The sequence below is a fragment of the Dreissena polymorpha genome, chromosome 1, assembly GCF_020536995.1.
Source record: "Dreissena polymorpha isolate Duluth1 chromosome 1, UMN_Dpol_1.0, whole genome shotgun sequence".
NCBI classification, from domain to species: domain Eukaryota; kingdom Metazoa; phylum Mollusca; class Bivalvia; order Myida; family Dreissenidae; genus Dreissena; species Dreissena polymorpha.
In genome coordinates this window covers 13852698-13996876 of record NC_068355.1, presented here as the reverse complement: position 1 = coordinate 13996876, position 144179 = coordinate 13852698, and the positions used below count along the sequence as shown (strand labels likewise).

The following is a 144179-nucleotide window of genomic DNA, read 5'->3' as shown; positions in this document are numbered from 1 at the left end:
TAGAAATAGGCCAAATGTTTATGGACAAGAGGATTTTTATAGTTTGCACAAAATGGGCCCAATATAAGCATATGTTCAATTTTGTGACCCCTGGGGAACGGTCAAATTTGATCCCAGGGGCTTAATTTGAACAAACTTGGTAGAGGACTATAAGATGTCATTACATACCAAAGGACATGGTTCACTAACCACCAAAAAACGCCCAACCTCAGATTTTTCCAATATTTATGCTGTAATTATTGCAATGTGTCTATTTTTAAAAAATGACGTTCGTTTTGCAATATACTTAACTACGACGTCAAAATTGGCGAATGAACAACCCCTAGTAACACAACGAAATGGCGCTCATTTATGACGTCATTTAACATGCCGTTATTGCGCTGATTACGTTTGCGCTTATCTTACATTTTCCACTGTCAAAACATTGTTTAGATCGATCCATATCGGATTTTGTTTAAAGATGTTTTGGTAAATAAGGCTAATTATAGATTTCCATTTTATTATAGGGTACACTTCTCGTATATTTTGTCAATTTCTTTCGATAAGAAGAATTAAGCGAGTAGAGTAAACAGTCAACTTGTGTATTTGAGAAAAATCGGTATTTACATGCGTCCCAGTTTCCGGTCAAATATATTTGAAGGTGTAAGTCTCTTTCATTGATTATCATGAAGATAAAGCCTTTTTCATTTAAAATATGTATGAAGAGTTACTAGATAAATATAATAGTATTATACTTAGTTGTGGCGTGACACTCTAGTGCATTCAGTTACAGCGAACGTTCGCGAACGTTCTGCTATTGAACGCTCGGTTCGCCGCGAACAACGCTCGGTTCGCCGCAAACCGAAGCGAACCCTCTTGGGAGGTAGTTCGCTAGCGAAACCAAAGTCTAGTGCGTTTAGTTACGTTCGAGTGGTCATTGTCGGATCGGGTACTACTTACATGTACCCCGGGTACTCTTAAGTATACTTACATGTACCCCGGGTACGGTAAATATACTTAATCGTACCCGGTCGATATTAGACTTACCCGATTTGTATTCCAGTCCAAAATCCGATGTCGTAAACACGCTACCGATAATCTTAAACAAACTTCTGTTTATAAAAACTGCATCAACATGCTTTTTGGGTACGAGTTTCAATAACATAAAGGCCATTTTACAGAAAATTAACATAAATGTAAATATAATTAATTAAAAAAAATAGCCGACAACGACCGATTATCCGTTAAATTTCCCGGATACGTTTAAGTACATATATTAACCGTACCCGGGGTACATGTAAGTATAATTAAGAGTACCCGGGGTACATGCAAGTAGTACCCGAGCCGACAATGACCAATCCAGCTTCAGTTACAGCAAATGTTCGCTATATTTCGCGAACCGAAGCAAACCCTTTCGGGAGGTAGATCGATAGCGAAACCAATCGTTCAATAAGACCGAATCGGAAACGAACGATGATTGGCAAATGTTCGTTGTAACTGAACGCACTAGAGTTGTGACGGTAAACCTCGTAGATTTGTCAATTCTCCCAACCCCTGACCGATAACATTCATTTCATAATTCAGTAGCATACTATTATCTATATTTTATGTTACAACGGACTTCGTCTCCATTTACACGCTAGAGTGAAAAAGAAGACAGTTCATAGCTATTAGCGTAAACGAGAATGATCAGAAATATAAACAATTAATAAGGAAATAGACAAAAGCAACCCTTCATCTGTTTGATGAATTATATAGATCTTAACATATGTTAAGTAACTAATTTTTTAAATGTTATACCAGTAACATATTGTTTGCTCATAATTTTTTTGTTAACATGACTATCAGACATTTTGATTAAAAGCATGTATCCATGCACATCATTTCCATTTTAGCAGGACGTGCATGGAGACCCTGGTAGAATGAAATAAAATAAGTCTAAACAAGAAATATCTTTAAAAAAGATATACGGCGTTGATTGTGGTTGCAGTTAATGAAAGGTAAAGACTTCAATGAATGAGATCAAAGATAGCGAATGTCTTTTTCTGTGCAGTTCTTAGCTGCAGCAAACGCAGTACGGGATGATACGCGGAGTTTTCGCGGCTTATTTTACATTATTACATATTGCTGATCATAAACGTATAGATACAAAACAGAAAACCAAAAGAAGAATGGAAGTGAAATTTAAACATATGAGTCAACCGGCCACACGCGAAGTATCCGTATATATTTTAAATATTTATACGCGCGTTCTTCGAACAAACCTGTTTTAGTGGTTTTTCTGGCGTTGCTATTTGATTCGATTTTTAACAGTATCGAGAATCATTGCGCTCATGCTTAATTCATTACTGACATTAGTCAATATGATGGCATAATTCTTGTTAAATTAATTAAAAATAATATTTATCATGGTATTGCTGTAAAACACATTAAGAATCTAGTTTTGACATACCAAATGATATCGCTGGATATCTTCATTTAACATCTGTCTGGTCTAACGAAAATTCCAGTTCACCTAGTTCACGCTATAGCGTCTTTATTATGTAACGATTATTTTCCTGGCCGCGAACTCCGATCAGCACAAGTATATAGGGAAGAGACGCAGCGATGACCTGTATGTAAACTCTGACATTCACACACAGTGGCCGCAAATTGACCCGAAATACCTCGCGAGTCTAAATGCATTGCATTAGAGTGAGTCTTCGCTTCCACTGCTCTCTATACTTTAACATGTTAATATGTTGACAGGGATATGGAAGTTAGTACTAAATATGAGAAAATAGCCTTTAAGAGCAAACGTTCTCGCGCTGAAAATCTTCTGAAAATAAAAGGTGGACGCACAAACTGTATTGATGTCGAGATTGAGTGTAAAACTGTTCTATCTATTAAGCCTTTTCAATAGATATAAAAGTGTTTCATGCTGAACACGCAGTAAAACAGTGTTATCAAACACGCGGACATGTTTCCAATGTTTTGGTCGTATTCTCAAATCAGCCAATGCAGTCAATGAAGTGTATTCATCTGTACTTGGCCGCGGGAAGTTTTATTTGAATTCTATTGGACGTTAACAAAGGTCAGGCTAAGGTGAAAAGCTGGCTTAATGCAGCTTACGCCGAGAAACTTCGATATCACTCTCGCTAGAACTTGAATCATCAATACGAATTGCAGAAGCGTCAGACAGGTACTTTCCCTAGTCTCGAACCCCCACACTTTCCTTTTGCTGATATCTACCGGCAGACAAGAACCAGACTACGGCTGCAATGTGTGTACACATTCCAACCACTCGCGATCCAGTCTTGCATTGGCAGTACCATGATTCGACCATATCCTCACTGTGACGTATCCACAGCATGTACCTTCTGCTAGATGTATGGCGACTTTGCAATTTTGCAGAAATCAAACTTTGCTCGTGAACATGCACTTTAATGTCACAATTTCCAGTTGTATGCTCTTGCATGAAGCTGGAACTCAAACGCAATTGGTAAACACCAAGTGTTAGTTCACTTAGCTGTTCATCACTTTAACGCGGAAATCCCTGTACTTCTCAATCTTGAATAGGCCGCCAAATTGTCTTTTTCCTAGCAAGACCTTTCTCTTCTACTTACATTTTGAGCTCGTTTTCTTTTTCATTTTGTTGCAGCATCTTTTCGGCGATTAAATCATCTTGTTCGACTTGGTCTGGGGAACTTAGAGGGGGGAAGTATTTGTTTGAGATGGCGCAAACAATTCTAACAAAGTCACCAATAAATGGCAGCTGGCTATTTGGCATCACATGATCTAGATATTTGAATCTCTTGATTCTAGCGTTTGCCGATTCGACCACCCATCTGATATGTGAAATGATAATGAAAGATTATTATAAAAATGGCAATCTACTAGTATGCGTTTTGCAAGTTTGGATTCGTGACTTGTCGGGATTGTAAGGTTTATCAAAAGAAAATCATAAACAAAGAAAACGACTTATCATTATACACATTAAAACTTGAACTATCACAAAATGTGATTAATACTCATTTATGGTGTCTTGTAAGGCAATCCATTTAAAAATGCATCCAACAAACAAAATGTCAGGCGGATGCACGATATTGAATTGTATATAAGTATGACATTTTATTGGATTCTGTTGACTCCTCACTTAGATATACAACAACAAAAGTGTGTCTGCAGATGACGGATATGCAGACAGACAGACATACAAACGAACATATATAAATGCAAATAAGCCCCATGTCCTCCGCATTTGAGCATATTTAGTATAGAAATCTTTGCGACCAATTGCTAATTTTGTGCACAATATATCCTTTTGTAAATTGTTTTTAAACATCTCCTGCAGATGTGTTAAAACATGAAATGGGGATTGATATGGTAGCCCTGTGCCATACGGTTATGGACAAGAAGATTTTTAAAGTTTGCACAAAATAGGCCTTATATAAGCAAATTTTCGATTTTTTGACCCCCAGGGCAGGGTCAAATTTGACCCCATGGGCATAATTTGAACAAACTTGGTAGAGGACTATTAGATGTCACTACATACCAACTTTGGTAGCCCTAGGCCCAATGGTTATGAACGAGAAGATTTTTTAAGTTTTCACAAAATAAGCCTTATATAAGCAAATGTTCAATTTTTTGACCCCCCCCCGGAGCAGAGTCAAATTTGACCCCAGGGGCATAATTTGAACAAACTTGATAGAGGACTATAAGATGTCACTTCATACAAAATTTGGTAGCCCTAGGCCCAATGGTTATGGACAAGAAGATTTTTTTAAGTTTGCACAAAATAGGCCTTATATAAGCAAATTTTCAATTTTTTTACCCCCTGGGGCAGGGTCAAATTTGACCCCAGGGGCAAAATTTGAACAAACTTGGTAGAGGACTATAAGATGTCACTACATAGCAAATTTGGAAGCCCAATGCCCAATGGTTATGGACAAGAAGATTTTTAAAGTTTGCACAAAATAGGCCTTAAATAAGCAAATTTTCAATTTTTTAACCCCCCGGGGCAGGATCAAATTTGACCCCAGGGGCATAATTTGAACAAACTTGGTAAAGGACGATAAGATGTCACTACATGGCAAATTTGGTCGCCTTAGGCCCAATGGCTATGGACAAGAAGATTTTTAAAGTTTGCACAAAATAGCCCTTATATAAGCAAATTTTCAATTTTAAAACCCCCCGGGGCAGGGTCAAATTTGACCCCCGGGGCATAATTTGAACAAACTTGGTAGAGGACGATAAGATGTCACTACATACAAAATTTGTTAGCCCTATGCCGTACCGTTATGGACAAGAAGATTTTTAAAGTTTGCACAAAATAGGCCTTATATAAGCAAATTTTCAATGTTTTGACCCCCCGGGGCAGGGTAAAATTTAACCCCAGGGGCATAATTTGAACAAACTTGGTAGAGGACTATAAGATGTCACTACATAGCAAATTTGGTAGCCCTAGGCCCAATGGTTACGGACAAGAAGATTTTTTAAGTTTGCACAAAAAAGGCCTTATATTAGCAAATTTTTAATTTTTTGACCCCCTGGGGCAGGGTCAAATTTTACCCAAGGGGCATTATTTGAACAAACTTGGTAGAGGACTATAAGATGTCACTACATAGCAAATTTGGTAGCCCTAGGCCTAATGGTTATGGACAAGAAGATTTATATAGTTTGCACAAAATAGGCCTTATATAAGCAAATTTTCAATTTTTTGACCCCCCGGGGCAGGGTCAAATTTGACCACAGGGGCATAATTTGAACAAATTTGAAAGAGGTTCACCACAGGAACATTCTTGAGAAATTTCATCAAATTTGGACCAGTAGTTTAGGAGAAGATGTTTCTTTAAACATCTTCTCCTAAAGTTTACACACGCACGGACGCACACACGCACGGACACGGGACCATGACATAAGCCCCGCTGGCCTTTGGCCAGTGGAGCTAAAAACCATATTACTATTTCGGGTCACCGTGACCTTGACCTTTGACCTAGTGACCTCAAAATCAATAGGGGTCATCTGCGAGTCATGATCAATGTACCTATGAAGTTTCATGATCCTAGGCCCAAGCGTTCTTGAGTTATCATCCGGATACCACCTGGTGGACGGACCGATGGACCGACAGACCGACCGACCGACATGTGCAAAGCAATATACCCCCTCTTCTTCGAAGGGGGTCATAATGAATACACAAGTTTTGACGCTCCTATAGGTAAACGGACATATGCAATGGATACGGGTTACCTCTTTGAGCGGAACCAAATGACAAAAGAACAATACTCGGCAAGAAATTTGTATTATGGTAAAATTATAGCATAACAAGGGACAAAATTGTCACAAAACCAGGTTTTCATTGTGAAAAAAAATCTGATCAAGGGAGACAACTCAAACCGAACTTTTGAAACGAACAAACAAAATTAACCCCCTTTGTAAGTTTGTTTTAAAATAAATCTATTTTTAGTCGTGGCGACCTTGACATTGGAGATATTGACGTGATTCTTTCGTGCGACACACCGTCCCATGATGGTGAACAAATGTGCCAAATGATTTTAAAATCTCATAATGAATGACATAGTTATAGCCCAGACAAGCTCATTTATGGCTATTTTTTACCTTTGAACTCAAAGTGTGACCTTGACCTTGGAGATATTGACGTAATTTTTTCGCGCGACACACCGTCTAATGATGGTTAACAAATGTGCCAAATGATTTTAAAATCTCACAATAAACGACAAAGTTATGGCCCGGACAAGCTTGTTCCGCCCGCCCGCCAGCCAGCATTCGCCAATCTAATAACCAGTTTTTTCCTTCGGAAAACCTGGTTAAAAATTGCTGATCAAGATTAAAACTTTTATGAATCCTGGCTGGTGTAATTAGAATTGTTTGAACCACTTTAACCATATTTACAACATTAACCCATTTATGCCTAGTGGACTCTCCCATCCTTCTAAATTGGATCTATTTATTTCCAAAATTAGGGATGTCTGGTATTTTTTTCTATATTTAGAATATTTCTTACAGAAATTCTTTTAAGCAAACAGCTTAGACTCTAATGAGACACCACATGATGCGGAGCATCTGGGTCTACGCTGTTTGCCAAGGCCTTTTTTCTAGACACTAGGCATAAATGGCTTTAAACGGTCCCAAAACAACTCATCTTTGCCTTCGCACAGCTGCTTTTTTCTCTAATTTGTTAAGGACCAGAGTGTTAAAAGAAAAGTTCTAGTACGTTTTCAGGGAACGAAAATGTACTTGAGTTATCAATTTGTGCGATGTCTTGCTTTAGTTGGCCACTTGTATCTCGCTTACAGCATGGGGGCTTTAGTTAGATCTTAGAATGACAGAACAAGGCAAAAGATCAGGTTGGTATTCTACACAAAATTTATTCAAGATATAAGAAGCAAAACGTCTATAGAATGGGTAAGAGTGCACACGCTACGACAGGCAAGTTCGATGTTATCTCGTATTTAGAATACAACAACATTCGGAATTATGTACACGTACACGTCAACAAGATTTGTGTAATTAGTGGGATTTTTTAAAATGCCAACAGTTTAACTACAATATTGTCAAAACTAATTGAATAACAGAAAATCTATATTTCGCTGAAACATATTGCGAGCTTCATAGTTTACAACATAATCCATGTAAAATTAGCAGAATAGCAGGCGCACGTTCAAAGTTTGTTTACTAGTAATATGTCATTGGAAAACGTTGTTCGACATACTTGCATTTGTTATTCAATAAGGCCTAGTGTCAAGCATTTCATGCAAACAGTAGATTAATATGGACATTACTAAAGTATATAAACATGCAAAATGTAACAAGTATGAACACAATATTTCAGTAAAGTTTGCTTCAGAAATTCATTGAGCAAAGTTTATCGAATACATACGAACGTATAAATGCTTGCCTTTGGATAAAATAAAGTTTCAACAATAAGTATAAAAATGAACACATTACAAGGCACAGGTTCTCAACCCTGAAATTACAATTTATAAGATATATAAAAATATTAATATTCTTTAAAACATGTTTCGTTCAGTGTAAATACAACGAAGTGCAATGGAATGATTGACCAACTGTATGTGTGTATGAATAATGTATATGGATGTTAAATGGCAAATAGTGACATTCTTGTTCTAACGTACAGCCATATTGACACAAAATAAAACAAAACATCATATAACTCAAATGTATCTTACCTCCAACGAATAAACTGTGTAGCCCTTAATAAACTGTGTGGCCCTTAATTTTGATGATAGAAAGGTTCCAATTGTCAAAGTTTTTTCAATCAACAAATCAACATTTTTTTCGTAAAACACAGTTTAGCAAAAGTAGTAAAATATCATAAGTATTGTAAAGGTCATTATTTAAACCGCTATGTAGCTGTATTTCTAAATTTACACGTTGGTGTTATACACAGAGGATGTTTGTTGGATTCGATGAAATATCAATTTTATTTCATGAGAGATCATATAAAACAATATTTTCACGAGTGGCACAGCCACGAGTGAAAATATGTAATTTTTATGATCACAAGCGAGATAAAATCGATATTCCTTCGAATCCAACAATTTTTCTTTTTATTTAATGCTTTTTTCACCGTTTATTTACATGGTAAAAGAGATTAACTGGATAATTTCGCTGGATTTATGACGTCATTTCGTCGAAAAAATGACGTCATTTCACAGCAAAACAGTGAACAATATCGATATTTTTCATTGTTATTTTTCACTGTTTAAAACAGTGTCATATCACTTTTATTTCACTGATATTTCTCTATAAATCACTGGAAAGCATAAAATAAAAAATATTTTCATCTTATCATTTCAATGTACACATTTTATCTTTCAAACAACCAATTAGGATTCCCTACCAAACAAAGCATGAACATTTGAACAAGAACTTCTAATTCCAAACTCTCTCATACGTTCTATCACTACATAACAAATTACTGTGTGAGGGACAAATAAATAATTTCTAACTCTATTCTGAATGTACAGTGTGAGATCACAATAATTTAAAGGTACATGAAATAGTGAACAAATTTTCTCTGCACACGTAATTTTTATAGGCTACTTATCAGAAAGAATAACTCCAAATGGCTGAATTATGAATATGATTACAACTTTTTGTTGGTTTTTACAATAAACGTGTTCAGTTTAACTTCAACTATAATATTAGTAAACAGAAAACAATATTGTTTTGTTGGAAAATGTCTGAATCTTGTGTAGGTTGCTATTTTGGTTTGTTTCAACGAGGTGCATTTATTTCATATTATTTTAATAATTTTTAATAAATAAAATAGTTCTAAGTTTGTATAAACAAGAGCTGTCAGAGGACAGCGTGCTCGACTATTCTATTGCTTGACATTATAACGTAAGCCATCATGGGGAAATTGTTCATATTCAATAATTTATTAATTTTAAATTAGTAATTAATTTATTATTTGGGGTGTGGTCATTTATTAGACGATCTTTCAAAAAAAAAAATTGAAAAAAAAAATGGGGGGGTAGGGGGGTATAATGTGGGGTGTGGTAAGTTATAAGATGATGTTTAAAAAAAATGGGGGGGGGGGGGGAAGGGATTCTGGGTAGGGGCGTGGGGTATTGTTTGGGTGGAATGCATTGTGGTATTCAGGTAAGTGTTGTTTTGTCAAAGTAATAATAAAATGTGATCATAAATAAAGAAGTTATGGCAATTTAAGCAAAATGTTCAATTATCTAAGTCTAAAAGGGGCCATAATAATGCAAAATTGCTTGATACAGTGGTCTGCTCTTGTTTATAGGTTGAGGTGATGTTGGTAAACAAGTATGCAAAATTTAAAAGCAATATGTCAAAGGATATAGGAAAAATTTCGGGTAGTACGCAAACTTTAACATAGATTTATCAATAATATGCATATTATAAGCATAAAAGGGGCCATAATTATGGCAAAATGCTTGATAGAGTTGTTTGCTCTTGTTTATAGGTTGGGGGTGATGTTGTTTAACATGTATGCAAAATATGAAAGCAATATGTCAAGGGACAATGAAAATAAATGGGGTAGTACGAAAACTTTAACATTTGCTGCATATTCTAAGTGGAATAGGGGCCATAATTATGGCAAAATGCTTGATAGAGTTGTTTGCTCTTGTTTATAGGTCGGGGTCATGTTGGTTAACAAGTATGCAAAATATGAAAGCAAAATGTCAAGGGACAAAGAAAATATTTGGAGTAGTACGAAAACTTTAACATTTGCAGCTAACGCTAACGCCGGGGTGAGTAGGATAGCTCCACTATATATATTTCATATACAATAGTCGAGCTAAAAACGAATTTGTAACACAAGAATCTGTAGACTGTATGTCAAATTTACTCATTTTAACTTATACTGGTACGAATATTACTCTTGCATAAGTCAAACGGACTCTTGAACCTATTCAAAATCTCATGTATTTGCCATTTTTAGTACAAACAACTACCATTAACACATTGATTTACAACAATAACATCATTTCATATTATTATGTCAGTTAAATTACTACAAGCATATCATAATATAAAGTCAGTCAAACTCATTCTATTTATCTACAACTACAGCTGCTGATAGCACATACGTTTTATTTATACATGAAAGTATCATAATCAACGTTTTATTTAATACAATAATATTACAGGTATTCCATCTCAACCTGAAGTTATGTGTTCAATATTGTAAATGCACAATTTGACATACAAATACTGTAAGATGTGTATGTAACCCAAACATTTCCTTTCCTCAAATTTGTCATGTTAATATCTTTTTAAAGTGCATTTTCTAAAATAAACTGATGCAATACCACAATCCTCAAAAACCTTTCGAACTTTTTATTTAATTATAATTGTTGCAGAAATCAATATGAACCCCATTATTGTGGTATCATCCTCTGAAAGCTCCTAAAATTAGTAGCACTATCATTTCTAACAGTCAAAAATATGTTTGCATTTATCGTCCAAAACATGTGCACAACTTTTTTTTTAATTTTTGGCAAACCAACTGATTTTGTAGCCATTTGTCTTTATCAAAATTATTAGCCAATGAACGAAGTATTCTTAAAAAACATTTAAATTGGTCAATATGTTTGACTGAATACTAATTTAAGAATGTTAAAAGTAATGGGAATGAATACATAATCATAATATAATTTTCTTCACATGTCTTTCCTTTGTAATTTATATGCAGTTGTTACCCAAAACGCCTAAAGGCTGCATGATAAATGAAGGGCACATGTTTGCCCATGCAACCACAATTTCTGCCTGCAGTAATGAAGTAGTGCTTATTGGAACTGACAGGAATACAACCCCGCATGCCTACAATTACTTATTAACCATTTGCATGCTGGGAAATGTGTCGTCTGCTAAAATGTCTTCTGCTGAATTTCTAAAATCAGCATTTTCTTTCATTTTTTTCAAAGAATACTATCAGAATAGCAAACAGTTTGGATCCTGATGAGACGCCATGTTCTTTGTTGTCTCATTTGGATCCAAACTGTATTCAACGGCCTTTTAAATTCGGTTCCAGCACTCAAAGGGTTAAGCAATAAATGTATTATTCATAAATAACAACTAATAAAATGCTGCCAAATACGGGCCTCATCATTCAAGACAATTGTTAGCCAATGCATCATCTTCTACAATATGTAAATCGACTCATGACATTATTTAAATATAACCTAATATAATTGTACATTTGAAAGTATCATTTCTGTTAAAAATAAACTACTAATTGTTCATCCTTTTAAGCATACACATGCCATCAAAAGGATAAAACAGTTTGAAATAATATACATATTTATATTTAACTTATGGAACAGTTCATAGATTTAACAAAGATACCTAAATGTAATACACAATGGTTGCCCTTATACAATAACTGCAAACTTGGAAATTGTTTTGATCTGATTTTTTATGCTAACAATCTGTTTATATAAAAAAATTGCAAATTGTTAGGTGTAAGCAAGATGGAGGTTTACAATTTGAGTATTGTTAGAGGCTAGTTTGTGTTTATTTTGCAATAATTGAGATTATCAATATCTGACTTATTCTTTGAAAGCTTACACTGGCACACAACATCTATGTAAAACACTCCAACAACAAAATATTAAAATCATACAGTGTATACCATAATATAGAGAGCTGCCTCTAAACTTGTGCATTCTGTATATCATAAAACCTAATCTAGTACATGTAATTCATACAAAATCTACATAAAACATTTAACAACAATAAACATCTTCAAGTGAAAGCCCTGATTCATTTCACACAGTCTAATCTGAACACACAATAGGAAACATATGGTAAATACATGAAAATATAAGATTCCTTGAAAAGCAAACTAAATTGTATTATTTTTTATTGTTTGAGTGCAACATGATAGAACGAAAATGAAATTTCTTTCAATAACTTTGTAAAGCCTGATCCCAAAAAAAGCTTATGAAAACGTCCATGTGTTTGTTTATTTTACTCATTTTGAACAACATTACATGAAATTGAAAAGCAACTTAAATTATATTAGTTTCAGAGTGGAGCATGATAAACATGTACCCAAAATCATAATCTGAAATTGCTTTCAGTAGCTTCATAACATCAGATCCTTAAAAGCCTATGAAAACAACCTTATGTTTTATTTTATAAAATCATTTTGAACCTCATCTCATTTAAGAAAATAAATACACATTTTATATTATGATGACATTGTGTTTAACTGTAAACCATTTAAACAGTAGTTGAATCCACTTTTAAAATCCAATATTGAATCCAAATTCAATTTGGATTTGAAACTAACAGCAGTAACATCAAGCTAAATACAATATCATGAAGCAATGGAATACAGCAGTGCTCCAGCTAGGATTTAAAAAGGACAGGGTGGCTTTTTTGCCAAAAGGGCACTTTCGACGCGTAGAATTTTGTCAAAAGGGCACTTTGGAGTGCGCGGGCTTTTCTGGAATGCTTCCACATGCATTTTAATTTATATGTTATTAATAATTGTTAGAATATATTATTCCCATTATTATTAAAACCATTTAAATATAATGTCTACAAAATGAAATAAATTAGTTACTTGTAATGTCTACAAAATGAAATAAATTAGTAACTTGTAATGTAATAAGAAATTTATCAATTATCATACGTAAAAAATAAAAATAAAAAATTGGGGGGGGGGGGGGGGGGGGGGCGGAGGTTCGGGAGGGCAGGGCGGAGGTTCGGGAGGAAAGTGCGGGGCACCCTCAAATTTAGGCCTAGCTGGAGCACTGGAATACAGATTTGAATACATTTGCTTGCAAAACCAAGCACCTGACTAGGCGAACACAAGTTTGGACGGGGTCTGCGGATATATCTTGGTGGGTGTCTGTGTGTACAGCTTGGTAGGGGTCATATTTGGGACCGGACTGCGGGCAGTCTGGGGGCTCATACATGTATATGTGATGTTGCCATGGTACTGATTGCCTGAAATTAGCAAGGCATGAGTTGGTAATTACTTGTTTACCAGTCAATCAATTTCTTCAGCTCATAGCTTTTTTCTGTCATTTAATCATATAACAATTATTACAGAAACATTATCGGTAACTGATTAGAACATACAAGTAGGTGGTGGTGTAACTAAAAGATTAACTGTATTAAGTTATAAATGACTTATTGTTACAGATTATCATAACCTGCCAGTGTACAATTGTCAGATCAAATACCTTTGGAAAGCAATCAGACAAAAAGTTCCTCAACTAACTTATGCTTAAGGGACATTAAAAGGATGTGAAGATTATTCCAATCATACAAAATCCTTCAAATGATCCCCAAAATTAACAACATTTACCGTTGTACGATGGTGATCCCACTGGTGACATCATCGAGTTGTTTGTGTTGTTCCCCACTGATATACTGAGCTCATCTTCCCACAGGTTGGTCTGAAAACAATCTAGGGCTGAATTAGATGTACAACTTTTTTCCTTTGTTAGTATGAAGATTCCAAAACTTTGCAGACAGGTTTATCACTTAAAGAGAAATTAAACAGGAAAATAAGAATTCCTGACTCAATGGAAGAAATATTTGTGGGCAACGTAATAAAGTTTATATAATGGATGAACTGTCAGTGTAAATTGGCAATTGATAAAAGAGTATGAATTTTTTTTATTGAAAATAACATGTCCTCCATTTACCTGCACTCCAATACCAGACATGGGAGGATCGTATGGATTCACATCAGTCACATTTATCTCCGGCTCCAACTTCGGATTCAGTGCGGGGGCCTCACGAGTGATGACTGTTACCTGGCCGTTACACGCCCTGACCACATTGGACACGAGGTTGCGAGCCTTTATAGGGGTCACATGCATTGGAATCACAGGATCAGGCTGTTTAACAGGGCTCGACAGCTCCTCATTGCTATGCCTTGGGGGTCCTGCCTTCCCCTGCTCTATCAGCTCAAGATTTTCTGGAACAAAAAATGTGTGCAGATTATGAGAACATTATATGAAACTAGAACAAGAAATATTGTTTAATCTTGTCCATTACTTGCAATTTAAAAGCACTGATAATCATATTACCTTTGTGTGTTAAACAATCTCTATAAACATGCACTTTTTAAAATTTTAATAAATAATACAGAACAACCATCAGTATTGAATAAAATCACTATGCAGCCAGGTATAAAATAGCTATGAAATAAAAACATGTATTAAGGAAAAACTACAAATGTAATATTTATTATAATAAAAAGCTCACATTGTAATACACCAATGGGCCAGTGACTTCAGATCTGAATATTTTAGCTTAAATAAAAACGTAATTAGTATGTTTGTCATTATTGAATTAAGTTTGAATTAAGACTTAATTTAATAATGACAAACATACTTATTATGATTTTGATTACTAATTTTAAAGCAGGTACATGTATATACGATTTTGTCAAATATATATGAATTTATATAAAATGTGTAAAAAGCTTATTATATATATATTTCAATATAAATTAAAATAAAAGTTAAGAAGAACATGTGTCGAAAAATGTGAAGTAAGCCAGATATTCAATTCTGAAATTGAAAACGGCTGTACAGCCAAATTCGCCAGCATGTATACCATACATGTACGATGTGAATCTAAACTTAGTTTAAGGGTTTATTTGAATTCCTGCAACGATATCTATCCATACGACACACGAACACTAACTCCGATCCTAATACAAAGACGAATGCTTCGGTTATTGTAGGAAAACATGTACGTCACAATCGGCTGGGGGCGCTAATTTGTCTTTGCTGCATTTTATGAAATTCGGCTTTAATGTATAATTTTTCTTGCCTATTTTGTGTTATTGTAACATATTTTATCAATATATTACAAATAAACACATATAAAAAATCATATATACCCGCTTTAACAAATTTGAACAACATTCAGATGAATGCTCAAGAATTGGTTATTTTTAAGTCAAAGTGCAGAAGGATTATGAAACTATTGGTTTATCTCTGATTCTGATACAAAGGAAACAACTCTTTTTGTCATTACATTCATACCTGGTTTGGACATAGACAGTTTGACTGACTCAGGGTCCTTTTTCCTCCACTTGACAATCTCCTCCTCCATTTTCTCAATTTTTGCCGGGTTGAGAGCCCAGAGGCAACCCTTACGTGTGTGCTGACCTGTGGGCTTGCCAGTGTCCACCTTTGCAAAGCACTTGTTCAATGAGAGGTTGTGACGCACTGAGTTCTGTAAGAGGAAAGCAGGTTCATTAAGTCTTCAAGTTGAATGTTACAAACAGTTAAGAAATCATTTATAAGTTGTGAGCATGTCAGATATTGTTCAATTAAATATTTAAAAAAAATAGCAAAATATTACACACTGCATTTTGGCTGATAATATAACCGTTATTGGGTCATATTCACATTTTTTTAACAACAGCAAAAGTTTTCATACCCAGTCAAAAAATGACCAATAGATTTAATTTGTTTGACTTTTTTAATGTAAAAAAGATGTTTGAATTTGCAATTTCTATTTTAATTTATACATGCATATGTTTGGCATTTAAAATTCCAAATGTCACAGGTACATGTGATATAATCAAAATGATAAGACCTGATACAATAAAGATCAACATTATAGTAAATTTAAATAATCTGAGATTTTTTAAACAGTAAAATTGTCTAACTTTTGGTTTCAATCAAGTTCTGGTACTTCATCAGGAAAGCATGGTAATTAAGTTACACTCAAGGATTGGTTTGATTGGATTGACTTGATGATAATTATTGAATTATCTTTATTTTTCAAGCAGTTTTATTCAGTTAATTGAAAAGAAAATAATTTAATAGACATAAAATATCAATGAAACAAAAACACATTTAATTTTATTTAATCAATTATCTCTTATAAAACAAATATGAAACAAAGTTTTAAACGCTTAATTAATTTATTGAAAGTACTCATAGCGTAGTTGTGACCCTCTTGCACTTGTCACAACAATTAATTTCGCGGTTGCCATTTTCAGGCATTATATCATCATTATCATCATCATTCAAAATAACCACAAGACTTAAATAAACAAGAGATGTGTTTGTCAGAAACACAATGCCCCCTATTGCGCCGCTTTGAAACCATAAATTTGACCATTGACCTTGATTGATGACCTTGACCTTTCCCCACTATAAATGTGTAGCTCAACGAGATACACATGCATGCCAAATATAAAGTTGCTATCTTCAATAAAGCAAAAGTTATGACCAAGGTTAAAGTTTTGACGCCGCGTTGAAGCCATATATTTGACCTTTGACCTTGAAGGATGACCTTGACCTTTCACCGCTCAAAATGTTCTGCTCGATGAGATACACATGCAAGCCAAATATCAAGTTGCTATCTTCAATATTGCAAAAGTTATTCAGTATTGCAAAACTTTAACCAAGGTTAAAGTTTTCCACAGAATGACAGACAGACAGACACAGACGGACAGACAGACAGGCCAAAAACAATACACCCCAATCATTCGATCCGGGGGGGGGGGGGGGGGCATAAAAACACAGTTTCATCTCAAATGGAGGCATTGCAAAACCTCCATTTGAGATGAAACTGTTTCGTTTTGTTTTTTAATAACTTTACCTTGACCAGACAAGCAACCTAAACCTCAGGTGACAAACTTTATGTAATGGGGAAAAAATCATCATTAACAAATGATCATACTTGATTTTAAATGACATGCTTATAATGAAATTATATCACAATTACTAATACAAAATGTGACAATCAACATTATTTAAAACAGTTTTATCATTTCTCTTACATCGGAATTCGGATTTAAATAAAATGACATGAGACTAATTTAAAGTACTTTACATTCCTACAAAGGAACTATTTACCATTAATTAATTCTTTTCATTATCACAATAAAAGCTATTCAGTCTTATCTCAATAGTTTCCATAGCAACACATTCATATTTTTAGATCAGATTGATTTACCTTATTTCAAATACACAAAAGATTTCAAATAACCTGTTGGGTAAAGCTACTGTGGACAGGCATTTCCATTAAATATAACAAATGAACAGAGGCAATTATTGATTTTTTATGAATACAAGTCTGTGCCCATATGCCTCCTTTTGAGAAATATATTCAGTTACAAGCATTGAGATAGGGGGTTACCAGAGACCAATTTTTCATTTTAGTATGTTTACTTCCATAACCTGAAGGGCGATGGTTCATTTGACTTTGTATTTGAATATTTGAAGCAGCAGGTGTTTATCGTGGATTCAAATTTTGAATGTAACTGTTGCTTTCTCAAATATGATTGGTCAACATAAATGCAACATCTGCTACATGTTGAGTTCAAGTCAATTGAGTTCACTTTGTTGACAAGTTCATACAAAATAGAATCCAGCACAAAAATTTATAATCATAAATATTTAAACATGAGAGACATAATTACCTTCCATCCATCTGGTGCAGTTTTGAAGTATGGAAAGTTGTCGCTGAAATAAAAGGATTTTTAAATTGTATGCAAGTGTCTTAAATATGAAATAAAGGTTGGAAAAAAATCAAAATTGGACTTACAAACATTTTTAAATAATCATTGTCAAAAAATAAGAAAATGTGCTTGAAAATATTAAAATTTACAAAAATTAAACATAATATATATACATTAATTGACATGCATTAAAGTACAGTAACATATTTCCCATCCACAATATAATATTGGTTTCAAGAACTTATTTAATTTAAATTATATGGATCTAGAGTGTCTGACATGTTCTACCCTTAACTGTGGGCTCAGAGTGAAAGGCAATCTATCAATTGTACCATTTATTTATTTTTTAAGTTATTTAAAGTTAGTGGTAAATAAGGTTGTCAGTTTATTTACACTAAATTGTTAAAATAATGAAACAAAAATTCTTGAACTAAAAACATATTCCAAAGTGTGATTCATTAATCAACTTACTAAACCATATCAATTGCATAAAAGTTGGAATGGCAACTGTATGCATTTTGGTCTTTATATATTAATAAAAGACCTGTATGTATTAAGCTTGATAATTCAAGCCTTGATTCAACAGAATAGTGAAGCAATAATGGAAATTTAATACCAAGTGACACCCTTTATTTCATTTCATCACCATTCTTACCCAATACAGCAATACAAAGGAGAGTTATCAGCTTTGTTTGTACTGATACATGTAACATGACAACATTATGCACTTGAATCCTATTAGTCCTTCTGGTATGTAAGACATGTTATGTAACACAGTTGCTTAAGGCAATATTGAATTAACTTCTTGACCTATTTTATGACACTGTCACAGTTAAGTTTAACCCTGTGTTGTGTTTATTAAACTGTAAAGACTTCAGTATGTATTCAAATTGGCATTTAAATAACTTCATATTATGACAATCATGTTTCGTTGATTAAAAAATTGCCCTTTCAGATTGTGTTATAAATGGAATCTCAATCAGAAATTTTGTACCAACCATTTCAGATTTTCTAAAATAGTTGATATTTGTTCAACCAGGCCATTTCTCGGGCCCAGTGGTAATACCGTATTTAAGGATCTCTTCGATGGACCTCTTTCCCAGACAAATGGCAAACGATTCAACTTGTTTATTTTTGGGGGAAAAGTGTCTTAGGATTATTATACCTCCTCAATTGTATTTCAATTACATCTAATAAAGTATATATTTCAGGGGAATACATATTTTAACATCAGCTTTTTTTCACTCGTCCTGTAGGACTAGAGCTTTTGGGAATTTCACTCGTCCTTTCAAGAATTCACTCGTCCATACGAGCGGACGAGTGGAATTTTTGTCCCCTGTATTTAAACTATAATTTATTAGATTTTTACCTTCTTAGTAGTAGACATAAATTATAATAAGTAGTTAAGTTAATCTACATTTAGTTTTTCCCAAATATGTGGACTTGTTGTGCAAAAAAACTTTTAAAAGGCCAATAAAAGGCTTGCTGACAGTGATTCATGATACTATTTATATAAAAAAAATTCCAATAAATTGCACAAGACATCCTGCCTAGGAATGTTTATAAATTAAAAGCTGAAGGGGCAGGGTCTAGCAAATATGGGTCACCTTCACACTTGGTACACAGCATATTGATCACATTATCTCATCATTTGATCTTCAATATGTGATCTTGTGATCTCGCTATTAAAGTGAGTTTTTTCTTTGCAATACCAGCTGGATCATTCACTTTCTGCTCTTTTAAAGCAGTGTAATATCAGGTGTTTTTTTTACTAAGAAAGTGACGCCGATATTCGGCGTCTTCCCCTACCAGAATTTTTCCCCTCAAAATACAATTTCCCCACCAAAAATATCATTTTTCACCAAAATATAATATTTTCTCTCAAAAAAATATTTATTTTTCATTTGGGCATTCGACATTTATCCAATTTGCACCGTGTACAAAGATCTTTCTCTCTCCAGACGAACACAAAAAATCTGGGAATCCCAGTTATTCTAAATATAGCTCTTAAATTACGTCATGTAAACTGGGCAACTAATCGTAATAATCATGTGACTATTTTACTGGATACTGGTCTTGCGCGAGAAGGGTGTTTCGTCAATTAATTACAGGAAACCATTCGAATTTTTATCCGGGCTATTTGCAAGCCAAGATATAAACGTGAAAACAGAAAAAAATGTCTCACAATTGGCGTTCTTACACAAACAAAATAAAACATTCGGACTCGGAAGATACTGAACGCATTGAGGCATTTTTTAAGAAAGAATCATCGAAAAACCGTTATAACCCAGCAGGATTCTGAGGTAATCAACATCGAACATTGTGAAAGTGAAAGTAGACAATCGGCAGCTGCCGCTCCTTTCCCTTCCAATACTGTAGCAAATCAAGATCTTCAACCCATTCATCATGAAATTGAAATCACAAAATTGACATCCGCCCCCGGCCCCAGTACAGAAATATAGTTGAAAACATTTCCCATTATTAGATCTACACCTGCAACTTTATTAAGGACATTGACTTTAATACGTGTTTAATGTGTTTAAGAACAAAAAGGACAGAGACAAGCCTCTTTTGATAAGTTATAGACATTGAAATGAACAGTTTTTATTTTTTTCCCCTAATATGTCTCTTTCACACTCTTTTTTCCCCTTTCACCCAGCGTCCAGCGTCTTCCCCTTTCTCTAAAAAAAACCCCTGAATATACAAACTGAACAGCCAGTGCAGGGTGCCTATTCACATGCATACAGTACACATTGAATGAACCACAACTCAGTACCCACAGTGGTAATAAAATAAAGGTGATGAGTTTGATTGAATGATTGAACAATTTGAGAAAAATGTCACAGTATTCTAAACCAATTTTTTTTAATAAACCATAATCAACAAGAAGGTAATTATGAGCAAAGCAGATTAAACTATATTTGTCAATATTTGTTATGGCATAAAATGCATTGGCATATTGTTTACCTTACTGAAAGGTTTAAGTGCTTGGCACCATTATTTTCGTTTCAGTATTATTATTCATATTTAAAAGTTAAAAAATCTATAATATATACAGTGGCATTGCCATGAATACTTATAATTAAATTGTGTTCCATGTTCAGATATGAAACCAGATGACTTAAATGCTTGTGTAGCAAATTAATTAATAAGGTGGACATGCCATGCACTTGATTGATAGGTACATGACAGGCCTGTCAATTAATTAATGCTCTTAATGCAACATCAGATCTCTATTTAATTCATTCATATTTAAGAAATCTTATGGAATTGTAATTGAAATATAACACTACCTGCCAGTACAAAAGATAAAACCTGTCAATTATCAAAGCCAGATTAATAAGATAATTGATGCCTAATGGTTAATTGTGATTATGTCATCATAAAACAAGTCATAAACAAGTCAGTTAATTAACCCTTTACCAGTTAAACACGTATTTTGACGCATTTGATGTCTCTTAGAAAATTAAATTAAATAAAAGACATTGCTTGCTAGATTCAATTGTTAAAGGCTTCATTTTCAACCCTTATATACATGTACTGATGAGCAGCAAACAGCATAAAACCCGAACAGACTGTGAGTTACTCGCAGGCTGTTCTGGTTTTATGCTGTTTGCACATAGCCATTTTCACTTTGCTTCTAAGTGGGAAAGGGTTAAGGATAAGCCTACCAACTCAACCCAATTGCTCTTGCCAAAATATTGTTTGAGGTCTGGATTTTGTTTTGCCAAATTGACAAGAAATATATGTTTGTGGTCTGCCTGCTGTCTCTACAGTCATTAACCCTTCGCACTAAGGAGAAAAAAGAAAATGGCTACGAGCGAACAGCATAAAACCAGAAAAGAGTAACTCGCAGGCTGTTCAGGTTTTATGGTGTTTGCTGCTCATCAGTATCGAAGGTTTAGAAATGAAGCCTTTAAAACTTAAATCTAGTTAGATCTTTAATTAAATTTAACTTTCTAAGGCACCACTAATACGTCAAAATACATTATCTGAATGGTAAAGTGTTAAGTTGATAATTACTTGTAAATCTATCTTAAACAGAGCCAGAATATTGCACAGTGAGACACCAAAAAAAAACACAGATTTTTTTTCAGTGCAATGCACATCAATTTTGCTTAAACCTAAGCGCTTTATACACAGGTATTTATTTCCTTCTTAATAAAGTACCCGTAACATGGTACTTTCCCAATTGAGGAAAAACTACTTAATTTGCAACAGCAGTCTGAAAATTTTCCAAAAGGAAGGAAAATTTCATTGACTTCATTAGATCTGCATGATTTCCAAAGTAAACTCTCTGCGAGTTTTTTTAATAAAATGAGCAATGAAACTAAACATTTCTAGCCATTTCTCTATTACTGAAACAGGAAGTTAATTACAAGATAACACAATGACACATCATTTGACACAAATACTCCTTGGTAAACTTACATCATGAAGTTGTATATTTCACTGACAGGTAAATTCCCAGTTTTACTGTTCTTCAAGGCCATTGCAATCAAACAGCTGTATGAGTACACAGGCTTTGGATATACCTTGTCTTGCAATTGTTGAGACCGCACTTTATTATTGTTGATATTCAATATCTGAGTTTGTGTTCCATTTTGTAAATGTTCAACTAGCACTGGTGATGTTAAGGATGGTGACGTGATGGTTCCTACACTATGCAACTGTTGAGCACAAATTGAGATTGGCTGCACTGTATATCCAATCTGAGAATTGTTTATGCTTGTTATATTTTGCACAGTTACATATTGAATTTGCGGATGGTTTGTTGGAGTTAGCACAGCATCTTGTCCATTTATTTTCACAGAAATTACATTGCGAGTGTTTATTTTATTCATCTGTTGAATTGGATTATTATTTTGTACTTGCTGCATTGAATGCATTGGCAGAACACTTTGTGGGTTGACTAGTAAGTTAGGGTTATTATTTTCTACTTCATTAGATGCATCAATTAAACTTTGAGGCACTTTTGAAGAGTCGTTCCACTGTAAGCTGTGGAACCAGTTGGAATTATTCATATCTTCATTGTCAAACTCCATTCCAGAGTCATGCATCATGTCGCCATTTATGATATCGTTCAACTTGTCTGAATTTAAGTTGTCTATGTCTAGAAGGTGGGAATTCGCTTCGCTTTCTATCATATCAAGAAAGTTTGTATTCATGTGTTCCAAGTCACTTGGTAGAAAATCCATTGCTGTCATCTTGATTAACCTACAAATAAGTAAAAAATAATGGATTATTCGTTGCTTTTTATGCATGTTCAGTTAACAATATGACGAGTTGATCTTTATTGCTACTTGAAATATGCTTCTAAACCCTTACCTTTATAACTGCCACACTATGACTTTTGAACTGTTTTCTTGTACTACAATGCCCCAGTGAGGGATCTTGTACAATACACATTCAAATTGCTGGAATGTGAGACAATATTGTACCTTTATTAGGAAGCTTAATATTTTCAACCAGCGCTTTTATCTAATGTGCATGTGTATCTAGTAAATTCTATATATTGCAATTTGCTCGCTTGGAGTAGATTGCTGTTAGTATAGAACTTTTTATATTAAATGCACACTCGCCCTGTTCATTCCAATTTTGAGATTAGCATGGCATGATGTATACTAAATATCTAAAGATAATGTAGATAACAATATCCTTAAGCTAACTGTAACAACGGTATGGTTCGGTGTCCGAGAAAATGAATGGACAGCAACAGTCAGTATTCCATTTGGTTTGTTATGTTCACATGGCCATTGCACTGAATTTCAAACATGAAAAACACACTTACTTTTGTTAGTTTGTCAATAATTCTGAAGTAATGTCCATTTAGTTATATCTCCCACAACATCGATAATTAATTAACACTGAAAAATAAGCGAAAATGTGTTTTCCAAAAAATCTTTTAGCGAAAATTCAAAACAATTTCACAGGAAGTTGTAGTATTTTCGTAGTACGTCGGTTACAACAAAGGACCCGTAAGTTGTTCAAAATTGTGGCTTTTCATTGGCTAACGGGATGAACGGACTTCTTTTGATTGGTGTTTCCACAGTAACCAATCATAGCATGTCCCAAATTTGGAAAGTCGGCCATTTGCATTTTTCTCAAACAGGTGCCCCAATTAATAAAAGAAATATGTACATTAATTCACTTGAATTTTAACTTTACCTCGTTTCTTTTTGTACGATTTCTTATTTCAAAAATAAACGTTGACTTCAGAGGAATATATAGTATTTGTTCACTCGATTTAATTTTTAGATGTTAAAAATCTATAAATAGTAACATTTAACAGGTGAGTGTAACTTCGGCTATTTCCGCCATTGATAATGTCCAGTCGTACCAAGACCGGCGTCATTCGGACCTTTACGGAAGAACACAAAAACGCGTAAATCCCTAAGTTAAAGTTAGTCTTTGCATAAATGTGTAAAACTGCACAACTTTAACAAGATAAATCAAAATATTTTCAACGCGACGTTGTTTTCATAAGTAACATTCGATTGAAAGAAAGTGTTCTAGGTGGGTTGTCTAACATGCGAGATATGCATCGAACCTTATTTAAGGGAAACAACTATGTTGAAAAATATGGCAATATTAAATATTACAGTTACCTCGCTTGAACAAGATCGCTGAAACCACAGGTGGTTAGCGTGTGGCTATGATAATAATTAGTAAAACGTCATTTTAAATGAAAAATAATGAAATGTTAACGAAAAATCAACTTCTCTATCAAATGAATGAAAGATAATCAAATTATAACGAAAAACCAACTTTTCTGGAAACCAACTTTATATATATAAATAGGTATTCAACTTAAAATGACCCGAAAACATGGTGATTCGCTTTTAACAGCCATAGCTTAATCAAGTGTGCAGCGATTTCAATGAACTCGGTCTTATTCAATGCAGGAATGAATTTCCTTTCTATAAATGTACATTACTTGAAATATTTTACAAATGGTGGGTCCACATTTAAGAAATAACAAGATACACAACTCGTCTGACCTACTCGTCATCGATCAGACCCGATTCAAGATTAAAATCTTCAAGAGTAAAGACACACCTTCGCGTTTGTCCAATGAAACCACTCGTGTGTTTAAAATGTCGGCCAGTTGAAATGTATGTAAGCAAAGGTTTCTAACGACACTGGACAGTTAGTTTTGATGCATAATGTAACGGCAAAAAACGGAAAGATTTTTTCATACGTTCTATTGAAATATTGTACCGAAGTCCGTGAACTTAGCAGGGAAAATGCCCTTTACTCCGTGCAGGTTTTAGTCTTGGATCGGGTCTGATCGATGACGAGTAGGTCACGCGAGTTGTGTATCGTGCTATGTCTTAAAATTAGACCCAGCATATGTAAAAATATTGCAATATATGTTTCCAGAAAGGAAATTCGTTTTTGCGTTGAATCAGACCGAGTTCATGGAAATCGCTGCACAATTGATGAAGTTATGTCTGTTCAAAGCGATGCACCTTTTTTCGGGCCATATTAAGCTGAATACCTTGTTATTGATATATTTGATAGTGATTTTTTCAAAGAAGTTGATTTTTCGTTATGCTTTGAATAGTTTTCATTCAAAATGATGGTTTTACTATTAAAAATCATAGTCACACGCTAACCACCTGTGGTTAAAACTAGACTCCACGAAATTTGTCATAAGTCAGATACCACTGACAAAAAACCAAGCTCTAATTAGTAATTAAATCTAAAAAGATTCTTATCTCATCAGACAATTTGTTTGACATATAATATCAATGTACCATTATTTGGTAAAATGCTTCTGAAAATGGGAAAAGCATCAACATTCGTCCGTACGTGGATTATAAAAATTAAATCATTTGGTTCCATGAGTCTCAATTTATATCTGTAAAAACAGCGGACATCGACCAGTTTTAATTGGCCGCATTCTGTTTGTTCCCCGTGTGGCAGCTCTATAATCTGGTAAGACTACAACTTCACCACACATTAAAAAAAGCCTGGTACAACTTTTAATTGACATGAGGTCATTACTGAAAGACAGTGAACAGGGGCCAATCATAATGGCAATTTTATACTTTGATGTCCGATGTCAAAATTTACGACTTTATTATTAAAATAGGAAAAAGATGAATTATGTCAAAATAACTTTGCTTGAATTTAAACCTACCACAACCATTGTGCCACACGTAAAGATGATGGCATTCTGTATGGTCAAGGTAATGTTTTTGTGTTCAAAGGTCAAACGACACTGTACTTTATCGTAAGAATTTTGAATTGTTGAGCTCACTTCACCTTCCATCAATGGAATTTAAAATTACTTGATACAAATGGCAACATTAATGTAACTGTATGCCGTAAGAAAGAAAACTATTATTTATAAATGGGTCAAAGTCATACATGTATTTCATAGTTCATACACTTTAAATACTCCAAGAACACTTTGGTTTCTGCAATAATTAAATGCAAATGTCATCATATATGAGACAGTGTAAAAGAACACGACATTTTATATGAAAGCTAATTGTCATGTATTTAAATTAAATGTTAATATACAACAATTGATAGTCAGAAAGAACGTTTCCAAGTTTCACATAAATTGAATGATTTATAGGTGTGACATATGCACGGAGCTGATCGTTACATAGACGGTCAATGAAATGCCTGGAGATCAAGAGGTAAAATACTACATTATTGTTTGCCTCTGGCTACCAGATTGCAGAACTGATATTATTAGAGACGACCTATAAAGACAGCTCATAGCATACATTTTCATAGGAAGACAGCGAGTAACAGACAACTCCATAATAAGACAGCGCGTTACAGACAGTTCGATAATAAGAAAGTGCATGACAGTCAGTTTCCTAATAAGACAGCGCGTTACAGACAGTTCCCTAATAAGACAGTCATCACAGACAGTTTCCTAATAAGACAGTGCGTTAAAGACCGTTCCCAATAAGAAAGCGCGTTACAGACAGTGCCCTAATAAAACAGGGCGTCACAGACAGTTTCCTAATAGAACAGCGCGTCAAAGACAATTCCCTAATAAGGCAGCGCGTCACAGACAGTTCCCTTATAAGACAGCACATCACAGACAGCTCATTCATAAGACAGCGCGTCACAGACAGTTCCCTAATAAGACGGCCCCTCACAGACATCTCCCTGGTAAGAAATCGCGTTTCAGAGGGTTCCATAATAAGACGGCGCCTCACAGACAGCTCCCTTATAGGACAGCGCATCACAGACAGTTTCTTATAAAACAAGGCGCCACAGACATTATCCACAGACAGCTCCCTAATAAGACAGCGCAACACAGACAGTTTTATAATAAGACAACGCGTTAATGACAGTTTCCTAATAAGACAACGCGTTACAGACAGTTTCCCCAATAAACAGGGCGTCACAAACAGTTTCCTTATAAAAAAGCGCATCACAGACAGTTCACTAGTAAAACAGCGCGTCACACAGTTCCCTTATAAGACAGCGCATCACAAACAGCTCCCTTATAAGACGGCGTGTCACAGACAGTTCCCTAATAAGACGGCGCCTCACAGACAACTCTCTAATAAGACAGCGCGTCACAGACAGTTTCCTAAAAGAACAGGGCGTCACAGACATTTTCCTAATCAGACAGCGCTTCACAGACCCCACAGCTCCCTTACAAGACAGCACATCACAGACAGCTCCCTAGAAAGACAGCGTGTCACAGACAGTTCCTTAATAAGACAGCGTGTTACAGAAAGTTTCTTAAACAGATAGCGCGTCACAGGCAGTTTCCTAATACAACAGGGCGTCACCGACAGTTTTCTAATAATACAGCGCATCACAGACAGCTCGATCCCTAATAAGACAGTTTGTCGCAGACAGTTACCTAATAAGACAGCGCGTTCAGACAGTTTCCTTATAAGACAGCGTGTCACAGACAGTTCCCTTATAAGACAGCGCGTATCACACAGTTCACATATAAGACGGCGCCTCACAGACAGCTTCCTAATAAGACAGCTTGTCACAGACACAGTTCCCTAATAAGACAACGCGTCACAGACAGGTTCATAATTAGACAACACATCACAGACAGCTCCCTAATATGTCAGTGCGTTACAGACAGTTCCCTAATAAGACAGCGCTAAACAGACAGCTCCCTGATAAGACAGCGCGCTACAGACAGTTCCCTATTAAGACAGCGCGTTACAGACAGTTCCCTAATAAGACAACGCGTTACAGACAGTTCCTTTATAAGACAGCGTGTCACAGACAGTTCCCTAATAAGACGGCGTCTCACAGACAACTCCCTAGTAAGACAGCGCGTCACAGATAGTTTCCTAATAAAACAGGGCGTCACAGACATTTTCCTAATCAGACAGCGCATTACAGACAGCTCCCTTATAAGACAGCGTGTCACAGAAAGTTCCCTTATAAGAAAGCGTGTTACAGACAGTTTCCTAATAAAGCAGGGCGTCACAGACATTTTCCTAACAAGACAGCGCATCACAGACAGCCTCCTAGTTAGACAGCGTGTCACAGACAGTTCCTTAAAAAGACAGCGTGTTACAGACAGTTTCTTAAACAGATAGCGCGTCACAGGCAGTTTCCTAACCTTATAAGACAGCGCGTTCAGACAGTTTCCTTATAAGACAGCGTGTCACAGACAGTTCCCTAATAAGACAGCGCGTATCACACAGTTCCCTTATAAGATGGCGCCTCACAGACAGCTTCCTAATAAGACAGCTTGTCACCGACACAGTTCCCTAATAAGAAAACGCGTCACAGACAGTTCCCTTTATAAGACAGCGCGTCACAGACAGGTTCCTAATTAGACAACGCATCACAGACAGCTCCCTTATATGACAGTGCGTTACAGACAGTTCCCTAATAAGACAGCGCGTCACAGACATCTCCCTTATAAGACAGCGCGCTACAGACAGTTTCCTAATAAGAAAGCGCGTTACAGACAGTTCCCTAATAAGACAACGTGTTACAGACAGTTCCCTAATAACACAGCGCGTCACAGACAGTTTCCTAATCTAATCAGACAGCGCATCACAGACAGCTCCATTATAAGACAGCGTGTCACAGAAAGTTCCCTTATAAGAAAGCGTATTACAGACAGTTTCCTTATACAACAGGGCCTCACATACATTTTTCTAACAAGACAGCGCATCACAGACAGCTCTCTAATAAGACAGCGTGTCACAGACAGTTCTTTAATAAGACAGCGTGTAACAGACAGTTTCCTAAAAGGACAGCGCGTCACAGGCAGTTTCCTAATAAAACAGGGCGTCACCGACAGTTTTCTAATAATACAGCGCATCACAGACAGCTCCCTAATAAGACAGTTTGTCGCAGACAGTTACCTAATAAGACAGCGCGTTACAGACGGGTTCCTTATAAGACAGCGTGTCACAGAAGTTCCCTAATAAGACAGCGCGTATCACACAGTTCCCTTATAAGACGGCGCCTCACAGACAGCTTCATAATAAGACAGCTTGTCACAGACACAGTTCCCTAATAAGACAACGCGTCACAGACAGTTCCCTTATAAGACAGCGCGTCCCAGGCCGGTTCCTAATTAGACAACGCATCACAAACAGCTCCCTAATATGACAGTGCGTTACAGACAGTTCTCTAATAAGACAGCGCGTCACAGACAGCACCCTAATAAGACAGAGCGCTACAGATAGTTCCCTAATAAGACAGCGTGTTACAGACAGTTCCCTTATAAGATAGCGCGTTACAGACACTTCCCCAATAAACCGGCGCCTCACAGACAGTTCCCCAATAAGACAGCGTGTTACAGACAGTTCCCTTATGTTACAGGTCGATAATTGAATTGTTTATTAATAACATGTATAAATGCTTGAAATAGTTTAGTTTTATCTTACATCACCTGATATTTGCAGCTGAGGTCCGTCCGTCACGATAGTCGTATTCGTAGACGTACATAGGCGTAGGTAGACGTAAACCGTAGGATACCGAATCAGGTGAACTATCTATATTTATATTCACCTGCCCACTCTCCTTTGTTATGCTGATGTCCCTCTGGCGCTGACCAATCGTATGTATATAACATCATTCGATGATGATATGCCTTTGATGTTGTATGCATAGATGACCAGCATTCTTGCTATTCATAAATATATATTATTTAAATATATATTTGCAGGTAATTGCGTACCAAGTTGCTTTAGTAACATTGTTTTATGTTTCTGTATGTTTTGAGCTAGTTCCATATTGTATTTTATGCTTGTTATCTGTAAGTTAAATTGATTTACCTGTGAGGCCTATATTTCAAGTATTAATAACATCCGTCGTCGCCATTGTTATTTTTGTTTACATTGTTTACATTGTCGTCAGGTATGGATACGAATATGAATCAATCGATGATGATATGCCTTTGATGTTGTATTCATAGATGACCAGCATTCTTGCTATTCATTAATATATATTACTGTCCCCTACCGGTTTCGCCGGAGGGGACTTATGGTTTGCGCTCTGTGTGTCCGTCAGTCTGTCAGTCCTTGAGTCTGTCACACTTTTCTGGATCCTTCGATAACTTTAAAAGTTATTAATATTTTTTTCATGAAACTTGAAACATATGGCAATATGGTCTCCGCACATTGTAGCTTTTGCCGGTGGTATCGCTGAACTTTGCGGCCTCCATCATGTACGGACAGATTGCGCACCTCTGCGCCCCACAAGGTCCGCTCCTGTTTGGAACCCGGAAAAACATTCGGTTGTCTTTTTTATGAACCAATATGTCTTCCAGGTTGCAGTCTCTTCTGAATGCTGCTAACGGGGGTTCAGGAAATACATTTTACATACGATCGGAAGTGTGGAGTGTGGGCAGGTGTTTGCGGAGGATATGGCCGACATTTGGTAGCGCTCTGGATCTCTGTTATCACTTTCTGTTATATGTCCGTACATGATGGAGGCCGAAAAGTTCAGCGATACCACCGGCAAAAGCTACAATGTGCGAAACGAGGTCACCTGCAAATCCACCAATGTAGTCTACGCTGTACACTGCGAACGATGTAAGACCTTTGTATACGTAGGTGAAACGGGAGATACCCTGTACCAGCGACACCTCCTTAACCTGTCCCGGATACGGACTCGACACAATGACCCGGTTGCCGAGCACTTTTACACAACGGCCACAGCCTCGCGGACATCCGGGTCATGGGACTTGAAAAATTAAATGGATCGGACGAGTACCGGAAGACCATCGAACAACTTTGGAAGCGTAAATTGAGGACGTCCAAACCATATGGACTAAACACAAAAGACTAATAAAAATGGCGCGCAATGTAACGTTCAATTATATAACGTCACTTCCGCTAAACATGATATGCTTCACAAATAAATGCCGCTGAAGAAGACCGAGAGGTCGAAAGCTACGGCAAATTTAATAAAAGCGTTTTATTTTATACATACATATATTTCTGACAATGGTGGAGCCGGTATCGGACATATATTGCTTGGCAATAGTCTTGTTTAAATATATATTTGCAACTGTGTTCTCTTTTACCTGCCGTTAGACCAGCTTAGAACCCCAATTGCAACCTCAGAAACCCATAACATCAAATACTACTGAACTATAACAGTACAAAACTGTAACACAAATAAGACAGCGCGTTACAGACAGTTCCATTAAAAGACAGCGTGTTACATACAGTTCCCTATAAGACAGCGCGTTACAGACACTTTCCTAATCAGACAGCGCATCACAGTCAGCTCCCTAATAAGACTGCGTGGTACAGACAGTTCCATATTGATACAGCGTGTCCCAAATTTGGACTGTTCGGCTATATTATAGGTTAAGAATGTTGCGTTTTCTCACAAAAACGTATTTAACATAAACTTGCATGTTTACTGACAAATTAAGAGTAAACTAATTGATATTCGTGTCACCTTTTATAAGAATATAAGAAAAGTTTATATCAATTAACGAAAAAGCCATATGGACATGCGCGAAAACGTTTTTGTTAATAACAATAAACATTAATCGTCAGTTACATTAAAAAAATAAAACATGCTAACTCGTGCATAGTGCTTTATGGGCTTGCTTTTTAATCAAGATGACAAGGGTCGGAATCCCGGTAGGAGCAAATTTTTCTGCTTCAGTATTTTTTTTTCTCCAGATTTTTACGGTGTTCAAGTTGGTTATTCTTAAATCTGTAAAGTAATGGATGGAATTGAATGGTTGAGTGTAAATGACCAAAATCTATGAATACGTCCCTTCAAAATGTATTGTTCCCATTAGTCAGTATTTACTCTTATTCAACACGATTCACTAATTCACTATTCGGAGAGGTGTGCAAATTGGAATGGTATATCTCTAGATGGTTATGTCAGCTAAATCAAACTCCATAATTCATCAGCATATGAAAATGGATATCAACGTCTTCGGCGAGAATTAAAGCAACACTCTGTAAAAATTATGTAGTTTGTATCATTTATTAGCGTTTGTAAATCCTGAATGGTCAAATCAGCCACATTCTCATGACCTCCTACAAACTGCGTTGTGCCAAGTTAAGCGGGTCTTCCGGGTCGTTATCTCTTATATGTGTATTAGTGGAGCTCGATGACTCATTGTCGGCCCGGGCACTTCTTAAATTTACCCCGGGTACTCTTAAGTATACTTAAATGTACCCCGTGTACGGAAATTATACAAAAACGTTACCGGCAAATTTAGACTGTACCCGAGTTTTATTCCCGCCAAAAATCCGATGTAAAACGCGCTGCGTTAAACGAAATAAAATTCTCAAGGAACAAAACCTGCCTCAACATGCTTTTTTTGAGTAAGAGGTTCGATAATATAGAGGCAATATTAAAGAATATTGACATACATATGAACATATTTTATTTGAAATAATAAGCCGACAACGACCAATTTAGCGTTAGCATTACCGGGTACGCGTCAGTACATTTTTCGTACCCGGGGTATTTTTAAGTGTACTTAAAGGGATCTTTTCACGGTTTGGTAAATTGACAAAATTGAAAAAAAGTTGTTTCAGATTCGCAAATTGTCGTTTTAGTTATGATATTTGTGAGGAAACAGTATTACTGAACATTTACCATAGTCCAATATAGCCATTATATGTATCTTTTGACGATTTGAAAACCTAAAAATTATAAAGCGTTGCAACGCGAAACGATTGAATAATTTGGAGAGTTCTGTTGTTGTCGTTTGAATTTACGAAACTACGAAGATTGCTTATATAAGGTATAAAATACTTAAGCTGTGTTTACCGGTGCAATAGCCGAGAGGGCTAGTGCGTTTTTACTTCAGACCAACTCCAGGACTCCGGGGGTCACTGGTTCGAGCCCTGGTACCGGCTACTTTTTTCCTTTTTTTTATTTTATTCTTGTTTTTTTACTGGAGCTTTTAAGATCCAATGTTTACATTTATCAATATAAAGCATTTAATGACAAACTTAAAAATATGCCAAAAAATGTGAAAAGGCCCCTTTAAGAGTACCCGGGGTACATTTAAGTAGTACCCTAGCCGACAATGACCGATTGAGCATAAGTGGACAACAGTTTATCACTTTCATGTACAAGAGTGAGGTTAAACTGTTGGTAATTCTGTTCATTTCATGCAGTCTTCAATCACTTAAGCTTAAACTTTGGCATGTAAGCTTAATGACGAAACAGGCGTTTACATGGTTCATGAAAAAAAAAACAGTGTCATGCCTCAGACATCAATGAAAATATACGAAAAATTGCAGCTCCACGCAGAATTAGTATCACACTTGGCATATTAAATTTCACAGATCGCCACACCTGCAGCCACCTCGTGTACATGTTGGTTTTCAACTTTGTCATTGCAGTGTTGTAGTGGATAACAGTTATCATCATCATTCTATAGGGTACATAAATAAATTATATTTTAACTGTAACACGACTGAAACCACTTTTTTTGTTTTGAACCATCCTCATATTATGGATGTTAACTACCCATAACATCAATGGCTCTGTTAGACGATTGGATACGTGTTTTGATAGATACTCGCAATCTCTTGCACGACGGTCACAGTACTTGAATAGCAAGGAACGATAACTCTGCGTGGAGATTGAGATACTCGGTCCTAAAACGGCCATTCAAGCGTTTTCTAATACAGACCCATAACAGTTTTACATGTTTAGGTTTACGAATGTCACCTTAATTCTTATACAAATGTCGGATGTGTTTTTAAACCGGCTACATTCAATATTAAAGCCCTCGAATAACCACATAACTCTTTGAAATTGACGGGTGACCTTTAGATTAGATAGCCACCAAAGAATAAAAACAATTACGAGTTTCTACATTGTCAAAATGTTCGTCATTATTTTTGGAATCAGACTCCCGAACAAATACCCGGTGAAGTCAATAAAGAAAATAGTAATTGTTTGTATACTCTATTATACATTGAAAATGTATTGTCTAATCCTGTGAACATGTGTATGATGGTAATGTTCATTTGAGTCGCGTTCTGAGAAAACTGGGCATAATGCATGTGCGTAAAGTGTCGTCCCAGATTAGCCTGTGAAGTCCGCACAGGCTAATCAGGGACGACACTATCCGCCTAATTTGGATTTTTGATAAGAAGAGACTTCATTTAAACGAAAAATGTCATAAAAGCGGAAAGTGTCGTCCCTGATTAGCCTGTGCGGGCTGCACAGGGGACGACACTTTATGCACATGCGTTATGCCCAGTTTTCTCAGAACGCGACTCATTTTATTTGAATTGTGAGTACGGGTAGCAATGACAGAACACAGATCTGGCATGCAGTTAATGCGCCTGGCCGAGCATGTGGCTTACACACAGTGACTGATCAATTATATTGATCTGCAATGTCAATATTGGAACTCGGCGTAAACTGATTAAGGTCAGACTTCAATTATAGCACAGTTTAAATCAATATATATATACTCAATATATACACGAACACTTCGGACAGGGAAAATAACATTAGTTCGCCATTGCAACATGTGAATCATTGTTGCCTTTGAGTTGATAAAGTGCGCAGATGTTGGTAGCAGGTGTGAAAGATGTGAATGAATCAGTTGATCACACGGTTTTATATTTGCGATTTCATTCGAAGGAAGCTAATGCACGAGTGAACTGTGTGGACGGAACACACTTCCGGCGGATTCCGACGACGCAATGCCTCGGAACAGGCTTGATGACGCTTCGATGAGTAGAGCAGTGGGTAAATGACGTTTTATTATTATGTGAATCTCCTTTTTATATATAACATATTATATATATACTATTTTGTGTTGTCGTATAAAAGATGTTCACAATTACTGTGAAGCTTATTTATTCATATGGCCTTAGCATTATATATATATAACAATATCAGTAAGTAAATATAACTGTTATACAAATTAACCCATTTATGCCTAGCGTCTAGAAAAAAGGCCTTGGCAAACAGCGTAGACCCAGATGAGACGCCGCATGATGCGGTCATCTGGGTCTACGCTGTTTGCTTAAAGGAATTTCTGTAAGAAATACTCTAAATATAGAAATAAATATGCTAGACATCCCTAATTTTGGAAATAAATTGATCCAATTTAGAAGGACGGGAGAGTCCACTACGCATAAATGGTTTAAAGGGATCTTTTCACGTTTTGGTAAATTGACAAAATTGAAAAAAGTTGTTTCAAATTCGCAAAGTTTCGTGTTAGTTATGATATTTGTGAGGTAACAGTAATACTGAACATTTACCATGGTCTAATATAGCCATAATATGCATCTTTTGACGATTTAAAAATCTGAAAATTATAAAGCGTTGCAACGCGAAACGATTGAATAATTTTGGAAAGTTCTGTTGTTGTCGTTAAATTTTGTGAAACTACGAAGATTGCTTATATAAAGTATAAAATACGTAATTCATGTATACACCGCATATACATAATCACCATAAGACCTAGCACTCAACTACATAACACTCATTTACTCAGCACCCCCAAACAAACTAGTACACCGAACACACCTATATAACTCCCACATACACACAACACTAACCTACCTAACACCCTAAGCAAACCAATACACCGAACACTCCTACATAACAAACAAATTTATACTACCCATGCACACAGCACTACACCTAATCATAAAATCATCACCAACAATACAGTACAGGGCACATTAAGGTCTCATTGGCCAGCGTGCACTGAAATCTACTAAAACTAAAAGTACAAACCTTTGGCAAAACACCCGGACACCCGGGGTAAATCTGACCTACTCTGACTTAAAACAACTTTTATCTCCTGAAAGGTCACAGGGGCAGGTCGAACCTAAAGACCTCGTGAAGAGGCCGGTAGGACCTGTAAATAAACTCTGATTTAAAAAAAAAAATAAAAAATTCATGTATACTTGGCAGGATGGCCGAGCGGTCTAATTGGTTTTTACTCCAGGACTCCAGCGGTCAGTGGTTCGAGCCCTGATGCGGTCTACTTTTTTTTTGTATTCTTCATTTTTTACTGGAGCTTTTTAGATCAAATGTTTACATTTATCAATATAAAGTATTGAATGACAAACTTCAAAATCACATGCCAAAATCTGTGAAAAGGCCCCTTTAAACAAACGTTAAATCTTCTTTTTTGAACAATTAGTACAATATGAAAATGTGATATATCCTCCAATGTACTTATTTCTGCTGACCATAGTCAAATGAATGTACTATGGTGTTTTTTATACCTGTACATGATGCACGTAGGCTGATTATACATGGCGTTTGGACATTATACATGGCGTTTGGCCAATTACCAGTAATGTTATTGAATCGATAATCTCTGGTTCGGCATACCGCTGCAGTCAATAGAACTGTTATGGCGAAATAATACGGAATCTGAAACTCTTGGGTGTATGGAAAACGTTGTACCATTCTTATTCGCGGTTTAACTAAACATACGGTAACTTGTTAGATTTCTTTTTGCATATGAAAACTCAATAATTATGCAATTGTTCTTCTATTACATTGGCAGTTTTCATAGAAATGATTAATGTAACGCTAATCGATTACGTGATTATAAATATGGGTAAATGTCGCTGAGTTCGTGATAAAACATGGTACTAAATATGGGAAATTATCGTAAACCTTTGTGATAATTATTGATCAATACACACCTCATATTTTCTATAAGTTAAACGTATTTGTAGATCACAAGGATCTGTCTAACTTAAATATTGAGTTATCGTTTATTGAACCTACTATGTATGCATGTATATTAGTACATTTCTTAAATATATCTTCATTAAGTACAGAAGTGCGAGTTCATGGCCCAAATTAACGCTTGGCTATAGAAAAAATAATGGTCATTTATTTTCTTTACAACCAATTGTCATGGAAACCGATGTATACGCGTTTTTTTGTTGTACTCTTTCCTAGCCCGCATAAGATGAGTCGTGTTCTGAGAAAACTGTGCTTAAGGCATGTGCGTAAACTGTCGATTTTCGGTAAGGAGGGACTTCCTTGAAACTAAAAATACCATTAAAGCGAAAACTGTCGTCCCTGATTAGCCTGTGAGGACTGCACAGGCTAATCTGGTACGACACTTTACACACATGCATTTTGCCCAGTTTTCCCAGAACACGACTCATATGCTATTTGAAAGCACTAACTGTAACACAATCATTCAGCATTGTTTCCCTTGCAGGGTGCGGTTGCCTTAGACTGATGTTCGCAGTTGTCGGACTTGGGTTTTCAATTGCCAAAGTGATTTTTGGTAAAACTAAGCGTATTTTTATTCGACTTGTCATTTTAAAGTAACCAAGATGTATGGGTTGTATCCATATATCAGTTTGAAACTTATCCAACCAGGATTTCTCTTAAAAAATTCATACATTAAAATTAGTACAGACAGTAGTAAGCATATATGAAAACATAAACGTGGATAGGGAACCCTCTCCGAGGATAAAAACGACATATTTACATTTTGCATGCACATAGACATTTAATATTGAAGAATAGACCCACCTTAAGATCTAAGATATATTTCAATGAAAAGCTGATTTAAGAAATAAGTTTGTTATGTAGTTAAAATACTGATTTTTTGCTTACCATGTATACCTTATTCTGTAAAATACGCATCATCACACCAGGCGCTGAGTTCATTACGAAATGTCCTATCAGTGACATAGTTCCGGTATACATCGTCGTGAGCGGCTGCCTTCCGGTACTGCTCAGCTCTCTGAAGGAACCGTACGACAACGCCGGAGACTCCCGGAAATGCGACTCACGGATCAAGATGTCCATCGCTGGCTTCGCCATCGCCGCCAACTTGGCCTGGCTTATTTCAGGTACGGGCAAAAATACAACTTTAAGATCGTCATTTCGAAGATGAGATGCTGGATAAATATATACTAGTAGTTTAATATGAGAAAAGCTTTCTAGTTTACATATACTGCTTGTAGACATTACAAAAGCATACTTCAAGGCATGCATATGAGGGAAACAAAACCGCTGAATTGCATTCACATTAGAACTGACCCTCATTTCTTTATTAGCTCGACTGTTTTCGGAGAAAACCCGAGGTATTGTCATAGCCAGCTCGTCGTGTCCGTGTCCGTCGTCGTGTCGTCCGCGTTATGCTAAAACCCTAACATTTTGTTAAGGTTTTTAACATTGACTCTAAAATCAAAGAGCTTCTACCTTCAACTTTGAAACTTCACATGTCGCTGCACCTTGATGAGTTCTACACGCCTCACCCATTTTGGGGTCTCTAGGTCAAAGGTCAAGGTCACGGTGACCTCTAAAAAACATTCTGTCAAGCTTTCGCAGCTGAGCTTGGCACCCGTTATGCGATCCTCTTGCTTTAAGTCAACCATTGCACATATCAGGTACGATTTATTTTTCTCGTATACACCATATATAGCTTACTATGAAGTTCTCGTGTTAAATAAACCACCGTTATTATCATTTGAATTTAAAAATACAACACTATTATTGAGAATTAAAAAATAGCATGACGCAACATGTAATAATGTATTTATATTTTTAGATGTTTATATGCTATACACTAGGTACTGTATGGACCACGTCGCTTTTGACAGTATCGGATTACGGTAGGAACACGTGTTCGCGTATCCAAGGAAATAACAGCGAAATTTACGGTAAAGAAAGCGACATGGGGCTCTCGAACGACAGGTCTGCGACTGCCGAAATCTATACAATTACAACGCTGTTATACAGAAACACGAATGTCACTAATACAGGAGAAATTTATAATCGGAAGGACTCGAAGCAAATACATGTTGATACTTTTAATGCCCACGACAAAGTTATTTCACATCATAATTTGAAACTAAAAGACTCCGATACAACAAAAATACCGGTACAAACAAATGGTAATGGTTTTACAATCGATTACTTTCATAATACAACAAAGAAAGCAATAACGAGTGTACAAAGTAGCGAACGTGCCATTAACGACACAAGCTGGGTGCCCGGATCTTCAATCGGAAGGGAATCCCGGTGCGCGGATTGCTCCGTAGAAGTTATTTTCTTTGCTCTGGCGTGCGTGGTGTGCGACTGGACAATGTTTGGCATAGGGATAGTATACCTGTTGTACCTGTCGTGCCACAAGGTAGCCAGGCTGAAGTATGATTGGCTAATTATCCGAACATGATAATAGATGTGATATTATTAATCATAAGTTAACAATATTTTTCATTGAGCCGAGTTCTGGGAAAACTTAACTGAATGTGCGAACAGTTTCTTCCGTATTCTTTCTGATAACGAACAATTTCATAAGAGCGTAGTGTGGTCATAGATAAGCCTTTAACCCTTTGCATGCTGGGAAATTTGTCGTCTGCTAAAATTTCGTCTGCTGAATTTCTAAAAATAGCATTTTCTTCGATTTTGTTCAAAGAATACTATCAGAATAGCAAACAGTTTGGATCCTGATGAGACGCCACGTTCTGTGGCGTCTCATCTGGATCCAAACTGTTTGCAAAGACCATCAAAATTTTGTTCCAGCACTGAAAGAGTTACACGAGGAAAGCTCCGTTCCCAGAACGCGGCTAAATTAACAGTATTGTTCTGATTTGAAAGTTGTTATTTTATTAACGTCTTGTTATTTTTTATGTTTGTCGTTCTACATGCAATAAATCGTGTAAGACACTTAATTATTGCCATGCAGTCGTTTAATTATTGAAAACACGGGCGTATATAAATCACATGTTAAATGAAACATTGTCATTTGTTTGCATATGCTTGTGTTATGGATATAAACACAATTATCGAAAATTAACAAAGGCTATATCTGCAAAGTTCAACAGGATGCCGACTTCTCGAATGATCTTCAAGTCACTTTTGTTTACAAATCTAACAAAAATGGCACATAATACTACGTCGTCACGCGTAACTGTACATGCATCACAAATTTATGACACATTGACGGCTGTTCACATTCCGTACAGTGAACGGTTCAACCTGTGAAGAGGTCTGCTAGGAGTCTTGCAGGCTGATCGGCAGGTTGATGCTGGAACGGAGGAGGTCGGTACGGCGCTCGTTAATGCGCATGTCATAGAATGGAACCCAGAATAACGCCTGAAACAAAAACAAGTATTATACTCCCAGTTTTAAGTCAGCTGTGTTTCAATTAGCAGTATTTGACAACAGGAAAAACACCTTATTTACTTGTAAGTAAGAATAAAATCAGTGCCGCATGGGCCATTTTCGTATACCCACGTACCACAATGTTTTAAACCGATAATTATAATAATTATTCAGAAATAACAAAAAATGTCCACAATTCTGGAGCAAACACTTTTTAAATAACCAAAACTTACAAATATAGACAATGTCTGTTAAAAGTTATACTTGTGACATACGAATGCCGTCACCCAACTAACATATACATGTATTAGTAACTGCAGAATTTGATACTATGCTGTAGCCAGCGAGTATACATATTAGCACGTAATACCGAGCATTCGTGTATATTTATTTTGTTTGTTATTTGCCATTATATACAATTCAGATTTGTAGCGTTATAAAATCATTATCTCACCAGATTAATGACGCAGGCAAAAGGTACGAAAAGCGGTAGAAAGCCCGATGAAAAAGAGACAACCTACAACGAAAGACGTGTATTAACAATAAATATATCTAATACAAACACTGTGCTTTATTGCTGACATATTTTTCTGGTGTGTTGGCGGGTTTAAATGTTGCCAACACAAATCAAACAAGAACTCAAAAAAAGTGACAAACGTAACCGTTTTTGAATTGGCGCCTTTTTGTCGGTTGGTGTGTTGTTGGCAGCACTATCTTTTCAAATGCTGTATTGGCAGTTTTTAAAGTCGCCATTTCGACAACAACATTCAAGAACGACGGAAATACCAAACAGGACAACAAATGAACAATAATATTCGCATGCCAACCTTGTTTTGGCGGGTAAATTTGTCGCATTCTCTATAATAATCTCGTATCCATTTGTACCAGTTTATTAGTCATAATCATTTACAGGTATTATTACTTTAATCGCTTTCCAAATACTCTCGCGTTTCAAGAAAATCACCTGATATGAGTATTCCCCGCACGAAGGTATCTCTATATACCGTAACATGGAATGAGTGTTCCCGCACATCGCTATCTCTATAGACCCTCCTCCAGCTAGAAGTGTTGTCCGCTCGGCGATATCCCATTACACCCTCGCCTGTTATGAGGGTTCCCGGCAAAGCGCTATCTATATTGACCCTCACCTGGTATGAGTGTTCCCCACACGGCTCTATCTCAATAGACACGCACATAATATGAGATGTCCCCCAGCACGGCACTAACTATAAAGACCCACAAATGTTTAAGGCGTTCCCCACACGGCGCTATCTCTATAGACCCAATAGACACTTACCTGGTATGCGTGTTCCACGTACGAAGATATCTCTAAAGACTCTCACCTTGTAAAATTGTTTCCGGCACAGCACTATACCCGGTATAAGTCCGCACGGCTCTATCTCTATAGACCCCCACTTGTTATGAGTGTTCCCGTCACGGCTATATCTCTATAGACCCTCACCTGGATAGAAAGTTCCCCACACGGCTTTATCTGTATAGACCCTCACCCCGTATGAGTGTTCCATGCACGGTGATATCTCTATAGACCCTTACCTGTTATGAATATTCCCCGCACGGCTCTATATCTATAGACCCTGACTGGTATGAGTGTTTCCCACACGGCACTGTCTCTATAGACCCTCACCTGGGTTGATTGTTCCCCGCACGGCACTATCTCTATCGACCCATACCCGGTAAAAGTGTTCCCCGCACGTCTCTATCTCTATAGACCCTCACATTTAACGAATGTTCCCCGAACGGCTCTATCTCTGTAGAACCATGCCCGTTATGGGATGTTCTCCTCACGGCACAATCTCTACAGACTCTCACCTGTTATGAGTGTTCCCCGCACGGCTCTAGCTCTAAAGAACTTCACGGTATGAGTGTTCCCCACACGGCACTATCTCTACAGACTCTCACCTGTTATGAGTGTTCCCCGCACGGCTCTATCTCTATAGACCCTCACCTGGTAGGAGTGTTCCCCACACGGCGATATCTCTATTACGTCCAACCACTCGAGCCTTGTGAACACAAACAGACGCATGAACCCTGTCTCTCTGCACACCTAAATATTGGATGTCTAATATTAAATAATAAAGTATTCCATAAATTCAGTCAAGTTAATAGTTACGCTACGTATGAAATGTTTGATGTATACATGTATACTCACTATTGAAGAACTTGCATAAGTTGACTCAAGTTTTTTTTGTTGATGCGTATCGAAATAAGACATGTTTTGATAGAAACAGACAGGAAATAGATTCTGCATTACTCCGCGTGTGCTTTCAACCTTGACCATTGCGGTATGGAAACATGTGTTACATGTGGCACATCGTTTTATATTTGTTGACATTTGACGGACGGGCAGTGCGACTGATATTCGGTATGCCGCTTCATCGAAGGGTTGCACACAAAGAAAACATCATAATTCGGAGCAATAAGGTTTACTTTAGTACACGAAAACAAAATGCTAATATTAAAAAAATGGACACACACTTGTTCGTGTGCCATCTTACTAAGATACATTTCATATACTGTCTTTAGAAAAAAATCAAAATCGGGAGTACTGTAGACAATAAGACTCCTATGGATATATGATAAGCGCAATCTTTGACAGAAACATGTTCATCTGTTTACATGAAGTTAATTACAAAAGTTTTGCCATCCATGCGGATATGCTGTAGAGAAATAATTAAAGGATTATTCCATACGCTCGTGTGCATGTTCGACCAATAACATAGAGCTCCAGTGCATGGCGGTCTACCTTGTGAACATCCCAGGTTTCTGTGCTCTCTCGTTGTATGGACCTGATAGCTTCAAGTATCGCATCTACTAGCTCATTTGAAGAACAGGAAACATTCCATCTGAAATGTGTTACAAAGTTGTGCTGCAGTATTAAAATTTTTATGAAACGTATGGGTCATTTTTTCCCCGTTTTAAAGAACTGTTAATCAATTAATTGATGTATGGGTTATTTGATAGAATGTTTCTAGTGCATATATACCGATCTTTTGACCTTTCCGGAACCAACACAATACAAACTTATAAGTAAAAAAAAGTATAATTATGTAATTCACATCTTTGGTGCATACTGGTTTGGATGAAAACAGCTTCACGAAGAGAAACCACTAAAAGATTAATACGTAACAAAAACTTTTCGCCGGTGATAGTGACTGGTATTCTAAAGTCGAAGTATTCATTATGGTTTTACAGATATAAGCAGAAATGAATTGCATTAAAAATGAATTTTTCACCAACGTTTACTGGGGCGTTCTTATTACTAACATTTCTGACCACTGGTGCAGTCGGTTGCAGCATGGGAGCCACACTGAGGGACGCATCAATGCTTGCACTGGCGCCTGCAGGCCGGTACTCAAGGTTACCATGGTGATGGGTCAAGGACGTTCAAGATCTAGGGCTCCATCAATCGTTCTTCAGTCGAATCTGTCTTCGCTTTTCAGATAAGTAAACGGAAAGTGATTTTTCTTGAAGTATCCTTGTTGGATTAAAGTGATGGGCATCTAACAGTATATAGGTTTCTATCGCAACCGTTGTTTATTTTTGGTGTTTTCACTTTATATACACTTATATTTGTTAATGCAGCATCACCATACTAAAACAATATCCCGGAAATAGAAAAATAATCCATTTGAATATCAACCGTACTTTCGTTTTGACAACTGAAATGATTCGATGTACAAAGGAGTCTAAATGTAGTTTTCATGCAGATTCGTTCATACGACACAAAGACACAATTTTGTTTTACGGATCATTTCGGCTTAGAGGACTTGGTGAGTCATGTAAAATATCGAAAATAATACATATATATATATTATAAACAACTGGTAGCAAGATGAGTTGTAGATAATTGGTCAGTTACCACATTTTAACTTATTCTTTTCACCTGTTAATCCTTTTCAGCTCAATTCACCAGTGAAAAATGCCCATAATATCACTTTAAAAGATATTTTTATGTATGTTTAAGCATGAAACTTATATGAATTCTAATGTACTGTTTGAACCATTTAAATACATATGAGTTTGTATTGTTTAAATTCCTACTCAATAACACAGGTAGCTCAGATGTTATGTTGGTACAATGTATATGTCGCAAGTTTTTTTGTGCGCGTATGTTGTATTGAAAGCGAAAAAAAAAGTCGATACTCCCTTCGTATTGCGAATGTATTTGGCAGTCGTCACAAAGCAAACAGAAAGGTGAACATTGCGAATACTTAAAAAGCTCTATTCCAATGTTCAGATGCACTTAAATGAAATGCAAAGTACTTACTTGATTATTATTGAAAGACTTCGGTCACAAAATAAAACTCACTAAATATCCACGGACACGTTTGATCTTATACATCTGATAGATGCAACTTTTGTAACTTGCGTTTTATGAGTTGACCTTAACCATTGACAGAACAATATTTACAAACCATGCACGATGTTCACAAGATTCAAACAAGTACACTGTTATCGTATCTGAAGTTGAGTTGAGCGATATCTTCATTGTGTTATCAGTTTGAATACGGTGTACCGGTAGGCATTATGAAATTATACTCTCAGCTTCATGAATTATGTAGATTTGCAATACCGGGTAATAGTATTTGAATACATGTGCATTCAAAACAATCGTACATGACCATTAGTATGTGGATATACGGTATGTATACATAAAATAAATAAAAAAATTACAAAAAAACGCGTTGTGGAACCATTTGATTTACTTACTACAATCTGAATCATAGTAAAACCCAAACCTGCTAATTCTAGAACAAACATGGCTAAATGTAACAAATCTATATCTTGTTATGCTTTTAATAACACCATGCCGATTAAATCAGCATTATCTTAAACATTGACATTTTAGTTTCATCAGTTTAAGTAGGATGAAGTTGACTGTGTACGTATAAGGTGTATAGCAATGTGCTTCGACTACTACTTGAACAACAGTAGATGTTAGTGTTTATGCCCCCTACCCACCCTGCGAAGAAGGCGTAAAAAAATAACCTGTCCGTCCGAGTGTAATGATGCCCGTCACAGTCTGAGCCATAACGTTGCCATTGTGAGTGGTGGCTTTTAAAATATCTTGAACATAAGGTAAACCACCATGTAACTACGTGTAACTCCACTCTCTCAACATAAAATGTCAATTTCAATCGTTTATGACAAAAGTAAAAGTTCCATAAACAGGTTTAAAACTCCTGTCTCAGCAATAATTGGAATGCGAGGAAGGCATGACTGTGTGCCCCATTGAAACACGGCTTATTATATGGGCCGTGTTCTGTGAAAAGGGGGTTAAATGAATGTGCGTAAAGTGTCGCCACTAATCAGAGACGACACTTTCCGTTTTAATGGTATTTTTTTCGTTTACAGAAAGTTTATTCTTTGCAAAAATCCAGTTATGGGGAAAGTGTTGTCGCTGATTAGCATGTGCAGACTGCACAGGCTAATATGGGACGACACTTTATGCACATGCATTAAAGCCTCTTTTCACAGAGCGCGGCTCATATGTACTTTGAGTTTCTTCTTATCTTGCTTTGTTCAATTTAACACAAATATGCTTCTATCCCCATAAACAGTTTTAGGAGCTAGTTTAAGGAACGCCTGGCCCATCAATGTGGTACTCGATTGTGTATATTGCATAATGAATATCATTGTTTTACCACAAACATTACTTGTCAAAGTAAAGTAAAAGGCGATTTTATTGGAAAATGAGAATGCATAAAACAATAGGTATATTAAATTAAAAAAAATAGATTACATGTTTTCATCATGGTTCATTTGATTGTAAAAAATATTTAAGACGGGTTGACATTATTAATGTATTCTTTCTGACTGCTAAGTTATTATTTTCAAAATTGTACAAAAAATCATCACCAAGCCAATTATGTTTTTTAAAAAAACATTCGCGTTGATCACGTGTATGTTAAACAATCATTTGGAATACATTTTATGATATGTACTTCAAAATTTACATTATACATTTACAAAAACCATTATGAAAAATATAAAAGTCATCATAATATGCAAAATGTATGTTTAAAAATTCTGTAATTTATTTTTTCTATATATTTTGACTGATAAAATCCACGATTCTTTTATATATCTCTATTCCACGGACTCTAGATGAGACCAATATACGCTCCGTGCTCTATTCTAATCAATCACTTGTGTTTTATAACTGGTTAAAGATCTTTTATTCTTCACATATCCGCTAATTGAGATAAATAAGAGACTCGTTAACATTTTTGTATTGCGAAAGAAAATGCATCTGTTCGTATGTGTTCATATGATTAGACATATATGATTGTAAATAACAATTAACGAACGATTTATTATTTGCATTTATAGTCGCATTGCATTAAGTAAGAACTCTGCACCAACCACCATAAAACAATATGTACTTTATTTAAATTTAATCGTCTATTTTAACACTTTTTAAGCTGAAAACTACCAATAACCTCAGTATTCCAGGGACCTATGCTGCTCAGACCGAGCAGTAAAAATTGTTATTGTATGGTTGTGTGTAACCCTTTTACAGAATGAGTACCTTCCCCTGTTAACCAAATACTTCCGGTTTAGCACAGATCAGATCTTGTGATAAATTAAAATGAAAACAAGTGATTATTCGGTTAATTTGTATTGAAAAGGTTTGTAAGCTTTAAAACAGGGAAATACCACTATAATTTATATAACGAATTGAAGTTAAGTTTTTATATTTAATGTCAACATGAATATACAAGTTGGCAAGAACACAAATTTTAGTCCAGACTAAATAAAGTAAATTCGGTTAATAACTTAATCCATTTCCCAATAATAATTGATTTATCCTCAGTTTACTTAAAGTGTCTCCATATTTGCAAACAAGACCAAGTATATAAAGATAAATATGTCAATTAATGGATAACTTGTGTTCATTCTGTGTAGTAGTACCTATAGTTATGGCTACCATAACTTTAAATGTCGCTTTTTATGATTTTTGACTGGCGCGACTTTATAGTTATGGACCAACCCCATTAGGAAAGTCAACCAGAAATTCCCGAAAAGTTGACAGTTAACAAAGACCGGTCCAAAACAGCTTTAAAATGCAGTTGTTGGCCCAAATCAACCACTTGATTGGATACAGTACACTCCACGCGTTTTCCCCAAATTCCCTCCATACTCTGCGGGTTTCGACCTGGAGGGAGATTAAGAAAATCCCGCTATACGCGGCGTTTGCATGATTTTGAACGCGGCGGTTAACGATCGGCAAAACTGATAAGCCGACGCGGCAGCCCTCGGCGTTGGCAACGCGGGGGAAACTCCGCGTTTTACGAGATAACGATCAATTTAATTTTGTTTGACTTCCTGACTTTCAAATAAAATTACATTTATTACAAGTACATACATGTACATGTAGTATAATATTTACAATAAAAAAAAAACCAAGATAGATCGATCCCGACGTGGTTGTAGAAGTAGTTGTTGTTTTATAGAAAACTCGTTGATTTACAACACACAAAACGTCGTCTTTTAACTAATACTTACCAATTAATATAAACACAGTTTGAAACATTGTTTTTATTTTGATAATTTAATCCAAAGTTTTCATGTTAGCAGGTGATTTTCTATACTGAACATGTATACAAATGACCAAGGACCCTAAAAATCTCGCAAATCTGTGTGAATTGACAGTTTGACGTAATCAAAGAAAAGCCTCTTCCTGTCTAAAGGCATAACTTACTCAAGTAAACACGTTCAACGAATGCATAAGGAATGGTTTTAATTGTCGGAACAAAGTCAATTCTCTGCTCGCTAATGCATTGATTTTCTCTTTGTTTGTAGGTTATTCCATTGATTGCTAAAAGGTGGTAACTATTGAGTTGATAATTGCATTTAATATTCACAGTTGTATTTTTGTTGCGTCGACATTCTAAACAATGTTTACCAGTAAGTATGGACCAAATCGGCAGAGTGACATTCACACATGTTAATCCCTTTTGTCAAAACACCGCAGACAGCAGTCTACACAATAGGTCAGTAAACAAGCTTTGCGTGTTTTCATAACGTCAAACACTTCAAATCCAGTTCCGCCCAGATGTCTTCTTTAGTCAGTTTACTATACAATTACTGTAGTGTTAAAATAAATACTCTACTAAAATACAGTAACGATAAAGATTCGGCGTGTTCGATTTAAAATTATTATAGAGGAAATATCAACTTATTCGCGATATAATTTCGTTAATAAATACCAAAGAAACTTTTAACCGAAATCAACAAAATTCAATGTTCTCTGCGCTACAAAGTTTGTATACAAAAATCAATACACGCACGCTTTGCAGGAGTATACATTGTACCTTGACCTTGTACATTGCAGCATAATTTTCGCGCGCTTTTTGGCGGGAAATATACATGCCTGTATATTGGAAGCATTTGTAAACGTCGTGTTAACAATTAAAAATCGTAGTGTGTTTCGGATTACGAATTATTATTCTCATTTGGAAATTTTACGGAACATTTATCCTTGTGTCACATGTGTTATGATTTAAATATTAATTTGTCAAATGTATTATATTAGACTAATTCATATTGTAGACGTACCTGTGAATTAAAAAACATAATTTTTATACGTATTAATTTTCTATACAATTATCTTTTTTATACATGTACTACAGTATTTAAACAATTTATTATAACAATGTTTTTATTTTTTGGCATGCCCAGTAGCACACTGCTAACGCGGCGTTGCGCGGCGATCACTGATAAGAACGGAAAGTGTCTGCATTTACCGACTAGCCTAAAGTAATACACGCCGCGGGAATTAGCGAACGCGGCGTAACGCCGAGCGTTTTATCGAGTTCACCTCGCTCTTCCAACGCCGCGTGAACACTCGCTAGCAGAAAAAACCCGCGGAGGGAGCGCGTTTTTTGGGGAAAACGCGTGGAGTGTACTGTAGATTGACATTTTTCACATTTAACAGATATATTCTTTCACAAAATACTATCTTAAACATTTAAAATGTATCTATTCTGCTCTTACATATCGAGAAAAACAGCGATGTGACTGACTTTCTTGAAATGCGAATCTCCCGAGATTTCACGGTCATATGACGTTATTTCTATTTTTAGTAACAAACCATGTGCTCAAGTGTTTTCAAATTCAGAATGACATTTCCCGGTATTTTAATTATTCTGGCTTATTTTGTAAACAAATTGTAGTGTCAATACAAAGTCAAAGTAAATATTATATAAAACTACCTGATTCACAATGAAATCATTCTTAATAATCCACCAGACGTAAGTTGTTAATCACAAATAATAGATTTCAGAAAACGAAAGTAATGTTTACAATTTCAGCATAAAATGTCAAGGTCGATCCGAAAGTATCCAAATGAAAACTCGTCACGTGACAAAGCGACAATGGCGTCAAAATTGTGAATTTCAGACTGATGAGAGTTATTTTCGTCTATTGTAAGATGCATTTGAAACATTTGAACCTTAAAATATTCCTCGATGCAGTAATTTATATTCATTCACCAATATATGTAGAAATGTATCCAAGAAAATGAGCTTTCTTTGATTTATAGCGTGACATAAATATGTTACGACTCTGGTTGACTTTCGATACGGGGTTAGCTTCAGCGTACAGGTCTGTCAATACTATATAAACTGTACGCTGAAGTTTCTTTAGCTATAGTACCTACAAATGTTTTAACCTAGCATCTTGGCCTAACTCTCAGTCTCTGGCTCTAAGCAACCCAGGTTCAATGTACGCTACCAGTTACACAGTATATGTGGGCTAAGAGGAGTTTCCTCTGGGTACTTTGGTGCCACCCACCCACCCAAAAACACACAGCATAGACCCACTTTGAAAATATTTCAGTGAAGATAATAAGGCAGGAGTGCTGTGACACTTTCTCTGTCCTCACAGCTCATACTGTTTATGGACATTTAATGCCACCACTAGTTCGTGAATCTGTTATTTGTGTTAAAATAGGTATATTTTTCGACCCACAGACAATAAATATGCGTATAGGTGTGAATAATACTGTATAGGTGTAAATCATAACCGGATTTATATAAATGAAGTAAACTACAACAGTGTTAACAATTATAATTATATATTATAAAAAGGATTTATTGTTATCGTAAAATGTGTGTGCATAGTTCATAATGTTCAATTAATATAAAACATGAAGTGTTGTTATATCTAACCAGGTTTTCCGAAGGAAAAACCTGGTTATTAGATTGGAGCATGTCGCCTGGCGACGGAACAAGCTTGTCCGGGCCATAACTATGTCGTTGATTGTGAGATTTTAAAATCATTTGGCACATTTGTTCACCATCATTGGACAGTGTGTCGCGCAAAAGAATAAGTCAATATCTCCAAGGTCAAGGTCACACTTTTAGTTCAAAGGTCAAAAATGGCCATAAATGAGCTTGTCCAGGCCATAACTTTATCAATCACTAGAAATGGCGCGGCAGAGGCCGACGCGTATCCCCACGCCGCATGTTTGACCCAAGGGCGCCCCAGGGTTGATCATGGGGCCATGCATAGTTGAGATTGACTGTATTGTCATAAGAGAAGTTCAGTATCAATTAGAAGTGAATGGGTGTAAAAATAAAGAAGTTATAGTAAAAGGCAATTTTGGGAGGGTGTGGCCTATGTGGGCGGGGTGCCCCAGGGTTGGTAATGGGGCCATGCATAGTTGAGATTGACCGTATTGTCATAAGAGAGGTTCAGTATCAATTTGAAGTGAATCAGTGTATTAATGAAGAAATTATAGTAAAAGGCAATTTTGGGCGGGTGTGGTCTATGTGGGCGTGGCGCCCCAGGGTTGGCAACGGGGCCATGCATAGTTGAGTTTGACCGTTTTGTCATAAGAGAGGTTCAGTATCAATTTGAAGTGAATCAGTGTAGAAATGAAGAAGTTAATGTAAAATAACCTAAAAATTTTTTATAGTAAATGGAATTTTTTGGTGGGTGTGGCCTATGTGGGCGGGCGCCCCAGGGTTGGGATTGGGGCCATGCATAGTTGAGATTGACCCTAATGTCATAACAAAAGTTCAGTATCAATTTGAAGTGAATCCGTGTAGAAATGAAAAAATTATAGTAAATGGAAATTTTTGGTGGGTGTGGCCTATGTGGGCGGGGCGCCCAAGGGTTGGGAATGGGGCCATGCATGGTTGAGATTGACCGTATTGTCATAAGAGAGGTCCAGTATCAATTTGAAGTAAATCGGTGTAGAAATAAAGAAGTAAATGTAAAATAACCTAAAAAAATGAGTGATAATTTCTGACGCGGCCCCACCCCAACCGCTATAACTTTTGACCCAGGGGTCAGATCAAAATTCCAAATAGTGCAGGGTCGCACATATGCTCATAGCTACCATGTGTGTAAGTTTCAAGGTTCTAGTGCTTTTAGTGTAGGAGGAGATAGTGGCCAGGACGGACAGACAGACGGACGGACGGACGGCGGAGATAACCACAATATCCCCACCTTTTTTTCAAAAAGCGTGGGGATAATAATGAGATTTTATAATCATTTGGCGCGTTTGTTCACCATCATAAGACAGTGTGTCGCGCGAAAGAATTAAGTCAATATCTCCATGGTCAAGGTCACAATTTGAGTTGAAAACCTTGTTTGTGACAATTTTGTCCCTTGTTATTGTATGCATCATGTTTATGTATTACATTTAAAAATATTTTTTTAAGGATGAATGAACAATAATACTATTCAAAAAGAAATAATAAAATGTTAGTTGAATACAATTACACACCCACCCATGAATCTCCTGTAGACTCCACTATGGTCGGTGTTGATTTCAGATCAACAATAATCATTAGCATGGAGTCCCTCCGTTATCAATATTTCGTCCCTGAACCATGGACATATCGGGCGGGTTGGGCCATTGTAGCTACGGTGTGAATGTCAGTAGCTTTTCTTTTTCAAGCTGCATCATCATCTCAGCCAATACCAGCTTGACGACCGCTCTGCAGCTTGGGTAAGTTTCTGGATAGTCGGCCACCTGACAACCTGACATCAGTTGGTACATGGATTGTCAGGGGTGAAAATTTCCGGATTATTCCGGAAATCCGGATTTGAGCCGTCCAGGGTTGATTTTGAGGTGAATGTAAATCAGATGAGTTTGTTTAAGGCGGTGGGGGTAGGGACAAAATTCTTTTAGTGCGGGATCATTTCAGAACGAATATTGTTATAGCATCGTCGGCATTCCGGACATTTGCGCTTGGTACCGATTTTATTTATTGATTTCTGATTGGTAAGCGGCTGGCACTGACATGAGCAGGCACTGGCAAAGTAAAGCACTGCAATATCATATTTTAAAACAATATGTTAATCAAATTATATATTGACTGCGTATTTGCTAGGTTACTGGTTACTGCTTTTCATTTTCTGCAGTCAAACGATATGCATATTTAATTTCATTTGCAAATGATGTATCGCGACATGTTTTCGGACAGTCGTTTTCGGATACGCTGGTTTGTTAATTACATTTCGAAGTTCTTAATATCATTTGTTTAGAATGACAAATACACCTGCGGTGTTACGGATGGTTTGGTTTATAATATTTCGCATTGTACTCACCAGAAATTGCACCTAGAAAGACTATAAAAAAAAGAACAATAAGCTAGGGCTCGGGGGGTTGGGCCCTCTCTTCCCTTTATCCTACGGCTTAATTTTCCGGATTTCAACTTTGGGCCAATTGACACCCCTGATTGTGCGCAAAACCCTCAAGGGCCTTCTTCTATGGGGATAAACCAAGTACGCCAGCCTCTTTGGTTGCACGCTATTAGCAGCTCTATGAACTTGGCCTTTTTTCTCTCATAGGCCCCTCGCATCTAGTTTACCAAAGTAGGTTTAACTGGATCACGATTAGTTGTTTTCCCGCCTCTGACCACAGCACTATGTCAGGCCTGAGGTTTAACGATACTTAGGAGGACCAGCTTCTTGTTAAAGTCAATCTTCATGCTCCATCCGGTTGCATCATTGAGGATTGATGTTTTCTGTGTCTGCCTCTGTGGATTTTTACTTGTTTAAATTTCAAGCCAGTCAGCCACCTCTCTGAGGGCGTTGTTGTGACGCCATATGTATCTTCCTCGTGACAGAGCTGTAGGGCAGCAAGAATGGTCATGTTCTAGAGTGCCAGGACGCACACAAAGTTTGCATTTCGAATCTGGTGTTAGTCCCCAACAGCAGAGGTTTGCAGGGTATGGTAGAAGATATATATTCACCAAAACATCATAGTACTTTAAAAAAATATGTTGCATGATGTACCGAATGTTGTTACTAGCTAATAACAATAAATTATCAATTGGTCGGAGGTCCCCTTCTGAAAGTGGTGCTCTACATGGAACGAAAGTGGGTCAGATGATTGATGTGGTTACTGGAAAATTGGAGTGTCTATTGCCAGATTGTTAGAACAAACACTGACGTTGAAGGTATAAATATCTTTTTTATATTTGTTTTAAACAGAATAACATTATTGTCCCCTACCGGTGAAACTGGAGGGGACCTATGGTTTGCGCTCTGTCTGTCATTCTGTCTGTCACACTTTTCTGGATCCTGCGATAACTTTAAAAGTTCTTCATATTTTTTCATGAAACTTTAAACATGGATAGATGGCAATATGGAGATTATGCATGTCATTGCATTTTGTTCCTACGTCAAGAATTCTGGTTGCTATGGGAACAAATAAAAAAAAATACTGACAATGGTGGAGTTTCACTGTCAGGGGACAATATCGCTTGGCAATCTCTTGTTTTTAATTGATAGTAATAATTCTATAATTAAAATATAATTACTATTTATATATCAATGTCAATCACAGTTCACATGTTTCTCTTCCTGGGTGGCATCTCAGAATTAACACTCGAGCAGGGCGTCCCGACCTTGGGTTTAACATGCTCGCCACCCATGTGCGCCTGTGAGGCATATACGGCGGACCTGACCATCAGCCTAGTGTAGGAGCACGCCCTGACTTGAGTGCGCCGGAGAAAATTCAATGAAGTTCACGTGAGATTCTTCAAAATAGAGGACAAGATGAGGACGACGCAGCTTATGAAGGCCTGGGACAGGACAAAACACATGACCCGATCCACGAAGAAGAATAATTTTGAAATGTGTCATATATCTGCTTTGTGTTTAGTTTGTTGTATTTTTTTTTTTATACATTTGTGAACTTGTGTTTGTGACAGGGCTGGACAAACAATGTTACATTGTTGAGTGTAACCTTTTAAAATAGCTTTTACTGTAAGGTGTGTTATTATTTGCACACGCCAAATATCTGTTAGAAACAATTTATTAATATATTTATGAATTTACCTTCCATTTTTGATAGTGTATAATTTTAAAATGTTAAATAAATCTTAAAATGAAATATATCTTGTGACGTTTCTTTCTGTTCCTTGTATTGTAAATATTTTCAATTTATTAAAAATGTTTTAATATATTTATGTGATTACTCTCGATATTGTTAATTTATTATATGAAACATGTACAATCTAAATCTGAAATACATTTTGTTTATGTATTTAATATAAAAATAAATCTTGAAATCGCTTGAAATGCATATAAAAAATACAATTAACCTGAATAAATAATATTGAAATAAAACAAATGTTGGTTTTACCATGCACTGAGGTGACTTTCAAATGTGGGAAAATTTTCTGTTATTATTCACACCTAATTGGTATTATTCATACCTATCCACCTGTATTATCAGTTTGACGAGCATCCAATCCCTCCCTACACAAATATCAGTGGCACGAAACATCCATCACTTGCCCATGCAGCTGTCTACAAAAAGGACCTTAAAATCTAAAAGGCATACATGACACTTATTACAATTATTAAATTATGCAGTGTATTTGCAATAACAAAACACTAGCACTCTTTACTTTGATTTTAAGTTGGTCGCGTTAGCGATAAATGATTCTGCTCTAGCAGTGAGTGTATATACCCTTTACCAGTGAGTTTATATACCAGTTTGTAAGACGACATTGGCCAGTCTAGTGTTTATCATTGAAATCTTTACATAATTGGCTGCTTTTAGGGAAAACGGGGCTTAATGCACGTCAAATAAGATTAGCCTGTGCAATGCGCACACGCTAATCAAGGACGACAACAGTGAACAACTGCAGTGCCTTCAGCGCTTTGATTAATATACCAGGTTGAGTGGTTATATTTTATGTAAAATAGCATGAAACCTGGTATTCTTGCATTATTAAAAGAACAATCATTCACATCAAAACAAGATGTTTATATATGTGCACTGGGTAAGTGATTGAATAGGGTAAAGAAAAAAAAGTAACCCGCATCAGGGCTCGAACCACTGACCCCTGGAGTTAAAGTTAATCACTTAGACCATTCGGCCATCCCTGCTTATACAATGAAGGATGTATTTTATACTTTATATAAGCAATCCTCTTGCTTTGAAACGCTTTATAATTTTCAGGTTTTTAAATCGTCAAAATATGCATATAATGGTTAGTTTAGTGCATAGTAAATGTTCAGTATTACTGTCTCCTCACAAATATCATGACTAAAACAAAAATTTGCGAATCTGAAACTTTTTTTTATTTGGTCAATTTACCTAAACGTGAAAAGGCCCCTTTAATTACATGTACTGTGAGAATAGCTGACTTGCAAGAATAGTGGGTAAGAGGACATGCTGTAACATTATTGAATTTGATTTAACATAGAGAAATTTAAAGTTCAATTTTCATACATTTCCATTACTTTCAGTATGTTGATGATTTTTCAGCTTATTCAACAAAACCTGCTGTAACTCCTACCAGCAAGTATGGCGGCCAAGAAGCCAACAAAGCTACATATTGAGGCATCTGAGTTGCTATGTAAGAATGGCTGTGGGTTCTATGGCAACCAGCTGTGGCAGGGCTACTGTTCTCTATGCTACAGGGAGGAATGTCAGAGGGCAAAAGTAGCTCAACAGGAACAGGACTCCAAGAAAATGATGAAAAAGTAAGGATTTTGGTTTGATTGGCTTCACATATTTTCGTTTCCTTGTATGCCTTAAACGCTTTTGATGATTTATTATACCAAGCTCACTTCTTGTAAAAATGGAATGATTGATAAAGCAGATTTGAGAAAGCTGATGTCAAAAATATGTAAAGGTACATATTTATAACCTAGTTGTTAAGCATGTTTTTCTTTTTCTCCAAGTAAAAGGATTTGTGTTTTTTTATCAAATTTATTTCCTTAGTATCGATTTATGATATTGCATATAGGCAGGCTGAAGATGCTGATAAGGCCAGTTTGTTCTCTAAATTTGCGGAAAAGAAGACCCAACACATCAACAAGCGAGCACACACCCTGAAGTCCATGTTCAAGAAAACACCAACAAAAGGTATAATGTATATGCCAACCTTTACTTTAAAAGTTAGGCCGTAAATAAAACAATATTGTGTTCTTGCTACCAATCTGGAAAATCTAAACTAGATTTTTGGATTTTGAGAACGAATGTTATTAAAATGTAAGCTCATTGTATGCAGTATACATGTACAGTGCTTTCCGCAGGATTATTGTCAGGCGCCCCGGGGCTGATAGTGGTGGTTCGGGAGGGGTGTCCCCTCCTTACGTTGATTATTTTTAGCTCACCTGAGCACAACGTGCTCATGGTGAGCTTTTGTGATCGCCTTTTGTCCGTTGTCCGTTGTGTGACGTCAACATTTGCCTTGTTCACTCTCTAGAGGCCACATTTATTGTCCAATCTTCATGAAATTTGGTCAGAAGATTGGGTCCAATGATATCTTGGATGAGTTCGAAAATGGTTACGTTTGCTTGAAAAACATGGCTGCCAAGGGGAGGGGCATTTTTCCTTATATGGCTATAGTAAAATCTTATTAACACTCTAGAGGCCACATTTATTGTCTGATCTTCATGAAACTTGGTCAGGAGATTCATCCCAATAATATCTTGGACGAGTTCGAAAAGGATGCCGGTTGGTTGAAAAAACATGGCTGCCAGGGGGCGGGGCATTTTTCCTTATATGGCTATAGTAAAACCTTGTTAACACTCTAGAGGCCACATTTTTTTCCAGATCTTCATGAAATTTGGTCAGAATATTGGTTTCAATGAAATCTTGGATGAGTTCGAAAATGGTTATGTTTGCTTAAAAAATATGGCTGCAAAGGGGCACAGCATTTTTCCTTATATGGCTATATATGGCTTTAGTTAAATCTTGTTAACACTCTAGAGGCCACATTTATGGTTTGATCTTCATGAAACTCAGTCAGAAGATTCATCCCAATTATATCTTGGGCGAGTTAAAAAATGATGCCGGTTGGTTGAAAAACATGGCCACCACAGGTGCGGGGCTATTTTCCTTATATGGCTATAGTAAAACCATGTTAACACTCTAGAGGTCACATTTATTTTCCGATCATCATTAAACTTGGTCAGATTTGTCCCAATGATATCTTGGATGAGTTCGAAAATGGTTTTGGTTGCTTTAAAAACATGGCCACCAGGGGCGGGGCATTTTTCCTTATATGGCTATATATGGCTATAGTAAAACCTTGTTAACACTCTAGAGGCCACATTTATTGTCCACTCTTCATGAAATTTGGTCAGAAGATTGGTCTCAATGATATCTTCGATGAGTTCGAAAATAATCATGTTTGCTTGAAAAAAATGGCTTCCAAGGGGCAGGGCATTTTTCCTTATATGGCTATAGTAAAATCTTGTTAACACTCTATAGGCCACAATTACTGTCAGATCTTCATGAAACTTGGTCAGAAGATTCATCCCGATAATATCTTGGATTAGTTAAAAAATGATGCCGGTTGGTTGAAAAACATGGCTGCCAGGGGGCAGGGTATTTCTCCTTATATGGCTATAGTAAAACCTTGTTAACACTCTAGAGGCCACATTTTTTTTCAAATCTTCGTGAAACTTGGTCATAAGATTTGTCCCAATAATATCTTGTCTCAGGTGAGCGACTTTGGGCCTTTCAGGTCCTCTTGTTTTAATTTAACGTGTCAATTCACGTTCTGTGATGCGTTATAACTCAAAGAAAAACAGCGACAAAAGACGTCATTTGGTGCGCTATGACTCTTCAAGAAAATACCCCAGTCATTTAAAATTATATAATTTTTTATATTATTATGCCCCCCTTCGAAGAAGAGGGGGTATATTGCTTTGCACATGTCGGTCCGTCCACCAGGTGGTTTCCGGATGATAACTCAAGAACGCTTGGGCCTAGGATCATGAAACTTTATAGGTACATTGATCATGACTCGCAGATGACCCCTATTGATTTTGAGGTCACTAGGTCAAAGGTCAAGGTCACAGTGACCCGAAATAGTAAAATGGTTTCCGGATGATAACTCAAGAATGCTTAGGCCTAGGATCATGAAACTTGATAGGTAGATTGATCATGACGCGCAGATGACCCCTATCGATTTTGAGGTCACTAGGTACAAGGTCATGGTGACCCGAAATAGTAAAATGGTTTCCGGATGATAACTCAAGAACGCTTATGCCTAGGATCATGAAACTTCATAGGTACATTGATCATGACTGGCAGATGACCCCTATTGATTTTCAGGTCACTAGGTCAAAGGTCAAGGTCACAGTGACAAAAAACATATTCACACAATGGCTGTCATTATAACGGAGAGCCCATATGGGGGCATGCATGTTTTACAAACAGCCCTTGTGTTTAATTGTTTTAAAACTTTCCTGCACATATAGTAAAATCCCAACTCGAACAATTCCCCAATACATCCATTTCAACCCGACTCTATTACTGTATACTTACTACTTTTCAAGTTTCTATTTACATGTATTACCCGGTAATCCCGTTTATTCCCTTTTTATAAATCACTTTCTGGTTAATATTTACGATAAAAGCTCTCAATTTTTTCTTTAACACAAACCTTGCCATTTTTCGATAGTATCAAATAAATTTTAAGTGACTATTTATAGATTTGATGAAATATTGCCTTTGAACATGCGTCAATCCCCTGACGTGTTGTGTGCTTGTTAAAACGCTCAATACACGCACGCTTTTTATGCAAATGACTTTTGAGAAAAAGATTCGACATAAAATAAATTTGCACAGCTAATTTTAAGCAAGTATATTTTCATTCGGAAGTGTGTTTCGGATTAAAAACGCGTTACATCGACTTACGGGAATGGGTTTCGGATTACAAATTTAATTATTCCCATTTGAGATTTCAACAAATATTAACAGTTGTGTTATGAATTCAACGATAATTTGTTAAACACTTTACGAGTGGAATAAATGTTTTGACAGAATTATGCATGAAATTCACGTTGTCCACGAGGATCACGGCCGGTTGCCATCATCAGTCTTCTAACTATCGATTATTGGACGAAACATGTACAAGTGTGTGTAATTATTTCAACGATAATTTGTTAAACACTTTACGAGTGGAATAAATGTTTTGACAGAATTATGCAGTAAATTCACGTTGTCCACGAGGATTACGACCGGTTGCCATCATCAGTCTTTTAAGTATCAATTATCGGACGAAACATATACAAGTGTGCGTAATTATTTCAACGAAAATTTGTTAAAGCGCATTACGTGTCAAATAAATGTCAGAAAAACGAGGTTAATGAGTTCTATAAATGGACATGATGAAATATACATGTACTGGAATTAAATTGTTATCGCATAATTGTAACCGGGAGTTATTTGCACAACTTAATCACTATAAGTAATTTATTGTGTACCACTTGCAATTAATTTCTCGTATTATTTATGAGTCATAGGTAACACTTGTTTACAGTAAAAAGGTGTGATGATGATGCCCAAAACGGTCTTTAATGTACTGTACTGTACAAGTTACCGGTTTTATATTATGTGAATGGTACAACTTCTTGCTAATCAAGCTGTGATAAACTCTTACTTTGTGCCTGACGTCAATCAAAAATAATGGTTGATTGTTAACCCCGACCTCATAAGCATTCGCGTAACCGATTGGACAACGAACATCACAGTTTGACGACAGGAAAGTTACCAGATACATCCTTGTCAGCATTTAAATGACCGTGTAATGTGGCTAGAATAATCTATACGCGCGTCATGCTATTCTCTTATCAGTGGATTATCCATTACCCCATGTGGTGTTTATGGCGATTACTTGTGAAAGTAGGTACCGAGTGCTCTTTTACAACAGGGAATATTGATACACTGATAGGGAAACCTTGATTTTGTTTACAATCTCCAGTTTCTTTTACTGAAAAATACACTGATCGGAAAATTTCAAGCGCCCCGGGGACTATGATTTGGAAATTCAAGCGCCCCGGCGAGGAATCTTTAAATGGCCTGTGGAAAGCCCTGATGTATTCTGCTTTTTAAAAATACATATACAATTTAAACATAAACAAAATAAAGTATTTAAAAGTTTTATGTTACCTAATATAATAGGAAAGCATTGCTTTTCTAAAAGCAAGCTTAAAAACTGGGCTATGTTCTAGGAAGGATTACTCCATACAAAGAAATTATAAAGGGGCCCAATGGAGATCATCGCTTTCCATTAGATTTAATCATATGTGATAAATTATGCTTAATATTTGTTATTTGGGATAATTATAAGGTAATCAATACTTCTGGAAAGTTTATTGTGTTGTACCGGTTTATTGCTATCTTAGGTTGTGGTAGTGATGTAGATTATGGACTGCTTAATCATACAGGATGATTTCGGGGAAATACCAATTAAAAACAAAGTTCTGTGCGATAACTTTAAAAGTTCTTCATATTTTTTCATGAAACTTGAAACATGAATAGATGGAAATATGGAGATCGTGCACGTCATTTGATTTTGTAACTACGTCAAAAATTCTGGTTGCTATGGCAACAAATAGACTAGAAATACTGCTGAAAATGGTTGTTTTCTGGATCCTGCAATAACTTTAAAAGTTCTTCATATTTTTTCATGAAACTTGAAATATGGATAAATGGCAATATGGACATTATGCATGACATTTCATTTTGGTATTACGTCAAAAATTCTGGTTGCTCTGGCAACAAATAGACTAGAAATACTGCTGAAAATTGTGGTTTTCTGGATCCTGCGATAATTTTTAAAGTTCTTCATATTTTTTCATGAAACTTGAAACATGAATAGATGTCAATATGGACATTATGCATGTTATATCATTTTGTTCCTGCATCATAAATTCTGGTTGTTATGGCAACAAATATTTAAAAAATAATCTTACAATGGTGGAATTTCTGACAATTGTGGAGCCAGTAGGGGACATATATTGCTTGGCAATAGTCTTGTTATATTTACATGTTTGCAGTGTCATACAGGATCATGAAAAACACTTAGTTTCTAAGCAGGAAATTTAAATGTTTAAGTGTTGAAGGATGCTTCTTCAGTATTTATGTTCACTTTTTTATGCTTTCCCAAAAAAAATTTGGGAGGGAGCATATAGTCGCCCCTTCGTCTGTCCGTCCATGTGTCCGTCCGTGCACAATTTTGGTCCGGGCTATTTCTCAGCAATTAATGACCGGAATTCAATGAAACTTTATGGGAAGCTTCACTACCAAGAGGAGATGTGCATATTATCAGCGGGTTCTGGTCGGATGATTTTTTACAGAGTTATGGCCCTTTGAAATTTTCTATAAAAAATTATTGTCCCCCCAACTACTGTGCCCTCAAGACGTTTCCTTTTATCTGAATATAAAGTGCAATATTGTGACAAAAAAAAACTTTGGGGAGCATCACCTGTCTCCGATGGTTTATTGTTTTATAATTGACGACAATCTGTTATAATCTCAAGCTTTTGTTAAACATGGCAAAGCAAGTGATTGCTAGATTAGATACAATTTAGATTAAGCGAGCAGATTTCAGATAAATATAATTGAAGTCCTGCTTTAATACAATCAAGCACAGCAAAAAATAACTTCTTACCATGGTAAAATTTCATCGTCATTTTAGAACTTATCATAATGAATTATGAAAGGTTTCATTACAGTGTTGATTGAAGTATTTTAAACACATAATTTGAGGAGCGTTCTGAGAAAACTGGTCTGAATTCATGTGCGTAAAGTGTTGTCCCAGATAAGCCTGTGCAGTTGACTGTGCGCACAGGCTAATCAGGGACGACTTTTGCCACCTAAATTGGGTTTTTGCTAAGAAGAGACTTCATTTAATAAAAAAATATCATAAAAGCGGAAAGTGTCGTCCCTGATTAGCCTTGCAGACTGCACAGCCTTATCTGGGACGACACTTTACGCACATGAATTCAGACCAGTTTTTTCAGAACGCGACTCAAATTATGTGTTTAAAAAACTTCTGCACATCCATTAAGCCCAGTTTTCTCAGAACACGACTCATTAGATAATAGATATCAAGTACTTACAGTTTGTGTTCCAGTGATACTAAGTATTTTCTTTATATGTATATCAAGGATTTAATGTAAATCTGGTGCAAATGCTTGACATTTCATAGACAGATATCATTTTCAATCCTCTACATACTTAAGTGCAACAGGAGGTTTCGTGTCCATTTGTGTTCAGCTTTCAGAGTTTTATGATTGTTTTTGCATGCCTATGAAATCAATCCTATGCTGGAATAATTCTATGCATGTTATATCTTACATGTATAAAGCAATTCAAAATCATTACCATTTGTTAGTTCACCTGAGCCCAATTTGAAAATGGTTACATTCGCTTAAAAAACATGGCAGCCAGGGGGCGGGGCATTTTTCCTAATATGGCTATAGTATAAACTTGTTAACAATATAAAATACACATTTATTGTCCAATCTTCATAGAACTTGGTCTGAATATTTGTTCAAATGATATCGAGTTTGAAAATGGTTCCAATTGCTTTAAAAACATAGCTGCAATGGGGCGGGGCATTTTTCCTTATATGGCTAAATATTACTATTGTAAAACCTTGTAAACACTCTAGAGGCCACATTTATTGTCAGATTTTAGTGAAACTTGATCAGAAGATTTGTCCTAATAATATCTTTAACTAGTTCGAAAATGGTTTCGGTTGGTTGAAAAACATGGCTGCCAGCGGGCGGGGCATTTTTCCTTATATTGCTTTAGTAAAACCTTGTTTACACTCTTTTAAGTAATATTTATTGTCCAATCTTCATGAAACTTGGTCAGTGTATTTTTTCTAATGATATCTTGAATGCTTTCAAAAATGATTCCGGGTTGCTTGAAAATCATGGCTGCAACAGGGCGGGGCATTTTTCCTTATATGGCTATACAAATGTACATTACTTTAGTAAAACCCTATAAACACTTTAGGGGCCACATTTATTGTGTGATCTGAATGAAACTTAGTCAGAAGGTTTGTCCCAATGATATCTTGGACATGTTTAAAAATGGTACCGGTTGGTTGAAAAACATGGCTGCCACTATATAGCGAAAGTAAAAACTTGTTAACACTCTAAAAGTCACATTTATTGTCCAATCTTTATAACACTTGGTCCGAGCATTATTTTAAAAGACATGGCTGCCAGGGGTTGGGGAATTTATCCTAATATGGCTATAGCAAAACCTTGTTAGCACTCTAAAAGTTACATTTATAGTTCACTCTTCATAAAACTTGGTCAGAACATTTGTTCTAATGATGTCTTGGGGCTGGACTGAGCAGTTCAGTTCCTTTGTATCTTAAGGTTACCTTTCAGGCCCTCTTGTTTTTAGGATTTACCAAAATATTTGCTTGAAGCCACACACCTTGAAGTGAAATACATGGTATAGTTATTTTAAGTATAAATAAGAAACATATTTTATCTATGCCAATTAGAATATATCTGGTGGTTACAAGGAAGAAATCCGTTGTTTTTTTGCGCTTTAAAACTTAAAAATAATAGTGAATGTGGAAATGGACGTATACGTCTAGAAATCCTTCTTTCGGTTTAAAACGGGTACAGTTTGAAAAATGATTAATTACTTGCTAACAAGGCTATAGATTTAATTTTATCTATGCCAATTAGAATATATCTGGTTGTTACGAGGTAGAAATCGTCTTTTTGCGCTTTAAAACTTAAAAATAATCGGGTTTGTGGAAATGGACGTTTACATATAGAGATCCTACTTTCGGTTTTAAAATAAAAAAATATAAAAAAAATTACTTGCTAACTAGGCTATAGATTTAATGACAATTTTGCACACTTTCAAATTGCATCTATATGTATTGATTAACATGTATTTAATTTCAAGGTGTGTGACTTTAAACTATTAGCATTGTACAAAAATCTGTAATAATATCATTCCTATTTTTGCAGCACTTCCAATGTTCATAGGATTATGAGGTTTTGTAATTTTTGTTAAAACTGTGTGCATACGGTAAAGTTTAATTTTCAGAATTAAAAATGTATAAACATTAATAGCGTTTGAATCAGACTGCAAAATATGGCAAGGGGGGCTTACTTACCACTATAGTGGGGGACATATTGTTTTTGCCCTGTCTGTTGGTCTTTCTGTTGGTTTGTGCCAACTTTAACATTTTGCAATAACTTTTGCTATATTGAAGATAACAACTTCATACTTGGCATGCATGTGTATCTCATGGAGCTGCACATTTTGAGTGATAAAAGGTCAAGGTAAAGGTCATCTTTAAGGTTAAAGGTAAAAAAAACTAAATCAAAGCGGCGCAGAAGGGGGACATAGTGTTTCTGACAAACACATTTCTTGTTTTAAATTGTAAGTGACTTAATTATGCTGTTTCCACTTAAGAACCTATACTCCATATATTATAAATATTATTGAAAGTGCATGTAACAAGTTATCATGTATGTTACTCTATAACACTGATAAAAGTAGTGATCCATATTATAAGGGAGGGTGGGGGCAACATGTTTTAACTGGGTGGGGCAGGCAACATAGCAACTATGTTTAATGCATAACAAATGCTGCCTCAGGGTTTTAGGGTATTGTACAACAAAACAACTGAAATGATTTGTCAACTCCTTGATCATTAAATGCCCCATTCAATGAATGATTGATACCTATGAAGTCTCCAGATGTCACTATTTATTTCCTGTGATTACTGATTAATAGCCTGATAGTTGACCTTGTTATGTCTTGCACACTTGTGTTGTGTTGTTGTTATGATAAAGGATGCATGATTGATGCAATATGCAGTCTAACCTATTAAATGTTTTTATTTATATAAAAATAATAATCAGTAATTTTAACTTCAAGTTATCTTAAGTGTAAAATAGATTGAAACTATGTGCATTTTACCTATTTTACCTGTTAACCCTTTCCCTCTCAGAAGCAAAGTGAAAATTGCTTTGTGCAAACAGCATACAACCAGAACAGCCTGCAAGTAAATTGCAAATCTGTTCAGGTTTTATGCTGTTTGCTGCTCATCAGTATTTAAGGGTTGGAAATGAAGTCTTTAAAACTTGAATTTAGTAAGAAAGGTCCTAAATTAAATTTTACTTTCTAAGTGACTACAAATGCATAAAAATTAGGGATGCAAGAGGTTACCCTACAAAAACAACCAGTTAACCGGTTACGTTTTCGGGAAAATGTTAACCTTGAAAAAATATTTGATTATGTTTTTTTTTCATGGAATAATTCAAAGGATTTTACTATTTTCGCGTGACATACTGCCAACTTGCGCTGGCGACTAGTTAGAACAACATGCCGCACCATCGACGGTAATAAATAACGTGTCAACAATCAAAGTAATAAAGCAATTAATCAATACCTTTGTGATAACAAATAGGGGGTACGTTTTGATAACTGACACTGTTGTTTTTTGACTCGCGAAAATTTAACTAGCGAACTGCGGTGAGTGGAAGATATTAGCGAAGACGTAATTGAAACGTTTATTGAACTAGTGATAAAAAACAGTTGAGACATTAGATGGCTTTTTTATGTTTTGTTAACCAATATCCAACATCGATTGCTGCGAAAATACCGTGTTTATAAGTAACAATTTTATAAAGAATTGCATTTGAATTTAAAATCTTGAAAAGTTAACTTTGATTTTGTTTACCAAAAATTAATATCATTATGAAAATTTACGTCCAACGAGTCCACCATTACCGCCCGATGCAAGTTTTATTTAAGAAAGCATGTTATTAACTAATTAAATAATTAAACATCAATTCAAATATAAAAAAAATAAAAAAACGTTAAATTTAGTATTTGTGTAATTGTTTAAAGTTTGTGCCCTATGGTGCGTTAACAAACATGCGTAACTATCAGTATTTGAGATCATAATACTTAGTTATTTAGCTATTAAATAAATATTCTGATTATATAAAATATTCAACTAACTTACATTTCGTTCAAAATGAATTTAATTTGCATTCTTGTCCTTTATTAAACCCACATTTTTAGCTCACCTGAGCGATAGCTCGGGGTGAGCTATTGTGATCACTCACCGTCCGGCGTCCGTCCGTCTGTCTGTCTGTAAACAATTTGTAAACATCTTCTTCTACTAAACCATTGAGCCAATTTCAACTAAATTTCATGTGGAGCATCCCTAGGTCATGGGACAAAAGAATTGTAAAAAAAAATTTGATCACATAACCAAGATGGCCGCCATGACCATATATGGTAAAAACCTTAAAAAATCTTCTTGTCAGAAACCGCTCATCAGATTTTCAAAAAAATTCACAGGGATGACCTTTGAAGGCTCCCCTGAAAAAGTTGTTGAAAGAAATTTGATTCGTCAAAAGACATGGCCGCAGGAGCTCGTTGAACTTTGCATGTTTATTCGTTTTTGCCTATTTTGTGAAAACTTTCAAAAATCTTCCACATTTTTTGTCAGATCCTTTCCAAATTTGCACAGTGTCTTTATATCAATGAGGACACGAACCCTACAAAAAATGAGCATTATAGGTCCATGAAGTACAGAATTACCTACCCTTGAATTGAGAAAATGATGTTTATGCAATAAAGTCCAAATTTTTCATCCAATTCTTTCCAAACTTGTTTATATATCAGATTAAAGAGAATAAAATTTTCTTTATTATGGTTTTTCTTTCATGAAAATCCATAAAGGATAAGTGTTATTAATCGTTGCTCAATTAATGAACAATGCGAATTATCGGTATTGATTTTTTTCCTGACATGCCGTCCCAGATATTAACCGCTTTCAGCTGTAGACTGTGCATCAATACATCGCCGTGTTATTGACCTGAAAAATTCATACGCAGTTGGCATTAACACCGGTCATCGAGACAAATTACTTTAGTGAAAACAAATCGTACATCGTAGAGGATTAAATAAACAATTACATCTCATTAAAGATTAAAGATTGCTGTCGATTTAAATCAATTTGAGTACTTTTTGCGTATATTTGATGCCGAATGGGAAGCTGTGTTTAGACTTAAGTTGAGAAAAATGGCAACGAGATACTTGCCTGTTGGTAGCTAAAGAAACTTCAGCGTACAGTTTATAATGTGTGGCCATTCCCCGCTGTTGTCTACGGGCGGGTAGTGAACTGGTTGAGAAAAGTGCAAGCTTGTGGAAAAGTGGTTTGAGAAGTTTGTAAGAAAACCCTGAATTATCAGTCTTGTGGGAAGAAGGCATTGCGTCTCCACGCAGAGGGCCCTTATCACATAAAGAATATAAGAACCATCAAGACCAACCAGGTAGGGTTTTTATTTTTTTAAACTAACACCCCGAATTTGGTCGTATTTTCTGTTGCTAAAGTTTACTGTTTAGGTTGTTTTGCATCAAAAATCGGCAAGATAGATCTAGCAAATTTGCCAATTTTTTTAGCTCACCTGAGCGATAGCTCGAGGTGAGCTATTGTGATCACTCAGCGTCCGGCGTCCGTCCATCCGTCTGTCTGTAAACAATTTTTAAACATCTTCTTCTACTAAACCATTGAGCCAATTTCAACTAAATTTCATGTGGAGCATCCCTAGGTCATGGGACAAAAGAATTGTTAAAAAAAATTTGATCGCATAACCAAGATGGCCGCCATGACCATATATGGTAAAAACCTTAAAAAATCTTCTTGTCAGAAACCGCTCATCAGATTTTCAAAAAAATTCACAGGGATGACCTTTGAGGGCTCCCCTGAAAAAGTTGTTCAAAGAAATTTGATTCGTCAAAAAACATGGCCGCAGGAGCTCGTTGAACTTTGCATGTTTATTCATTTTTGCCTATTTTGTGAAAACTTTCAAAAATCTTCCACATTTTTTGTCCGATCCTTTCCAAATTTGCACAGTGTCTTTATATCAATGAGGACACGAACCCTACAAAAAATGAGCATTATTGGTCCATGAAGTACAGAATTACCTCCCCTTGAATTGAGAAAATGGTGTTTATGCAATGAAGTCCAAATTTTTCATCCAATTCTTTCCAAACTTGTAAGGATTTAGCATGGTTCAAACAAGGGAAACAACTACGGTTTATGCATGTTCTTTTTATTACAGATTTGCCTCCCTTTAATTCATTCAAAATCTCATTTTACAGCAGAGATTCCAAATCTGACCTGTAAATGAGCCCCATATTTTCTGCCAGTGCTAGGTTACCTTTTCCCATTTGATCATTCTTAAGTATTGGTCTTGTAATGCTGCTACTGCTTCTGCTACTGCTACTACTACTACTACTACTACTACTACTACTACTTCTACTACTACTTCTAATACTACTACTACTACTTCTACTACTACTACTACCACTACTACTACTACTACTACTACTACTACTACTACTACTACTACTACTACTACTACTACTACTACTACTACTACTACTTCTACTACTACTACTAGTACTACTACTACTAGTACTACTACTACCACCACCACCACCACCACCACCACCACCACCACCACCACCACCACCACCACCACCACCACGTCTACTATTACTACTTCTACTACTACTGCCACTACTACTACTACTTTTACCACTACTACTACTACTACTACTACTACTACTACCACTACTACTACTACTACTACTACTACTACTACTACTTCTACTACTACCACTACTAATACTACTACTTCTACTACTACTACTTCTACTACTACTACTACTACTACTACTACTACTACTACTACTACTACTACTACTACAACTACTATTACTACTACTACTACTACTACTACTACTACTACTACTACTACTACCACTACTACTACTACTACTACTACTACTACTACTACTACTACTACTACTACTACTACTACTACTACTACACCACCACCACCACCACAACCACCATTCACAGTGACAAAAAACGTATTCACACAATGGCTGCTACTACAACTTATAGCCCATATAGGGGGGCATGCATGTTTTACAAACAGCCCTTGTTTCTATGGGATTTTAACCACAACTGTTCATGTTTATCTCCGACACATATTTTTAGGTCACCTGTCATGAAGTCACACGGTGAGCTTATGTGATGGTGTGATGTCCGGCGTCCGTTGTGCGTGCCTGTGTTTGTCTGTGCGTCCGTCCGTCAACAATTTGTTTGTGTAGACAGTAGAGGTCACAGTTGGCATCCAATCTTGATGAAATTTGGTCAAAATGTTTATCTAGATGAAATCCGGTTTGGGATTGTATTTGGGTCATCTGGGGTCAAAAACAAGGTCACTAGGTCAAATAATAGAACAACCTTCTGTAGACAATAGAGGTCACAGTTTTCATCCAATCTTTATGAAATTTGGTCAGAATGTTTATCTTGATGAAATCTGGGTTGGGATTTTATTTGGGTCATCTGGGGTCAAAAACTAGGTCACTAGGTCAAATAATAGAAAAACCTTGTGTAGACATTAGAGATCACAGTTTTCATCCAACCTTTATGAAATTTGGTCAGAATTCTTGATGAAATCTGGGTGGGATTGTATTAGGGTCATCTGGGGTAAAAATCTAGGTAAAATAAATAGAAAAACCTTGTGTTGACAATAGAGGTCACAGTTTTCATCCAATATTTATGAACTGTGATCAGAATGTTTATCTTGATGAAATCTGGATTGGGATTGTATTTGGGTCATCTAGAGTCAGGAACTAGGTCACTAGGTCAAATCATAGAAAAACATTGTGTAGACAATAGAGGTCATAGTTTTCATCTGATCTTAATGAGTCAGGTGAGCGATTCAGGGCCATCATGGCCCTCTTGTTTTATTAATAACGTATGATTCATTGATTGTGAGCTTTTAAAACATTTTGACCTTTGAATAAAGCATAAATCAGGAAAAGAATTTTAACAGTAATTGAAAATACGATCAAATACGCCATTTTTGCTGACTGGGACAGGTCTTTTTTAGTTAAATAAAATGTTTTATTGTCCCCAACATATGAGCCCAGCAGCAAGAAATGTGTTTTTTTTTACTTTTTGTAAAACAAATATGGGCAACCTACCGTAATCCAAATTCGCCGACACCTTAATTCGACGATGTTCTATTTTTTATCGATTAAATGGATGATTATTGTCTTGGAATCATTTCAAAGTAAAACAGCCGATTTTAAAATTATTATTTTGTGCTATTAAACATTCATTATTTCTTAAATTATTTGCTAAATATTGCTTCATGTAACTGTTACATCGTCAATTTGGGTCACACCAGGATACAATTATTTAGCATTCAAACAACGATTGGGATAAAAAACTAGGGGAACCCATGCTGAAATTTTCAATTTTAACTGTTTAGCAGAAGCCACCATACCCAATTGTCTTAGGTGTATGTGGAGGCTTCTGGCAGCATTATGATTCTGTGAATATAAATGGTGACATTTGATTCTGCATTAATTAAACATGTATTATTGACTTTTTTAAAGTATGTGTGAAAAATAATTTGTAACCACTGTTACAGGTTTTATCTGGTTCTTCAAAAGCAACACCTGCAGTCGAGTCCATGCCAGACAGAAGGTGCATGTGAATGAATTGCCTTTTGACTAACTTTGTGTTCTTTATCAAATACATGAAGATTTTTTAATATATGTGTATGTTGTTTTTTTAAGAAAATAGAATCACCAGAACAGATACAGGCACCCTTTAAATGTGTCGAATCCAGGAGCTTCTGGGGGCCTCTGGCCCCCTTGTCCCCTGGACCCACCGAGGGCCCTGCGGCCCCCTGGCCCCCAGCTTTAAGTTCAGGATTTTCAAAATATCCAACTTTGACCCCTGCAAATGCTTTGCTAAAACTTTGGCTACAGTTTCTAAAATTTGGCTACACAAAATTCCATTTGGCTAAAATGTTGGCCACAGAAATTTTTGGGCAAGAGGAGCCCTGTTTGGATTGTATTTGGGTCATCTGGGGTCAGCAACTAGGCACTAGGTCAAATAATAGAAAAACCTTGTGTAGACTATAGAGGTCACAGTTTTCATCAGATTTTATTGAAATATAGTCAGAAAGTTTGTCTTGTTAAAATCTGGATTGGGATTGACTTTGGGTCATCTAGGGTCAAAAACTAGGTCAGATTATAAAAAAAAACTTTTGTAGACAGTAGAGGTCACAGTTTTCATTAAATCTTTATGAAATTTGGCCAGAATATTAATCTTGATGAAATCTGGGTTGGGATTGTATTAGGGTCATCTGGGGTCAAAAACTAGGTCAAATCATAGAAAAACTTTGTGAAGACAATAGAGGTCATAGTTTTCATATGATCTTAATGAAATATGGTCAGAATGTTTATCTTGATAATATCTGATTTTGGATCGTATATGGGTCATCTGGGGTCAAAAATTAGGTCACCGGGCAAATTCTAGTAAAACCTTGTGTAGATGAAAGAGGTCACAGTTTTCATCACGTCTTAATGAAATTTTGTGAGAATGTATTAATTAATGAAATTTGGCTTGGGATTGTATATGGGTCTAATAAAATTTAAGTTCATGAAGCAAGGTTAGTCAGGTGAGCGATTCAGGGCCATCATGGCCCTCTTGTTTAATTGTATAATGAAAATCAAACAATGATACTAAGACTACAAATGCTAAAATGAAAACAACAAAATGTGCAATTATCGAATAAGAAGAGATGCGGATTAGTTGAACACACATAACCCACTTGACGTCGAATTGAAAGGGAAAAACATTTCTATATTAAGCCAATTTGAGTTTCAAAAATTTAAACAGAATGAACAAAGGAACACACCATTTTTGTGAGCTTTACGAAGCGAACGTATTATAAGCGGCCCAACCAAAAATAAGTAAATAACACGTGAAAATGAACATTGTGTAGATCTTTAATTTTTTACTCCTATGCATTTAAGCAGAAAAAATAAATAAAATATATAGCATACATTTACAAAATTATTAAAATCAATTTTATCATACATTTTATTACGAAACTGGTATGTTATCAACGCAAGCGATTTCAAATTTAAAAGTACTTTTATTTCTACAGAGCGGTTCGAGCAGTATGACATTTTTTACCTACTTTAAATCAATTTAACTACAGTCAAACCTGAATTCAGCGGTCAGTCAAGGGAAATGATCAAAGTGACCGTTGTCCACAGGTGACCGTTGAATTCGGATCACAATTTTAAGAAGGTTGGTCAGTTGGTAGTATTACTACGTCGTTACCCCATCCAGTCGTTTGCATACAGTGTAAAACAAATGCTCATTGCATTAACAAAGCATAATAACAGCATTAACTTACGAGTGTACATTGAATATTAGAGAATAATATCTTTAAGATTGATTTTATTTCATAATGTAAAATTAAACAATGACTTTATCAACGCTGGTATAATTGTTTTCTCATGCATCTCATTCATTCAGTAAATAAAGCTTGTCACGTTCCGTTGACGTAACGTCCGTAAAAGTCTAAAAAGCGGATTCGGTGTCATAAACCGATAGTACGGTGTAATTGTACCGTTCTAATTCAAAGAAATAGCGGTCATTTAATTTAGCGATAATTACTTTCAACAAGTCATAAACTCTGATATATTTTCTTTAGAGATACACCCACAATTGTCCCCGGAAAAAAAACCTTCTCAACACCTTATAATTTGTTTACTCGCAGCGGGCCGCTTATATAATATCATAGACAATTACCGCTTTCAGACGCTTTAAATGTTGCAAATCAGTCCATGTTTTGCCATTAAAGCTGATCACTAATCCTCTTATCGCCTTCTTATAAAAACACTCGCCAGCTTAATATTGTTTTTAACACTTAATCAGCGATACAGATCAATAGACTTTGTCACGCGCTAATGCGTTATGCATGCAGACGATAATTGCTATTAATACACATTGTTATTGTTAATGTCACCTGTTTAAAGTGATATTATGGGCATCTAACAGTTTATAGCTGGCTATCGCAACCGTTGTTTATTTTTGGTATTTTCACATCATATACAATGTACACTTATATTTGTTAATTCAGCATCAACATACTAAAACACTATCCCGGAGAGAAAAAAAAAATGCATTTGAATATCAACCTTCTTTTCGTTAAACAACTGATCATGCATGTACGATGTGAACCTAAATTTAGCTTTAGTGCAGATTCGTTCATACGACACAAAGACACAATTTTGTTTTACGGATCATTTCGGCTTAGAGGAGTGGATTATTCATGTAAAGTAACAAATATAAAATATATTTTTAATAAACAACTGGTAGCAAAATGAGTTGCAGACAATTGGTCTTTTAATGCAATCAAAATGAAAATTCAATAATAATGGTGAAACAATTTTACATACCGGTCATGGATGCACAAATTGTTTGTTTACTCGCAGCGGGCCGCTTTTTTAATATCAAAGACAATTACCGCTATCAGACGCTTTTACCGTAAAATAGACGGACACATGATGTGCTGTGTTTTTAATTTTCGCGGCTCGAGACGACTGACGCGTGACCGTTGATTTCAGGTCAAACATGAATTTCGGAGTGGAATGTAGTGGCCGTTGGCCGTTATGGACAGGTGGCCGTTGAATTCAAGTGTAATATAGAGTGTTTTTCGTCGGGGGATTCCAGACTGACCGTTGTCTGCAGGTGACCGGTAAATTCAGGTGGCCGTTAGGTCAGTTTCGACTGTACTTAAGGCTTTTGGTTAACCGGTTAATAACTGGTTACAGAAAAAGGTTAACCGGTTAATGATTTTTGTAACCTCTTGCATCCCTAATAAAAATGCGTATGTAAGTGGTAAAGGGTTAATACTTATTGCACTACGATTTTTCTAGGTGCCATTTGCAGTTAGTGTGTAAAATACAATAATTATCTTTGACTTGTAATGACATTTATTATAAAAATACCCTCTTGGATTATTACTAATCTGGACAGTATACCGGTAATGTATCCATCGTATTTAATTCATATTGTCATAAGGAAATACATAACTTGTCTTTGTTAGATCTGCAACTTGACTTTTGAAACCATGTTAGCTCACAGTGCACAAAATTAAGTATTTTGTGTCAACAGTGTGCCAATGTTTGAGAAAAGGGCTTTCTTTGTATAGTTAATATTTCCATTAAAACTTCTTTGGAATGTTAGTGAATTCATTATATTTCAACTGGTGTGTCCCAGAATTGATGGAGTCAGCAGGTAAAATGATAAGCACTGATTGGTGTGAAAAGAAGATCTGCTAATTAACCAACAACACAGAGAACAATAAAGGATGTAATGATGTTATCACATCTAGTGTATTTCCTGTTGAAAGTGTGTTTTCTTTGAGTAAATGTAGGCAGGATTGACTGAATGGTGCCATCAATTATTGATTAAATCTTTAATACATATTCAGTTATTGCTGGTGTAAGTCTGCACTGGCATGGACTAGGGGTTGAGAGGTTTGAATAACAATATTCTCATTAACACCATAGCTTGCACTAGACTGCAAACTTTCATGGAAAAAGTATCAAATCTGATTGAATTGACAGCTTGCAATCTCACTGACCACCTCTGGGCTTATAATGGCTGTTATTACTGGCCAGGTGATAGTTCATATCAGGATTGCCCAAGTGTGCAAGCAGCTGCTAGAGTGTAATTAATGCTAGTGCAATTATTGGGTTGTCTTGCTGGGTTATGTCACAGATTGCATTAGTAATAGCTAATATTTCAGTGACAGTCTTTTCACAGCTAGAAACATTATTATTTTACTAATAATATTGTGTAACGTAAAAGATGTGCACCAGAGACGGTTTTATCCTTGTGCACAAGTGTGTTAAACGTGAAGATTAATCACATAATTGGTATTATTGTTAAGACATCTTATTATTATTATTATTTACATAAATCATACCATGGTTTTGTTCAAATAAATACGTATTTTATATTTAAAAATCAAATATAACGGAATGTTCAGTGTGTGAAATTATGGCCTTGTGCAGAGATTAAAGGAAATCTTATAAAAAAAGAAATTGTGGACATTGTCTGTGAAAACAGGGCAAATGGTCAAAGACATGTCCAACATCTATCCGAACATTTTGAGAAAATACTTAATATTTGTGACAGACAAAAACACAAAAAAGAGACTTGAAACAGCAGAATTTTCCAAGTGTTGAACGAACAATCCTTTGTCACTATGGCAGAAGATGAAGATGAATTTGTGCTGATAGACAGCTTCAATGGAGTGATATTCACCATGGAACAGAGTAAAAACTCTGCAGAAGTCAAACTGAAGAAGATTATTGCTGGTAAGGAGGAGAATGATGCACATTCTGTGCGGGAACCGAATTTTGAAGGCCTTTGCAAACAGTTTGGATCCAGATGAGACGCCACAGAACGCGGCGTCTCATCAGGATCCAAACTGTTTGCTATTCTGATAGTATTCTTTGAAAAAAATCGAAGAAAATGCTAATTTTAAAAATTCTGCAGACGGCATTTTAGCAGATGACAAATTTCCCAGCATGCAAAGGGTTAAAGCTTGTGCTACATGAACCTACTCGATGTCTCTGGACTTTGATAAAAAATTGAGAAATTACATTCTTAAATATCTTATTAACAGGTTTTGTTTCATATTTGTGTTGTCTTATCACTAAAATCAAAACATTCTATTTACTGGTATAAGTATATCTAAATTTTTTAGTAAGAGCATTTTGATATACATCCTAGAAATGGTTTGATAATATTCCACAAAAACAAATATCAATTTCTGATTCCTCTTTCTTGTGAATTTTTGTGATGATATACATGTATAACCATTATTACATATATTTATGTGTTTACTCATACTTGTTCAGTATTGTTTGTAAAATCAGAAAAAATGCATATTTATGCATACTTTTTGTACAAAACAGTTTTACTGGAACTATATTGTGCATATGAACCATACCAATCCACGGAACATGTATTACTTCCCTTCATTTGAATTAAAACTCTTTTCATTAATTTAGTTAGCAAACATTCCTTATACTAGTACTGTATCTGTTAAAATATCTTGCATGACATAATATATGGGATTCCCATGAAAAGCTATTGTGTATTGTAGTAATCACTGAAAATCAATGCATGTTGAACTCATGTTTAAACTACTTGGTATTGTGTTTGTATAACTTTAAGTTGGATATTTAGTTTCAGATCAGTAGTTTTTAAATGGATATTGGATATTATGTGATTGAAAGAGAAAATTGGTGTTTTATTGGTAAAGCTCTCAATTTTACAAATTCATAAAAACTTTGTTAGAACATTTTCTGTTTTGATATACCTATAGTGAACATTTTTCACATATGAAGTTACATATACAAATATCTCTGTAACTGTATACATTAATAGTTTTAATACACATGCATGCGATTGAATGGTTGTAGCAAATTTTTTTTGATCCAATTGTTTGATGAGTCAATTATGGCAAATAATGTTTTATTATATTATTATTTTGAGTATGGTGGAAAAATGAACCTCAATGTATAATTGTATTGAACAATCATTAATTAGTAAGTTTCTTTAAGTTTTTAGTAACAATATAACAGTTACTTTTAATAACTTTCTATTCAAAGCTGCACAAATTGCTAGAGCACAAACATTTTGGTGACGAAGAAATGGCAGTGTATCATAAGTCATGTCTTTATTTGAAATAATTTTTCTTTTATTACACAATCTTTTTTGTGGACTTCAACACATCCATGTTGTTAGTTTAAGTAAAAATCTTTCTTTCTTTTTTAATTTTTAAAATTGTCTAGACTCCTTCTTTTGAACAGAAAACCCCCCTCCTCTTTATTATATTTGGCAGAATAATGTTAGAGTTTCTGTCATGAATTCATAATTGTTTTCAGAATGGAATGTGGTCCTGAAACATGTCGTATTTAGTGTCACATGAAAAGAGATTGTGTTAAAAAAGAGAGAAAAAAACAAAGACAGCCTAGCAACAAAACTTGTGTGGGGTTGGTTATGAAATGATTTCTGTACCCATTCTCCCCTATCTCTGTTTAATGATAGGCTGTTTTGAGCCCTTTGAAAATGAAGCATGTACAAATAGTCCTGGAAAACCACCAGTAAAGAGTGAGCCAGCTGTGATGTAATTGAAATACAGATGGAAATGGCAAAAAATGAATGTACTCTTTAATGTATATTTTTCACACTATTTTCAGAGTCGGTACCAGAGCCAAGAGCCAAACGTCAGGTGAACAAGGAGACACAGCAGATCAAGGCAGACCTCATGGACTATCTCAAGCAGTTCAAGCGCCCCACAGCCGAAGACTTCGTCAAGATTGTACAGGAGCTTGTTGACAAACTGTACCAGAACGCAGACGCTCCAGTGGAGGACCTCACTGATCTTGTACAAGACTTCTATATAAAGCTCGGCAAGAGAATGGATTCACACTCATTATATAAAGGTATGAACAATACACTGAAAATCATTATAGCTTACAATAAAAATGTTTGTTTGAAAAACAAATTTACATTATAACGTTTTGTTCAGTGGATAATATTGTGTGATGTGAAGTAAAGAATAAAATGATTACTAAATCTACATTAATCTGGAAAAATGACTCACCCATTATGAATCATGGTTTATTTTATGCTTTCCAGTGGTTTATAGAGAAATAACAGTGAATTAAAACTGATAATTTCACTTTTTCAAATTATCGATAATTTTCACTGTTCACTTTGAAATTATGTCATTTTTTTTGACAAAATGATGTCATTATCCCAGCAAATTTCTTTAGTTAAACTCTTATACAATATATAATAACTGTGAAAAAAGCAGAAAAGAAAAAGAAAACTTGTTGGAATCGGTGGAATATCAATTTTTAATTCACTCGTGATCATAGAAAATAAATATTTTTACTCGTGGCTGTGCCACTCATGAAAATATTATTTTCTATGATCACTCGTGAATTTACATCTATAATCCACCGAATCCAACAAATATCCTCTATATTTATTAAGTTTGCTATCCTAGTATAATCCTACATACCTGTCTAGCGAGGACATAGACACTCTGCTGGACTATGCAGAGACTGTAAAATTCGCTTCACCCGTTATAAATCATGGTATCTATTATGTTTGCTATCCTACAGACCTGTCTAGCGAGGACATAGACACTCTGCTGGACTATGCAGAGACTGTAAAATTCACTTACCCGTTATAAATCATGGTATCTATTATGTTTGCTATCCTACAGACCTGTCTAGCGAGGACATAGACACTCTGCTGGACTATGCAGAGAAGTACATCACGGTGAAGATGTACACGTCGCTCTTCTGCCCTGCCACATGCGACGATGAGCAGAAGGACTTGCAGATGCAGACACAGATCCGCTCCCTACACTGGGTGACAGGTCAGCAACTCGATACCATGATCAACGAACACGAGACTGAGGTCAGGACACTTGTAGACCAGGCCATCACAGGTAAGGATGCTGTAGATAATAATAATTGAGGTATTAAGTTTTTTAAGTTTATTATATCATGTAAAAAATATCTGAGAGGTTTATGTATGGCTTTGAATACTAGAACATTTCTTGGATTTGTCTGTCATGTGAATTTCAAATGTATGTAAGGGTTGTTCAATAATGGTTTTAAGAAACAAAAAACGTTCGCTTTATGCAATATTCTGAATAACAATTAAGTATGCTTTTTAGCTCACCTGTCACGAAGTGACATGGTGAGCTTATGTGACCGTGTGCTGTCCAGCGTCCGTTGTGCGTGTGCGTGTGTCCCTCAACAATTTGTTTGTGTAGATAATAGAGATCACAGTTTTCATCCAATCTTTATGAAAGTTGGTCAGAATGTTAATCTTGATGAAATCTGGGTTGGGATTGTATTTGGGTCATCTGGGGTCAAAACTAGGTCACTAGGTCAAAAACTAGGTCACTATGTCAAATAATAGAAAAACCTTATGTAGACAATAGAGGTCGCAGTTTTCATCCAATCTTTATGAAATTTGGTCAAGATTTTTATCTTGATAAAATCTGGGTTGGGATTGTATTTGGGTCATCTGGGGTAAAAAACTAGGTCACTAGGTCAAATAATAGAAAAACCGTCAACAATTTGTTTGTGTAGACAGTAGAGGTCACAGTTTTCATCCAATCTTTATGAAATTTGGTCAGAAAATTTGTTTTGGTGAAATCTGGGTTGGGATTGTATTTGGGTCATCTGGGGTCAAAAACTAGGTCACTATGTCAAATAATAAAAAAACCTTGTGTAGACAATAGAGGTCACAGTTTTCACCCAATCTTTATACAATTTGATCAGAATGTTTATCTTGACTCAATCTGGGTTAGGATTGTATTTGGATCACCTGGGGTCAAAAACTAGGTCAATGGGTCAAATATTAGAAAAACCTTGTGTAGACAATAGAGGTCACAGTTTTCATCAGATCTTAATTAAATATTGTCAGAATGTTTGTCTTGTTAAAATTTGTGTTGGGTTAGAATTTGGGTCATCTAGGGTCAAAAACTAGGTCACTAGGTCAAATAAAAAAAAAACACAACTTTTGTAGACAGTAGAGGTCACAGTTTTCATCCAAACTTAATTAAATTTGGCCAGAATCATAGAAATCATAGAAAAACCTTGTGTAGACAATAGAGGTCATAGATTTCATCTGATCTTAATGAAGTATGGTCAGAATGTTTATCTTGATAATATCTGATTTTGGATCGTATATGGGTCATCTGGGGTCAAAAATTAGGTCACCAGGCCAATTCTAGTAAAACCTTGTGTAGATGAAAGAGGTCACAGTTTTCATCACGTCTTAATTGTCAGAATGTATTAATTAATGAAATCTTTCTTGGTATTGTATATGGGTCTGATAGAATTTAAGTTGATGTAGCAAGGTGAGTCAGGTGAGCGATTCAGGGCCATCATGGCCTTCTTGTTTCTGTTGTATAATTAAGATGATTTATATATTATTTTATTTATTGTATAATAATATTGCTAACATGCATTATTCTTAACCAAGCCTACATTACTTTTGCACATATGTATTAAGCTATAATTTATTGTGTGATAAATTTCTTACAAGCATATTATTTACAGAAATAATAGAAGTGAACTCCAAGAAGGCTCCCCAAGACAAGCTCTCGTGCATTGTGCGCTGCAGCAAGCACATCTTCGAGATCATTCGCCAATCAAAGGAGGGGCCGGCGTGTGCCGATGATTTCTTGCCGGCCCTCATTTACACTGTGCTGAAAGCTAACCCTCCTCTCCTCCAGTCCAACATTCAGTTCATCACCAGGTTCTCGTGTCCCAGTCGACTCATGAAAGGGGAGGCAGGATACATATTCACAAATCTAGTAAGTTGAGATGCTTTCAAGCGTTTTTGTATTGTCTTGAAACCCATGAGCTTTATTACCATTAAATATTACTATTGTTACCATCATTTTAAGTGTCAGGTATGATTATCAGAAGCAGCAAAATCATTATCAGTATTCATCATCATCATTTATAACAACAGCTTCATCATCACATATTATGCTTTTTAATAAAGATATTAAATAGTCTACATGTATTAAGAAACATAATCAACAATGCAGTGTATTGCAATTTGTTATGATTGTAATGCTATAATCAAATGACAGGATGAAATATAGAAACTGAAATAAGGACTTGATCCCACAATATTATAAATGAGCAGGTTCTGAAAAAGCTGGGCTTTATGCATATGGGTTAAATTGTTGTCCATGATTAGCCTGTGCAATTCGTAACCTGAGACAACACTTAATGCACATGCATTTAGCCCAGTTTTCACAGAACACTGCTTAAATGGGCGGATAATTGCTTTTAAATAATTATTTTTATCATATGCTATACCCTGTTTCCCATTTAATACAACCATTACATATTTTTTTATATTACACCTGAGTTATACATAGAGGATATTTGTTGGATCTGGTGGATTATCGATTATAATTCACGAGTGATCATTAAAAAAAATATTTTCACGAGTGGCGCAGCTTATGCTTTGTTTCACAGTTTATATACGTTGTTAAAGAGTTTAATTAAGAATTTTGCTGAAATAATGACGTCATTTCGTCAAAAAAAATGACGTCATTTCACAGTAAACAGTGACAATTATGGATAATTTTCACTGATAATATTCTTTGTTTGAAACAGTGAAATTATCAGTTTTAATTCACGGATATTTCTCTATAAACCACCGGAAAGCATAAAATAAAACAATTTTAAGCGCTTTCATTGGCTTAGTTTTCGTTTATTTACCAATCACATTTTGTTATTTTGCTGAAATGACGTTGCAAAGTCAAATGACGTCATGAAATGTAAACAACATTCGGGATAAATCATTATGTTTGCGTAAATATTTATTTAATTTGCTCATTTAAAAGCATGTGATAAAAAAGATCTGACACTCGTTGTCATATCATACCATATTTTATTAAACTTGCCAGGAAATTCGTTAGTAAGCTTGCCAAAGGCTCGCTTACTAACAAAATTCCTGAACTCGTTTAATAAAATATGGTATGATATGACAACTTGTGCCAGATCCTATATGTATTGTTTATATAACCACCAACATCGTCAAGTATTTGTTTGCTTCCAGTGCTGTGCAGTTCAGTTTATAGAGAACATCACCCACGAGAGTCTTGCCCTAACCCAGCATGAGTTTGACCGCTACATGTCTGGGGAGGCCATACCGCCACAATCGGGCAACGAATACATGTGTGAGGGGCTGAGACTCATGTACGACAATCTGAAAACACTCGCAGAGCTTCGACAGAGGCAGGAGAAAGTCATGGCCGAGGCTTTACAGCTCCAGCAGGAAATGAAGGATTTTAAGGAGAATTTCAAGCAAGAAGTCCAGAATGTTCTTATCAGAATGCCTTTAACAATCAAGCCACGTAAAATGAAGGTGAATTTGGATGATGATTCAGAGAGTCTGGACTTGTTACCATCCCCTCTGTTGCCACTGACTGTTGATAATGTGGGCATGGATACCAGAAACACCAGAGTCAGATTGTTCCATTGAGTTGTTACATTCTGGAATAATGGAATAAATAAGTGCGCGTGAGTGCAGGCTCTGGTCACAGGGTGAAATTGTTGGATACTTGATTTGCCTGGACTACAAGGTCACACATTTTTATACAGTTTTTGTATTGTTAAGACTTTTCAACAGTGAACTGTATCTCCAAGTTGCATTCCATTTTGTATTCATTTGTTGGGATTATCGTTGTGCAATATATTAATGGATGAGATTTGACATGATAAGTAAGTTGCTACTGCAGGGCCCATGTTCACAAAACATTTTTGCAATCGAAAATCGATTTTGCTTATCATTGAAAATGGATTTTCAATGTAGTTGATAGGCAAAAATGAAAATCGATGTCAGTTAAAATCGATTTTCGATTGTAAAATCGTTTTGTGAACACGGGGCCAGGTGTATTGATAATTGATGAAGCTGTTATTATTGAATTGCAATTTATGCAACCTTCCTGTTGTGGCAGCTAGGAATCAATAAATCAAGCTTATATTCGTCATGTGTGTCTGTAGATTTCTGCAAAAGCTTCACAATTTATGAATGTAATGAAAGTTAGTTTCTCATAGACTATTTTCCACTTTCTCTTCTATTTTCCACTTTCTCTTCATAGGGTTAAATGAATTAACCCTGTATGTCTTCACCCATTCCGATTTTAAATTATAAAAACAATTCAAGTTGTATGGTATTATACACATTATGGTGTGTTATTAATTTGGGTGAATGTGTGTATAGAATAGCTCTGTAATGGATAAATTGTTTCTTTAAAAACTAACTTCTCAATAACGGTATGTCAAAGAAAGCTTTATTAATGACATGAGTATAATTAGTGTAAACGGTATGTGAATGCTTTTCTTTCTTGTATTTTCCTGTTGTGATTGTTTTTAACCAAAAAAGTGATGTAAATATCAATCTCGTTTGTATGAGCAGATTTAACATTTGGAAATAGACCAACAATCATTTTGATACAGTCGTGGTATTTAAACTATCCCTTAATACATGTATTGTTATTGTCTTTTTGTTAGCATATTATTTATTTCTCAAATCTGTGTTATAAAAATAAAAATAAATATATGAAATATGAAAAAACAACGTTTAAATTGTATTTAATTTACCTGTGAGATGTGTGTCTGTTTTCGAAGGTTAGTTTTTAATGTGAGGACCTGGAGTATGTCCTACCTAAATAAGGTAGGAGCTACCTAATTTGTTTACTAGACTCACAAAAGTTTAGACAAATTGTGAATTATGGCAGCAATTTTCAGCTTTTTAGGTAGGCAAAGGAATAGATTTAAGTAAACTACTAGTATTGTCACTTTAACATTTTATCAACTATATTTACTTAAGTAAATCACTTGATGCCATCTTTTTGTATTGACTGTCACCAACATGTATATAAAACTATGATTACTTTCTTTATATGCAAATGTGTAGAGATTTTTGTGTGTGGCATATATAACGTTTATCAATACATTCCATGTATGTGTACTAACATGTTTAATGGGTGCAAACATGTCTATGACAGATTTAGATTAGTGTATATAAATGACATCTGGTCATTATAAAAATGCAAAAATTGGAATTATGGGCAGACATATAACCAGAGCTATGATAATGAAAACAGTGTTAACTGAGATGTTGAACCATGTAGTGAACCATTAATTAATTAGACCCTTTAGTGTCGGAGTAATGAGGAATGTGCTGTCATAGAAAAGGAAAAACGCATCTAGGCATTTGACCTATATGTCCAGTCTGACAAGATATGACCAGTGTGACTTGATATGGCCACTATTACTAGATATGGCAAGTCTGACAAGATATGGCCTGTCTGACTAGAAATGGCAACTATGACTAGATATGACCAGTCTGACTAAATATGGCCAGTCTGACTAGATATGGTCAGTCTGACTAGATAGTGCCACTATGACTAGATACATGTATGGCCAGTCTGACTTGATATGACCAGTCTGATTAGATATGGCCACTATGGCTAGATATTGCCATTCTGACTAGATATAGCCAATGTGACTAGATATGACCAGTCTGACTGTATATGGCCACTATGACAAGATATGGCCGGTCTGACTAGATATGGCCACTATGACTAGATATGGCCACTATTACTAGATATTACCAGTCTGACTAGATATGGCCACTATGACTAGATATGGCCAGTCTGACCAGATATGGCCACTATAACTAGATATTAACATGTCCTAATTTGATTGGGCTCTGGTAAGCCAGGCATGCTTATTTATCACAAGATATGATATTCTGGTTAAAGGGAGCCCAGGGCATGCATAACCAGTTGACCAGGTTCTTTGCTTATTTTGGCCATTGCGATAAGATAGCTAAAAGTAATAATATGAGCCATGTTCTGCGAAAAGGGGTTTTAATGCATGTGCGTAGTGTTATCCAAGATTAGCCTGTGCAATCTTCACAGGCTAATCAGGGACAACACCTCTGCCCTCACTAGATTTTTGCTAAGAGGAGACTTACTTAAAAAGAACAAGAGATGTGTTCGTCAGAAACACAATGCCCCCTATTGCGCCGCTTTGAAATTTTAATTTTGTTTACCTTTGACCTTGAAGGATGACCTTGACCTTGAACTTCCACCACTCAAAATGTGCAACTTCATGAGAACACCAGCTTTGATTTTTTAAAAAATTGACCTTTGACCTTGAAGGATGACCTTGAAGGATGACCTTAACCTTGAACTTACACCACTTAAAATGTGCAGCTTCATGATAACGCCGCTTTGAATTTATTTATTTTTACCTTTGACCTTGAAGGATGACCTTGACCATGAAGGATGACCTTGACCTTGAACTTCCACCACTCAAAATGTGCAGCTTCATGAGAACGCCGCTTTGAAATTATTATTTTTATTTATTTTTTGACCTTGAAGTATGACCTTAACCTTGAACTTCAACCACTCAAAATATGCAGCTTCATGAGATACACATGCATGCCAAATATCAAGTTGCTATCTTCAATATTGAAAAAGTTATGGCCAATGTTAAAGTTTTCGGATGGACAGACGCCATATATTTGACATTTGACCTTGAAGGATGACTTTCACCTTTCACCACTCAAAATGTTCAGCTCCATGAGATACACATGCATGCCAAATATCAAGTTGCTATCTTCAATTGTGAAAAAGTTATGGCCAATGTTGAAGTTTTTGCCGACAGACGGACAGACTAACCAACATACTGACGGACAGTTCAACTGCTATATGCCACCCTACCAGGGGCATAAAAATATCATAAAAGCGGGAAGTGTCGTCCCTGATAATTTGGGACGGTACTTTACACACATGCATTTAACCCCTTTTTCACAGAGCACGGCCCATTTCTAATTAGTTTCATTATTATTTTGTCATGGCATGTAGTTATTGAACTATACCCAATACAAAATGGGCCATGCTCTGTGAAAAGGGGGGTTTAATGCATGTGCATAAAGTGTCGTCTCAAATTAGCCTGTGCAGTCTGCACAGACTAATAAGGGACGACACTTTCCGCCTTAACTGGATTTTTGATAAGAAGAGACTATTTAACCGAAAAGTGGAATAAAAGCTGAATGTGTTGCACAGGCTAATTTGGGACAACACTGTCTGTGCAGGCTAACTGTGGACAACACTTTAAGCACATGCATTAAAACCCCTTTTCACAGAGCACAGCGCAAATGTTTGCTTAAAAATTCACCCAGAGACTCGATTTTCAAAACACATGCTCAGGAAACAGCAATATGCTGATTCCCACCAAACTTATTTAATACTTATAATTATTGAATACATGGTTACTTGAAACTCTACATTACTATTTGAGTAAAAAATCCTCTTTGTCATGACCTATGCCAATGTCATATTCCATATTCAAGTTTTATTCTTGAAATAAAACTTGAAGGAGTGAGTGCTATAACATGTAAACTGTATATATCTATAAAATTTAAGAAGTACAGTTAAACAAATAGTGCATTTCTTTTTTATTTTATGAATCTAATATTTAAGAGCTAAGAATCTATTGAAGCATTATAATATTATTTTGCATGCTAACAAGATCATGAAAATTAATATAACATATTAAATATTTAATTTAAAAAAAAAAAGAGTAAAATACAGTAACAACATTACATCAAGAAAAACAACAACTGTAAAAAAGAAATAGACAGCGAGGTAATAATATAAGAAGTTAGCTGCATGGCAGCTCTAAGACGCCCCAATACATACCAGAACTCTATTTAACCCATTTATGCCTAGTGGACTCTCCCATCCTTCTAAATTGGATCAATTTATTTCCAAAATTAGGGATGTCTAGTATATTTATTTCTATATGTTGAATATTTCTCACAGAAATTCCTTTAAGCAAACAATGCACACCCTGATAAGACCCCACATAATGCGGCGTCTCATCTGGGTCTACGCTGTTTGCCAAGGCCTTTTTATCTAGACGCTAGGCATAAATGGGTTAAAACAATAGACTTAGAGCAATTTTGTTTGTACACACATCAGCTGGGTGACTATATGGCTGCCTTTTAATATTATATAAATTAATCATTGTAAACATAGAATGCTTGGATTACCAATTATAATTAAAATTCAAAGAGAAATTTCAGGAATGTCCTGTTTCTAAAATCTAAAAATGGGTTGCAAAAAATGGGCTTAGATCAAAGATGACTTTGCTATAACTGGAAAAATATAACTTTAGTAAAACATGCCTGATGCATAGACAGCAAACACATACCAATACTTGGTTATTTAGTTGTTTAAAACAATTCCTTATCATCTGACTTCAGTCAATTTAAGAAAAACTTAATAAACATTCAGTCTGAATTGTCGCCAATCATAAAGTTCTGACAGATTTAAGAAAACTGGTTCAAACTACAAAAAGGGATACAATTATATTACACTGACAGTAAGAGTAATAGACCCTGACTTTGGAGTATGGAGAGAAGTTTCAACTATATATATATGACGTTGTAACAGAGATATATATCTGTGTTGCAGTTGCATACAGACCTTTACTAAAGCATTATGCTGATGTTCACATGATCGAATGCTCACTTAAGAGAGCTAACTATCAAAGCTATCCAAAAATTGCTTTGCACAGGGCAACCATAAAATCCACATTAAACAATAGCACTGTAGTATTTATTATCAACAAATTATTGCTAACTGAAACTTTGTGCAACAATCACAAGACATCAAACAATTATAATACACATACAATCATAAAAAGCATTATTTCATATGTATACAAATTTCTTATTCATTTTGCTTCTTTAACAAGATTTTCAACAAATACAAACAGTTAACCTTTAATTCTATAAGATATCCCTTCAGTCTAATTTTTTTATATCCTAAATCATTTAAGCTCTAGACAGAACGATCTTTCATACTAACTTATGTGTTGGATGGATATACTGTTTGACATTATTTGTTTAAATAGGGTCCTAGTAGAATACATTATTACCCCCAAAATGCAAACAAACTTTGAAAAAGCCTATTAAGGCGAAATATATCAGGAAAGAGTTAAACTTGTTCTGTGTCCGAAAAATGCAGATAATAAAAATATATATGGTGATACTGGGATAATCAAAATTCATAAATATCTTTCTTTAATGGCCTTACACCAAACAAAGACAATATTGCATGACAATCATATAATAAGCAGCAAACAGTTAAATTAACATCTTTTATTCACCTTTGTCCATAAAGGTTTACCAGAATTTATATCAATAATAAAAGAAATCAACAACATAAGGATCTTGACTATACTTGTATCTGCAAACTTCATACAGTGTTCATAATAAACCACATCGTTTAAGTTATAAAGAAATAATCATTGCAAACTTAATTGTTTATAAACAATTACAACTATCATTATTCAAAAATTATGAATGATTAAAAACTAAAATCCAAACAGCCTTTCTGACATTTCCCCTACAAAAACACACTTGTACCTATTTATAACCATTGTATTTTATCGGTGGGAAATGGTCATAGCGGATTGGCTCCTCATAGCTAGGAGGATTGTAGAGGCCCCATTTGGGGACTGGTATTTCTTTTGGTATCGGATCCGGGGTCGGGAAGGTGTTACAGCCAATGTAGGCCCTGTTGGGAGCTATGGGTTTCAAAGTGTCATTCTGTATCACTTCGTTCGTCACTGAGATGAAATCATCGTTAACGCGGCTCGTGGGCTTCGAAGGATACTCATAAACCCAGTTTATGTTCTTGTAGTCAGCTTAAAGCAAAAGGTTCAAGATTATATGCATCGATTTTCTTTACATGTTTCTAATCTCAGAAAAATGCATAAGGCTGAAATGTCTATTCCTGCTACATTTAAATTAAACAACAACAGTTTGCTCTTAATCTCTGTCCTTTACCACTTTTTGAAAGCAATTTTAAACATTAACAGTAATATTAACAGGTGTTAAAACTATTTTTATTTTGATCAGGATATTTTTTTGCACCATAAAATAAGACTCTGTGCCAATGTTTCAGATAGTTTTTACAGTTGTATAAAATATTTATATGTAGATAAATCAGGTGATTCCAAGAGAATATTTGACTATAGGAGCATGACTTCATCAACTGTATACAGGCCCTCTATCTGATATTTGAATACCAAAAATCAAAGCACTAAGATTTATGGTTTTAGAGATTTTAATTTATTTATTACATGAATATACCTCTATATGAATCATGTGGGATGTAACCAGTTGTTTCCCAAGTGGCATGATTTGACAAAATTTATTTAGAGGACCACCATACAAAGCTAACTGCAAAATACCTAACCCCTGTGCATTAATTGTGGCTTAAGGTAGTGCACCTCTAATGATTTCCCGCGATTTCTTCGAAGGTTGAAGAGCCTACTATTAGGTGCCGTAGCCTAGTGGTTAAGGCGATAGACTAGAATTCTTTTGGGATATTCCCGCGCAGGTTCGAATCCTGCCGACGACGTATACTTTTTTGCGACGCGTTTTATTTATTTTCTAACGTAATTTGATTTAATATGGCATATAAGCTATATTTATTGTTAAATATGTTGCAATTTTTATGCACATTTTTCAATTATTAAAATTAAAACAACGTTATGGCGAAATTGGGTGATTTACTGTGGAAAATACGAACCATGCATGTTGCATTTTTATTTTTATTTCAAAAAGTAAACGGTAAATCTGTCTAGTTCTTGGTATTTTTGCTGTATATAGTGTTTCTATAAAAACTAAGTTTAAAATATGACTTAAATGATACTATTTTGAATTTTATGACACTTTGTTTTTAACCGACCCAATTTTTACTTGGCTGAAATCACTTACATTTCATGGTGCTCTTCCATAGATAAAAATTTGTAAAAAATAAATGTCTGTAAAAGAATACTTATTTCATCTTGTTTAAACTTTAAACACCTTTACAGCATCTGTACACACCAACTGCATGCCCATATTTGGAAATTTGAATGAATTATGGAACTTTTATATACCCCAGGGGTGAAAATAAACTGGACAAAAGCCGAGCGTGGGGGTGGTTTTGAAAAATTCGGTATATTTTTTTAAAAAGCATGGAAAGCCTACCTACAAATTTGCATGTAGTTCAGTGAAATGATGCTGATTAAGAAAATAATTAATTAGATTATATTTGGATATGTGCCCATTAGAGGTGCACTACCTTAAGAGTTTTTTTTAAGTATACAATATTCAAATAAGGAAAATGTGTTACCGGGCCATAATACAATATTACATGCGAAAGGCCAAACCTCTTGGCCATACAGTTTCAGTGACTTTTTAAAAAAGTTTTCTCTATAAAGAAAATAAGGAAAACAAGTTACCCCAAAGGTGGGACCAATATTGACCCATATGGTGAGATTTGAACGAGCTTGATTGAGGACCTCTATATTATGTGACATAATAAATACCAAAATTGTTACAAGATTTTGAGTTTTAACTTTACATGTATACATATAAAGAACACAAGTTATTTCAAGTACTGTTCCAATTTTGACCCTATTGTCATGATTTGAATAACGTCAACTGACAACAGAGAGCCAGCCACTACAATTGCTGAACATCAGCACTTTTTGTGCTCATGTCATAAATAATAACCCTATGAGCATGCATGGTCTCTTAAAAACTAACCTCGACGTATCGTATTCACCCTACGGCGATACCAGTCTGGACTTGTAGAGGTAGACTTCCAGGCATACCAGTCTGGTTGCTCCCCACTCCACTTCCTCCAACCATTCTGTAAGAGATTTTGTAAATTAATCAATTACACAATCTGTGGCCATATTCAACTACCCATTTTTAGCATAACGAATACAAAACTTACTAAGAACTTGTGTACCAATGAATGCCTAAATGTCAGGCACCAATGTTGCTTATGACATTTTAATGAAACAAGAGATGTTTTTTAAACATGTATAGCTCCCCAACCCCACCTTTCTTACAATGAAGTCGTAAATTATAAACACTTTATTAAAGATTTTTTAATTATTGCTAGCCACTTTGACCTTGACCTTTTTACTCTCCTTTCATTGACACAAAGTGAACCGTCAACTTCAACAGAAGGATTGCAAACAAATTATACCATGTGATCCTTGATTTATGACAAGGAACAATTAGACTGACAGTGGGACATAAACAAATGTACTAATCAAGACATACAAAATATACAAGAGTCAAGACTAACACATATTTTTTATGATCCAATATTGAAGTTTTCTGGAGAAATTTTTGTTGGCAACTGTTTAATGTAACAGTTGCTGTTACCATAACTTTTGTACCCTACAAGACTGCAGGTATACACTTGTCTATTGAAAGTCAGTTACATAGTTTACATAATAATAGGACCTTTGGGCTTGATTGGACCATACAACAAAGTTGTCTATTATTTTATTACAATACATCTATAGATAGGAACCAGTGAACTTATAATAAATTTTATTATACATTTAAACAAATACTAGTTTTGCCCCCCTTCGAAAAAGAGGCGGTATATTGTTTTGCACATGTCGGTCGGTCGGTCCGTAGGTCGGTCGGTCCGTCCACCAGATGGTTTCCGGATGATAACTCAAGAATGCTTAGGCCTAGGATCATGAAACTTCATAGGTACATTGATCATAATTGGCAGATGACCCCTATTGATTTTCAGGTCACTAGGTCAAAGGTCAAGTTCACAGTTACTCAAAATAGTTAAATGGTTTTGGGATGATAACACAAGAATGCTTACGCCTAGGATCATGAAACTTCATAGGTACATTGATCATGACCAGCAGATGAGCCCTATTGATTTTCAGGTCACTAGGTCAAAGGTCAAGGTCACAGTGACTCGAAACAGTAAAATGGTTTCCGAATGATAACTCAAGAGTGCTTACGCCTAGGATCATGAAACTTCATAGGAACATTGATCATGACTGGCAGATGACCCTTATTGATTTTCAGGTCACTAGGTCAAAGGTCAAGGTCACAGTAACTCGAAACAGTAAAATGTTTTCCTGATGATAACTCAAGAATAATAAGCCTAGGATCATGAAACTTCATAGGTACATTGATCATGACTTGCAGATGACCCCTATTGATTTTCAGGTCACTAGGTTAAAGGTCAAGGTCACAGTGACAAAAAACGTATTCACACAATGGCTGCAACTACAACTGACAGCCCATATTTCATTCATTGTATGTGTGTGTCCAAAAACTTTAACCTTGGTTAAAGTTTGATACCTTTTGCAATATTGAAGATAGAAACTTCATATTTGGCATGCATGTGTATCTCACTGAGCTGCATATTTTTAGTGGTGAAAAGTCAAGGTCAAGGTCATCTTTCAAGGTCAAAGGTCAAATATCATTGTATTTTTCTTTCCTAAACTTTAACCCATTTATGCCAAGTGGACTCTCCCATCCAACTAAATTGGATCAATTTATCATGACTGGCAGACCTGTTGATTTTCAGGTCACTAGGTCAAAGGTCAAGGTCACAGTAACAAAAAACGTATTCACACAATGGCTTCCACAACAACTGACAGCCCATGTGAGGGGCATGCATGTTTTACAAACAGCCCTTGTTAAAATTTTGATTGTGAATTTAAACTCTAAGTCTTGGGTTATGAAACCTCTGCAAATTCAAACATTTTAATATACTAGTAAGTCAGCAAAAGATTTCAAATTATGACTTTCACACTCAATTTTTCATAAGACAGTCAACCTACCCTTGCAACATCTGGGTGACTGGAATGGTAAACACTCCATTCATGTAGCTTAGGTTGCCTGCAAATACAAAGAGTAGCACCCACATTAGCTTGGGAAGGTTGAAATTTATAACATTATATAATAAAACCTGATTTGTGCATACATAAATGGTTCATGAAGGCCTTCCATAAAAACTGCATATGTTGTTATGACTGAGTGTGTCTCATATAATGATATATGCAAACTTTTAGACACATTTTTGTGGCGAACTTGGAATTACCAGTATGTTCTGACTTTTCCTTTGTTGGGCTCCAACATTTATATTTTTGTATCTTCAAAAAACTTGAATGTCAAAAAAAAAAAACAATGGTCAAAGATGCTTATTGATAGATACAGATATCACAACAACAATGTCCTAAGACAGGTGGCTGACTGGCTGGAACAAGAAAGGAAAAAGGAACGCAGTAGCACACTGCCACAACAGTTGATCAACTTCGTGAAGCCTGGTGAAACTGCACAGAAATAACCGACACTGAAAACCTCAATCCTCAAAGGCACAACCAGTTGGAGCATGAAGGTCGACCTTGACAACAAGCTGGACTTCCCAAGTATTGTGCAGACAAACCTAAGGCCTGACATCGTGCTGTGGTCAGAGGCAGGGAAACGACTCATCATAATCGAGTTAACTGTACCTTGGGAAACCAGATGCGAGGAGGCCTAAAAGAGGAAAAAAGTCAGTATACAGAGCTGCTAGAAGCCTGCAACCAAAGAGGCTGGCGTACTTGGTTGTTTCCAATAGAAGTAGGTACTAGAGGGTTCTGTGCACAAACTGTGTGCCGACTGATGTCAGCAGTAGGGTCTACTGGCAGGGATAGACAGCAGGCTATCCAGAAACTATGCCAAGCTGCAGAGCGGTAGTCCAGCTGGCTGTCGCTGAGGCAAGATTATGCAGCTTGAAAGAAGTAGAGCTACCGAAATTCACACCAAAGCTACGGTGGCCCCACCCTCCCAAGATGTCCATGGTTCAGGGGCGAAACATTGACGTTGGAGGGACTCCATATGCTGATGATGAATGTCGGTCACCATAGAACCCGAGTGTACAGGAGATTCATGGGTGGGTGGGATATTGTATTCAATTAATAATACATTTGACATCTGCATAGAGTCCTTATTATCGGAACAACATTTGTGATAAAGTAAAATTTAATGTATTATATGAATAACTTTGTATGTGCATTCCCAAAAGACAAAACTACATTAATTGTGAATTGGAAGCAATCTTGTTAATCAAATTAAACTAATACATCGTTCTTAAAATTTTGAGGTATGAATTGTGTCATTTCTGAAACAATTACTGAATGAGAATTAAGATCAATGATTTAAATAATAAATTATCATTGAATGCCACTTTATTGTCGATTGTCATACCATTGTTTCTCTAACTTCGCTGGAGTGGAGAGGAACCCATACGCAGATGCCATTCTGCGTGTGATTAAGTATTCCGTTTATTTAAAACACTTTTTTCGTTTTATTTGAAAAAGCAGATAATTGTGTTTCTATTTACGTGTGTTGACAGTTGCTGCAATATTTTCCTTTTCTTTTCAATGATGTAAGCGATATCGAAAATCAAGGCCTCTCCATGGTTACCTTTTATTGTCGTAAATATAAATTATTTAAAAAACACACTCTTCAGACGTTATCCGTGAACAGTTTGACATATAAAATTTAAGTTACATTCTTATCTTCATCATTCGTATTTAATTGTTTCAAGCATGATTTTAATATTTGCTGTTAATATTATTAGAGTCGTTGATGTAAGCGCCAAGCGTAGTTGACAACGCAAGAAAAAGAAAAAATGTCTCAAGCAAGCACATTATTTTTTAATGGAACGCAAACCAAGGCACCATACTGGGTGAACAACCCACCGAATGTTCCAAAATATCCCAGTTCACAAGAAATGTTCAGGTATTTCAAACCATAATGGAAGATCCGCATCAAAAACGTTAGTAATAACGTTATCTTGTATCTTGAAAAAGCACCTGTTGCCTGGTCAATTAGAAAGAAGCTTTTGCAACCTGATTGATTTTGAAATGTTTTGTCAATCTATGCTTGATGTTTGTGAAGATATATTGTAAGTCTATATACACAAATCCCTGTACGTTTCTAATGAATTATGTAACATATGTAATAAATTCATTAAGGTGGTATGACCTATACTCTTTACACAACCATTCCTAGTCACAGCACATTTTCATATTTAAATACTTATGTTTTTATTTTCCATAGGTTTGACAGACCGGATAAGTTCACAGCAAAAACTGGGAGACAGTCATACCAGGTAATAATGAACAAGACAGTAGAGAAGATAATAATAAAATTTATATATTTTTTAGTGTAAATGTGATTTATTTTGATAATTGTATTAACTCATGAGTCCAAATCCTCAAATGAAAAATATTTTTTTTAAACTCCATCTCATTTCTTTGTCTAATTAGTATATTATCATAATAAAATTTAAAATACTCTAAAAAGATTTGGCCCGTTACTCTATACGGTTACATGAGTAAATGCTAATTTCTATTATTACTTAAAAAAACAATAAAATTATTTTGCATGTTGGATGTGTTTTCTTGGTTCTAGCACTGGACAGACAAGTGGTATGACTCAGGATACCCGACTCTCAGGCGTGAGGAGCTACCGAAGGTTGCAGATCGTCAGGAGCCCTGCTCTCAACCCTGGCAGTACAACCTAGGCACCTCTGCAGTGGAGAAATGGGATAAACAGAATAAAGACTGGCCCATTCACAAGCGCTTCTCAAATCAGGGACTGCCTCCAACAGAGACCCAGAGGGCTAGGGGAATGAATCGGCTTTCTATTCCAAGAAACGATAACCTGTATCCGTTTACCAGCTACATGACCACCACATACAGGAGACCAGTGTATTCAATTATGGGTCCTATGCAGCGAGAACCAGCGTATGGTGTCACCCACCAGCACAATCGTCATGGCAATATGCCTTTTGAGGATTACTATTAGGTGTGGAATTATTCACTGCGGGGTGAAACTTAGAAATTGAATGGCAGTGGAGTTGTAATTGCCTCAAGTCTAAGACAGTTTATCACTTTAGCTTTGAGCACAATCACATCATGATGATGGTTTAATAACATTTGACATACTTTGGAATATATGAAAATGGTCATGTACTAACTGATTAGCATTTGAAAGTACAGTGTTAGAATTTTGTTCGTTAATTTGCAAAGTAAGATAGCAGCACAAAAATGCAGATGTATAATGATTATTCATGGACATAGAAAGTTATACAAAGTAATGCCTAACATCTACCGCGGTATTTAACATATGTTTAATTGTTATGTCTAGTGATCATTTAACACTGTTTTTTAAAACAGCATTAAGAACATATATTGCATATTCTAAACTAACTTTTAGTTTCTAAGGCTTTTGACTATACACATCCGGTTTGAATATTTTTTATGGTCATTCCATGTGTCATTTGAAAGCATATTTAAATGTTAAATGATTTTAATGAGGAACAACTACATGTGATATTATTATTTTATTGTTTTCTTTTGTTTAAAAATTAAGAATACCAGCAAATTGTTACTGTTAAGCTATTAGGATAAAAATCCATCAAAGTACCTGTTTTTGTTTTAATTCAAGTATATTCTTCTTAATATAAATTATTATTTTAAAATAACCAAAAATAAGCAACATTTTATATAGTTAAAGAAAAACATTCATGAAACACAGTTAAGAATGCTTACAAAATACTTACACAACTTAAATTGTCTGAATGAAAGATTTTAATAAACTTCATCTGATTGGTCATGTGATTATGATGTGTGGGACTTTGGTCTAGTGGTAGTATGCTGGTCTAGGAATGGGGAGGTCCCTGGTTTGAGTCCCTCTCAGACAGCAGAATTTCTCTGAACAAAATGAGCCAAATGTTCATATATACTTATATACTTATAGGGGGGGGGGGGGGGGGGGGTGGGTAAAAAAGATAACCCTCAGCAGGGCTAAAACCACTGACCCCTGGAGTCCTGGAGTAAAAAGTCTACCACTTAGACCTCTCGGCCATTCATCCGAATACAATGATCGGTGTATTTTATACTTTATATAAGCAATCCTTGTAGTTTCATAAAATATAACAACAACAACAGAACTCTCCAAATTATTAATTCGTTTCACGTTGCAACACTTTATAGTTTTCAGGTTTTTAAATCGTCAAAAGATGCATATCATGGCTATTTTGGAGCATGGTAAATATTCAGTATTACTGTTTTCTCACAAATATAACTAAAACGAAAATGTGCGAATCTGAAACAACTTTTTTCAATTTTGTCAATTTGCCCAAACGTGAAAAGGCCCCTTTAACTTAAGAAGAAAATTATTTATTTGAGAAAAATTACTGCAACATAATATTATACATTGTTTATATGAGAAAACAAACTGGTCAGAAATTGTAATAATATATACGGGTATGTATAAAAGACCAAATAGGAAGTCTATTTTTTATTATAATTATAAAATTATAAAATCAAGTTTTCAAACAATAATTGGAAAAAAGTCACAGTTAAATTAGGTTTTTAATTAAATGAAGCACATTTAAGTTAGTGATGGACATTAATTTTGCCTCATAAACCGGTATGTAAATATGTTAACAGACGAGCTTAAACTTTCATATGACGTGTAAAACAGAATGATGTGTTTTAATTCATATGACTGTTTATTTCAAGACAATATTCCATGTAACATACAATGACAAACCTACACTTATATATTACATGCAAAACAGAACTCTCATGTTTATTTTAAGACAAATTTCCATGTATTATGCAGAGTCCTAATAATTATTTTAGCCCTGATATATTTCACAGACCTTACATCATTGGCTAAGTTTTGTTGACGAATGAAATCAAGGAGTAAACCAATCAACACTTAACACTATTTTACATATATAGTTATTGACTTATACCATAACACACTTATTTTCTTGTTGTTTGTATAGTTGTTTGTATAGGTCCCTGTTAACAACTTTTTCAGGATTTAAAATTTGCCATTTATATAGTGAAGAAAAGGTTCTGACCACTGGGGTCCTTCTTGCATTAAAAGTTAGCAAACTGAGTAAGCCCTAAACACAAAGAAAAGACTGATTTCAATGTTACTTTAGAACAAGCAGGACTATAATTGTGTATTATATTCCATGTTTTTATATTATTATACACTTTTTAATTTAGCACTTTATAATAATAATGAATAAAACCGATAACACTCATATATTAACAGCATAAAACAATTCAGCAATTTACAATATTTTTTCTCAACAATTAATTAATGTCACTCTCAGTAAGTTTTCTTCATTATATTCATGTGTTGGGTACAGATTGTAAAAACAAAATGATGACCATGAAATTGTAATAAAGATTAAAAACAAAAGTGTCATTAAAGTTGTGAAGGGTAAGTGGCTATTGGTTTGCTTGCAATTGTAGGATCATTGCTTTAATCATTAGTCTTGGAGCATTCTTTAGAACAAACATTATCCAGATTTGTATGTTTTATCCAGATTTGCTATTGATTGGTATCAATTTGATAATCTCAAAATGCTATTGATTGTTATCAGTGCAATCATCTTAATTAGCTATTGATTGTTATTGATGCAATCATCTCAAAAAGTAATTTATAAGTATCAATGTGCTTATCTCAGGAAGATATTGATTGGGATAAATGTGATCATCTATTGATGCAATCCTCTCAATAAGGTATTGATTGGTATTGATGCAATGCTCTCAATAAACAAATTTTAGGTATTGATACAATCTTCTCAATAAGCTATTTTTATATATATATATATATATATATATATATATATATATATATATATATAGTCGCCGCTTCGCCTGTCCGTCCGTGTGTCTGTCTGTCTGTGCACAATTTTTGTCCGGGCTATTTCTCAGCAACTAATGACCGGAATTCAATTAAACTTTGGAAGCTTCTGTGACTACCAAGAGGAGATGTGCATATTATCAGCAGGTTCTGGTCGGATGATTTTTCACAGAGTTATGGCCCTTTGAAATTTTCTATAAAAAAATTATTGTCCCCCAACTACTGTGCCCTCAAGACGTTTCCTTTTATCTGAATATATAGTACAATATTGTGACCAAAAAAAATTGGGGGAACATCACCCGTCTGCAACGGTTTCATGTTTGGTATTGATGCAAAAATCTAAAAAAAGCTATCATTGGTATAAATGCAATCATCTTAACAAGCTTTTGTTTGGAATTGATGCAATCATCTCAATAAGCTATTTATTGATATTGATTTAATCTGCAATCATCTCAAAAAGCGACAGTCGCGGCGACGCACGATAGTTTGCGCGAAAGTCGCGGCAACGCACGATATATTTAACACAATATATCGCCTTTTGGGCGACTGTCGCGAAAAATATCGTGTATGGCTTGATGTGTCTAGTGTCGCCCTTGGTGAAAGAATTGCGAGATTATAGATGGCACTATCCGGATTCCGTAGTTTACTAATGTTTGAATAATCTTTTATAAATCTAATTAACCTTATTGTTGCGACAGGCGCGGCGACGCAAGATATTTTGCGCGACAGTCGCGGTGACGCACGATGTATTTAACACAATATATCGCCTTTTTGGGCTACCTAAACAAGGGCGATATATCGTGTTAAATATATCGTGCGTCGCCGCGACTGTCGCGCAAAATATCGTGCATCGCCGCGACTGTCGCGAAAAATATCGTATATTACTTCGTGTGTCTAGTGTCGCCCTTGGTGAAAGAAGGGCGAGATTAAAGATGGCACGATCCGGATTCCGTTGTTTACTAATGCTTGAATAATCTTTTATAAGTGTGTCGAGGGCAGCAATATTGATAATAAATGGTTAAAAATTACTGTAACACCGTTTAAAAAACGCGACAGTCGACAGGCGATATTATAACAGCATACTTGAACAGTACAAATATCGTGCGTCGCGGTGACTGTCACGCAAATTATCGGGTATCGCTTTGTGTGTTTAGTTTCGCGGTCTGAAATGAGACCGCGATATATGAGTTTCGGATAATATGGTCGATATTTGAATAATAAAATATCGTGCGTCGCCGCGACTGTCGCGCAAAATATCGAAGCGATACACGATATTTTGCACGACAGTCGCGGCGACGCACGATATTTTTCGCGACAGTCGCGGCGACGCACGATGTATTTAACACGATATATCGACTTTTGGGCTACCTTAACAAGGGCGATATATCGTGTTAAATATATAGTGCGTCGCCGCGACGGTCGCGCAAAATATCGTGCGTCGCCGCGACTGCCGAGAAAAATATCGTGTATCGCTTCGTGTGTCTACTGTCTAGTGTCGCCCTTGATGAAAGAAGGGGGAGATTATAGATGGCACTATCCGGATTCCGTACAAATCCTCTATCAGTCGATTCCCCCTTGTGATCCTGGCTGCTTCTTCTATCGATGGTTGATGTTACACTTTTTGATTGACCAAGGAAAGAAAAGCAAACGATACAGGAGGTCGTAGGCCTGAACATTGCTGACGTTAACAAGATAAGTATTGATGCAAATCATCAAAGGGCGTCGGGAATTTCAGTGTAAAAGGCACTCAATGAAGTTGCATGGAACGATTTTTTTCTACTGTAAATATTAATATATTGGCCGATTATTTTAAACAAAATAGAAAAAGATACTGGTATAACCATTATCTATGATTTTGTGTTATAACCCCCAAATAACCATTATCTATGATGTTGTGTTATAACCCCCAAATAACCATTATCTATGATTTTGTGTTGTAACCCCAAATATTTCATAGTTCATTTTATTTACATTGGTTTCCTTTTTTTTACTGGCATCCGTGTGCAGTTTTCATTAATGGAACAGAACTGCGTAGGTTTAAAAAAAATCTGCTTCATCTTGTAAGCGTAATTTCATATTTTTCTCAACTTCAAGGGGAGATGATTCTGAACTTAATTTTTCTTACGTTGCTCAATAACGATAGGGGTTGAATACTCATTGATATGAAAACACTGTAAAAGTTTTAATGTGTTTACGAACCCCCCACCCCCACCCCACCCTCTCGCACATATATTTCATGGGCATAATAAAAACAAAAAATGGTTACAATAAAACAGCATATTTATTTAAAATAAAATGTCTACATCAAAACAAAAAGTTAACTTAGAACACAAATCAAATAATTTGATTCTACTGGGGCTCGAACCTTGGGCCTCTCACATGTAAAGCGAGCGTGGAAACACTACACTACGGAACCGCTTGAAAAATCACCTTCTAACTAAGATATTAATAAGTGACTGTAGTGTAACGGTTATCAATAAAGCAATTAACCGTGTAATCGCTGTCGTCTTGTAAAATTGAAGAAAATACGCGTTTACTAAAACTCGATCAGCAAAAGTCTGCGCTATTGTTAGAAAAACCACAAAATAAATATAATTTGATTATGTTTTTTTTAATACAAAACCAGAAAGTTTCACCCGTTCGCGTATTTTCCCAGTTCCTGTGATCTTTTATTATAGCCCAGTCCCTGTGATCAGTTATTAATTAAAAGAATTAGCTTTGCATTATTGGCCATAAATGTTGTAGTCAATGTAATAGGCACAAATGCAGTACTTATTTACACTAATTTACACACAAAAATCACCACTATGCAAAATATTCTGACATAAAAAATATATACATTGATCTGTAAAATAACTTCTCCTCACATAAGCGAAAAAAACAACGTATTACATATGAGTCGCCGCACTACAGTGCGACGCCGATAATTTGTGAAAAACAAATAATGTTGGAAGGAATTAGAAAGGCGATATGGGAAATTATTAATTACTTTGAACCAGCAAGTTTCTTTGTCAAAGTCCAAGGCCCATAACTTCGCCAAAATTCAATGGACCGGAACGAAAATCATACTTCATCCGAAAGTCTTGTAGGTAGATTCACACATCAAATATCTGGCCAATGTCTTGACGCGTTTTGAAAAAAGCCTGGATAACGAAATACCGGACAGACGGACGGACAGTCCAACTGCCACATGCCACCCTATTAGAAACAAAATAATCAGCTTAATATCTGAAAGGGTTGCGAAAAAACCCTCAGGAAAACGGTTATTATAGTGAAAATTTCAGTCTATGTCCCAACGCTTCGCCAAATATCAATGAGCCGGAACAAATTTCAAACTTTATCTGTCGGTCATGTACGCAGACTCGCATACTAAAAATCAGCTCAATATCGGATATAGATCTGTGAAAAAAAACTTAGGAAAACGGTTATCATAGAAAAGGTTTCAAGGTCAAATCTAATGTCACAGTTGATGAAAAATTTGATGGTTTACCTGTGTTGATGGTGGTGAAAGTAAAACGGTGTAGTATATGATATACATTTGATTGGGAATTTACTTTGAAACAAAAGAAGAGGCTTGAATTCAAAGAGAAAGTAGTATAATGTTCACAGGTCAGTCATACTTAATGATAAATTTTTATATAAATGTTTTTGATTTTCAAAGTGTGCTTTTCTTCTTTATCAAATATCAAAAATTTCTGAAAATGCTGTTAACACCAATATGTAAAGCTTTAGACTTCAGAAAGATGCTGATTTACTAATTGTAATATTCATATGTATTTCATATATTCCGTACATTTATATTACAAAATAGGTTTTGTTAAGCGTTAAAATTTACATTGAAAAGTGCAAAATAAAGAAAATAGGGAGGGAAAGACCCCTTCCGCACCCTCCCTGGTTTTCCCCCCAGTCAAAAATTTCTGTATACGGCCCTGATGACATGGATAAAACAGAGTGACCTACCCTCCACAACCTGCATCATAAATATTCTCAGTTGCACCTATCTACCGGTATCTACATATACTGCTAGTTGCAAACAATTCACAACAGGAAACCCATAGTTTTATTTATTTATTTTGTTATATATGCTATAATAAAAAATAAAAAAATACTATGGGCTTCCCTCCTGTGCAACAATTAGCATAACAATCAGGCGCGTATCGGTGCTAGAAAATTAAAGGAAGAAATGTATAGGAGGTAAAAAGTAATACATAATGTATTTGTGAGACACAGAAACAAAGGTGAAAGTGTTAATAAAAAGAAGAAATATACAGATAAGAAGTTAAAAACAGCCAACACGCTTAGAGACTGTGGTCTAGTTTGGTCACCCCTGCCTAAACTGGTCCAGGGTAGGTGCCTGTACAATGTATTGGCTAGCGGGCAGTTCCATAGGATGATAGTTGCTGGATAGAAGGAAAATTTATAATAGTTGCTGGGAGTGGGAATTTGTCTGAATGAAAGAGGGTGCAGATGTCTAGTGAGCCGGGTCGGAGGAATGACGTAAGGAGGCATTGGTACAGCAGCCAGTCCATGGATAATTTTGTAGAACATCAGATACATGTCCTGTATCATATTGAAATATCTTTAATATATGTATTTAAAATCAGCTTTATATATTTAAGTATTTTAATAATTAGTTTATAATTACGTGCAATAAAAAAGTGCCCAGATGTAAAGAATTAGAAGTCATAAAGTCAATTGACACTTAGATTTTTTTCTGTTGTGTACGGTGACCATTCCTATGTGTGACCGTTTTGACTTGGTTGCAAACGAAAACAAACATGGCGGTCCCAGCAAACTTCGCATGCCCTGAAAGAGAGAAATTCCAATATTGTTATTCTACACTTATAACTTTCGCATACAGGGACGATTCCGCGACTAGAACAGATCTTAATCTTTTGCTCGACCATATAAATTCCCTCGATTATTCAACGATTGTTGTAACTGCGAAGGTAATTTTAGAGAATTGTTGGCTTAAGAAATATTCCTCTATTCCTATAACTTCGTGCAGCCCTATAAGATCGTGTACTTTTTTATGACGTAAACTTCTAAGCAACATTCGAACGTACGTGCCTGAAAACTGTTCACTTTTGTAACGCGAGAATTTCCACAGCGGATAAGACAAAAATCATGAGGAAAAAACAATAAATATGATATAAATTGTCCGTTTTTCTGACCTCGTTCCAAAGAAATAGCCAAAACAATGTTTAAAATCTGCACATTTCCTTCACCGGACAGCTATGTTTGTCAATGTTTTGATCGTAAAATGTTGTAAGAGTAGTTTCCCTTGGAGGCCCGTCTCGAATTTGTATTGTGCTCTCTGTACTTTGCATTACAATACGATTAAAGTATGCTGTGTATGCGGGAAATTTCACCCCCAAATGATGCCACTAGACATTACGTTAAGATTGTGTCCAATTGTGATAATGGTTCTCACTGCGTCAATTTAGGATTTTGTCACAAAACAACTGTCATTAGAAGGGGTGACAGCCTTTTATGCCCCCATTGTGAATAGAATTTTATTTAGCTATTTTCCGTTAGTAAATACACTTTATCTAGACCTCTGAATACAGTTATCACAGTTCATATTTCGTTTTTATGAAGACCATTGTTGTTTAAACCATTATTTTCAATACAGTTTATTCATGAAATTCATTTACAACAACACATATTTAATACAAATTAACACATATTCACAAAAACATATATCGGCTATTATAAACACATCCCAGGGCCTCGCTGTGACGTCATCAAAATCGGTGCACGATCTTATAGGGTTATTCTGTGTGACGCAGACTACCATATACATGAATGTTTAAAGGTACGTAACTCCATTATTATTATCTGTCAACCAACATATTTCACTCGTTATTTGTTAAACAAAAGATAAATCATAAAGTATATATCAAGTTTAGTTATTGTCTAATGAATTTTCATGAAAGATATGCCATTGAAATTTAAGGTGCACGAACTTATAGGTTTAGAGGCTATAGTATTGACAGACCTGTACGCTGAAGCCAACCCCGTATCGAAAGTCAACCAGAGTCATATGTCACGCTATAAATCAAAGAAAGCTCATTTTCTCGGATACATTTCTACATATATTGGTGAATGAATAAAAATTACTGCATCGGGGATTATTTTAAGGTTCAAATGTTTCAAATGCATCTTACAATGTATGAAAATAACTCTCATCAGTCTGAAATTCACAATTTTGACGCCATTGTCGCTTTGTCACGTGACGAGTTTTCATTTGGATACTTTCGGTTCGACCTTGACATTTTTTGCTGAAATTGTAAACATTACTTTCGTTTCCTGAAATCTATTATTTGTGATAAACAACTTATGTCTGGTGGATTATAAGACTGATTTCAGTGTGAATAAGGTAGTTTTAACTAATATTAACTTTGAGTTTGTATTTATACTACAATTTGTTTACAAAACAAGCCAGAATAATCTAAAATACTGGGAAATGTCATTTTGAATTTGAAAACACTTGAGCACATGGTATGTTACTAAAAATAGAAATAACGTCATATGACCGTGAAATCTCGGGAGATTCGCATTTCAAGTAAGTCTGCCACATCACTGTTTTTCTCGATATGTAAAAGCAGAATAGATAAATTTTAAATGTTTAAGATAGTATTTTGTGAAAGAATTTATCAGTAAAATGTGAAAAATGTCAATCTTTCCGATCAAGTGGTTGATTTGGGCCAATAACTGCATTTAAAATCTGTTTTGGACCGATCTTTGTTTACTGTCAACTTTTCGGGAATTTCTGGTTGACTTTTCTAATGGGGTTGGTCCATAACTATAAAGTCGCGCCAGTCAAAAATCATAAAAAGCCACATCTAAGTGGTAGACTTTTTACTCCATGACTCCAGCGGTCAGTGGTTCGAGCCCTGCTGAGGGTTACCTTTTTAGCTTACCTGTCTTGAAGTGACATGGTGAGCTTATGTGACCGTGTGATGTCCGGCGTCCGTTGTGTGTGCATGCGTGTGTGCGTGCGTGTGTCTGTCAACAATTTGTTTGTGTAGACAGTAGAGGTCACAGTTTTCATCAGATCTTTATGAAATTTGGTCAGAATGTTTATCTTGATGAAATCTGGGTTGGGATTGTATTTGGGTCATCTGGGGTCAAAATCTAGATCACTAGGTCAAATAATAGAAAAACCTTGTGTAGACAATAGAGGTCACAGTTTTCATCCAATCTTTATAAAATTTGGTCAGAATGTTTATCTTGATGAAATCTGGGTTGGGATTGTATATGGGTCATCTGGGGTCAAAAAACTAAGTCACTTGGTCAAATAAGAGAAAAACCTTGTGTAGACAATAGAGGTCACAGTTTTCATCAGATCTTTATGAAATTTGGTCAGAATGTTTATCTTGATGAAATCTGGGTTGGGATTGTATTTGGGTCATCTGGGGTCAAAAACTAGGTCATTAGGTCAAATAATACAAAAACCTTGCGTAAACAATAGAGGTCATAGTTTTCATCCAATCTATATGAAATGTGGTCAGAATGTTTATCTTGATGAAATCTGGGTTGGGATTGTATTGAGGTCATCTGGGGTCAAAATCTAGGTCACAAGATCAAATAATAGAAAAACCTTGTATAGACAATAGATGTCACAGTTTTCATCAGATGTTTATGAAATTTGGTCAGAATGTTTATCTTACTAATATCTGATTTTGGATCGTATATGGGTCATCTGGGGTCAAAAATTAGGTCACCGGGCCAATTCTAGTAAAACCTTGTGTAGAAGAAAGAGGTCACAGTTTTCATCATGTCTTAATAAAATTTTGTCAGAATGTATTAATTAATGAAATCTGGCTTGGGATTGTATATGGGTCTGATAGAATTTAAGTTGATGTAGCAAGTTCAGTCAGGTGAGTGTTTCAGGGCCATCATGGCCCTCTTGTTAATTAATTTTTTATTTGAGATTATTAGATCAAATGATTAAATTTATGAATAAATTTATGAATATAAAGCATTTAATGACAAACTTCAAAACATGACAAAATCTGTGAAAAGGTTTAAATTTGAAACATTGTTTATATTTGATATCTGTTCGACATCATTATCGGACTTAGGCTACATCAAACATCTTGATGTGCAAAACATTGGTGTACTGCGACCTAACCGATAGTGACACTTAAAGTCAGCAACATTACTACTGTTTTCCAATATGGTGGATAGAGCGTACCAAAGAATAACAAAGTAAATTAAAAGCAATTATTTCATGCTTTAACAGTACTAGTGTTTGCATGTGTTTGTGCTTAAAACAGGTCAATTTTGATAAGTTTTACACTACCATAAAAACCCAGTCATAAGTCTACCCACTCATAAGTTGAGGGTATAAAATGATATGAAAATTTAAGATTTTGAATATGTCAGTGTCATAAGTCGAGTCAGAAATCGTACGTTCAAGAATATTACAAAGGGACGCCATTTTGAATGTACAGGAGTTTTTATTCTATACGTAGAGAATGACGTCATGATAGCTTTGTGGGGCGTAGACATAGCGAACACGTGTATTATGAACTTTGTTTAATATAACCAATACCATATATATTGTGGAAACTGAAAATAATTAATAGAAATTAGTGCTGTCACGATACGTCGTGGGCGTACCGCGGTATATCGTGGTACGGCAACACAGTATCGCGGTACGTACCGCGATATTTTACAGAATATGTATCTGTGAAGAAAACAGCAGAATAACAAGTTTTACAAACTTTATTAAACTCAATAATCAGAAAACACTGGTATCATAGTATGACTAGAAACTGTAAAAGAAACTGTAATAAACTTGATAGAAGTAGTCATTGTTATTCTTATTGTTCGCGTCTTTTTCTAAAATGTCCGCCATGTTGTTAACAATAGCTGTGACTACGATCTGTGTAAATCGAACGCTTCAAGGGCATGTTTAAAATGCGGAGTCAGCGGGCCCAGTATTGAAAATCCGTAGCGTTTTGACTCTTCCTCGACTTATTCAGTATCTTAAGATAACATGATTCGGAAGTGCCATGCTTTGAACGATCGATATACTAAAGAAAGAAAATAAGAAATAGAATAAACATCTTTTGGATAATTATGAACTTTTTTGCAAAGGAAATCTGTCCCAAATTCCAAAAAAGGTACGGACCCATACATCGCCGTATTTTAAACGTGAAAGTTAAACATCTACAAGTGGAAGCGCTTGCTTGACCTGGATATTAATGGATTATTTATTTAGCCCTTTTGAATCGCTTCTACATTTTTCAAAACGATATCTATATCAAAATAATTATGTAATGTATTTATATCTGTGCTAATATAATAATATTAAAAAACCGGTGCGGCAACGCCGTACCGCGGTGCGATTTTTTTCACGACATGCACCGCGATATACCGATATACCGGTAAATCGTGACAGCCCTAATAGAAATATAGACAAGCACAGAATAATGAACCACATAGAAAAAAACACACAAAGGCGATTACATAGGAAACTAAAAGAAAGTATATAGTAATGGACACAACACATTTTCCTGTAAAACATTGTCATATGGCGGTTGAGTTTCGAGGCATTTTTAAAAATTTAGCAAAAGTCCAATTGTGTTATTGAAATCAATAAATTACTATTATAAAGTTTGCACTTAATTTTCAGCGCTAGTAATAATCCACAAACTTATAATCCAATGACACCATGTGATCAGTGTATTCCAATCTGTGTACTTTTTAATCTGACTATCTGAACAATTGATTAGTGCCTAGGTTAAACATGTTTTTATAGCACTGATTGACATAACCAATAGACTGCTAACTCCACCTTTGTTCTACATTGTACGTAACAGTCTCAAAGGCAGAGGTTGGCACATGCTCAAACATAATTGGACGTTTGCTAGTGAGTAATAAACTCGCGATTGGTTAAGCATCTCACTTCTCAAATTAAAGGAGTCAAATTTTGTTGGCAAGAGGGTTGTTGCTTTACGGCTTCTTGACAGGAAGTGGCTTTCCTTTGATGACATTAATGATTAAACTGTTGATTTACACAGATTGCGATTTTTTGGCGAGACTTTTGATAATGCCCTTGATCCTTTGTTTACATGTTCAGTTATAAAAAACACATGCCAACATGAAAACTTTGGATCAAATTATGAAAATAAAAACAAGAGAAATGTTGCAAACTGTGATTATATTTATTTGTAAGTATCAGTTAAATGACGGCGTTTGGTGTGTCTTTAATTGACAAGTTTCCTACACAACAGCAACAACTACTGTTAGCAATATTGAGGGATCAATCTTGGTAGAATTTCATCTTTTTTTTCATGGACAACCTCATAAATTGGACTGTAAATTTAATTTAAAAAAATAAGGAAAAAAAATCATGATCTATGACTGGATTTTTATGGTATCAGTGTTCTTTAGCCCTTGCACTGCAGATCAAATTTTGCACCTGAGGACAATAGACAGTGCATTGCAACTCTCGGCAACCCTTTGGGATATAAAGCTGAGATTTGATTATTGCAACTAGGAAAGTGGCCTTTTAAAGGCCCTTGTTGGAGAATGAAAAAAGCCCTGATCAGTGACTAAATTATTTATAAAGGGTCTAATTTATTAGAGGTTTTACACTTGCAGGACTGTGGATACAATACAATCATGCCCTCGATGTTCTATTAATTAACAATACTGTCAAATCAGCGTATAATTTAATATTTTAATGGTATGGGCATCTGCAGGCAATCAATTATAACATAAATATTCAACACAGGTGCAGACGCTATCTCAGGTAGTTCTTCTCTACCAGAAGAGCTACCGTTTATGTAAATGATTTAATAGGTATTGAGTTACACAGTCTTAGTGGGTGTTTAAGAAGGTTTTAATTGATGGCATATTATATAGCCAAAAGCAGAGTAATGACTCAACTTTTACGTTCAATTACATGAAATTGTCGATAGATGACGTTAAAACAGGAAATAATTCTTTGCCCTTCCTAGGTAATTGTTATCTTTAAAAGTCGGTCGGAATGTTTTATATCCTGACAATATATATATATATATATGCTAAGTGCAAATCTGGGTCATGTGCATTCATAAACTAGGTCACTTGGTCAAATTTTAGAAAAACTGTGTTATAACTCTAGTGGCCATATTCAGACTCAATCTTGATAAAAAATTGTCTGAATGTTTTTTTCTAAACAAATCTAGGCTAACTAAGAATCTGGGTGTTGTCAGTCCAAAAACTAGATAGGTCAGTTAAATCTTAAAAAAAGCACTTTTTATCAGTGTTGAGGCAACATTTATTACTGAATCTTGATGAAACTTGGGCAGATTTTTTATATGGACAATTTGTAGACCCAGTTTAAATCTGGGTCAAGTACATCACTAAGCTAGGTCAAAAGGTCAAATCTTAGAGAAACCTTTTACCTCTGTAGAAGCCACATTCTTGATGAAACTTGGTCAGAATGTATATGTTGACAATATTGAAGCAGAGTGTCATAGGGGTACTAAAAGTAGATCACAAGGTCAAATCTTAGAACAACCTTTTTACCATGCTAGATGTCGCATGGTTTAGTGAAACTTGATCAGAATGTCTATCTGTACAATGTCTAGGCCTGGTTCCAATCTGGGTCATGATTACTCCAAAAATTGAAACACCTGGTCAGTCTTAGAAAAACCTTGTTATCACTCAAGAGGCAAAATTTATGTCTCAGTCTTTATGAAACTTAGTTAGAATGTTTATCTTGATAATGCCGAGGGAAATCTCAAATCTGGGTCGCATTTCCAAAAACAAGCTCATCAGATCAAGTTTTCTTAATTGGTTTTCTGTGAATTCAAGCAAGCGCTCCAAAGACATTTTGGCCCTCATGTATGGTGATTTTATTTTTTTTCAAATAAATCCTCAAGTTTTTCTGAAAATAAATTGTTATAAATTGAACAGGTAAAGCTGAATGTAATGAATTGTTTAAAAAATACAGTTTATTCCAAGATTGATATGGCTTTTGTAATTGTAGCCAGGGAATGAGGTGCTTCAGAAATTGTGCAGTATAATTCCTGCCTATGAGGAGAGATTTGTGGTGAAGATCTGTCAGGTGGCAAACAACTGGATGAAGAAACAAATGGTAAAAATGGATTTGTGATACTTTGTGAATGATCATCAGTTATACACATTATTATGGTCAATGTGATATTGATATGTAATCATCACAGTTTATCATAAAGTAATATGAATGACTTGTCATTGAAAGCAATCATCTCACTTTTTGTCCCTAATATGTTTCTAGCTACCACTTCATTGTATGTGGTATCTTGCAGAAGACACATATCACTTTCATAAACATCGTTTGTTGGTACGGTATATTGCAGATTATAATTTTCTTGTGTTTGGTATTTCAATGAAAATAATTATTGTCTGTGGTATATTGCATAATATCACTTTCTTGTATCTGATGTATTGCAGAATATTACTTTCTTGTGTCTGGTCCATTGCACTTTATAGTTCCTGGTATATTGAAGAATATAACATTCGTGTATCTGGTGTATTGCAGAATATCACTTTCTTTTGCCTGGTATATTGCAGAACATTATTTTCTTGTATATTGCAGAATATCAATTCTGGTATGTTGTATATTGCAGAATATCACGTTCTTGTGCGTGATATATTGCAGAATATAATTTTCTTTAGTCTAATATATTGCAGAATATCACTTTACTGTGTCTGGTATATTTCAGAATATCACTTTCTTGTATTTTGAAGAATATCACTTTGGTATTTGGTATATTGCAGGTTATCTTTTTTTATCTGGTATATTGCATAATATTACTTTTTGGTATCTAGTATATTGCAGAATATCAGTTTCCTGTGTGTGGTACATTGCAGGATATCACTTTTGGTATCTGGTATATTGCAGATGATCACTTTCTGTTATCTGGTATATTGCAGAATATCAATTAAAGTAGGTGTTATATTGCATAATATTATTTCTTGTCTACAATCTACATTTTGTTAAGGTTTGAACATTCGCTCTAAAATCAAAGCGCTTCAACCTACAACTTTGAAACTTCATATGAAGATGCACTTTGATGATTTCTACATGCCACACCCAATTTTGGGTCACTAGGTCAAAGGTCAAGGTCACTGTGACCTCTTAAAAAAATAAAATAATAATAATTCTTTCAAGCTTTCATTTATTCAAAACTGCACCTGCAGCCGAGCGTGGCACCCGTTATATGGTGCTCTTGTTTGTATCTGGTATAATGCAGATTATCATCTTCTTGTGTCTGGTATATTGCAGTATATCATTTTCTTGTGTCTGGTTTATTGCAGAATATCATTTTCTTGTGTCTGGTTTATTGCAGAATAACACTTTCTGGTATTGTGTATGTTTCAGCTGGCTCTGACAGATGAGTGTGTGTTGTGCATGGCAGATTACCTGATCAAAGCAATACAGCGCTGTCAGACATGGGCCATACCAGAAATACTCAGCTCACTTGCCTCTGTGTTCTATGAAAATGTTGATAAACTGCAGCAGGTAAGTGCTTAATTTATGGTGTTTTTATTGATATTGTGAGTCATCTACATTCATTCATTGTAAGTCTACCATCTTATATTGAATATTTGAAAACGCACAGTTTTGGGGGTAGCCTTGTAGTCTTTGAATAAATAACAATTTATTCCATTTTTGGTTGATACCCATGAGCACATTTTTTTATAATTTTGTTTGGGGGTTTCATAACTTAATTGACATGGATAAACTCAGTATGCAAAAAGGATTTGAGTAGCATTCTTCTTGAAAGATTACAGTTTATTATATACTTCTTGGCAGGGTTTTTTATCTGATTTTGGGGAAAGGGCCTGGCCTTTTTTGAGGGGAAAAAAATCGCGAGAAACGTCGAATTTTGGGGGAAAAAATTGTGCGAAAAGCTGGATCTTGGGGAAAATAAGCAAAGTCTAAAATAATCAATTTAACATATTTTACTGTTTTTAAAACAAATTCAAGGCAACAGATAATTTAATCATGCAAGATTTTTCTAGTTTCTACAGTGGATCAGGATAACTTATATATTTAAAGGAAAAAAAAAAAAAAAAATTTTTTTTTTTTTTTTTTTTTTTTTTAAGAGGAAAATGAAATCTAGGGGAAATTTTACCAGCTGAGGGGAAAAAAAAATCCGAGGGGAAAGGGCCGATTTTCGGCGGGTCCCAAAGAAGGAAAAAAAACCCTGCTTGGAAAGATTGCAGTTTCATGATAAACTTCTTGAAATTATTACAGTTTCATGATATTCTTCATGGCAATAATTTCAGTATCATTAAAACTTCTTGGAAATGATTTCAGTATCACGATACACTTCTTGGAAATGATTTCAGTGTCACTATACACTTCTTGGAAATGATTTAAGTATCAAGATACACTTCTTGAAAATGATTTCAGTATCACGATACACTTTTTGGAAATGATTTCAGTATCACGTTACACTTCTTTGAAATGATTTCGGTATCACGATACACTTCTTTGATATTATTTCAGTATCACGAAATTCACGATACACTTCTTTGAAATTATTTCAGTATCATGATACACTTCTTGGAAAGCATGGCATCCTGGTACAGATAATCAATAATGATGTGACAGACACAGAGACGCTGAAGGAAGCAGTGGTGTGTGTCCAGTGTCTAACACTCAGGTACCAGTGATTATATTTCAAAGCAAAAGTCTTGTCAAGTGTGTTACATTCAGGTATCAGAAATCACATTTTAAAGTGCATGTCTTTTTAACTGTCTTACACTCAGGTATCAGCAATCAGATTTCAGCCTACAAGCTATGTCAAGTGTCTTAAACTACTTAAACTCTTAAATTTTAAGATTTTAAAACATGAATCATAACTAGTGTGTTACGATCAGGTATTTGCTATCAGATTTCAAAGCATGACTTACCTTTGAAATAAGATGCAGTGAAACTTTGTAATCTAGAATTTTGATGTAAATTCTTGAGCCTGTTAGGGTTATATAATTACGAAGTAAGCAACCAGTTCGATAAATAAGTTATATAATTGAATTCTTTTGTATATTGAAGGCCTAAGTCAGAGAGCTACCTAAGCCAAGTGTACATTGATAGCTGCTATAATGTGTTCACCATGCTATTACACAAGATGTCAGCTGTTAGTATGGACCCCCTTGTTCAGTGTAAGGTAATGACAAATGAACGTACATTTTTGGCATTACAGTGCTAGTGTTTTCATAGATTACACACTATTTAAAATATAACTTTATTTTTATTTAATGAAATTCCTGTTTGAACTATTCAGTAAAATGTTTATTCATGAAAAGTATGACCCAAATTTGAGCTATATCTATTTTAATTGGTTGTTTTGAACAATGTTAAATGTTACTATATTTGGTTTTCTACTTTTACACATGTTCCCGTTCCTATAATGTACATATTACTACCAATCTACATGTATGTCACATTCTTATTTGTCACTCCAACCCATCATAGCCAATTAGTTTATACTTTAACCCTTTGCATGCTGGGTAATTTGTCATCTGCGAAAATGTCGTCTGCTGAATTTCTTAAATTAGCATTTTCTTCGATTTTTTTCAAAGAATACTATCAGAATAGCAAACAGTTTGGATCCAGATGAGACGCCACGTTCTGTGGCGTCTCATCTTGATCCAAACTGTTTGCAAAAGCCTTCAAAATTTGGTTCCAGCACTGTAAGGGTTAAACTACATTACAATTAAATCAGCATTTTCTTCTGAAATTCATAGCAGATCTCCTCTCAACTGGCCATGTATTGGTTTTACACAAATAGGTCAGAAGTCATGACATAAGCTAACAAAAATCTCAAAAGGTTGCAGTTCGAATAAGATCCATGTTACGGGGTTATGAAATCAAGTTAACAAATAGACATCAATCACTGAATGTTTTAAATGTCTTTTTACTTAAAAAATAATTAATGCATAAATAGTGGAAGATGTAAAACCATATGATTGGTCATTCAAGAAATGTTATGCCTCCCTAGAAAACACTGAAAATATTATGTTACACATGTTTAATTGTATTTAATGGGAAACATTGTAAACAATGTGATGAATTGAGTAGCCTTCTCTGATACATTCATGGTTAACAATAAGGCAAAGTCCTAATGGTCTTTTGCATTTCAGATCCTGATGTACTGTCTCCGGGGTATTCAGAACATTCTAAGAGTAACCAAGGACATGCCTGTAGACAGACTGGGGGTCATTCTTGCAGCAGTCAGGGTATGTATGTTCATTGTTTGGTTTGAAAAAAAAATAGAAATGAATGTTTATCAGATGCATGGTTCCAAATAAAGCTGTTGTAAATGTTTTGTATAGTCTGACCTTAACCCATTTATGCCTAGCGTCTAGAAAAATGGCCTTGGCAAACAGCATAGACCCAGATGAGACAACACATTATGATGAGATGCCACACTATGTGGCGTCTCATCAGGGTCTATGCTGTTTGCTTAAAGGAATTTCTGAATGAAGGATGGGAGAGTCCACTCGGCACAAATGTGTTAAAAAAGGCTTGCAAGTTCAGTAGTTGGATTGCTTGACTATTAAAGGAGCCTTTTCACAGATTTTGGCATTTTTTTAACTTATTCATTAAATGCTTTATATTGATAAATGTAAACATTGGATCGTAAAAGCTCCAGTAAAAAATCAAGAAAAAAAATAAAAAAAGGAAAAGAACATTGCCCGGAGCAGGTTTCGAACCAGTGACCCCTGGAGTCCTGCCAGAGTCCTGAAGTAAAAACGCTTTAGCCTACTGAGCTATTCCGCCGAGTACACATTCTTGACGTATTTTATACCTTATATAAGCAATCTTCGTAGTTTCACAAAATTTAACGACAAAAACAGAACTCTCCAAATTATTCAATCGTTTCGCGTTGCAACGCTTTATAATTTTTAGGTTTTAAAATCAGTCAAAAGATGCATATAATGGCTATATTATAGCATGGTTAATGTTCAGTATTACTGTTTCCTCACAAATATCATAACTAAAACGAAAACTTACGAATCTGAAACAACTTTTTTCAATTTTGTCAATTTACCAAAGCGTGAAAAGATCCCTTTAAACTGAGGCTTTAATCCCTGGCCCTGTCCTACATTACTTATGTGGGCATTAGAAATAAAAGTACGTCCACAGCCATTCTCCGCTTATTCAAGTAGGGCAGTTATCACTTACTTGAATAATTATGTGCTCATACTTCTTGTAATCCAGGTTACCCGGGAAAATGCAAGAATGTAAATTGATAGCAGTAATGTGACAGGAGTTGGGACATGATAGCAGTAATGTAACAGAAAGCATGTTGGGACAATATCAGTAATGTGACAGGAAGCATGTTGGGGCATGATAGCAGAGATGTGACAGAAAGCATGTTGGGACAAAAAGCAAATCATATGCACAATCATAATATATTATCTTAAAAAGGTTAGGATACTGTTGACATTTCATAATGTAAGTTATATCCAACATTTTTTTAGATGACTTTGATTGGTTCCAGACTTACATGTTTTACGGAGTGGGGTGCCAGTCTGCAGTGTTGCCTGATAGTCTGTATCCGTCCCCGTTCACCAGAGTGGAAGTTCCAAAGTCTGGCACCCTTACCCCGAAACAAGCAGCCATAAAAAAAGATGACACAGGTACTTATATGAGCTGCGTTCTGAGAAAACTGGGCTAAATGCTTAAAGTGTTGTCCTTAGATTAGCCTGTGCAGTCCGCACAGACTAATCAGGGACGACACTTTCCTCTTTTATGACATTTTTCATTTAAATAGAGTCTCTTCTTAGCAAAAATCCAATTTAGGCGGAAAGTGTTGTCCCTGATTAGCCTGTGCGGACTACACAGGCTAATCTGGGACGACACTTTACGCACATGCATTTTGCAGAATTTTCACAGAACAAGACACGTATGTTGTGTTTCTTTTGACAGTGCTTCTAAAACAGTTAGCAAATAAATCATCTGCAGATTGGAGGATTATTTCATTAGTTATTTTATGGATTTGGTTTGCTCCATATGTGCATTTTATCAATTTACTAGCATAATAGTTCTTTTAACATACATATTTTTGATACTTTGGTTTGCTCTATATGCGCATTTTATCAATTTACTAGCATTATAGTTATATTTCTTTTTATATACATATTTTTCATACTTTGAAGATTTTCTGCCTCTTTTGATAATCTAAATATTAATTCTTATAATTTGGCATTTTTGCTTCAGCAAACAAAAAGTCAAAGAGGAAAACAAAGAAAAAGACAGACACTAAAGATCCATCTAAACAAAAAGGCTCCAAGCAACCAGACAACGACAGTGGTGACAATGACCTTCTAGATCAAGGTCAGAGTGTCTCAGGTCAAGTAAACCTTGACTTTGACTATGACCCCATGGCAGGTTATGCTACCTGGTCAAAGGTCAGCAGTTCAGATTCTGAGTGGTCAGACACAGAAGGAGGTCAGGGGTCAAGGTCAAGGTCAAACTGCACCAAGGTCAGGCAGTGTGCACTCAGCTGTTTTTTCTGGATAGCAAAGGTATGGTTTGTGTGGAGTTTGCTTTATTTCATTAGTTTTGTATGGATCTGAAAATAAAGTTAGAGCCATGAAAATGTATTCAATATTCAGTATAAGCCAATTTTTCACAAAAAACTTAAGTCACTAGTAAGGTAGATTGTAACTTAGTTTACCACAAGTAGTTAAAACTCCTTCCATAGTGTTTTTATGCCCCCCTTCGAAGAAGAGGGGGTATATTGCTTTGCTCATGTCGGTCGGTCTGTCGGTCCATCCACCAGGTGGTTGTCAGACGATAACTCGACGATAACTCAAGAACGCTTGGGCCTAGGATCATGAAACTTCATAGGTACATTGATCATGACTCGCAGATGACCCCTATTGATTTTCAGGTCACTAAGTCAAAGGTCAAGGTCACAGTGACCCGAAATAGTAAAATGGTTTCCGGATGATAACTCAAGAACGCTTAGGCCTAGGATCATGAAACTTGATAGGTAGATTGATCATGACTCGCAGATGACCCCTATATGATTTTCAGGTCACTAGGTCAAAGGTCAAGGTCACGGTGACCTGAAATAGTAAAATGGTTTCCGGATGATAACTGAAAAACGCTTATTCCTAGGATCATGAAACTTGATAGGTAGATTGATCATGACTTGCAGATGAGCCCTATTGATTTTCAGGTCACTAGGTCAAAGGTCAAGGTCACAGTGACCCGAAATAGTAAAATGGTTGCCGGATGATAACTCAAGAACGCTTAGGCCTAGGATCATGAAACTTGATAGGTAGATTGATCAAGACTCGCAGATGACCCCTATTGATTTTCAGGTCACTAGGTCAAAGGTCAAGGTCACAGTGACCCGAAATAGTGAAATGGTTTCCGGATGATAACTCAAGAACGCTTAGGCCTAGGATCATGAAACTTGATAGGTAGATTGATCATGACTCGCAGATGACCCCTATATGATTTTCAGGTCACTAGGTCAAAGGTCAAGGTCACGGTGACCTGAAATAGTAAAATGGTTTCCGGATGATAACTGAAGAACGCTTATTCCTAGGATCATGAAACTTGATAGGTAGATTGATCATGACTCGCAGATGACACCTATATGATTTTCAGGTCACTAGGTCAAAGGTCAAGGTCACGGTCAAGATGACCTGAAATAGTAAAATGGTTTCCGGATGATAACTGAAGAACGCTTATTCCTAGGATCATGAAACTTGATAGGTAGATTGATTATGACTCGCAGATGACCCCTATTGATTTTCAGGTCACTAGGTCAAGGTCACGATGACCCGAAATAGTAAAATGGTGTCCGGATGATAACTCAAGAACGCTAATGGCTAGGATCATGAAATGACTGGCAGATGACCCCTATTGATTTTCAGGTCACTAGGTCAAAGGTCAAGGTCACAGTGACAAAAACATATTCATACAATTGCTGTCACTACAACGGAGAGCCCATATGGGGGGCATGCATGTTTTACAAACAGCCCTTGTTTTTTTAAAGCCTCTATAACGCTCAAAATCAACAACAATTTAGTAAAGTATTTTGTAAAATCAAGTTAACACCTAAACAAACAGTGTTCCTAATAGTAATAGCCACAATTTCAACACTAGATGTGGTATGACTACATAGATTTTTGTAGATACAAATGTGCTCGTTTTTATTTATTTGTGACACAGTTAATTCCATTTTAATTTCCGGCGAATATATCTATTTATAGGACACACAAACATAAAAAATAGTTCCATGTTAGTGTTCATGTGTCATATGAAAAGATATCGTTTCTGGAAATAAAAATGGAATTAAATATGCAAAAAAATAATAAAAAGAGCATTTTGTATCTACAAACATCTATTTTACCAGACCACATCTGGCGTAGAAATTTTGGCAATTGCAATAAGGAACACTGATTTATAATTGTTAAACTTTATTTTACAAAATACTTATAGAGGCCTTAAGCATAATTCAATTTCATTGACATTAACAATCTTTTCACATGTCCTTCGAATATATCAGACATTATTAACAGGCTCTTCAGACGTTAGTATTTTAAGTGCAAAACACATAATGTGGAAGTGGGATGATTCAACAATATTGAATTTTTTTAATTACTTACATTGATGGAAGTGTCAGTTGAGATTGCAAACTTGCATTATCAATAGGCACATGTTGTTCAGTTCTCAGACAAGAAAGTGATGTTCAGCTACTGGTCATCTTTCATCCCTGACTCCCAGTCTTCCACCAACGCTAGCAACGCCCAGTCCTTGCTCAACATCGTCCTCAAAGATCCTTCACCCAAGGTTTGTTCCAATGGGTTTTGAGTTATCTTTTAGCAGCAGCAGTTTAATGCGTCTTCACAGGCTTCAGCTGATCAGCACAGTACAAGTCCACACCAACAATTTAAATATTTCAGTTGATTTAAATTGCAGCAAATATATTCAAAATTTGCCTGCACTTGCAAGGCATCCAAAATGCAATAAGTATGGCTGTGGAACCTACCATGGTTATCCTCTTATTTAGTTAAAAAAACAACAACATATTCATAAATAATCAAGACTTCTGCTCTGCTAGTGAAGTATATATCTGTTTCAACTGTACATATTCATATTTTGCATATTCCTACATGTGGCAGCTGGTAGGTAGAGGGAATGTTCAGCAATAGTGAGGTGATTGCATGCATTCGTATCCAACTATTCACATGTACAGTATATGTTATGTATCTGTTTTCTGTTGGCAGTGCAGAATGGGAGCCCTGGCTGCCCTTTCAATCCTGCTGGACAACACCAAGCTGCTGCTGAGTGCGGCTGAAGACAGGTCGGTCAACAACATGTTAACCCTTTACCACTAATATACGTATTTTGACGCATTTGTGGTACCTTAGAAAGTTAAATTAAATTAAAGACCTTTCTTACTAAATTCAAATTTTCAAGGCATCAGATCCAACGCTTAGGTACCAATGAGCAGCAAACAGCATAAAACCTGAACAGACTGCGAGTTTCTCGCAGGCTGTTCTGGTTTTATGCTGTTTGCACATAGCCATTTTCACTGTGCTTCTGAGTGGGATAGGGTTAAGTTAGGAACAGTAATGTTTAATAGAAACTTCAATATGTGATCCCTTGTGTCGGAATTAATCACTGATGTTGATTGGTAATACATACTGTAGTTTTAAGGTTAAACCTGTTTATATTTAATTAAGAAATTGTAAAGGGAACTTAGGGCCTCCTTGCATTTAAGTGTTCGCCCATCAACCGTAAAAAACGCTAAAAGGATTAAGACTAAGTCTCATTAAATAAGATAATTGATCAGATGTATTTTGGCTGTCAGTTTGCCATCTATGCATTGTTAAATTTTATGGAATTATTTATTTACATGAAAATACAGTTGATGAGCACAAATCATTTATATAAAAATACAACAAAACTCCTACCGGTATTTGCACTTTTCTGTGTGCTTGCAGTGACAGCCCCAAGCCCTCCACATTCACTTCATACTCCATAATCCTTGGCTCCACCATTCAGGAGATCCATCGCTGTCTCTTCCTCGCAATGGCCACCGAGGACTACGCCATCACTCTCACACAGCTCATCAAGGTCAGGGTTGGCACTAAGCAAATTATTCATATGAGCCACAATCTGGTAAAACCAGATTTCATCCATGTGTAAAGTAAAGCAGTCTGCAAACCAGATTTCATCCATGTGTAAAGTAAAGCAGTCTGCAAACCAGACTTCATCCATGTGTAAAGTAAAGCAGTCTGCAAACCAGATTTCATCCATGTGTAAAGTAAAGCAGTCTGGAAACCAGATTGCATCCATGTGTAAAGTAAAGCAGTCTGCAAACCAGATTTCATCCATGTGTAAAGTAAAGCAGCCTGCAAACCAGATTTCATCCAGGTGTAAAGTAACGCAGTCTGCAAACCAGATTTCATCCATGTGTAAAGTAAAGCAGTCTGGAAACCAGATTGCATGCATGTGTAAAGTAAAGCAGTCTGCAAACCAGATTTCATCCATGTGTAAAGTAAAGCAGTCTGCACACCAGATTTCATCCATGTGTAAAGTAAAGCAGTCTGCAAACCAGATTTCATCCATGTGTAAAGTAAAGCAGTCTGGAAACCAGATTGCATCCATGTGTAAAGTAAAGCAGTCTGCAAACCAGATTTCATCCATGTGTAAAGTAAAGCAGTCTGCAGGAATGACACTTTACACAGAGACTTCCTTTTGTTTCAAAGTAACTGTCTTTAAAAGGAAAATTAGCATAACAGCGAAAAAAGGTGTCCCTGGTAAGCTTATGTGCACTACACAGAGTAATGTGGGTAGACACTTTACCCACATTAAGTCAGAGCTTGGCTGATATTTGAATCAACTTATTTATAATTGAGCCGTGTTCTGAGAAAACTGGGCATAATGCATGTGCGTAAAGTGTCGTCCCAGATTAGCCTGTGCAGTCCGCACAGGCTAATCAGGGACTACACGTTCCGCTTTTATGGTTTTTTTATTTTCAAGGAAGTCCCTCCTTACAGAAAATCAAGTTAAGGTGGAAAGTGTTGTCCCTGATTAGCCTGTGGGGATTGCACAGGCTAATCTGGGACGACACTTTTTGAACATGCATTAAGCCCAGTTTTCTCAGAACGCTACTCAAATATTTTGCTGGTTTTTGTTGTCCTTTTATTTTAAATTTGCTGTACATATTTGATTTGTCATATGGTTGTGTTACTCCCAGCTAGTTTTGACAAATATTTGCCATAGATTGAGGTGACAGTTTCTGCCTAGAACATAAGCTCTTCATTAGGTATATTTGGGAAGAGATCAAAGCCAGTCACGGCAGGGTTAACAATTTTCTCAAAGTCTTGGCTCTGTCTCGAAGAATCATTGTAATGATAATTAAGATTGTATCATGAACAATAAGGAATTATTCTAAAATTGTTATTGAAGTATGAAGATAATCAAAATAGATTGAAATGTAAAATGATCAAACAACAGTGCACAAATAGCAGCTTTATGATGAAATGCCTTACACAGTGGTTTCACTGCCTATTGTCATTGTGGCAATTTGCGACAAATTTTGGAAAGTGGAAACTTTTTTTTATTTTATTTCATGACTGATATTATAATTGTATTCCAATAAAGTGAATCTTATACAGATGATAAATGTTTGCACATTTCAGTGCTTTGGAACTGTGATAGCTAATGTGCCATACCACAGAATGCGACTGCTAAATGTTTGAACTTGCACATTTCAGTGCTTTGGAACTGTGATAGCTAATGTGCCATACCACAGAATGCGGCCTGGTCTGCTGGGGAAAATTGTGAAACACATCCGACATTTCATCAATCACAGAGGTTGCATTTGTTAACTCTTCAGTTATCATTGATCTACATTGATTTTAATCAATCAGATGGCCTAGTTCTCTACAATATTTACAATTATGAACTGTTATTGTAGGATGCATATTTTTAATACATACAGAAGTTTTTATAATTAAACAATATGGTAAACATGTCAATACTTTTCGAATATATATTATATATATTAATATATTTTTTAACTGAACTTGTATTTGATATAAAAAAAATAAAAGTGTCATAGTCTACATGATCAAAGTAAAACAAAGATGGAGTTTTTGGCTATAATTAAAAACAGCCAATGTGAACAAAATACTTCAAATATAATTTCTAAGTTGATGATCGATAATTTCAGATCCCAATGTGCGTGTGGCATGTCTAACATGTCTTGGTTCCATGGCGGGTATTCAGCCCCCTCTGATGGAGGTGTGCCACATCATCCAGCCTTCCAGGCCTCCAATCACTACTAAACCTCCCACCGAACTAGATAGTCAACCCCTAAGGACCCCTGACACAGCTCTCAATGTTCCTGCAGGGAGAAAGGACTTGGATTCTGGTTTCAGTAGCAGTCCCAATATTAACTCCCCTGGTGGAGTTCTTCATAGTGGAGGTGAGAGATTGGCTGACTATTCAGGGGGGACAACACCAACTAAGGGAACAGCGCAGTCTTCAGGGTCTGTAACTCCTGCGTTTTCTGATCAGCTCCTGCAGATGCATTCTAAGGAGCGTTCCTGGGTAGTGAAGCTGTGTGTCAAGAATATTCTGCCCCTGGGTTCGGCAGAGACTGTGTTCTCTGCTGATGAAGTGCGCACCGAGCCACTCCCTATCAGACTGGAGTCCCTGCAGGTGCTTGCTAACCTTACAAAAGGATACTTTCCTGTCATCAGGTAAGCAGGAGTACAAATAGTTATAAACCATGACGTACATGTGTTTGTGCATTTATTTTCACGCTTAATATTACACCATATAAGATAAAATAATAATTGATAGACATGTCCATTTAAAAATGGACTAGACTGTCATGTCTTTTAATGATGAATTGACTGTTGGCCTGCAGTGAGCCTGTTGAAAGGTTGTGGGTTTATTGATTTGTGTATAGCAGTCCTTTTTATCCTGTTGGTAGACTGCTGGCATTTCAGCATATCTGTTAAGTATTCTTTGCACAGGATAATCTGGGGTGACACTTTCTGTTTGCATAGACCGGACTTTGGTTTAGAAGACTGTCTTTTAATTAAATATTCCACACAAGCAAAAAGTGTTGTCGCTGATTAGTCTGAGGGACTTAACCGAATTTTGAAGGCCTTTGCAAACAGTTTGGATCCAGATGAGACGCCACAGAACATGGTGTCTCATCAGGATCCAAACTGTTTGCTATTCTGATAGTATTCTTTGAAAAAAATCGAAGAAATGGCTAATTTTAGAAATTCAGCTGACAACATTTTAGCAGATGACAAATTTCCCAGCATGCAATATTATTGTTGCAGGAATTGTGTGCCCTTGCTAAAGGAGCTTATTCATCAGTGTTTCTGTGATGTGGATCCAGTCATAAAGCTGCACGCTGCTAAGGTTGGTCAATAAAGAGACTGTTTTGTAATGTGTGTGTAATCTTCTATTGAAATTGTATAGTTGTGCATGCTAATCAATAAAATTCATTAGTATGTGGAACACAATATTAACAGTTTAGTTTAGTCATAAAATAATTGTTATGCCTCCTTCTTCGAAGAAGAGGGTGTATTTTGTTTTTGGCCAGTGTGTCCATCTGTCATTGTGTGTGTCTGCCCAAAACTTTAACCTTGGTCATAACTTTTGCAATATTGAAGATAGCAACTTCATGTTTGGCAGGCATGTGTATTTCATGGACCTGCACATTTTGAGTGGTGAAAGGTCAAGGTCATCCCTCAAGGTCAAACATATGGGTCAAAATAGCTCAAAAGGGGGCATAGTGTTTCTTAAACACATCACTTGTCAAATAATGAACAGTAATGTATAAAAGGTTTTTATGTGTTAGTGGTGAAATAAAACATTGACTTGATGTGTTCAAAATGTATGAAATAGTTTGTGTGTGATAAAATTGAATTAATATCAAATTTATGATCATATTGGTCGTTGATATTAAGACCCATAGTCACCCAAAAATTGTAAGATGTTGTACCAGCAAAAAATAAAATTATTTAATGACATTGTTATAAGTAAACTTCTTTAAAATGTGTTTCCTTAATTAATATTAAGAAATATGTGAGAAACATAAGTGGCCTGTGTGTTTTTAACTCACATTATTTTTGCTTGATTTGTGTGATTTCTCTCTCTGCATTTTATGCATGGATAGTTGAATAAGTACACTTATTTTTCAGAGCTCTTTAAGGTTTTGTTTGTGTTTCAGTTACTGGATGAGTTCACACAGGTCCTCCAGCAGGATGTGAATGCAGTAGAGGCCTCTGATATTGCAGTGGCTGAACGACTCAGCAAACAACAGGTCAGTTTGTAAAGCGACACCCCAATGCCAATCACACCAGGCCTTTGCTTTTATTCTAAGTAGTGAAATATATAAAAATTTCAGAAGGATAAATTTGTATATCATTCACTACAAGGTACATTTTAAATGTAAAAAAAATACCATTAAAAAGGAAAGGGATCTATTTTTGTATTTGGTGTTTACAAGTTTTTTCATCAATGGGAATGGAGACATTTTCAATATTTAAATTTACTTATATATGTCGAATTTGCTCCTTTCCTTTAGGTGTTAGAGTTCTGGTTATCCCTGCTGAATGGTCCTATTCAAGAGGTACTACAGATGCCAGGCCATGACGGAGTGAAAGCCGTAGCATGTGACTGTCTAGCAAACATCGGGGATCCAGTCTTCAGATACTTGCCTGTATGTCATTGGGGGATTTAACTTTATCCTTTACCGCTAAGATACGCTCTTTGACACATTTGTAGTATCATAGAAAGATACATTAATTTAAATACCTTTCTTACTTAATTCAAGTTTTAAAGGCTTCGTTTCCAACCTTAGTAACTGATTAGCAGCAAACAGCATAAAACCTGAACAGACTGTGAGTTACTTGCAGGCTTTTCTGGTTTAATGCTGGTTGTAAAAGCCATTACCACTTTGCTTCTTATGGGGGAAAGGGTTAACTTTGTGTTTTTGGGCCACACATTTGAAATGAAGGGCTATTTTTGCTGGTGTGTTATAACTTATAACTTTGGTGTTTCTTCAGTTTTATCAGATCTTTACCAATCTTAGTGGGCATTATATCTAGGTCATGTTTGAAAACGATCAATGATACTCAAGAATTGTTGAGTTTTTGTCTTTGGTCCTTAAATTATGTTCTATTAGCATACATATAATTGACATTTCCATTCTTAAACTTTTATCATTAAATCTTCACAAAACTTGATGAAAATATTTATGTAATGTAAATGCAGTTACAATAGACATCCAAACTTCCATAGATTACATGTTGTTGTATAATTTGTGTGCGTATGTAGCTTGCATGCAGACCTATGTTGGGATTACATTTGGTGCCAGGGAGATGAAGGTCACTTACTTAAAATAGAAAAAACAGTTTTAAAACAAAAACTTGAGTTTAAAAACAAATGTTTTGGTTGAGTTTTGTTTATGAGTAGCTTATATGCAGACTTATGAAGTTATCATTTGGGTCTAGTTTGGTCAAGGTCACTTTCCGCTCAATAACTGAAATCTGGAGGGAGGTATTGAGCTGTAATTTTGTGTGTAGGTAGCTTAAAAGACCACGCTTGCAAAGGTCTTTTTAGCCTGCTATAAAGTGAGTAAGTATGAGAAAATCTAATTTCATATCATGGCCACAATGGAACAACTGCTAATATTCAACTCATCAATTGCCTTTGAAATGACAGAAGACTCGCATGGTACTATCAAAGCAGAAGGCATGCAACTGCAAATTCATGAAAAAGTTTGAATACAAAAAGCACATCTCAGTACAGATAATCAATTGAAACTTCAAACATGTCTTTAGTATCATCCAAGTCTTTGGTAGCTTCCAACTGTGCTCGTAAAATTTATTAAATTTAATTGAATACTTTTTTTTTAATTAACAAAATTAACATGTCTTATGTTTATGCCATAAAGAATTTGTACATTACACTCAAGTATAGTAGAATAAGTAGATCTAAGAATAGTAAATCTTGGGACAGCTCTTGTAGTTATAAAAAACTAATTTGGACCCCTTTACGTGATTCCTCCTCCTAGCTGGACAAGCGTGTGATGTGCCTCACTGTGGTGCTGGGTCTGGCCAGTGATGAGGACAGGATAATACGGGCCGCTGCAATACGCACCCTCGGGATATTTGTGATGTACAAGAGCCTCCGAGAGGTATGCTGTGGTTAGAAAGTATTGGCACAGACAGGGGGCAAATATAATTGAGCCATGCTCCGTGAAAAGGGGGTTTAATGCATGTTTTAAAGTTTAGTCCCAGATTAGCCTGTGCAGTCTGCACAGAGATTTTTTGAAGCCAAATCAAAGCAATATGCAGGAATGATGCAAGCATTTCCCCTTTCGGATGTTTATTCCATGTTGACTGTACATTTGATGGATGAAAACCATTTTATGCTTGCTTTTATATTCCCCTTTTGAAAAAAAAGTGAGTTTATAGCTGTCGCTCTTTCCATGTGTATGTCTGTAGCAGTTTAAGTATCTCGATGTCTGTCCAAAATAGTTTGTTTTGGCCATAAGTCCGCCATATATTGATGAATTTTAAAATAATATGACACAACTGTCAATCATAAACAAACAATGTGGTACATGGTAATAACTGTATCTCTTCCTCCAAGGTCAAGGTCAAACATGATTTGGCCATAAAACTGTTTGAAATTCTTCTCGCAGCCATAACGTTTCCATATATTGATGGATTATACAAAATCTTTGCTTAAATGTTAACCATCATATGATTAATTGTTGCAAGTAACACTTGACTCTTACACCTTCTCAAAGATCAAGGATACATTTTTTAAAGGTGAAAGGTCAAATTTGACCATAAAAAGGCTTTATTTAACTGTAACAATCATAATGCAATTTTAAAATACTGTAACTTACAAAATAACACAACATAAGGGGACTGTGTGTTGCATGTATTACTCATGTTCCTCTTTACAGTTGAAGGTCGCACTTGGAGGTCAATAGTCATATTTTGCAATATAACAGCTTGTTTTTTGAGATTAGATGACTTTTAGACAAAACTGGAATATGTGGGCATCATATGGCCACATGTCTTGTTCATTTTGAAGTAACGCAGTACATGTTCTTAATACATGAAGTAATGTTATTGGTTGAAGAGGCATGCAAATGTAGAAGAGAAATTACGTGCCTTTTTTCAATAATATACAAATGTGTAGATTCCTTTCATCTTGATTTGAAATAAACACATGTAGCAGACAGGCATACATGTATATTGCAGGATGTTTCCTTTGTTGCTGACTGTGCCACAGCCATCCTGGGTGCAATGGAGGACAAGAACATGTTTGTGAAGGTGAAGGCTGCCTGGTCCCTGGCCAATCTGGGGGACGCTGTTGCCTCAAACAGGTGAGCATGTGCTGATTAATAGAATGATTTCAGTTTATGTTTATTATATTTTCAATAAACACAATTTCCCAGTGGACTAGACACGAGAAAATAGTTACTCCAATTAGTGTTGTTGTTATTGATGCCATAAAAAGCAGATCACATAATGATAAATTTAGCATAAAAGACATCACATCATGCAATAGATAAAATGCTAGGTTGAAACTTGCCACTTGTTTGTGTCTGTGTTTGTTAAGGGAGGAAAGTGGTGAAGAGTTTATGGAGGAGTTCTCAGATGTGCTCATGTTGAACATCATCACCGTGGCAACGCGGCTGAGTCAGGATGCAGACAAGCTCAAACCCAACGCAGTCCGCACCCTGGGAAATATACTGAGATGTATGACAAAGAGACATCTAGGTATAGAGACCCAATAAGTAGAAATTGTTGATGATTGTTTGTAGGAAATTAAACACATGTGTAGAAATGCCTATATGTGTGTCAATGCTTGTTAAAGGGGCCTTTTCACAGATTTTGGCATTTTATTAACTTATTCATTAAATGCTTTATATTGATAAATGTAAACATTGGATCGTAAAAGCTCCAGTAAAAAATCAAGAATAAAATTAAAAAAAGGAAAAGAACATTGCCCGGAGCAGGTTTCGAACCAGTGACCCCTGGAGTCCTGCCAGAGTCCTGAAGTTAAAACGCTTTAACCTACTGAGCTATTCCGCCAAGTACACATTCTAAACGTATTTTATACCTTATATAAGCAATCTTCGTAGTTTCACAAAATTTAACGACAAAAACAGAACTCTCCAAATTATTTAATCGTTTCGCGTTGCAACGCTTTATAATTTTTAGGTTTTAAAATCGTCAAAAGATGCATATAATGTCTATATTAGAGCATGGTAATTGTTCAGTATTACTGTTTCCTCACAAATATCATATTCAAAACGAAAATTTGCGAATCTGAAACAACTTTTTTCAATTTTGTCAATTTACCAAAGCGTGAAAAGATCCCTTTAATCTTCAAACATTGTACATATTTTAAACCCTCTATTAAGTTTAATAAAATCATGACCCTGAGGTTTAAACTGGCCACATCCAAGGAATCAAATAGTTTATGTACACTTTATATCAAAATAACATTCCAAGTCTTTACCAATGAAACCACTTTACCCAAATGTTTAATATTTGGTATTTAACATCGTATTATGATTCTCTACACAATTATTTTTATGTGTTATCCTAGAGTAAAAACTGGCCATGCCCTTTGATCAAATTTTTCTGTTTATATAGCTTGCTTTATATTCCTACATGCAGCATAGATTCTATTTTTTTTTTTTTTTTTTTTTTTTTTTTTTTTTTTTTTGAATTTATAGCGTTTATTCACCTCCATACATTTACGTTACAAAGTGTATCGTTAGTTTACATGTTATTTTGTTAGTATACATTAATATAGGATTTTAACAATTGAACGAGGTAAATAAAATCTATGCATTTCATTATATAGACACAATCATACAGTTCACACACACACACGCACACACAGACACATACACAAATGAATGCCATGTTATGATACAAAAAGGAAAAGTATTTGGACTTCAGAAAAACATAATCTTTAATCAAACATTTGGATTTCAGACAATTAAAAACATTTATCAAACGACCATGGTATTACATATTTTAAGCAAACAACGCAATTTACAATAACACTATTCTATTGATCTACAAAAAGTTTTACAATTGACCAATTAAGTAGTTCCTTTTCTTTAAATTTAGTATTAAATTGAATCTCCCATGCTACGCACAGATAATTATTCAGCCCTCTTACTGAAGGTAATGTACCCTTTCTCTTGCATACAAAGATATACTTTTTAATTTCAAGAATAAGAATATTAATATCAGTCATGTTAATACTTGTACAACCAAATAACATTGTTTGACATGAAATATCAGTACATTTTTGCACATTATGGGATCTTAAAAAATCTACAACATAATTAACAATTCTCTTTGTGAAAATGCAGTCCCAGAATAAATGTAATAGGGTTTCTTCATTTTCATTACAGAAGGAACATAAATTGTCATGAACAATGTTCATTTTAAATAACAAAGATTTGGTTCCTAGGATTCTGTGAACAATTCTTGTCTGGAACCACTGAGTGTATGTGTCTTTAGATATAATAAAAACAAGTGCGTGCACTTTTGTCCATTCAACGTTATTAAAAAGTGTATTCCATTTTAAATGGCAAGTTGGTATATCTGTATTATTGCTAAAACAGTTATAAACAAGTTTGTTTTGTTTATACCCTAATACTATGTTATTCAAGTAAAAAGATATAAATGCACATTGTGTATTTGGCTTTTTTATAAATTGAAGTCCTGATAATCTGATAAATGCATTCACAGTTCTAATTAAACCTTCATAAAAAAGGAAGTTTATTTTAACGCCAATGAGATTTTCTAATACAGATTGTTTTAGAAATTCTCCAGAAGTGCACATTATATCTCTTACATATCTAATTCCCCTGTCATACATATTTGTATTATATATAATATTCATACCTATCTTAAAATTGTGGTTATAAAATAACGGCATATCAAGAATATCTTCACACTTACTGACATTTTGTTTATTAATATACTCAATGTAACATGTAAGGACATCTCTCCAAAAACAATTTTTTAAACTTATCATAATTTTTTCTATGTAATTTTTTCCTAAATTAAACATTTTTTTCACATCAAACATAGAATATACTAGTTGGAAACATTTTCCGTTACTTGATACAATTTTCCTTAACCATGTCATTTTCATAGTTTTTTCAAAAGCATATATATCAGTCATGGCAACTCCTCCATCATTATATGATTTAATAGCAATAGTTTGTTTAATTTTTGATGGTCCATCCCATATAAAATTGGAAAAAAGGCTATTTATTTGTTTTAAAACTTTTTCTCCTGGGCTAGGGAGAGATATAAACAGGTGTGTAAAAAGGGGAAGTAGTAGTGATTTAACAACAGTTATCTTTCCTAGGGGTGTTAAAGTTCTCCTTTTCCAAAAATTTATGATATTGCGCAGCTTTTCAACTTTACTCGAGAAGTTTATTTCTATCATTTTCTTTAAATCAACATCAAATAATATTCCTAAAACTTTAAAGTTTGTTGTGCCCCAGACTAGTTTATATTTAGTTTTTATCGAGTGTATGCTATACTTTTTGGAGCCAATCCATATAAGATTTGTTTTGTCATAATTTATTTTTAATCCGGAACATAATGCAAAGTTATTTAAAAGATCAAGGGTAGCATTTAGGGAAACATCGGTGCCATCCAGTAAGAGAGATGTATCATCAGCAAACTGAGAAATTTTATATTCAATATTGTCTATCACTATACCTTTAATTGCATTACAATGTCTTATTTTAATTGCCAAAATTTCAGCACAAAGAATAAAAACATAAGAACTAATTGGATCTCCTTGTCGGCAGCCTCTTTCAATTGTAATAAATTCTGATAAAAAACCATTAATTTGAATTGCCGTCAAGGTATTATGTAGGAAAAGTGAAATCCATTTTTTCATTGTTGTACCAAAATTAAAATAATCTAATGTTTTTTCTATAAAATCGAACTCAAGGGTATCGAACGCCTTTTCAAAGTCTATGGTCATCAATAGTCCAGGGATATTGTTATCTTCTGTATATTTCATAATGTCATATAAAAGTCTGGTATTCTCACCAATATATCTGCCTTTAATAAATCCTGTCTGGTCTTTAGAAATAAGGGTATCAAGGATAGTTTTTAATCTGTTAGCAATAGTCCCAGATGCAAGCTTGTAAATTACATTTAAAAGCGTTAGTGGCCTTAGGTTTTTCAGAAAATGTCTGGGTTTATTATCTTTAGGTATACATGTGATTATACCTTGTTTTTGAGTAACTGACATGGTTCCAGAGGTAAAACCATAGTTGAGGCTTCTCACTATGAAGTGACCTAAATCTTTCCAAAATACTTTGAAAAATTCTGCTGTAAAACCATCTGATCCTGGGCTTTTGTCATGTTTCATGTTTTTTAAAGTAATTGATATTTCCTTAAGTGTTAGAAGACCTTCTAACGATTGGGATTGTTCAGTGTTTAATTTAATTGTGTTTATGCCTTTAAGGTCATCCTGTATATTGTAAGAGTCATTAATAACAGTCTTTGTATACAATGTTTTGTAAAATTTGGCAGTTTCTTTTAAAATACTATGATTGTCGAAAAGCCGTTGACCTTCATCGTTTTCAATAAAAGGGATGTTTTTACTAGATGCATAATGTGTTTCTAAATTACAAAAATATTTTGAGGGTTTTTCGCCTTCATCAATCCATTTTGCCTTGGCTCTAATAAAAGCGCCTTTCATTTTAATATTCCGTATGCCTGAGAGTTCGTGATGCAATAGATTGAGCTCTTCAATGTTTTCATTAGTTAATTGTTTTTCAATGTCTTCAATTGCTTTTAAAATATAATATTCTCTTTCTTTTCTCTTTTTGGATTTGAAGCTTGAATATGATATGGTTTTACCTCTGATTTCCATTAATAAAGTTTCTAAAAACAGTTGATCATTTATGGTAAACTGTATTAAATCATTTTCTATAGTATTAAGATATTCAATGTTATACACAGGTAAGACATATTGCTGCTTAATTTCTTCGATTTTTTGTTTCATACATTGAATATATTCTAGGTCATGAAGTAACGAATTATTAAATTTCCACAGTCCCTTTCCATGTTCTAGTTTGCTGAAATTCAATTCCAAAGTAATAGGGGAGTGATCTGATTTGTAACTTGCATGTATTTCCGATTTCCTGATAAACTGACTAAAATCATTAGTTGTTAAAAAGAAGTCCAGTCTGGCTTGTTGGACAGTGTTAGGCTTTCGCCAAGTGAAACATTTTGCATCACCGTTTATGGCTCTAAAAGTGTCTACTAGGTTTTTATCATTGATTACAGAAGATAACAATTCCCTTGACTTCTTATTATTATTCAATGTTTTATAGTTGGCATAATCAATGTTGACATCAAGAACTAAATTAAAATCTCCACATAAAATATAATAGATTCTATTTTATGATTTCTTACTGATACAATGTAGTTTAAAATTTCTTGTGTGTTTATAGAATATATAATCGCAAGAAGCGCACCTAGTTGATTTTAACATTGTTGGCATGTATTTCAATTTCAATATAAGAAATAAGTGATCTTCCAAAATGGTAATTATCACAGTTGAAATAATGTGAATTACATTTTGTATGCCCCCAAAGGAGGGCGTCTGTCTGTCTTTCCGTCACACTTTGCATTTAGGTTTCGAAAAATGCTTCTATGCCCCTTGGGATATAACCTTCATATTTGGTATGCATGTGTATATGGACAAGGCCTTTCCATACGCACAAAAATTTTGACCCCTGTGACCTTGACCTTGAACGAAGTGTCCGCATAAAGGTTTCAAAATCTGCATTAAGGTTTCGAAAAATGCTCATAACTTCTATGTCCCTTGAGATATAACCTTCATAATTGGTATGCATGTGTATATGGACAAGGCCTTTCCATACGCACACAAATTTTGACCCCTGTGACCTTGACCTTGAACTAAGGGTTCTCATTAAGGTTTCGAAATCTGCATTTAGCTTTCGAAAAATGCTCATAAGTTCTATGTCCCTTGAGATATAACCTTCATATTTGGTATGCATGTGTATATGGATAAGGCCTTTCCATACGCACAAAAATTTTGACCCCTGTGACCTTGACCTTGAACTAAGGGTCCGCATAAAGGTTTCAAAATCTGCATTAAGGTTTGGAAAAATGCTCATAACTTCTATGTCCCTTGAGATATAACCTTCATATTTGGTATGCATGTGTATATGGACATGGCCTTTTCATACGCACAAAAATTTTGACCCCTGTTACCTTGACCTTGAACTTGGGGTCCGCATTTAGGTTTCGAAATCTGCATTTAGGTTTCGAAAAATGCTCATAACTTCTATTTCCCTTGAGATATAACCTTCATATTTGGTAAACATGTGTATATGGACAAGGCGTACGCACAAAATTTTGACCCCTGTGACCTTGACCTTGAACTAAGGGTCTGCATGAAGGTTTTGAAATCTGCATTTAGCTTTCGAAAAATGCTCATAACTTCTATGTCCCTTGAGATATAACCTTCATATTTGGTAAACATGTGTATATGGACAAGGCCTTTCCAAACGCACAAAAATTTTGACCCCTGTGACCTTAACCTTGAACTAAGGGTCCGCATTAAGGTTTCGAAATCTGCATATAGCTTTCGAAAAATGCTCATAACTTCTATGTCCCTTGAAATATAACCTTCATATTTGGTATGCATGTGTATATGGATAAGGCCTTTCCATACGCACAAAAATTTTGACCCCTGTGACATTGCCGTTAAACTTATTAGGGTCTGCGTTTAGGTTTCGAAATCTGCGTTTAGGTGTCCAAAAATGCTCATAACTTCTATCAAAGCGTTTATAGGGGTCATATGTCATCCTATGTTGACAGCTCTTTTTATGTGATTGTCCCCCACTATAGTAGTGGGGGACATATTGTTTTTGCCCTGTCTGTTGGTTGGTCTGTTGGTTGGTCTGTTGGTTGGTCTGTTTGCGCCAACTTTAACATTTTGCAATAACTTTTGCTATATTGAATATAGCAACTTGATATTTGGCATGCACGTGTATCTCATGGAGCTGCACATTTTGAGTGGTGAAAGGTCAAGGTCGAGGTCATCCTTCAAGGTCAGAGGTCAAATATATGTGGCCAAAATTGCTCATTTATGAATACTTTTGCAATATTGAAGATAGCAACTTGATATTTATTTGGCATGCATGTGTATCTCATGGAGCTGCACATTTGAGTGGTGAAAGGTCAAGGTCATCCTTCAAGGTCAGAGGTCAAATATATGTGGCCCAAATCACTTATTTTATAAATACTTTTGCAATATTGAAGATAGCAACTTGATATTTGGCATGCATATGCATCTCATGGAGCTGCACATTTTGAGTGGTGAAAGGTCAAGGTCATCCTTCAAGGTAGGAGGTCAAATATATGTGGCCCAAATCGCTTATTTTATGAATACTTTTGCAATATTGAAGATAGCAACTTGATATTTGGCATGCATGTGTATCTCATGGAGCTGCACATTTTGAGTGGTGAAAGGTCAAGGTTATCCTACACAAGGTCAAGGTCATCCTTCAAGGTCAAACGTCATATAGGGGGACATTGTGTTTCACAAACGCATCTTGTTTCTCTTAATGTTGCTTTCAATTGCTTGCACTATGAATTAAGATTCTCTTTATGTACAATTAGGCAAGGATGCTTTCCAGCAGGCAGTGCTAGGAGCTGTTAAATCTCTTGTCAAGTCAGCAGGGTCTGGTGCCATGAAGGTGAGATTCTCTAGTGGTCCAGTAGCCAATCTTTATTTGGTGCAATCATTTTATAGAATATCAATAATAGTTGTCATTATAGGAGTGATCTGCAATTTCGAATGATTTATATGTATACTAACATGTTCACATAAGACGAGATCGCGTGGTGTAGTGGATATGGTGTCTGCTTAGCCATCGGGAGTTCATGGGTTTGATCCCCACTGTTAGAGCGTTCTTTAGATCTCCCCCATAGACTCCAAGTACTGGTATCTTGTCCCAGGAAACGTTTCAAATAAGCCTTAGGCTTTCTATGCAATAAAGCTATAGAAATAAAAACTTGTAAAAGAGGGGGCAGGCTAATGTCAGCAAGCTATATACCACAAATACACGTTGACTAAAACTTCAAAGTTCCATTTCTTTAATACCACCAAACTCACTATCATAGCCTTAGGGTGGCAATTATTTAACAGCTTTAAGTATGTTTGGTTAAATACAGGAGTTGTTTTAAGTATCTGAGCAGTATTTACTATTTCATATGAGGGAAAATATTTTTATCTCTGATGCTCGTAAAAGCCACAACAAATCTTTAGATAACATTGATGTACATGTACCATTTGTTAAAATGACACAACTTTGTTAACATTTAACAAAGGGTTAGGAGCCAATTTTCAAACTTATCATTTATTTGAGTTAATAAATGGAACTAACAAAAACAAATCAATTTATGAACTCCATAAAGGATGCAAAAAAAACACTTTTTAATGAATTGATAACATCAAACAGATAACATACACCATTTTTATGTCCCCCACCACTATAGTGGGGGACATATTGTTTTTGCCCTGTCTGTTGGTTTGTTGCTTTGTTTGTATGTGCAAACTTTAACATTTGCCATAACTTTTGCAATATTGATAGCAACTTGATATTTGGCATGCATGTGTATCTCATGGAGCTGCACATTTTGATTGGTGAAAGGTCAAGGTCATCCTTCAAGGTCAAAGGTCAAATATATGGGGACATAGTGTTTCAAAAACACATGGCTTGTTATATTATATAAAATGTGAATTATGTTGTTATGATCCCATAATGATAATAGCACAGATTGAGGGTACATCAGTAATCTTGAGTTTCTATGCATCCTAATGTATTGAACATATGCAAGTAGTTGAAAAGAATGGATCTGAACAAACTTATTGGTTTGTAATCTTTTTTTTTTAACTATGGAACAGTTAAAAATCAAGAAAGATGACACTGTTCATTATTTTTAGCTCGGCTGTTTTCGAGAAAACCCGAGGTATTGTCATAGCCACCTCGTCGTGTGGTGTTGTCCACCTTCCATTGGCGTCTTGCTAAATCCTTAACATTGGCTCTAAAATCAAAGTGCTTCAACTTACAACTTTGAAACTTCATATGTAGATGCACCTTGATGAGTTCTACACGTCACACCCATTTTTGGGTCTCTAGGTCAAAGGTCACTGTGACCTCTAAAAAAAATAAATATGACAATCTTTCATTTATTCAAAACTGCACCCACAGCCGAGCATTGGCACCAGTTATGCTGTGCTCTTGTTTTTAAAAAGTGACAGGCAGTATAAGTTTCATAATTTTTATGATTTAAGGTGATTTTTGCTAGAAGTGTATGTGAGCAAAAATGATTTCAAAATGCAAAAAAATAATAATTTCATAAGCAGTCACTAAAATTGTATAGGTGAAAAAATATTGTCTGCAAAATATATATTTGGAGCAATGAGGTTATGAAGTTGAAAGGTTGCCAATAGAACATGAATATGTTTGACTTAATTAAAAAATAGTAACTTTTAGCTCCTAGTATTCATTATACCCCCACTAAACGAAGTTTAGGGGGGTATTTAGGAGTGAGCTTGTCTGTCGGTCGGTCTGTTGGTCGGTCTGTGTCCGCTCTCTAATTCAAGTAGTTTTCATCTGATCTTCACCAAACTTGGTCAGAAGTTGTATCTACATGATGTCTACGCCAAGTTCAAACATGGGCCTTGCCGGGTCAAATACTAGGTCTCGGGGTCAGTTAGTGCGTTTTAGACATTGAGTATGTTGTTCGCCCTCTAATGAAAGTAGTTTTCATCAGAGCTTTACCAAACTTGGTCAGAAGTTGTATCTAGATGATGTCTAAGCCAAGTTCAAACATAGGTCATAGCTGGTCAAAAACTAGGTCACGGGGGTCACTAAGTGCGTTTTTAAACATTGAGTATGGTGTCCGCTCTCTAATTCAAGTAGTTTTAATCCGATCTTTACCAAACTTGGTCAAAAGTTGTATCTAGATGATGTCTAGGTCAAGTTCAAATATGGGTCATGCCGGGTGAAAAACTAGGTCACTGGGTCATTTAGTATGTTTTACACATTCAGCATGGTGTCTGCTCTCTAATTTAAGTACTTTCCATCCCATCTTCACCACACATGGTCAGAAGTTGTATCTTGTTAGTAATAAGATTAATTAATGTTATCAAGTGGTCTAGGATTGGTGTTGTTCGTCCTCAAGCATTAGTATTATTAGAATATTGGTTTTATTTGAGAGTTGTATTAATTGACATGGTATCATTCGAGACATGATATCTTTAATGAATAGGTATTGTTTAAAAATTGGTACTATATGGAGAATAAGTACCCTGCGGCTCTGGCAGTATAGTGTTTATTTAAAAAGCACCTGCTTGAATGTGTTTGCAGGTGAGATGGAATGCCAGCTATGCCATCAGCAACATGTACAAAAACCTGGATCTTAACCAGGGACAAGCACCATGGAATGTAAGGAGCCTTGTAGTTTATTTATAGTACCTTGGTTGTTACCAGAACTATACAGCTTTTTTTCAGAAGTCATACTGATAAACCATTTGTCAAACATTGAAACTCAACTGAGCACAAGGTGCTCATGGTGAGATTTTGTAATCGCTTTTTGTGTTTGTGCGTTGTGCGGCGTCAGCATTTGCCTTGTTAACATTCATAAAATTTGTGCCATTTATATCTTGAACGAGTTCAAAATGGTTCTGGTTGAATGAAAAACATGCAACAGGGTCGGTGCATTTTCCATACATGGCTTTTGTAAAACCTTGTTAACACTCTAGAGGCAACATTTCTTGTCTAATTTTCATGAAACTTGGTCAGAAGTTTTGTCCCAATGTAATCTTGGACAAGATCGAAAATGGTTCCAGTTGCTTGAAAAATTTGGCCGCCAGGAGGCAGGGCATTTTCTCTTATATGGCTTTATATTGCTTTAGTAAAACCTTGTTAACACTCTAGAGTGCACATTTATTGCCAGATCTTCATGAAACTTGGTTAGAACATTTGTCGCTATGATATCTTGGAAGAGTTTTAATACGGTTCCAGTTGGTTGAAAAAAATTGCCACTAGGGGGCAGGGCATTTTTCCTTATATGGCTTTAGTAACAAACAAAAAAAATTATGTCACACTTATAGTGCAATATTCTTGAAACTTGATCAGAACATTAAAATTTTGTTGTAAGATGATATCTTTCGAAAATGGTTCGGGTGTGTTGCAAAAAATGGTCGCCAGGGGGCAGGGCATTTTTTCTGATATTCTGACCTTGTCAACACTCTTGAGGCCACATTTATTGTATGATCATCATGAAACTTGGTCAAAACAAATTCCCAATGACATCTTGGACAAGTTCGAAAAATGGTTTCAGTTGCTTGAAAAACACGGCCGCCAGGGGCTATAGTTATATGGCTATAGTTAAACCTTGATAACACTCTGGAGTCCACAATTATTGTCCAATCTTCATGAAACTTGGTTTGAAGATTTGTCCTTATGATATCTTGGACAAGTTTGTAAATGGTTCAGGTTGGTTGAAAAACATGGTCGCCAGGGAGCGGGGCATTTTTCTTATATAGCTATAGTAAAAACTTGTAAACGCTCTATAAGTCACTTTATTGTCCAATCATCATGAAACTTTGTAAGTGCATTTGTTGTAATCATATCTAAGATAAGTTCGAAAATGGTTCTGGTCTGTTGAAAAACATGGCCGCCAGGGGGAGGGGAAAATATCCTAATATGGCTATAGTAAAACCTTGTTAGCACTCTTAAAGTTACTTTATAATTCACTCTTCATGAAACTTGGTCAGAACATTTGTTCTAATGATATATTTGGCTGCACAGAAGAGGTCAGTTCCTTTGTATCTCAGGTGAGCGACTTTGGGAGTTTAAGACCTTCTTTTTTTTATTGTGATTTTATTACTCAATTGTATATGTTACCATAATTTGTTCATATGTTTTAAGTTGACATCTCAAAATATCATTTTATTAAAAAAAAACAATATTTAAACAAACAATAATTTTAATTAATAAACACCCTGGTTGTCAGGATATAAAGTCAGTTATTGCCCACATGATTTTTGCAGGCAGACGTGCTAGGTGTACTTTGCTCAGTAATTCGTGACTGCAAAAACTTCAAGGTGCGTATCAATGCAGCTATCGGCCTGTCATCACCACGGAAACGTGCCCAGTACGGCGCACCTGCTACATACTGCAGGGTGTGGGTGGGAATCATAGAGGCCTTTGAGACTGCAGAGGACATAGCTGACTACATAGACTTCCGATACAGGGACAACCTTATTGAGCAGGTATGGGGAGAAGCTGTGTGCAGTTTTGAAAAACAATGACCAGCCTGTGCTTAAAGTATCATCCCAGATAAGGCTGTGCAGACTGCACAGGCTGGTCTAGGACGTTACTTTACGCCCATTCATTAAGTCTGGCTTTCTCAGAGATCAGTTTGTATGCCCATTATTTTTATAAAGATTAAGGTTTAAGACTGTCATAATACTTCCATAATGTATCATTCGTGTAGAGATATATTAAGTAGGGATCATTGCTTTTTCAACAGACATATTGTTGTATGTTTGTGTTTTATCACATCATATCTGTATAAATGAATATTAATGGATTTGTAATTGTTTTTTTATGCCCCCGGATCAAAAGATCGGGGGTATATTGTTTTTGGCCTGTCTGTCTGTCTGTCTGTCATTAATTCATTGTGTGTGTCCCAAAACTTTAACCGTGGTTAAAGTTTTGCAATAACTTTTGCATTATTGAAGATAGCAACTTGATATTTGGCATGCATGTGTATCTCATGGAGCTGCACATTTTGAGTGGTGAAAGGTCAAGGTCATCCTTGAAGGTCAAATACATGGCTTCAAAGCAGCGCAATAGTGGGCATTGTGTTTCTGACAAACACATCTCTTGTTTAATTTATAATGATGGATGTCTGGCTGCTATAGGCCCTGGAAATGTAATAAGAAAATCTGAAATCTTGAGATGTGTTGTGTTTTTTTAAATATAATATTGGGATTATTTGGATTATGTAATATATGTGTTTTTTCTGTTTTTAGGATAAGTCTTTTAAATGGCGTGTTAAAAACAAAAAAATATAAATACATATAAATACATGATTATTTTCTGTGTTGGCAATGCCGTTCTTTCTACATATTAATACCTTTAAAACTTGATAGGTGAAATTCATGCCATGAAATTTACTATGTAAGCTTTTCATTTGTATTGTTTTTCTTGGTGTTAGATTTGCATAGCAGTGTTCCATCTAATAGAGCTTGTAACTGTGGAAGATACAGACCACCTGTGGCCTGTGCTTGAGAAGCATGGATCCCAGCTCTCTGTCAGCTTAAACAAGTATTATACAAGCAAGGGGAAACAATCTGCTTTGGGTATGAGACTTATTTATGCAGAGTTGTGTTTCTTATTTAAAGAAGTTTATTCATAACTTCTATGTTAGTGCATGCTCAAATACAAGATTGGCCTGGCCTTGATTGGTGGAATTGTACTAAGGCTTGGTTCAGTCAGTCAGAAAGTTGGAACATCATTATGTATGAGATATCTTGTCACTCTACACAAAACAAAGCAAACCTACGATCTGCTGTTGATAATCTAATAGATGATTAATCGAATCAAATCAAATTGTATTTCTATATGAACACATCAGCAGTTGAAAGCGTCTAAAAGCATGTTTACTGAATTGACTTACCTTTTAAGTTTAGAGATTGATTGTGAATATGGTGTTACATTTAGCATATCAAATACACAAGATTTATGCTGAAACTTTGAATTTCCATTCTAATTGAAAAAACAAACACCTGCCGAACATATTCATGTGTATTGCTCACATTGTAGAGGCTCATCTAGAGAGAGCGTTGATCACCTTGGTAGCCTTACAGCCTGCTGTGGCCACGGACCTGCAGAGGCAGAGTGTCATATACCTCACCACCCTGAGCAACAACCTAAAATCAGGTCAGCTGCCAGCCAGTTCACATAGAATACTCACTTGAGTCGCGTTCTGAGAAAACTGGGCATAATGCATGTACGTTAAGTTTCGTCCCAGATTAGCCTGTGCAGTCCACTCAGGCTGATCAGGGACGACACTTTCCGCTGTTATGAATTTTTATGCCCCCCTTCGAAGAAGCGGGGGTATATTGCTTTGCTCATGTCGGTCGGTCGGTCCGTCCGTCCACCAGGTGGTTTCCGGATGATAACTCAAGAACGCTTGGGGCTAGGATCATGAAACTTCATAGGTACATTGATCATGACTCGCAGATGACCCCTATTGATTTTGAGGTCACTAGGTCAAAGGTCAAGGTCACAGTTACTGGAAATAGGCATTTTAAGGATTTAGCATGGTTCAAACAAGGGAAACAACTACCGTTTATGCATGTTATTTTTATTACAGCATTTGCCTCCCTTTAATTCATTTAAAATCTCATTTTACAGCAGAGATTCCAAATCTGACCTGTAAATGAGCCCCATATTCACTGCCAGTTACCTTTTCCCATTTGATCATTTTTAAGTATTGGTATTGTAATGCTGCTGCTACTGCTACTGCTGCTGATACTACTACTACTACTACTACCACTACTACCCCCACCACCACCACCACCACCACCACCACCACCACCACCACGCACAATGGCTGCTACTACAACTTATAGCCCATATAGGGGGCATGCATGTTTTACAAACAGCCCTTGTTTGTTTAAATGAAGTCTCTGCTAAGCAAAAATCCAATTTAGGCTGAAAGTGTCGTCCCTGATTAGCCTGTGCGGATTGCACCTGCATTATGCCCAGTTTTCTCAGAACACGACACATTTGTATAAATTGTATTCGCGCTGTGTGAAAAGTGAAATGTATGCATTGTATGTGTGTAAAGTGTCTCCCAGATTAGCCTGTGCAGCCTCAAATAGATCAGTAAACATTGGTGATGGGAATTTAATCTTGATGTTTTCTGCTCTTTCAGGTTGTTCAGATGACCTTCCATTAAGCAGACCCGTCATGGCCTTCCGACAGACCTATGATTGAACGTCCTCAGTATCACAACAAAATACTTTTATGAAAAGGTTATTGACTTTTAGTGCATAATTAATCATATGTAACATTTACATATTTATATACCGGTATATGACATATTGTTGATAATTATGTTCATCAAAACCATTAAAGAACTCATCAAAGTGTTTTGAAATCAGCAAGTAGAATAACAAATTCCGTAAGTTTGCATTCATGTAAGTGTTTTAAAGTCACTATTTTTAAAGTGATTTACAAACTGAGAGGTAATTATGTATGTAGCTGTTAAGTTTGAACATACATATTAGTGTATAGTACAACATTGCATGATGTTGTATAATTAAAAGTGACAGCGTCTTTAGTATGTAAGGTGTACATTGTTGAGTGCACATTTTTATTAAAAAATAGTGTAGCTTTTAATGTGCAGATATCCATTTTGGCGTGAAACTAATGTATGTAATGAAATAATGTTGTGGGGATACAGCAGTTTGAACTCTGCTCTATCCTCAACCTGCCAGCCATTCAAAGGTTTATAATGATGTTTTAGTATTCTAAATTATCATTTTAACAGCTTTCAACTTAACATGTCATCAAAATGTTGTATACCGAGGACAAGGGGTCTCTTTATCTAGTTAAGAAAGTTTCATTGTGTTGTATGTGCTAAAGAAACTGTTTGTAAGATATGATCAAATTTTCAAAAACAGTTCATTCTTTGGATTTAAGTAGATTCGTTTTAGCAAACTGTAATAAATTGTTGAATGTTTAGAGTTTAGTTGTGTTGATGTTTAAGAGTCTCCTGGCCTGCCATGTATGAATTTAAATATTATAATCTGATCGTTTTTGTTTAATTAGTTATGTGTTTTAATTGTCTATGCAAATAAAACTTAATCTTTGATTGCTTATCCTATCGTGAAGAAGCTTTTAAACTACAGTCCGATTTTTTGTTATGGTAATCATTTATGATCAGTCATTTTATACATAATTAAGACATAGTGTTTGGAATATAATTCTCAGTGATTCATATTGCATTTGATTGAAGGTTTTTATGTCCTCCACCACTATAGTGGGGGACATATTGTTTTTGCCTTGTCGTTTGGTTGGTTGGTTTGTTTGTTTGCTCCGACTTTAACATTTTGCCATAACTTTTTCAATATTGAAGATAGCATTTTCATATTTTGCATGCATGTGTATCTCATGGAGCTGCACATTTTGAGTGGTGAAAGG

At 35.5% G+C, this 144179-nt stretch overlaps 8 protein-coding genes across 15 annotated transcripts in view; 4 read left to right on the top strand and 4 right to left on the bottom strand.

Annotated features, from left to right (window-relative positions):
• LOC127871539 (chitinase-3-like protein 2) overlaps positions 1-305 on the bottom strand; it is a 14581-nt gene extending 14276 nt beyond the window's left edge. Inside the window, exon 1 of the mRNA XM_052414588.1 lies at positions 169-305. Within this exon, the coding sequence (XP_052270548.1) occupies positions 169-178 (10 nt within the window). The 5' untranslated portion in view covers positions 179-305. The remainder of the gene's footprint in view (positions 1-168) is intronic.
• Positions 306-13154: 12849 nt separating this feature from the next.
• LOC127871513 (forkhead box protein N4-like) lies at positions 13155-23899 on the bottom strand. Its single transcript, XM_052414513.1, has 7 exons — positions 23721-23899; positions 22361-23146; positions 17891-17933; positions 15495-15687; positions 14142-14416; positions 13799-13889; positions 13155-13434 (listed from the first exon to the last, which is right to left on the bottom strand). Exons 2-7 carry the CDS (start codon positions 23134-23136, stop codon positions 13286-13288), a joined length of 1527 nt encoding a protein of 508 aa, XP_052270473.1. The 5' UTR covers positions 23137-23146; positions 23721-23899; the 3' UTR covers positions 13155-13285.
• A 10859-nt stretch (positions 23900-34758) lies between these two features.
• LOC127871733 (uncharacterized) lies at positions 34759-39704 on the top strand. Of its 2 annotated transcripts, none has more exons than XM_052414895.1 (4): positions 34759-35101; positions 37557-37625; positions 38002-38199; positions 38923-39704. In XM_052414895.1, exons 1-4 carry the CDS (start codon positions 35056-35058, stop codon positions 39525-39527), a joined length of 918 nt encoding a protein of 305 aa, XP_052270855.1. In that variant the 5' UTR covers positions 34759-35055; the 3' UTR covers positions 39528-39704. The 2 variants fall into 2 exon arrangements, with proteins under 2 accessions (XP_052270855.1, XP_052270861.1); XM_052414901.1 differs by lacking the exon at positions 34759-35101 and adding an exon at positions 36714-36812.
• On the bottom strand, positions 39150-44958 carry LOC127871785 (uncharacterized). Of its 2 annotated transcripts, none has more exons than XM_052414985.1 (6): positions 44748-44958; positions 43745-43912; positions 43224-43323; positions 42426-42524; positions 40914-40976; positions 39150-40450 (listed from the first exon to the last, which is right to left on the bottom strand). In XM_052414985.1, exons 2-6 carry the CDS (start codon positions 43843-43845, stop codon positions 40349-40351), a joined length of 465 nt encoding a protein of 154 aa, XP_052270945.1. In that variant the 5' UTR covers positions 43846-43912; positions 44748-44958; the 3' UTR covers positions 39150-40348. The 2 variants fall into 2 exon arrangements, with proteins under 2 accessions (XP_052270945.1, XP_052270951.1); XM_052414991.1 differs by having other exon boundaries at positions 44896-44942.
• On the top strand, positions 44120-84033 carry LOC127871521 (rab5 GDP/GTP exchange factor-like). 4 transcript variants are annotated; one of them, XM_052414550.1, is made up of 7 exons: positions 44120-44250; positions 56226-56443; positions 56710-56828; positions 77883-78128; positions 78920-79147; positions 80775-81031; positions 82297-84005. In XM_052414550.1, the coding sequence occupies exons 2-7, from the start codon at positions 56265-56267 to the stop codon at positions 82720-82722; spliced, it is 1455 nt and encodes a 484-aa protein (XP_052270510.1). In that variant the 5' UTR covers positions 44120-44250; positions 56226-56264; the 3' UTR covers positions 82723-84005. The 4 variants fall into 4 exon arrangements, with proteins under 4 accessions (XP_052270510.1, XP_052270518.1, XP_052270501.1 ...); XM_052414558.1 differs by lacking the exon at positions 44120-44250 and adding an exon at positions 44994-45122 and having other exon boundaries at positions 82297-84006; XM_052414541.1 differs by lacking the exon at positions 44120-44250 and adding an exon at positions 46988-47112 and having other exon boundaries at positions 82297-84002.
• A 4374-nt stretch (positions 84034-88407) lies between these two features.
• Positions 88408-94543, bottom strand: LOC127871776 (uncharacterized). Of its 2 annotated transcripts, XM_052414963.1 has the most exons (5): positions 94342-94479; positions 93539-93630; positions 92934-92991; positions 90865-90970; positions 88408-88970 (listed from the first exon to the last, which is right to left on the bottom strand). In XM_052414963.1, the coding sequence occupies exons 1-5, from the start codon at positions 94342-94344 to the stop codon at positions 88690-88692; spliced, it is 540 nt and encodes a 179-aa protein (XP_052270923.1). In that variant the 5' UTR covers positions 94345-94479; the 3' UTR covers positions 88408-88689. The 2 variants fall into 2 exon arrangements, with proteins under 2 accessions (XP_052270923.1, XP_052270934.1); XM_052414974.1 differs by lacking the exon at positions 93539-93630 and having other exon boundaries at positions 94342-94543.
• A 167-nt stretch (positions 94544-94710) lies between these two features.
• Positions 94711-96569, top strand: LOC127871771 (uncharacterized). Its single transcript, XM_052414950.1, has 3 exons — positions 94711-94878; positions 95200-95251; positions 95554-96569. Exons 1-3 carry the CDS (start codon positions 94769-94771, stop codon positions 95947-95949), a joined length of 558 nt encoding a protein of 185 aa, XP_052270910.1. The 5' UTR covers positions 94711-94768; the 3' UTR covers positions 95950-96569.
• A 5699-nt stretch (positions 96570-102268) lies between these two features.
• LOC127871374 (HEAT repeat-containing protein 6-like) lies at positions 102269-143720 on the top strand. 2 transcript variants are annotated; one of them, XM_052414252.1, is made up of 25 exons: positions 102269-102426; positions 110813-110920; positions 112190-112330; positions 113365-113480; positions 113870-113984; positions 114961-115056; positions 116325-116463; positions 117044-117351; positions 119513-119635; positions 120073-120149; positions 120793-120925; positions 122572-122671; positions 123030-123561; positions 124159-124240; positions 125055-125147; positions 125412-125546; positions 126903-127025; positions 128107-128231; positions 128468-128628; positions 135568-135644; positions 138324-138401; positions 140012-140233; positions 141184-141328; positions 141792-141908; positions 142909-143720. In XM_052414252.1, exons 2-25 carry the CDS (start codon positions 110906-110908, stop codon positions 142968-142970), a joined length of 3315 nt encoding a protein of 1104 aa, XP_052270212.1. In that variant the 5' UTR covers positions 102269-102426; positions 110813-110905; the 3' UTR covers positions 142971-143720. The 2 variants fall into 2 exon arrangements, with proteins under 2 accessions (XP_052270212.1, XP_052270203.1); XM_052414243.1 differs by lacking the exon at positions 102269-102426 and adding an exon at positions 103580-103766.
• The last annotated feature ends 459 nt before the right edge of the window (positions 143721-144179 follow it).

What these genes read in the sequence shown, in the direction of transcription:
- LOC127871521 (XM_052414558.1), top strand. Translation starts at nt 56,265, where the DNA reads ATGGCGGCCAAGAAGCCAACAAAGCTACATATTGAGGCATCTGAGTTG. An exon ending in TGTAGACCAGGCCATCACAG is followed by an intron (nt 79,148 to 80,774) that starts GTAAGGATGCTG and finishes TATTATTTACAG; the next exon opens with AAATAATAGAAGTGAACTCC. An exon ending in GATACATATTCACAAATCTA is followed by an intron (nt 81,032 to 82,296) that starts GTAAGTTGAGAT and finishes GTTTGCTTCCAG; the next exon opens with TGCTGTGCAGTTCAGTTTAT.
- LOC127871374 (XM_052414243.1), top strand. Translation starts at nt 103,596, where the DNA reads ATGGCGGTCCCAGCAAACTTCGCATGCCCTGAAAGAGAGAAATTCCAA. An exon ending in CATAAAAAAAGATGACACAG is followed by an intron (nt 116,464 to 117,043) that starts GTACTTATATGA and finishes TTTTTGCTTCAG; the next exon opens with CAAACAAAAAGTCAAAGAGG. An exon ending in TATGACAAAGAGACATCTAG is followed by an intron (nt 128,629 to 135,567) that starts GTATAGAGACCC and finishes ATGTACAATTAG; the next exon opens with GCAAGGATGCTTTCCAGCAG.
- LOC127871776 (XM_052414963.1), bottom strand. An exon ending in AGCACGATGTCAGGCCTTAG is followed by an intron (nt 92,992 to 93,538) that starts GTTTGTCTGCAC and finishes TTGTATTTGCAG; the next exon opens with GCAACCTAAGCTACATGAAT. An exon ending in GGTGAATACGATACGTCGAG is followed by an intron (nt 88,971 to 90,864) that starts GTTAGTTTTTAA and finishes TTTTGCTTTAAG; the next exon opens with CTGACTACAAGAACATAAAC.
- LOC127871513 (XM_052414513.1), bottom strand. Translation starts at nt 23,136, where the DNA reads ATGACAGCAATGGATTTTCTACCAAGTGACTTGGAACACATGAATACA. An exon ending in CTGCACCAGATGGATGGAAG is followed by an intron (nt 15,688 to 17,890) that starts GTAATTATGTCT and finishes TTCCTCTTACAG; the next exon opens with AACTCAGTGCGTCACAACCT. An exon ending in TGTCTGGTATTGGAGTGCAG is followed by an intron (nt 13,890 to 14,141) that starts GTAAATGGAGGA and finishes GATTGTTTTCAG; the next exon opens with ACCAACCTGTGGGAAGATGA.
- LOC127871771 (XM_052414950.1), top strand. Translation starts at nt 94,769, where the DNA reads ATGTCTCAAGCAAGCACATTATTTTTTAATGGAACGCAAACCAAGGCA. An exon ending in AGTTCACAAGAAATGTTCAG is followed by an intron (nt 94,879 to 95,199) that starts GTATTTCAAACC and finishes TATTTTCCATAG; the next exon opens with GTTTGACAGACCGGATAAGT. An exon ending in CTGGGAGACAGTCATACCAG is followed by an intron (nt 95,252 to 95,553) that starts GTAATAATGAAC and finishes TCTTGGTTCTAG; the next exon opens with CACTGGACAGACAAGTGGTA.
- LOC127871733 (XM_052414895.1), top strand. Translation starts at nt 35,056, where the DNA reads ATGCCTCGGAACAGGCTTGATGACGCTTCGATGAGTAGAGCAGTGG. An exon ending in AATTGCCAAAGTGATTTTTG is followed by an intron (nt 37,626 to 38,001) that starts GTAAAACTAAGC and finishes TCATCACACCAG; the next exon opens with GCGCTGAGTTCATTACGAAA. An exon ending in CTTGGCCTGGCTTATTTCAG is followed by an intron (nt 38,200 to 38,922) that starts GTACGGGCAAAA and finishes GCTATACACTAG; the next exon opens with GTACTGTATGGACCACGTCG.
- LOC127871785 (XM_052414985.1), bottom strand. Translation starts at nt 43,845, where the DNA reads ATGGTAACCTTGAGTACCGGCCTGCAGGCGCCAGTGCAAGCATTGATG. An exon ending in AAACCTGGGATGTTCACAAG is followed by an intron (nt 42,525 to 43,223) that starts GTAGACCGCCAT and finishes TCCAATATTTAG; the next exon opens with GTGTGCAGAGAGACAGGGTT. An exon ending in TTGCCTGCGTCATTAATCTG is followed by an intron (nt 40,451 to 40,913) that starts GTGAGATAATGA and finishes TTTTTGTTTCAG; the next exon opens with GCGTTATTCTGGGTTCCATT.